The sequence below is a fragment of the Macaca thibetana genome, chromosome 8 (assembly GCF_024542745.1).
Source record: "Macaca thibetana thibetana isolate TM-01 chromosome 8, ASM2454274v1, whole genome shotgun sequence".
In the NCBI taxonomy this organism is placed as follows: domain Eukaryota; kingdom Metazoa; phylum Chordata; class Mammalia; order Primates; family Cercopithecidae; genus Macaca; species Macaca thibetana.
The window spans coordinates 121,836,745-121,977,650 of NC_065585.1; the positions used below are offsets into that span (position 1 = coordinate 121,836,745).

The window sequence follows — 140,906 nt, forward strand, 5'->3', positions numbered from 1 at the left end:
GGTGTTAACCCTCTGAGACTTTGCAGTAGTTTGTTGCTGCAGCAATAAACTTAGCTTAACCTAGCTTAACTAATACAACCCATTTTTGTTGACTGAAGTCTGATATTTTACATGAATGCTTTGCATTGTGCAACTCCCCACAGCCTATTATAGAGTGGGTTCACACTCATCATCTTTTTTGATATCTAGAACAATTTTATTTATTTATTTTTTTTTTGAGACAGAGTCTGGCTCTGTTGCCCGGGCTGGAGTGCAGTGGTCGGATCTCAGCCCACTGCAAGCTCCGCCCCCCGGGTTTTTACGCCATTCTCCTGCCTCAGCCTCCCGAGTAGCTGGGACTACAGGCGCCCGCCGCCTCGCCCGGCTAGTTTTTTGTATTTTTTAGTAGAGACGGGGTTTCACCGTGTTCGCCAGGATGGTCTCGATCTCCTGACCTAGTGATCCGCCCGTCTCGGCCTCCCAAAGTGCTGGGATTACAGGCTTGAGCCACCGCGCCCGGCCTAGAACAATTATGTATATGGAAGTACCTCCTGGGAAGAGCTTAGCAAGTATTATTTCCTTATGAAATGATTTCTCTAAAACCTCCATTTCTATGTGTATGCATTATCCAGTCAGTCCTTCTCCCCACTATACCATAATGCTACCACCATAGCTTCCAAACATTATTGCACTTACTCGTTTGTACATCTGCCTCCTGCTACTAGGCTGTATGCTTTTCGATCCTGTCTTATTGAAGACAGAAGGCGAGGCATGGGGGCTCACACCTGTAATCCCAGCACTCTGGAAAGCCAAGGCGGGAGGATCGCTTGAGCCCAGGAGTTCTAGACTACCCTGAGCAACATAAAGAGACCTCATTTCTATAAAAAATTTAAAAATTAGCTGGACATGGTGGTGCATGTCTGTAGTCCTAGCTACTTGGGAAACTGAGGTGGGAGGAACACTTGAGCCTGGAAGGTCAAGGCTATAGTGACCTGTGATTTAGCCACTGCACTCTAGCCTGGACAACAGAGTGAGACCCTTTCTCAAAAAAAAAAAAAAAAAAGAAGAAGAAGAAGAAGACAGAGGCAATGTGTCTATGTCAGTGCCTGGAACATAGTAGGTGCTTTAAGGCTGGTGGAATGAGTCACCAATGATGTGAAATAGGCTGGTGGAATGAATCACCAATCATGTGAAATAGGCAGGGCAGGTGTTATTGTCCCTGTTTTACCAAGGCACAGCCAGATTTAGGGACTTTACCAAAGCCAGGCAGCTAGAAAGTGGCAGAAGCGGGATTGAGCTCCATCTCCTGACTAAAGGGCCTCAAGTAACAATCACCAGCCGTTCACTGAGCAGGTAGTTTTGAGCATCAGCTGAGACGGGATGTGTGAGGGCACTTTGTACAGGGTGAGGAGTGAGAAGGGTGAGACATTCTGGTTCCTTTTGCATTTCCAGTCTGCAGACCGCCAGTCAGGAGTCCTGCGTGGTGGTGTCAGAAACGGAAGGACCTAACTAGAGCAAGGCAGCGTGCTGAGGAGCGGACGGGATGGAAGTTCCCTGGGGTAGGAGGCCTTGCCTGCCACACCCTTATCTGCAGGACAGAAAGGATGCCTTTCTCATTCTCCAGCACCCGAGTCCCATTCATGCTTCTGGGTCCTATCCAAGGGGCGTGCTGGATGGAGCACTGGGCGTGGGAAGTTTGGCGAGGGCTGCGGGCAGCACCTTGTGAGGGGATGCCGCCTTCCTCAGGGCTGATGAGGTGTGGGGCCCTTCTGTAGCAGGGATTTGTTTTAATGGGTTGTCAGATTCCCACAGGTGCTGATGGTTTTTCTTGACAGGATAAGTCTCTAAAAACCCACTTCCTTTACCCACTCTGCCTGGAGCACAGTAGGTATCTAATGCCTTGGTTCCACTGAATCAAGGGGAAGCAGGAAAGAAGGCTCTCACTTGATCTCAAAAGGGCCAGGCCTGTGAAGGGTGGGTGTGGTGAGGAACCTGCTGGGCTCCCTTCCTGCTCTCCCTCTGGCTGCATGAATTTCCTGGGCCCATAACGGTGTCTGTCTCTGGCCCCTTGCTAACAGCAGCAGGGCTGTGTTGACTGCTGAGCAGATGACATTGCGTGTGGCTGGCTATTGGTTGCACCTGTGCAGCCCATTTCGACGCTCCCAGAAGGCTCATTAGCAAGCACAACGTTAGCCCTGCCCTCCTGCCTCCCAGTCCTGCAGCCGCTGTGTTGGGAGGCCTGAGGTGACTCTCATTGAGAAATGAGACCACGAGTCCCATTCATACTCCTGGGTCCGATCCAAGGGGTGCAATGGATGGAGTATCAGGTGTGGGCAGTTTGGCGAGGGCCGTGGGCAGCACCTTGGGATGTCCCCCTTTCTCAGGGCCGATGGGACGTGGAGGCCCTTCGGTAGCAAGGATTTGTTTTAATCAGTTGTCAGATTCCAGCAGGGGCTGAGTGTTTTTCTTGGCACAATAGGTCTCCTCCACAAATCTCCTTCTCTGTTCTCCTTAGGAAAGTGGGATGGTCTCTGTCTTCTGAAAAGTCTTGTGGATGCCTTCACTGGACTTTTTTTTTTTTGACACCAGGTCTCATTCTGTCACCCAGGTTGGAGTGCAGGAGTGCAATCATAGCTCACTGTGGCCTGGAATTTTTGGGCTGAAGCCATCCTCCTGCTTCAACTTCCCAAGTAGCTGGGACTACAGGTGTACAACACCATACCTGGCTAGTTATTTTTTATTTCTGTAGAGATGGGGTCTCACTGTGTTGCTCGGGCTGGCCTCCAACTCCTGGGCTCAAGCCATCCTCCTGCCTTGGCCTCCCAAAATGTTGGGATTACAGGCGTGAGCCACCATGCCTGGCCCCCTATTGAACTCTTATGGTATGGCTGGGCATAACACAAGTCATCCATGGTGTGAAGGATAGAGGGCTTCTCAGTCACCTCATAGAAGCCCAGATTCTACAACTGGAGGGGACTCAGAATTCATGGAACTAGGACTTGCAGATGGGTTAGATAAACTTGTGTGCCACTCCAAGTGACTGGTTGTGTGCCTAGAGCATTGCATCCAGAAGCCTTACAATATCTGCCATGATTAGGAGAGGGAGTGGCATGTGAATGCTGTAGATTCACCTTCTGGGGTCTCATTCGAATCCCTTTTTCATGGTATGGGACTTCTAAAGTTAGAGATCTATTATTTTGCATTAGGGCCTTGTCTCTCTGTTAACATTTCTTTAAAATGCATATGCCTCAGAGAGGAGTAACAAGAAGGTATTGAAGAATTCAGTGATTGAGATTGATTGCAAAAAAGGGCCATTATCAGTTTTGCTGGTTCTGGAAAAAGAGTTTACTGCACCAGTATCTCTTAAAATAAATAGATGATCGCTTCCCTTAGGATCTGTTTACAAGACTGTCTTCCAAAGTGGCAGTTGGCTGAAAGGAAATGGGAGAACAGATCCGTTTGGTGGAAGGTGAGGTTGGAAGCTGAGGTTGGAAGCTGGAGGTGTCCCCTAGCCAAAGTGCTCCCTGCAATGGGAACACCAGGGGGCCAGAGGTATGGAGGCACTGACTACCTGTGGGAGGGCACAAGGCCAGCTCTACCTTTTCTTCTATTTAGAAGCCACCAGCTCTTGATCTCCCATCCAGAGAGCCTTGCTTGGTTTGTCTGCACAGGACACAGGCTTCTTGTTGGGGGAGCCCTGTGTTCCCAGGACTGTTGCTAGCTCTTTGTGGGCCATGCCTCCATTGCCCACTTCAGGGGGATTGGCTTGGGGACTGCAACCCCTTTGTTTCTTCAGACTGACAAGTGACTTGGTTCACTGGGCGGGAGGGTGGTGGGCAGGGGATCACACTGCTAATAGGTAAGAATGAGGCAGTGTATTGTGTGGATTGGGAATTCTAACGAGTCTGTCTCCCATGAATGCACTGAGTCTTTATAGAATTAGACTTTAAAGTCAAGAGCATAAGTCAATCTAGCTTGAATTAAAATAACTTAAATGGCTAAAAAATCCTCTGGTCAGGGCTGGGTGCAGTGGCTCATGCCTGTAATCCCAGCACTTTGGGAGGCCGAGGCAGGTGGATCATGAGGTCAGGAGATTGAGACCATCCTGGCTAACGTGGTGAAACCCTGTCTCTACTAAAAATACAAAAAATTTAGCTAGACGTGGTGGCGGGCGCTTGTAGTCCCAGCTACTCAGGAGGCTGAGGCAGGAGAATGGTGTGAACCCAGGAGGTGGAGTTTGCAGTGAGCCGCGATCGTGCCACTGCACTCCCGCCTGGGTGACAGAATGAGACTCTGTCTCAAAGAAAAAAAAAAAATCCTCTGGTCAGATTTATCAATTTTCCCTAAAGAAAACGAAAGGGGAGGAAAGAGAAACATTTATTATGTGGGTCAGTTAGACCCCAGTGAGTCCCAAACAAGTAGCTAAGTGGTTTGAAACAGGCTAGTGATCCTGGGCCTCAGCCCCTGTGCTAAGGTTATATTGGGTTAGAGGCATCATTTGCCCGTTCATTCATTCTACACTCATTTGGCAGTTATCACAGGACAGCCCCTAAGGCTATGGTGATGAAGAGGATATAGGTCGTGTTCGAACAGAGCTCCGAGTCGAATGAAGAGTAGAGAGAAGAATGGGAGATTTCAACAGGATGCAAGAAGAGCTAAGAGAAGCATACACAGCAGGACCTGGAGGCCTCAGTATTCTTACTTGTGAAAAGGGAAAGATCCTTTTTACAAAGAAGTCCCAAGTCACTGGAGTAGCAAAAGCTGTCCCAAGTAGTGCAGTGGCCAGGGAGTACTTATCCTGAAACAGATAGCAAAGGGTGGTCCCCAGAACTCACCATGGGATGTGGGCTGCCTGGAAAAGTCAACAGGTTCTTACATCTGCAGGGCATCGCTTACATTTCAAAGCATAGTCATATTCAGTGTCTCATTTGATCATCCTTGTCCCTTGTGACAAGGGCAGGGTAGAGGACTGTTATCCTAAAGGAACTAAAATCACATGGTCAGCTGGTGGCAGAGCTGGTAGCTGAATCCAAGTGTACCTTGCTGGCTCATTCCATGAGGTGAACTGGATGGAAGATGAATTTGGGGAGTTAGGTTGGAGCAGAGATGAGGAGAGCACTGAGATTCAATGGTACACACATCCCTCCCTCCCTCTCTCCCTCCATCCCTTGCTTCTCTTTTCTTCCTTTCCACTAGGAAATCCTTCCTGAGGGCAGATCATGGGCACTGTGCTACCCCAGACTGTGCTGAACTCTTTTCTGGGATGGCAGCAAGTCTGGGTCAAAGCTAGAACTCAAATCCGTGTCCAAGCCTCTTTCCAGAATACCAGGTGGGATGTTCTCCCAGGAGTCAGGTAGGAAGAATATGAAAGGCCGGGCCCATCCCAGGGCAAGGGAAGATGCAGAATCCTGGGCTTCATTGCCGGGAGGAGGGCAGAATGCCTAGCCCAGCCTGCCCCTCCCCTCCCAGGGAGGAGGGACTCACCTATTTTGTAGTGGGGAGGCAGCAGTTGCCTGTACCCCTGGGAATGTCCCATCCTGGAGCCCACTGTGTGGACTGGACGTGATGGTGACTATGTGACTTATGCTGGGGAGTAGGAGGGGGAATTGTAGCTGCTCGCTATGGCAAGGAGCAGGCTGCTGTTGTTGAAAGCAAACAGGACCCACAACAGCCAGCACTTCAGGGGCAGACAAGCTGCTTTCTGCCCAAAGGCCACTGCAGTCCGAGTGACTTCCGGGATCCTCCCCATATACTGGATCCTTGCGGACATGGGAGTTATGAAAAGGCAAATTCCATATTGGCATAAGCAAAAACCACTCACCAGCCTGGGCAACATGGTGAAACTGCATCTCTACAAAAGGTACAAAAATTAGTTGGGCGCCTGTAGTCCCAGGCGTGCACCTCCATGCTCAACTAATTTTTGTATCTTTTGTAGAGACAGGAGGCTGAGGCAGGAGGATCACCTGAGCCTGGGGAGGTTGAAGCTGCAGTGAACTGTGATGGCACCACTGCAATCCAGCCTGGGTGACAAAGTGAGACCCTGTCACAAAAAAAGAAGAAGGAGAAGGAGAAGGAGAAGAGCCACTCAATTGTCCGAGTTATCTGTGACTATAGAATGCGGCCCCTGAGTCAAACAAGATCCTGTCACTGGAGATGTTTATATGAAATTGTCTTTGTTCTTAAAATTAAAAAGTATTTTATTTTATTTTACTGAAGCATTTAAGCAAAAGATAACTCACAAATAGGGAATTTGGGGTTAGGACACCTTGGTCCAGTCCTAGACCAGCAACTTCATGACTGTGTGATCCCTGTCAGTGGGACAGATCACTTGATGCCTGGACTATATGTCTTCCCATGTGAGAGACACTGACTTCAGAGAGCTCTTGGGAGGCCCAAGGGAGGCAAACTTGCAGAAAAAAGCACCAAAGGCTGTTGAAGGCTGTGCACTTGCTGGTAGTTTATTATTGTTTTCATGGAGGGCTCCTTCCAACCTACAGCAGGTGATGACTAAAATTCTACCATTAGCAATTCGTTCTTTGAGGTTAAACATTGCTCCGCCACCTGGGGTTTCCTATTCTGGAAAGAGAGGATAGCAGGAAAGCAGGAGCACGTGGGGACAGTGCGGGGAAGGAGACAAAATTCTAGATGATGGGAAAAGAAGTTTCCAGAATGAAAGTCAAGGTGAGGGGGTAGGCATACAGCTAAATGTGCTCATCGGGCCAAACTCTGGGTTGTGCCCAGGGAAGGCATGTGTCCTCAGAGAGAGACACTTGTCTCTGTTTTCTAGCCAAAGCCCCTTGGGAGCCGCCCTCTGTGTCCTGCAGTCGGACCTGTGCCTTTTGAGTGGCAGTCCAGCTCAGACCTAGCCCTTGGCTAAATAGATACTGTCTGTGGGAGCTGTTGGGACTGAGAGCTCTCTGCAGGGGGCGTCAGGCAGCAGGAGCCGGCTCCCCAAGGCTTGGCAGGAGGAGTCATTGCCCCTCTTCCTTGATTCTGCCTTGACCTTGGGTAACCTGGCAGATGGCCAGTGTCTTAAGAGATGTGGTGGGTGTGTGTGTGTCCAAAAGAGAAGCTGTGAGGTTTCTCCAGGCAATTTTCATCTGCAAACACAGCACCAACTTCAGGACAAGGCTGGGGTGTAGCCAGTATGGTGCTAACTACAGAGGGAGTGCAGTGTCACTGGGGCAGCAGGGGCAGACCAGACACCCAGCTAGGATATTTTAGGCTTAGGATAGCTAAACAGAAGGGTGGTTTAGTAGCTCAGCTCCTGCTGCCATCGGGCAGCTGTGAAGGGGGAAGGTGAGGAATGAGGTTTCACAGTTTTCTTGGGAAGTCTGGGATTTCTGGTGAAACAGGAATTCAGAGAAACAACCCTTCCCAGGTCTGTCTTGGATGACACAAAGACGATGCCAGATGACTTGAGTGCTTTTTCCTTGCCCTCCATGATCCCCTATTACGGGACAAAGCAGCAGAGAAGCCCGGGCCTGTAGTAGGTGGGTGCCTGATTTCTGTCCTGTGAGAGAGGCCGGGTTGGAATTGGAAAGCCCACTGGACGAGTCCTTAGCACTGCCACTTGCTGGCTATGTTTTAACCTTGGCCATGTCATGAGTGGTCTTCAAGAGTGAGTTTGCTCCCCAAGGCCGGGTGCGATGGCTCACGCCTGTACTCCCAGCACTTTGGGAGGCTGAGGGGGGTGGATCACCTGAGGTTGAGAGCCTAGCCAACATGGTGAAACCCTGACTCTGCTAAAAATACAAAAATTAGCCAGGCAAGGTGGCACATGCCTGTAATTCCACCTACTCGGGATGCTGAGGCATGAGAATTGCTTGAACCTGGGAGGTGGAGGTTGCAGTGAACTCAGATGGTGCCACTGCACTCCACCCTAGGTGACAGACTGAGACTCTGTCTCAAATTAAAAAAAAAAAAAAAAAAAGACAGTGTGTTTGAGTTTGTTCCCTGAGAAGGGAAACTAATTCTCTCATGGACCCCTCCCAGGAATGTTGTAAGGACTTCGAGATCATGGATGTGGAAGATGCTTTGTACAGCCGGGAAGTACAATAGTCACATAAGGTGGTCTTGATGGCTTCCTGTCGGAGCAACTTCCCATCTGCTTCCCCGCTCTGCCCACTCTTTCCAACCCCCATGGGAGCTGCAGCAGCTGCAAGTTCCTCCCTCTCTAATGGGCTACCCTGGGGCTTGCAGGACTCCCTGGGATGGGTGGGGCTGCAGAGAGGTCTGTGAGGCCCTGGGGAGAGGCTGGGTAAAGCCAGAGCTCCACCTCCTGCCGGTGCCTACCTCTAAAGAGAATGATGAAGCACAGAGAATACTGACCGAAATCAATTAGAGAAATCAATGGCCCTGAGTGCAGTATGCATTTCTTCCCTCCTAGCCCAGTCCCACCCAGCCTGCCCCAACAGCCCTGTTCATTCTTTGGGATCAGATGGTTTATTTAAATTCCTGCTGGTCTCCATTCCCAGACTACTGTGCTCATTCCAGGCTGGGACTCTGGGATCTGGAGTGTGGAGGGAATGTTGGTTAGGGGTCAACCTGCCAGTAGGAGGGAGACAGGGGCTGGGAAAGCCCATGCATGACCCAGGCCCAGGGCACTTAGCTGGGCACCTGACAGAATCCTTTCTAGGCTCTAGACTTGAACTCCAAAGGTTACGCCACACAAAGTCCACAGTAAATATTTTATTTATTTTTTAAATAAAAAATAAAGTGCTCGGCTGGGCGTCGTGGCTCACACCTGTAATCCCAGCACTTTGGGAGACTGGGTTGGGGGGTGGATCACCTGAGGTCAAGAGTTCAAGACCAGCCTGGCCAACATGGTGAAACCTTGTCTCTACTAAAAATACAAAAATTAGCTGGGTGTGGTGGTGGGTGCCTGTAATCTCAGCTACTTGGGAGGCTGAGGCAGGAGAATCACTTGAACCTGGGAGGTGGAGCTTGTGGTAAGCTGAGATCGCGCCACTGCACTCTAGCACTCCAGCCTGGGCGACAGAGTGAGACTCGGTTTCAAAAAAAAGAAGGTCACTCTCAGGTTATGCTTAATTTTTTTAGAATAAAAAATAAAACAAGGTCCACAGTAAAGGTTTTTGTTTTTTTTTTTTTTTTTGAGACGGAGTCTCACTCTGTCGCCCAGGCTGGAGTGCAGTGGCACTATCTCGGCTCACTGCAAGCTCTGCCTCGTGGTTTCAGGCCATTCTCCTGCCTCAGCCTCCCAAGTAGCTGAGACTACAGGTGCCTGCTACCACGCCCGGCTAATTTTTTTGTATTTTTAGTAGAGACAGGGTTTCACTGTGTTAGCCAGGATGGTCTCGATCTCCTGTCCTAGTGATCCGCCTGCCTCGGCCTCCCAAAGTGCTGGGATTATAGGCGTGAGCCACCGTGCCTGGGTCACAGTAAAGATTTTAAAAGCAATTTCAGGCTGGGCACAGTGGCTCGGACCTGTAATCCCAGCACTTCGTCAGGGTGAGGCAGGAGGATGGCTTGAGGCTAGGAGTTCAAGACCAGCCTGAGTAACATATGGAGGCCTCATCTCTGTTAAGTAAATAAATAAGCCAGGTGCAGGCCTGTAGTCTCAGCAACTAGGGAGGCTGAGGGCCAAGGATGACTTGAGCCCAGGAAGTTAAGGCCACAGTGAGCTATGACTGCACCACTGAACTCCAACCTGGGTGACAGAGTGAGACCATCTTGAAAAAAAAAATTGTTTTGATTCTTATGATATATTTTCACACTGTTGCTGGACAGGGAAGGGAGGAAGAGGGCATCTCAGGTATTCTGAAGGGGAATATGAACATACGTGGGCCTGGAAAGCCACCACTTTTCTTGTTGATACAAGGCACAGAATTGACCAGTGAGGGTTGCTGGATCCTGACTGCCCGAGTTTGAATCCAGATTCTGCCACTTAAAATATGACCTTGGGCAGCTGAACCACTTCTCTTGCCTCTCCTCTCTCATTTGAAAATGAGGCTATTAATAGTACCTAATAATAGCCATCGAGTTGTTACAGAAATTGAAAGAGTATTAACATGTATCTAGCCGTAAAGTTGGCTACTTTAATTATTATTTTTCCAAGGACAAAGGCTGAGCCGCTAGGCTGGTCACTTTGTCTTGGCCTGGCGACTTTCCCTGTGTTCCAGCATCATGCTGATTCATCCTTAACACTGCTTCTAACAACCCTCTCCCTCTGTCCACGCCCACTGCCACTCCCTGTTGGGCCCTCATTACCTCCGCCTGGGACTGTTAAAATCGCCTCCTAATTGGCCCCTGGTCTCTATCCCTCACACAGTGATCAGATCAATCTTCCTAAAACATTATTCTCATCATGACACTTGCCTGTTCAAAAACCTTCAGTGGCTCCTGGTGTGTGAGTCTGAAGACTGCAAGGCTTAGTTTTCCACTTGAGCACCCCAACTGGACCCTCTAGTTCTTCCCCAACCTGTGCCCTTGGCTCCTCCCACCCACCGGATTGTTCCTTTCCTGAGAACTTTCTCTTTTTTTGTGGCAGGGTCTCGCTCCATTGCCCAGGCTGGAGTGCAGTGGTGGGATCTCGACTCACTGCAACCTCTGCCTCCCAGGTTCAAGTGATGCTCCTGCTTCAGCCTCCCGAGTAGCTGGAACTACAGGTGTGCGCCACCATACCCAGATAAGTTTTTTGTATTTTTTGCAGAGACGGGGTTTCACCATGTTGGTCAGGCTGGTCTGGAACTCCCAACCTCAGGTGATCTGCCCGCCTCTGCCTCCCAGAGTGCTGGGATTACAGGCATGAGCCACCGTGCCCAGCCTCCTGAGACCTTTCTAACCACTGTGCTCTTGCCTCCGCTGTTTGCTTGCCTGGAGTGCCCTCCTCTGTGCTCAGCCAGTTCTACCCATCCTTCCAGCTCCAGCTTGAATCCTACCCCTAGCAAGTCCTCTCTGACTGCGCTCCTGAAAGTCAGTGGTACCAACTCTTCCTTTCTCTCACTGTGCCTTTGGTTTTTTCAGTATCTTCTCATAGCTACACGCCTGACTCTATAAATGCTTCCAGGGCAGGGGCAGTCTTGCTGTATTCCCCAGAGCCTTTGGCACTGTGCTGGGGCCAGAGAAGGCATTCAATAAGTCTGTGCTGATGGATTGATTGTGGGGTGCCCTGGATCACGTTGTGTCCTATAGACAAGGACACTTCCATCTTGCCAGTTCTGTGGCTCCTGACAGTCTTAGCTGGATGTGAGACACCTTCTTTTGACTGCTGGTCGATTTTTATCTCATGGGTCAGGGAACCCTCAGCCTTCTTCCGTTCACAAAGGAATGAGATTGTGGTCAGTGAGCGGTGTGGCCCAGGCCTGGGTGCGCATGTGTATGTGTGTTGGGGTGGGGCTGCAAAGCCCTCCCCTCCGCTGGTCCTTCTTCCCTCTCCTGCTGTCCAGAGAACCTACTCCGTAAGCAGAGAGGACTAGACAGATAAGAGAAAGGGAAGGAATGGAAGGTTTCGGTGTTCCCTTCCCCTCCCCTGCAGATTCGGACTCTGGGATCTGTGATGGGGAGAGGCTGTGGGCAGGAGGCTTAGCTGCCAGTGACCTCAGGAGCACTGGAATGAACCAGGAAGGCTGTAAAAGGACTCAGGCACTATGGAGTGTGTGGAAGTGTGTTGGTGAGCCTAGGGCTTGCTTCCTACCTGCTAGAGACTTCGCCTTTCCCTGTGACTACCTCTTGCGCCATCTGCTCAGCAGTCTCTGTTGCCCTTGAAGCCCCATAGCTTTTTATTTCTGCTCTCATTTGCCCCTTAGGTTTTATTGCCTTGTCACAGGTCCCTAATTCTTCTTGTAGAACCCAGAGTAAAGCAGTAAACAACTTTATATGGGCCAGGCATTGTACTAGCCACTTCGTGTAGTATCTCATCTAATTTCTACAAGGTTGGTTTATTATCTTTTTTAATCCCCATTTTATAGATAACTGAGGTTCAGTAGTCCTCTTATCTATAAGGTGTTATAGTACGTGTCCAACTGTGTTTCCTCTGTAGATCCCCGCACAAGGGGGGGTCCTTCCTCATGGCAGATGCTCTGGACATACGGGAAGATGCCATTTCGAAGAGCAGCTTGGGTTGAGTGTTGGGGTGGGCAGAGGGTGGGGTGTCATGGGATATGTTTGTATGGGCAGTAGGTAAGAGAGGGTCCAAGGTCAGAGCGCCCTGCAGCCACATGAGCTGAATGCTGGTGGTGACTGATTGGTGTTCTCTACTGTCTTTGGGATGGCTGGGTGCTCTTGGGTCCTAGAAGCGTCACTTACCTCCTGCTACTGGAATGCTCTCTCTTAGTCCCGAATGGGAACTCAGAGCCATCCCCAGGGCTTCATTGCTGCTTTCTCATTGTCTGGATAGGTGGGAGGGGAGAACTACGATATATGATTCAGTGAGTCTCCCTCATTATGCTCAAATGAGGTTAAAACAAAGTGAATTTTTTTTTTTTTTTATTTTTATTTTTTTGTGGGGAAGGGGAGAGGGATATGCTGAGCAGAAATTCTGGAGTTTGGAGCGGGGTCCTTGGAAGAGGGAAAGCCTGCGTGAGATTCCGAAACGGGTGGTGGTGAGGAATATTTGGACAACCAGGAGACCCTGGAAGTCGGGGAGCTGGGAGTGGGGAGAACATTCACTTAGGCGAGGCTCCCAGCCTCGGGCCTGCAGGCCAAGACTGCCTGGCAGTGTAATTCCTGTCAAGTTTTATCTTTTAACCTACACTTATCCAAAGCCGGTTCCTTACACTCCTCAATTTTTTGGAAAAAAAGCCAAGAGACCTGGTCAGATGCGAAGTCACTTCCTAGAACAGGAGAGGCTTGGAGGAACGACAGGGAGAGCAGGCCTAAAGGTGGCTTTCCAGAACTCCAATCCTTAAGCCCTCTGTCCCAGACTCGCCACTACCCAGCTAGGGCCTAGGCTCTAAGCAGGCACCATTGGATGGCTGGAGGAGAAGATGGAGGGAGGAAAGTCGATGCCCCAGGACGGACCACAGGAAAGCGGCGTTCACAGGAGACCCGCTCTCTGTGCTTCCAAGGCCAGGAGCAGCCGCCTTCCCGCCCAAATCCGCAAGATGGAAGTTGCTCCCTCTAGTTTTCCCAATACCTAAGGCTGCTGGTTTTGTGAGTGACCCCTCCCTTCTCGTCCAAGTCGATTTCTAGCATTTACTGGATTCCAGAGTCTTGTTATTTAAGAATGCATCTTAACCGGTACTACTGAATTCATCTTACGTGCAGCCCAGATTCAGTTTTGGGCAGCACGAAAAGTTTCCGAGGTGCTGCGGGTACCCCGCCCCAGTACACCGCGTGTGCGAGCCGAGCTGCGTGCGAGGAACGTGGCGCGAAGGCCGGGGGATGCCTGGTAGCTCTCCGGCATCCCGGGTGCCCGGTTGCGTGGGTGTGAGCCTTCGCGCGACCACGGGCCCGCGCCTCTCCCGCTCTCGCCGGAACGTGACCGCAGCCGCACCTCTCCTCCAGCCGTTTCCCAGCCAGACGCTTCCTTTTTGGTCCTTCTGGACGTTTATTGTAAATTCTGTGACTAAAACACGCCGGTGAGCCCGGCCCACTGACAGATGGATCAATCGCCCCCTTCCCGGCTGAGCGGGGAGGAAACACCCCACCCCGGAGCCTCGGGAGCCGGCAGCTGCCTCGGGACGAGCTCCTCGGAGCCCAGCAGGCCGCGGAGCCCCGGCCCGGGTCGGTCTCCGGGCGCTCCTGCCGGGGTGGGGTGCAAGCCCGTGCCCGATCCCTCTGGGGCGACTCTGGCAGGTTCGCTGGCCTCCGAGGAGGTGGTCAGGGTGCCCCGGCGCAGCAGGCTTCTTTCCGAGCCGGGGCAGGGGAGACCGACCGGGGAAGGGGCGTCTCGAAGGGGTGGAGGCCGGAGCGGGCGGGAGGTGAGCGCGCCGCGGGCGTGAGGGCAAAGTTCCCGAGGTCCGCGCGGAGAGCACACGTGTATGTGCGCGCGGGGCTAGGCCGGGGCCGGCAGGCTGCACTGGGGCCGGAGGGGATACTTCCTTTCCCTGGCACCATCGGGGAGACGCTCTGTCGGCCTCGGCGCCCGGGCGCAGGGACGCCTCAGCCTACGGAGGGTGGAGCCCCCGCTCAGACCCGGGCCACCAGGCTAGGATTTTTCTAGCGCCCTGCTCCCCGCGCCCCCGGATGGCTCGGGCGCCACGGACTCCGCGCCCTCCAGCCTCAGCTCAGCTCCCCAGGCTTCCCAGACCCGGCGGCGCAGGGGGCGGGGGCAGGGGCAGTGGGGGTTGGAGGGCGCAGCCCGTCCCCAGGGTGGGGAGCGCTGCGCGGGGAGGAGGAGGGTGCCGACGCTTGGGTGGGTTCGAGCACGAGCGGTAGCCGGGGGAGCCAGTCAGTTTCCGGCCAAGGCAGCAGGTCAGTCCCAGGAAGGGCGGGCGATTAAGCCGAGGGAGCCGGCGGCTGGGCTCTCCTCTATGCCCGCGATTCCCTGCGCCGCCGCCACCGCCACCGCCGTGTAGCCGCCGCCGCTGCAGAGCATCGCCGCGCTCCCGCGCCCTGCGCCGCCAGCCGCCTGGGAGCCCGAGCGCCGAGCCCGGGGCGGAGGAGAGGGGCGCGGGCGCGAGAGCCGCGGCGAGGGAGCCGCGAAGGGGGAAGGGGGCGGGCGGAGGGAGGAGCAGGGAGAGTGGGAGAAGGGGGAGGGAGAGAGGAGAGCTAGGGAGAGCTGGAGAGAGCGAGAGCAAAGAGCGAGCGAGGGAGAGGAGAAAGACACACGCACGCAGAGACACACGGTCACTGGAATTCCATTAGAAAAAAGTGAGCCGAGCAAGGGTTAGCGGGAGAAGATTATTTTTGAATCTTGTCTTCGTCTTGGTGCGAAAGAAGCGACTCCAGTCTCTCGTCCTCGAAGCTCCGACTGGATTGTTCCTGGGCGCTGACACCCGTCGGTGGATTTCATTCCTATTTGCATTTTATTCCGACCCCCTCCCTCGCCGCTTCCTTCCAGCCCTTTACTCGCAAATCGCCTCTCTCCCCACCTCACCAGGCCCCTCCTGGGAAGCGCAGGGGAATTGGACCCGCGGGGACTCACGCTTTCCCGGACGATTGGAAGGGAGGGCTGACCCCAGGACCGGGCTCTTGGCTTAGAAAGCCGATACACAGATACGCGTATATTTGATTGTAGTGGGCAAGGGGGGCGTCAAGAGGCAGCCCGCCGCCCTCCTCTCACCCCACCCCCTCCAGCCAGAGGCAAGAATCGCAGGACTCGGGATCTTCATCGGGTGGACTAGCTGGGATCTCTGCATTGGATTTGGGGCTGATTACCACTGCTTGACTATTATTATTGTTGTTGTTATTTTTTTTACACAAGGGAGAAAGACAAAAAACGGTGGGATTTATTTAACATGATCTTGGCAAACGCCTTCTGCCTCTTCTTCTTTCTAGGTGAGTACCTGCGGGCGGCGAGCTCAGGGAGAGGCGAGAAGCCGGAGAGGCGGGGGGCAAGCGGAGCGCCGGCGGGGGGCTGGCGGGAGGCCGGCGGGGAGAGCGCGCCGCGGAGCGAGCCGGGCCCGGCGCTGGCGAACCGAGCGGGGCCGGGTAGCGGGGACGCGGACGAGGGACCAGAGCCACGGCTGGCTGGCGACGCGGGGGGATCGGGAGGGAGACTCAACATCCGAACCGGCCCCGCAGACACGCACACACGCACACACCCGCGCTCGATCACATGCCAGTATAGCGCTCATCTCCCCCGAAATAATGGGTTCGAATTGCGGCAACTTAAGGGAAAAAAAAATATCCAACTCTTGATCTGCAAGGAGGGAGGGAGGGAGAAGCTCCGAGGCTTGGAAAGAACAGTCCTGCCGGGTCCGCCTTTCCTGGTCTGCCCTCCGAGTCGGTCGTGGTGGAGGGCGCGGGTTTCTCCGGCGGCTACCGCTTGGACATCGCGGGGTGGGGGGGAGCGCTGGCAGTCACTCCCCACCTGCCAGCCGCGCCTGGCAAATGCAGCCCGCGTTCCCAAACCCTGAGCCCCTAACCGGCGGCTCCACTCCCCGGAACACTTTTCAAGTTTCTCCCTACCCAGTCCGGAGCCAGATGGGTGGGCGGGAGCGGAGGGTTGTGAGCAGCCGTTCCCGGCCTTCCCTCCTCCACCTCTGGGGGCCGTGGACACCCGTGACTGGTGGGAAGAGACCGGAGGGAGGCCAAAGTTCGCTTCCTCCGTTGAAGAGGGTGGGAGGCGAGGGAGGAAAAACGGGTCTTAACAAAGACCACTGCTCCTTCTGTAAGCGCCCCCCTCCCGCCCCCGCCTCCAGGACGGGAGGAGGGGCTGCCTGGCGCCCCGAGCCCCACGCAGTTTCTTTTCCACACACAATTCCCAGCCGCTCACTCCCTTAGCTTAAGCTCGGTGAACTCTCAGCGGCTTGGGAAATGGGTCTAGAGAAGGCAATCTCCGGAGGGAGATGAGGAAAGGCGGGCGTTTGCAAGGCTGTGCACCACCGAGGTCCCAGGCAGGGCTGCTGCCAGGGAGTAGATGCTCCCATAGAGGGAGCTGAGTAACTACTGTGTGTGTGTCTCTGTGTGTGTGTTTGTAAGGAGCACACGTCTGCTTCAGTGAGGGTGCAGTTCTACCACCTTGGCTTGCTGTGTAGCCAGTGTTAAGCCAGGCTGACCAGCCGGGGTCATGATCCTACCCTCTCCCTCCTACAGCAGGGGATCCTGCCCCGAGTGGGGAGGTAGGAGGTGGTTACAGGAGGATGTGTGTGGTCTAAGAAGTGCCCACCAGACTAGGATAAGGGACCGGAGTCATTGGGTGTCCACGCAGGCTCTGGACTCTCTGCCTGTCCCCTATGCTTCCCGCCAGGTGCGAGTCTCCAAGGGGGCAAGGCCCTGCTCTGGTGTGTGGCCTTAGAGGTCCTGCCTCCATCAGCCAGAGGCAGCTTCTCTCTGGGGTGGGAGGGGCTCATCGAGGAAGCTGGAAGGTGCTCTGGGCCAGCTGTGATCCCGAAGCCCTTTCTGACAACCCTGGCAAGTGGACTCTCATTCTGAAGGGGCTACTATAAAATCTGACCTTTTCTCCCACCGCTGGTTTGAAAAGCCAGCCTTCTGGGTCCAAGCATGATCAGGGCCAAGGGGAAAAAAATTGTATTTCAGGCAAAACAGCCCGATTGTCTACTGCTGAGCTGCACACCCCAGGATGGGCAGGGCTCCCAAATGTGGGTACCATCTGGGGTCAGGGGCTGGAGAAGAGCAGTGTGGGCCCCTGGTCATTGCAGGCAGGCTTTCTTCAGCCAGGCAGGCTGAGGAGTCCACCTTTCTCCTTCTCAGAAGTGGGTGTGTATGCGTGTGCTTGGGGGATGATCAGAGAGGCCCATCCCAATGTCTGCAACCCTGGAGGCTGAGTTTTGAGAGGTGGGGGTGAGAGCAGAAGAGCAGCAGGCTCAGCATCCCATTGGGTCACAGCCTTTCAGTTTCCTTTCCTCGAGAAGTCCCCTTCCAAAGCTGGGCTGAGTGGAGTGACCACAGATAGTGAAAGACTCTGGGTTAGGCCAGTGGAAAGGAAGGGGAGATGGGTTGGTGTTTAGGAAACTTCAGCCCTGGGGCCCTTTTCCTGGCAGGGAACTGGTTGAAAATTCCACTGGGTGGGTGGGTGGAGGGTGGGGGGAGGTTTTCTGGGGCTTGAGACTTGGTGGTCAATTTCAGCTGGGGGCAGAGGCCTTTTGTGTGCCCTTACACTGAGATTCTGAGTGAGGTCTGGGCTGGATAACCCATGGTGGAGAGAGAGAGAGGCCTTTCTTGCCTAGTATCTTGACCTCAAGTGCTGACCCAGGGAGAGAAGGAGATGGGGAAAGTGACTCGGGCGGGGGTGTTGAGCTGGCCAGGGGGCCACTTCCGACTGGCTTTCTAGCACATGCTCTAACTCTGGTGGGATGTTGGATGCAGTAGGGCAATTGTAGCTCTGTGTCGCTTCTCCACCCCTCTCTACCCCCGTGTCTTGATGGATGAAAGTTTTCTCCTAATTTAGGATTTGGAAACATCACCAGGATACCTCCTGCCCTTCACTCTCTTAGGATGTTTAGCTAAAGGCTGCATGCTGCAGGGATTCCTTTCTCTGGCTGGGCTTGATTGGTTCTGGGGGTCATGGAATGAACTAGAAGAGTCAAGGATGGTTTGGTGAATGGATGCCCTGGCCCTTCGCAGAGTGCGTCCCTTGCTTGGTCACACGAGCCAGGTGGCAGGATGGGGGAAGCCCTCTCTTTTGGCATGGGAGCCTCCCTAAGATTGTGCAAGGATCATCCTGTGGGGCTCTAGGCCTCAACTGTAGGACAAGCAAAGTAAATGTCCTTATGGCCTGAATCCCCTGGGCTAATCTGACCTTTAAGCACGCTGTGAATTCTGTGCCTACAGAAGGCTAAGGAAGCCAGGAAGTTCCATTCCCAGGCCCTCTATGACAGTGCAGTCTTCGTTTCAGTCAAGGTGGGAGGGCATTAGCCTATGGGGAGGCGGGGGGTGAAGTCCGTGGAGGGCCCAGGGCTGTGCTGTTCCAGAGGCTCCCGCAGGCTGGCTGGGGTCCACAGGTGCAGGCAGGGCCGTGTCAACTCATCTGCTCTTGGGGGCCCAGCTGTACCTGGGTCCTGCTCAGGGAGGTAGGAATCTGCTGAAGCCGGGAAAGAAAGATGCTGCCTCAGCTTGTGTGGAGGACGCCTCTCCAGCTGTTGCCGGGCCTCAAACTCCGCGCTGATTTCTTCTCTGGTCTTGTCTCAGCCTGGCCACATCCATCAGCCTTCCTGTTCTGGGGCAGAGGTCTGGTCAGTGGGAGAAGGGCACGTTTTTTGCTCTGGGCCCCGAAGAAACCTTCTGTACCCCAGGCCTACCCCTACTGCTCTTCTCTCTTGCCTCCTGGGGGTGGGTCTCCCACCCGCCTGGTCCTACAGGGAGTGGATGGATTCCTGTTCCCTGGAGGCTCTCGGGAGTGAAGGCCCGCTGTGCAGCGCGCTGCCCCTAGGTGTCGCTGTCTCCCTGCGGTAGCGCCCCCCCTGAGCAGGGCCTCCCAGGGGAAGGCCTGAGAGCGGCTTTTCTGGGTAGGGATGGGGGATTCTGCGGTATTGAAGACGGGACTTCTGGCCTAGGATTTTATTATGTTCTGGGGCTAGATGGAGTCGAGGAAGCCTCCCAAATTACTCTTGGGGTCCAGGAAAGAGCAGTCATGGCTCTGGGCCCTGGTGCGTGCTTTTCCTGGGGGCAGGATCTGGAGTTAGGGGCTTGGCAGAGGACAGAGGGGCTGGGAAGACGATGTCTGTGTCTGGAGGAAACCATTTTAGGAGCTTGGGTTTGAAAGGATCAGGCGAGCCTGTCCTGCCGTTTCTCTCTCTTCTTCCTTGTCCCCTCCCTCCTGAGGCACTGTGGGTGTGGACACTGGGGCCAGGATGGGAAGGTGGCTTGACAGGGGATTGCACATTGGTGGAGGAGCAAGGTTCCATTTGCAAGGCTGGGGTCTGAGGAGGGGAGCTTTTCCTTTTTGCAGTTATTTGGCTTTTGGAAGGAAGAACAAAATAAGAGACAGAGGGGAAGGCGGCTTCACAGGAGGGTGGAGAGGAAAGAAAAAAGAGGAAAAACAAGGCCATTCAAAGATAAGAGTTTTGTAAAAGGTAATGAAGAAACAGACCTCTTGGGAGACTGTTAGCAAGAGAAGCGCAAGAGACAGCCAGGCACAAGATACAGCCAGGCACAAGCCGAGCTAGAGTAGGGAGGAGAGAGCAGGGTGCGCAGGGGGCATGGATGCTCCCCAGGCTTGACAAAAGCATTTTCTATTGGAGGGGGCCGGGGTGGAACTCGTCTCGCAGACGGCGAGGGTTCAGATCTCTGTCTGGTGTGAAGTTGGACTGGAAGGTGTGGAGGGGTGAGGCGCCTCCTTCTTGGGCTTGCTGGGAGGGTAGAGTTAGGCTCATCTGTTCCTGTCTTGTCTTAGAGTCAGAATGAGAGTCAGAGTGAGTACACTGGGAATCTGAGGGGGCGTTTCCACCGCTATGTGTGACCTTTATTTGTCATCACCCTTCTTCGGGCCTCAGTTTCCCTAGGGTAAAATGTAGGGTTGGACTCTATGGTGTCTATAAGATCTTAACAGGCTATGACAATGAAACGACTTGACACTGCTTCCAAGGCTTAGTGCAGTGCCATGGGTGGGCCTCTGGCTGGAGGTTTATTGGGGTTTATAGGAGGCCTGGGTGGTATGAAAGTGAGATCTTCCCCAGTCCCTGCAGTCCCCAGCAAGCCGTGCAGCCTCCAGCCAGCCGTGCAGTCCCCAGCTCTCTGCTGAGGCTGTGACATTCTCATTTGGGCTCCTGACTCTTAAATGGTGATCTTGAGCCGGGATCTTCCTGGCTTTATTGTGCCGTGCTCATAGGCCCAGGGCCGCTGCTAAGGAGGAATGGAGTGCAAACGGAGAAAACTTACTCATCCATCCAGGGGAGGATGACGCCTGAGTTCTCCCTCGGGTGTGAGGAGGGCTGCCCACAGAGTCGCCTTGGTGTGCTTTGGTGTGAAATGGGTGTGACGTTCCCAGCAGGGCCCAAGCCCCAGGCCTGTAATCTTGGGTGGGAGATTGTGGCGGCCGTCATTCATGCTTGTCTTCCCTCCCCACCACCCAGACGAGACCCTCCGCTCTTTGGCCAGCCCTTCCTCCCTGCAGGGCCCCGAGCTCCACGGCTGGCGCCCCCCAGTGGACTGTGTCCGGGCCAATGAGCTGTGTGCCGCCGAGTCCAACTGCAGCTCCCGCTACCGCACGCTGCGGCAGTGCCTGGCAGGCCGCGACCGCAACACCATGCTGGCCAACAAGGAGTGCCAGGCGGCCCTGGAGGTCTTGCAGGAAAGCCCGCTCTACGACTGCCGCTGCAAGCGGGGCATGAAGAAGGAGCTGCAGTGCCTGCAGATCTACTGGAGCATCCACCTGGGGCTGACCGAGGGTAAGCCTGGGCGGGGTGACCCAAGGGGAGGGGGTGTGGCACAGGCGGAGAGGACATGTGGCGGGCCAGGGGTTTAGGAGGGAGGACTAGGTGATGGGGCAAAGTGGCCAGCTCTCTGTGTCTACCTGCTAGGGGAACCTGGAACACAGAGAAGTCGCCACCCCACCAAGGAGGGTGGCATTGTCGGAAAAGGCCAGGAGAGACAGACAGGAGGCAGAAGCGGCAGCTGGAGAGGAGAGAGGGAGGTGGTGGGAGGAGGAGAGCAGGTGCTGGAGGAAGTGGGGTGAGTGGGGTGGGGGAGGTGGGCAGGGGTTGGGGAGGATCAAGACCACATGATTCAAGCAAGGACAGTGTGAAGTGGTTCCAAGAGAAGGTGAGGTAAGAGTGACCAGGCAGAGATGGATCAGTGAGAACCAGGAGAGAGAAGGGGCAGGCTGGGTGCAGGCAGAGAAACCAGCCACTTCAGCTGCCCCGGCTGCTGCCCTGCCCCGGCTGCTGCCCTGCCCCGGCTGCTGTCCTGCCCTGGGGCTGATCCCAGAGCTGGCTGCCCCTACTCTGCTCTTCTGGCTCCTGCCTCCCTGCTTCCAGGACACCAGCCCTTCATGTGGCTTCTGCAGCCCATGGCTGGCCTGTCACCTTCTACAGGGCTTGGGGCAGTGTGCAGGCAGCAGGCCCCACATCCTTTGGCAAACCTGCCCCTGAGTCACAAAAGTAGAACCTATAATCCCTCCGCCAATAACACACTCTCGCATCCCCTTCCCCTCCAGACCTGGGTGTGGAGGATTTGCATTTGTTTAGGAGGTGGGTCACTGTAACCAGTTTATTAATTGAACGCATGTTTATTGAGAACGTATTGTCTGCTATGCTCTAGGTGTTGTAGGAACAGTTGAGGGCAAACTGGTGCAGCCTCTGGCCTCCTGGAGCTGAGTCTGGCTGGGGTGTGGGTAAATAAGGGGGCTTCTCTCATTTGATGGCTTAAGTGCTGTGAGAGGGAAGACACAGGGTGTGATGGTAGCAGCTTGGAGGGGGCGTCCACGCCCTTGCCGTGAAATCTAAAGCATCTTCCTGGAAGAGGCAGGCTTCAAGCTGAGGCTGAAGAGTGAGTCAGAGTCACGAAATGGAACATAGGTGAAGGGAGGCAGGAAGAGTGTGGGAGGTGGAGGGAACAGCATGGAAAGGCCCAGTGTGAGTACCGAACCTGTTTACAGAGCTGCAAGTGGCCTAGAATGGTAGTGGGTGGCAGGTGGTGTGTGGCGGGAGGTGGTGGAAGTGGGGAGGAGAATTAGGGGCAGAGGGAAGGATCCCTGAAGGGTTTTAAGGGCGATGATCAGATCTGTGCTTCAGCAAAATGTTTCTGTGGTGCCAGTGGAGAGAGTAGATTAGAGGACTGTCCAGAAGCTGCTGCTGTGATACAGGCCAGGAACAGTTGTGGCAGAACCAGGACAATGGCAAGGAAGGAGAAATGGGTCTAAGAGCTCTTTATTTATACATTTGTTATTTTTAATAACAAAGTGGGGTCTCACTATGTTGCCCAGGCTGGTCCCAGACTCCTGGGCTCAAGTCATCTGCCCGCCTCGGCCTCCCTAAGTGTTGGGATTACAGGTGTGAGCTACCACACCCAGCTAATTTTTAAATATTTTTTTTGTAGAGATGGGGTCTCGTTATGTTGCACAGGCTTATCTCAAACTCTTGGGCTCAAGCAGTACTCCCACCTTGGTTTCCCAAAGTTCCAGGCTTACAGGTATGAGTCACTGCCCCCCGGCCCTCTGAGAGTTATTTAGAAGAGAGAATCCTCAGGTCTTGGTGACCAACGGGAGAGGAGAAGGTGAGGGGAGAGAGGAGTCAAGGAGGGCACCCAGTGTCCTGTCTTAGGCAGCTGAGCAGGTGATGGAGGCCTCAGAAGAATCAGTCCAGTCTTTGAGTGCAGAGGGGAGGGCAGGGGGATGGGGAATCTATTTTGGGGCCCATGCCTTGTTGACCACACCCTGCAGACGTGCAGGTCTGGAGTTGAGGGAGGAAGTGGGTCTGAGTGAGACTGAGGAATGGACATGAGCCTGCAGGTGAAAACTAAGGCCAAGGGCGTGGGTATGACCACAGTGAGAGGAGGGTGGTAACAGACCCTGGGGACCATCTTGGGGACCATGGCGTTTAAGGATGTAGAGAAGGGAGCCTGCAGGGAGCTGAGAAGGTGCTGGGGAGAGGTGGGAGGAGCAGCAGGAAAACAAAGGGGGGCTCATCCCAGAAGAGAGGACCCTCAACATGGTCGGATGCTTAGGGTTAGCTGAGGCTGAGGCTCTTAGCTTCTTAGGCATCTACTGTGTGCCTCAGAGGGTGACACACTGGAGGGGCCATGCTCCCCATGCCAGCCATAGTATAGGGCAGGAGACCTTTTCCCTGGACCCTCCTGCTGGAGGGAGGAGCCTGGTTAGGGAGCGGAGGGGAACAGGGGGATTAGGAATGATGAATGTAGATGACTCTTTCCAGAATTTTAGTGTAAAGAGAACAAAGGATGCTTAAAAAAAAAAAAGATGGGAGAGGATTGAGCAGTTTAAAATCTAAGGTCGGACAGTAGCGATGGCGAAGAAGACGGAAGGGTCTTCTGTGGAATGATGCCCTTGGGAAGGGGAGGGGCTGGGTCCAGGGCACAGAGTGGGCCAGGGGATGAGCCTTAGAACAGGGGAGCAGTGCTCCCTCTAGGTGCTGGGAGGGAGGGAGGAAGCGGCTGCAGGTGTGAAGCCAAATAGACAGGGATCCCTGACCAGTCAGAGATGGCTCGAATATGTTCTAAATACAGGAATAAGAAATGCGTATAATTACTACCATCATTAATAACAAAGTATTCCTCATGAATCAGGCGGTGCCTTCTCCCTAGCAACCTGGATTCCTAGAACTAGCATGAGCAAAGGGAGGAATACTGTCCTGAGGGTACTGCACTCTATTCTTCAGGAGATAAGGCGCTGTCTTCACCCAGAGCCGGACTCTGTAGCGTACGAAGAAATAAAGCGCTCGATGCCTGAGCTGAGTAGTTTTGTTTCTTGTCTTCTTTCTGGCAACCTTCAGTTTCCACCCAAGGGAGACTGGGCAGCAGGTTCGGGTGGGCTGCAGAGTGGACAGGGGAGAGGACAGGACAGAACTGTCAGCCAGAACAGCCAAGTTGAGCACTTGGGCCTTTTAACACCAACAGCCCTTCCCATCTCACTGGCTCCCTCTGTATCGCTGCATCAGGCCACAGGAGGACTGTGCTGATGGGATCCAAGGGAAATAAGCATGATGCTGTGTGCGTTTAGCTGCACACTACTGTGTGGTTTTCAAGGCCGCTTGACTGGGAGTGCCTGACTGCAGATAGCTTTTCTGGTTCTAAATCTTGTTTTTTTGAGACAGGGTCTCACTCTGTCGCCTAGGCTAGAGTGCAGTGGCATGATCACAGCTCACTGCAGCCTCCATCTCCTGGGCTCAAATGATTCTCTCACTTCAGCCTCCCATGTAGCTGGGACCACTGGAGCCTGCTGCCATGACTGGCTATTTTTTTTTTTTAAAGCAGAGATGAGGTCTTACTATGTTGCTCAGGCTGATCTTGAACTCTGGAGCTCAAGCAATCCTTGTGTCTTGGCCTACCAAAGTGCTGGGATGATAGGCGTGGGCAACTGTGCCTGGCCTTGAGTCTTTTTATTTATTTTTTCATGAGGCAGAGTCTTGCTCTGTCACCCAGGTTGGAGTACAGTGGCAAGATCATAGCTCACTGCAGCCTCAAGTTTGTGGGCTCGAGTGACCCTCCTACCTCAGCCTCCCGAGAAGCTAGGACTACAGGCATGTGCCACCATGCTTGGCTAATTGATTTTTTATAGAGGTGGGGTCTTGCTATATTGCCGGGCTGTCCTCGAACTTCTGGCCTCAAGCAATCTTCCCATTTTGGCCTCCAAAAGTGTTGGGATTATAGGCATAAGCCGCTGCGTCCCGCCTGGTTCTAAGTCTTGAGATGGTTTATTAATTCATTTATTCAACAACCATCGGTTAAACACCGACTGTGTGCTTCAGAAGGTAACAGCGCTGTAGGAACTGTGTTCCCTGTGCTGGCCGGCAGACAGGTCGGGAGACCTTTCCTCTGGGCCCTGCCTAGAAAATACACCCTTACGTTTTTCCTTCCATAGAAGACTGCATCTTTTCCCCATAGGGGAATTCCACCTTCTCCTGGGTCTTGGGAGCCCAGAGGTAGTTTCTGCCCAGGGCTGACCAGGCGAAGCCAGGAGGCCTCCAGGTAGTGTTCTTGTGAGTGGCGGGGTCTACCTGAGAGGTAAGCATCCATGGCCTGTTGAGCAGTCTCCCTGAGGGGGACTGCGAGTCCTTCCTCCCTGTTCCTTGATAACATGTAATAACCTGGCACAGGCCTGGGACTGTGGAGAGGGCAAGAATCGCTGAGAGGAGCAATGTGTGTAGGCTTGTTCCTTCTGATTTTCCTTCTGATTCTCAGCCTCTCCTTGGCCCCTGCTGGTGGGCGTGATTTACCATGGGGCTCTGCTCCGCCTTCTTCCGCTCCCTGGGACTTAGCTCTCAGTATGCAGTCGAGGTGCACAGCAGGTGCAAAGAGCCTGTGGCGGCAGTGGGGAGAATGGAGAGTGGGCTGGGGTAGGAAGGTGACCTCAAGACGTGGCTGCTGAGCTGCTAGAGTCTGAACTGCAGAGGATCTGGCAATCATTTGGGCTCCCTACTACCATCTGGCAGGGAAACTGAGGCATGGATGGGTGAGATGGCCTCCCAGGGCACACACAGCAAGCTCGTGGCAGGACCCAGAGTGGGTCCCAGGGCCCCAACTCCTTATCCAGGTCGCTTTTCACTGCCGGTGGGGAGATCCCATGGCTTGGGCCCCGTTTTCCTCCACTGCCACCATTTCCTCCATTACCACCACCAGTATTTACACAGGGGATTTTCACTGTTGGCTGCATGGGGACTTAGAGACCAGGTTTCTTGCCCTCTGCAAAGGTGACACTGAAATTCAGGGTCTTTTGGTCTGAAGATGAAGAGCAAGGGCTTCTTCCATTCCCAGAATCTGACATTCTGGCTCTGGTTTCAGTGGCTCATGCCTCAGGATTTCTCACCGGTGAATTCCATGGCAGAAACAGGCTACACAAGTTGACTTAAAGAGGCTGGGCCCCTCCAAACCAGTTCCGGAAGAGGCTGTTCCTACCCTGCCACCCCTACCCCATTAATCAAACTGGCCTAGCTCTACCTAGGCCCGTGGCTGCACTAGATGCAGTAGGGAAGGACAGGCCCCCCCTCTCCCCACTTCCCCGGGGGGACCATCTGCCGGACAGAAGACTGATCTTGGGAAAATGGGAACAACAGTACTTATTCAGGAATGATTTGGTTCCAACAACACTCTGCATTTTGGGACACAGTATTCCCAGCAGTGAAGCACTTAGACTTTGGAGCCCACTGCCTGGGTGTGAACCCTGGCTCTGTCGCTTGTTAGCTGTGTGACCTTTGTCAAGCTACTTAATGTCTCTGTGCTCCTTGTTCCTCCTTATCAGTCAAACAGGGAGAAAAATAGTGCCTATCTCATACAGTAGTTAAGAGGATGAAGTGAGCTATATCTAAAGCACTTTCAGTGCTGGCACTTGGAAAACATGGTATAACATTATTTTTATTGTAAAAGTGATTTCCTAAGTTCCTACATTGTTTGGCCTCAATAAATAGCAATGGCTGGTCACCCCACCTCAAGGAGTTTTTCAAGAGAGTCTAAAGTGCCCGTGGGTGGGGTGGAGGACACTGAGATCATCCAGGCTGGTGAGGGGTCCAAAGGCCCCAAGGAGAAGGTGGGATCACATATGGGCCATAAACAGTGTGTCTTGACTGGGCGTGGTGGCTCATGCCTGTAATCCCAGCACTTTAGGAGGCTGAGGAGCACAGATCACTTGAGGTCAGGAGTTCAAGACCAGCCTGGCCAACATGGTGAAACCCCATCTCTACTAAAAATACAAAAATTAGCCGGGCGTGGTGGCAGGCACCTGTAATCCCAGCTACTCGGAAGGCTGAGGTAGGAGGATCGCTTGAACCCAGGAGATGGAAGTTGCAGTGAGCTGAGATCGTGCCACTGCACTCCAGCCTGGGTGACAGAGTGAGACTCTGTCTCAAAAAAAAAAAAGAAAAAAAAAAAAAAAAAAAGGCTCATTTGGATTAGACTGTCAGCAGATTCCAGCTGGGCACCTGCTATGTGTCCTGGGTGTCGCAGGGCATGAGGGATGCTCTTAGGAGGTGACATGAAAGGCAGAGGCTATTCCTTATGCAGGGAATGTGCCTCCTCCTTGTCATCTGGGGCTGTCCCTTTTTCTAGGGGTCTGCCGGGAATAACAGGCAGCCTGCTTGCTCGGTGAGCCTGCAGGGGGCTAGTTGAGTCTCCACTTCCAGCCTCTGGGTGACCACATGCAGAGGGGTTGCAAAGCCCATCTTCCAGATGCATGATACCTTGCTGCAGGTAGCCTTGAAGAGGCTGCCCCACCTGTGCTCACTCCTAGGCAGAGGGTGCCTGCCTGGGCACTGGGCCCTGCCTGGATGGGAAATGAGTGTGTGAGGCTGTGGGTTATCACCAGTGCCCTGCTTCTCACTACACACACGCGCACACACACACGCACACGCACGCACACACACGCACACGCACACACGGGCAGGGTGAGTGATGAGCCATCAATTTCCACTTGCTGATAACATCTCAAGAGGCTATTTTCTTTCCTGCTGAGGCCTTAGCAGAGGAGGGTGGGATTCCTGACATACTGGTAGGGTCTTAAGGGGAGCCCTGGGCCATCCATCTCCTGTCACTCACTCGCTTTTCCATTCCTGAGCTCCCGAGGCACCCAAAGCCTCGAGGAAAGGTCCGAGGACCTGCAGGTGGTGGGGAAGACAGGAGGGCCCTGTGGGAGAGGGGCCATGCAGACCGAAGCTGGGGATCAGATCACCCACTGAGCGGAACTTCAGCCCCTCCAGCAAGATTCTCCTGGTGACACGATGGGAGGCAAAGAGGAAATTCTTTCCTCCTCAGTGACCTGGGCGGAGCTGGCATGGTGTGATGGGAAAGGATGCTGGTGGGAGGGCCAGGACAGCAGAGTCTAGCTCTCGCCCTTCCAGGAGTAGCTTTGTGATCTTAGGCAGGTTTCTTCACCTCTCTGGGCCACCTCACAGCCCTCTCTTGTGAAATGGGGAATGATTGTGGAGAGCCCTTTGACTTCAAATCCTGCGATTGATACCTGGCATTACGTGGGCCAGCATTGCCTTACTTCCCCCAGATGCACCTGGAAGTCCTTCCAAGGGGGCCGGCCGTGCAGTGTGGTCACGAGAGAGAAGTGTCAGGCAGTTCTAAGCTGCTGTCAGGGAGCTTCTCCTCTAGTTGGGAGACAGACCTGCCTGGGTGAAATGCTAAACATTTCGTTGCTAACGTGCCCTGGTCCTGCAGTCTTCACTTTGGGAAGGGCTGCTCTGTCTCTTATCCCCTGGGTGGCATGAGCTTTCCCCTGTTAGAGAGCTTTCCTGCGGCAGAGTTGCTAAGTGCCGGCAGCGCTCTGGCCCGGAGAAGCCCGTGTCTGACGCCTGTTCTGTCTTCCAGGTGAGGAGTTTTACGAAGCCTCCCCCTATGAGCCGGTGACCTCCCGCCTCTCGGACATCTTCAGGCTTGCTTCAATCTTCTCAGGTAAGTGAGTTCGCACTGGGACTTGGCCAGTTCTTCTCTTGTCCCTGTGGCGTGGCAGATGGAGCTCTGGGCTTGGACAGGCGTCCTGGCATCCGAGGATGGCCCTGCTGCCCATCAGCTCGCCCTTAACAGTTCTGAGCCTCAGTTCCTTCTCTGTAAAGAACACGATGCCCACCTCTCTGGGTACTTGTGTGGAGCAAGGTGTTGGTGGAAATTGTCTGGTCAGCTGGCTGTCATGGAGTAGGGCTTGAATCTGGAACCTGGTGTCACCCTTCTATCTTAGCCTCGTTCCCTCTTTCCAGTTCCCTGGCTCTCCTGCTTTGGAGCTTTTCCACTTGGTCATGTTGCTTACCCTGTCTGGGCCTCAGTTTCCTCCATTGTGATGGGAGAGTACCGTCCTTACCTCAGTGGATTGCCGTGAGGTCTAAGTGGGTCAGTGGGTGGTGAAGGGCTCAGCACGCTGCATCAGTCAGCATCAGCTGTGGCTTGGTGTTACTGGTCCTATGACGATCTGTTCTGCCCTGGGTTTCCCCTCTCTCTTGAGGGCTCTGCTTCTTGAACCACAGGAAGGGAAGTGTCTGCAGGAGTCACTCTGGTCCTCAGGCCACCCCCTGTGCCGTCCACCCTGGGGAGTGATACAGTCTGCATTGGGTTCTAGCTTTGCCAGGCTCCACATGTAGGGGCCAGATGAGCTCTGGGGGTCTTTCTTCTTGGCTTTGTTCTCTGTGGCATCTGGGAGACGCTGGGCCCAGGGCAGCCCACCCTGCCTGGGCGCTGGGGAGGGGCTTCCAGTCTTGGGAGTGCTCTGTGGGGGTGGGGGGTGAGCTCCTCTAGGGATCGGTGGAGACTGATGCTTCAGGGGTGGCCAGAGTGGGGCTTGTTCTCAGGGATCTTTGAGCACAGGAAATCTGGTTTACAGGCAGTTTTGTGGCAGTCTTTGAAATCTTCTGGAGTTTCTATGGCTCTAAAGCAGGGTTTTCAACAGCAGTACTATTGACATGTTGGCCTGGATAATTCTTTCTTGTGGGAGGAGCCGTCCTGTGAGTCTGAGGATGTTCAGCAACATCCCTGTCCCCACTGGATTCCAGCAGTGCTCTTGCAAGCTGTGACAACAAAGATGTCTCCAGACAGGGCCACATGTCCCTTCGGGGCACAGCCACTGCCAGTTGAGAAGCACCGCTGTAAACTGTGAGCTGAAAGCATTTCCAGTGGGACCCTAAGCCCTTTCGAATAAAGAACTCTCCAGGGCCATGTTTCTCAACCATTCTTTTTTTTTTCATTGTTGTTTGCTGGGGAGAAAAAATAATTCTTCCTAACTAGTGAGATTAAATACCAAGGAATAACATTTTGTCTCGAAGGTTTGAGTTTTGGAGGACCAGAAGCCATGGTAAGATCTCCTTTCTCTTTTTCTTTTTGCCCACTCAAGAACCAGCTTTTGCTCCCTTGAGGAGCCCTTCCCTCCTGTGGAGAAAGCACGCTCTAGGAGATTGAAACAGGGATGATACACGTGTCCCTGGTGGGAGAAATCTTGGATGCTCAGGAAGGGAGGTATTGGCCAGGGCGTAGCCATCTGGGCATGGCCTTGGGCGCTGGTGATGGTTGGGTTGGTGGTGAATGGAGTGGAGACCTCAATGTCAGCTGTGTTGAGCACCTTGCCCTGGGCTCTCGACATCATAATCCCCCCGCCCCAGTGGGGTCATAACAGAGGCTCTGAGCTCAGAGCAGCTTCCATGCTGGCCTTGCCTGTGGGCACCATGGCAGCTCTATGGTAAGTCTTGGCCAAGGGCTGGACTGGATGGGGTTGACTGGGAGTCCTTCCCGCACAGGCATTCTGATTCTTACATTTCCTGATGAGTTTTGCATGGAAATCCACTTTGGACCATTCCTTCTGAGGCAGTGCTCTGGGGCTCAGAAGCAGGTTGAGGATGCCATTAGCCTGTGGATGCTATGGTGGGCACACCCTGGTGGCCCCCATATGCACCCAAGGTCAGGTACTGGCAGATTACTACTGCGTGCACAGGTGACACTGGGCTTCCCTCCAGTAATAAATAGCTTTGACTTGCTCCTGGATGTTGAAGTGCAGAGATCCTCACCTTAGCCCAAGCCCCTGCTGCTCCTTGGACTCACACTTAAATATCTTCCTAGCAGAAAATCTTTACGTAATGGACTTGACACTCTGTGGGACAGGATGTTGACAAGACAAATGAGGAAATTACTAGGTCTGCAGCTCACTGAATCAGCCCGCTTTCACCTGCTGCCCAGAGATAACTGGGCCCTACGCAACTCTGGGTTTCTGTGCTCCAGGGACCAGTCCCTGCCATGAGGGCTGGGCTTTGGGGACTGTGCTGGTCCCTCCTCACTGCCTCTGCTGACTCTGCTCCACCCAGAGAAGCCTTAGGGGTAGGTAAGTAGGCAGCTACTTAGGGGAGACTTGGGCACATAGTTGAATAGGGAGGCCCTGGCCCTGCCACGAAGAAACCAAGCTGGGGCTGGGCACAGTGGCTCACACCTGCCTCTAATTTCAGCACTTGTGGAGGCCAAGGTGGGAGGATTGCTTGAGCCCAAGAGTTTGAAGCTGCAGTGAACCGTGATGACACCACTGCATTCTAGCCTGGTCGACAGAGTGAGACCCTGTCTCAAAAAAGCCTCCCAAAACACACACACAAAAGAAACCAAGCTGGCCATGGTGAGGAGCTCAGCAGAAAGGAGGCGAGAACGGGAGCTGGGAGGTGATTCCAGTGCAGTCCCCACCATAGATCCCCTGTAGGGTCTTGGGCAGGCTCATTTCATGTACCAGATCCTGTGTCTGAATGAGGACGTGAGCTTGGAGCAGTGCTTCCCAACCTTTGTCCCATCAAGGCACACAGAAAATGGTGGTGTGGCAGGGTGAGCAGACCAGCTTAGTGCTCAGGCCATCACGAGCCTCCTGCTTGTCAGCGTCTGGGCACACGCATCCCCCATCTGTGTGTGGTACGCTGGCTGCAAAGTCTTGTGAGTAACCAAGAACCTGCGCTAGAACTTTGGCATTAAAAGGCTGTCACCCCGCAGGATTGCATGAAATCCTGTGGGAAGCCCCTCCCCAGCCCCACTCATATTGCCTGCGTGCTGCCCCCTCCGCTTCTCTGTGTGGAAAGACTGTGGGTAGGGAGGGAGGCGTGGAGTCTTGGTGACCGCTTCTGGTCTGTACTATCTCCAGGTGGGGCATCAGGGAGGACGCTCCTGTGTCTTTGGGACTCAGTCGCTACTATCTGTTTACCAGCTCCTGTCTGTGAATTCAGGGCTCCGTTATAGGGGCCTCCTGGAATGTCTATTCTTCTTCATCTCTTTCTGTTGGGGTTCTCGGAAAGTCATACCGGGATTCTGTTGCAAAGCTGCCAGGATTCCCGCAGCAACCTCCAATGTCCAGAAGCCTTGGGGAAGGGCAGCTTCTTCCGTCCTCTCTGCCCAGTGCTGCCTGACAGACCCTGGGCTCAGCGGTGGGTCAGCGAGTCCTGAGTCCAGGACCAGGTAGGGAGCAGTGTGGCTGTGATCTGAGTCACAGCGACAGTGATGTTAGACGTGTCCACATGTCCTGCCCTCCCCTTCTATGTGGGAAGAGATTTCATGGAGAAGAAGTGAGTTTTGTCCTGTTTCTAGCAATTCAAACTGCCCTTGAAAGCGTGGGACAGTATGTAGGGAGGTGCCTGGAAGAGCGCGGGCCTTGAGCCAGACAGTCCTGGGTTCGAATCCTGACCAGGCCTTTTAGGGGTGTGTGATCTTGTGGCTCACTGTGGTCTTTTTGAGCTGTGGTGCCTACGTCTGTAAGATGGACATATGATGCCCTAAGAGGGTTCGGTGGGAATGGATGTCGGCAAAGTGCCCATGGCGCATCAGGGACTGAGCCAGCTTTGGCGCAGTGGGTCATCCTCTGTCTGCCTGGGGTGCTCAGTGGAGGCAGGAGGTTGTTTAGGTGGGTGCAGGGGTTGAGGAACTGAAGTGGAGCATCCTTCTCATCCCCAGGCTCCGTGACCCTGTGACTGCTGAATCCCAGCTGATTTCACCTGGGGAGGCAGGAGAGGGTGGAACCAAGGTGGAAAAGAAAGAAGAGATCTTTCGGGAAGAGAGAGGTTGCAGAGGGAAGGAGGACCTGGAAGGGCGGTGTGGAGCCAGCAGGGATGTGGGCCTGTAGAACTAGAGAGAGGTGGGTGGACGTCAAAGTGGTGATGAAGAGGACTGGGTGGGTTGGGCAGAGGTGTCCTCACCAATACTGGGGCCATGCCTAAGGGATGGGGAGAAGTGGGCAGATGGCCTTGGCTGTCATCAGGTGCTGTGTCTGCATTCTCGTGAGAGGCAGGGGCTCCGGGGTCTGGCCATGCAGTGCAAGTGTGGCTAGAGGCTTGGGCATGTGGCATCCTTTCTGAAGCTGGAAGGGAACTTAGGAATCATGGAGGCCCACCCCTTCACCTGACAGAAGGGGAAACTGAGGCTCAGAGGGACGGCACACATGTCGATGGGATTCCAATCCCCGTCCCACCTCTGAAGCACTTCTCTAAGCCCCAGTCCTGTTCTCTTGCCCAACCTGGGGCCAATGGCAACACCTACCTCTGAGGATTTTTGTTAGGACTAAATGAGATAGTGCAGGTGAGTTCTTGGCCTGAGCCTGGCATGCTGCTCTAAGCTGTGTTAGCTTTTTAAAACATTAGTATGGACTGGTTTCTCCAAGGTCCAATGGCAGGTTGTGGCTGGGCCAGCCTAGAACCCAGCATTCCAGAAACTGTGTGTGCCTTTGCTGATGCAAGGCCGCCTTTCACGCTGGGATAGTGCTTGGTCGTGACTGGAGTAGAGGTGATTAGGTGATTTCCAGAGAGCAATGGGCCCCTGAGGCTCAGAGGGAGTCTTGGGTGGGGACAGCCATCACGTGCTGTGCTGTGCTGTGACAGGGACAGATAGAGGCTGGTGAGTGGCCTGGGCTCAGTGGCCTTTGTGGACTGGAGGTGGAAGAGATGGCATTGTCTACCATGGTTGGCCAGCATGCATCTGGGGTGGGTCATCTTGCTTGGTTGGAGCCTGGAGAGGGCCAGGGATGTTCTCGTTAGATGCTCCTGTGGTCCTTGTTGGAGGGCGGGCTCAGGAGAAGAGGGAACTAGCACTCAAAACGCTACCCCTTGCCAAGAAGCCTTGCATACAGCCTCTGAGAGGTGACCGCCACCATCCCCTGGTGCCACAGCACTTTGTCCTTTATCATGGTGCTCGCTACCACGTGTTGGGGGCATGTGTGCGATTGTATGTGTTGGTCTCTGTGTTCTGTGCAGCCATCACCCTCTGTGTCCTCTGCGTGTGTGACACTGTCCTTTGTATCTAATACACGGCCACCGAGGATCCTGGCATCACGGCTGGAATGTGGACTTTGAGATCGGCTAGTCCTCGTTTTGAATCCTGGCCTTACCTTACTGTGAGAGCTCACTGGACCCCCTGAACCTCATGTTTCTTATCTGCAAGATGGAGCAGTCCAGCTGCCCTGCAAGCATTGGCACTCAGCGTGCCGGGGCACAGGAGCACCCTAGGTGCTGACGAAGGGTATCACTGTTTGCTGACTGGAGGGAGCTGATGGCTTTGCGGGAGGTGCTAAGCAATTGTGAGGTGTCACATGTGTGTGACATCTTAGGAGTATCTGGGGCATTGAGAAGGGGCGGATCCTGGCCGGGGTGTGCAGGAATTGCTCATGGAAGGGGCAGGGCAGGGCAGGGCAGGGCAGGGGCAGGGCTGGGGCAGGGCTGGGGCAGGGCTGGGGCCAGACCTTGGAGGAACATGTTTTGTTCAGTAAATATTGAGTGCTTCGTGTGTTCCGGAGATGGTCAACCACTGCTGTAAGAGAATCAGACCCGTGTCCTCACTGTGTGGTGCGACAGGCAGATACTCACTTAGGGACTCCCTAAGTGGCTTGTTTTCAGCAGCAGTGTAGACCAAGTGCTGCCCCAAGAGTTCAGGGGAGGCAGCAACCAGCAATGACTGGGGAAATCAGGGAAGTCTTGCAAGAGGAGGAAGTGCGATGTGGGAGTGGTGTTCCTGGTGGCATCATGGCTGGGAGGTCTGGCCGAGCCTGGGGTGATGAAGGAACTCCAAGTCTTTTGAGCTTGGGGGCTCAGGGGACAATGAACAAGGATCCTTGTGGCAGACAGGACAGTGGCCTCTCTGGGGTGCTCCAGCCCAGGACTTCTCCGTGGCAGAACTCAGGATGACTCCCTGATTAGGGGGCTCGGGTCCCTAGGGAGGAGTTGGTCTGCCCTTGGTGTGGGGAGAGACTTATCCCTGGGCTCAAAAGTCAGTCCCCAGGAAGACACCCCTGTGGCCTGGTGGGGGCTGGGGGAGGATTGGACCCGGCTTTGCTTGGCCAGGTGTCTAGGGAAGCCCCTTGCCTTCCTGGGGTCGGCTCCCTCTGTGCGCCCCAGGCCTGGGGGCAGGAGACCTAGCCTTTGTGTGGGCACCCCCTCCTCTCCTTGGGCTGCTGAGCAAAAGAATACAGGGTGAGGCTTTAATGTTTCAGCAGGTCGGGCTGGTGCCTCTCAGAGACCCCGTTCCGAGGCCACCCTGTGATGAGGTGGGGGCACGGGGCTGAGGGCAGGGAAGAAGCGGAAGAACAGCAGAGCAGCAGCTCTCCCTGCCCCCTTCGCGGTGGCTCGGGCGATAAACTGCTTATCCTCAGGTTGTCTCCCTGAGCCGAATGCAGAAGTGTGTTATTTAAATTTCAAAATCACATTCTTCTTCTAACAGCTGTCAGAGGCTCTGAGTGTCAACGAAAATTGGGCTTTAGCTGCAGCTCTGTCACCTCCGACACCTCCCCTTTCAGGGAGAATTCATCTGATGGCCAGGGAGTGGGTGTGGGGTGCAAGAGAGCGGGGGCTGTGGGGACAGGGAGAGGTGAACTGTCAGGCGGTGGAGACAGGTGACTGAGCGGCTCTCACGGTGCTTGGGGCCGCCAGGAGGAAGGCAGTTTCCCTTTCTGCAGGGGCCAAAGCTGGAGGGATCGGCATTTTCCCTCTTCTGTTTTCGTCTGCTCGCTCTCTCCGTCAACACCAGTGACCTCAGGCTCTTGTCAGTGGGTAGAAGGATTTGCCGGCACTAAGGTGTGAGCAGAGTGTTGGTGACTTCATCTTTGGTTGCCTTTGTGTCCAAGTGAGAAATTGCTATGAGAAAGACCAGGAGGGAACAAATGTAGTGTCCCCTCCCACCAAAGCCTCTTTCATGGTAGTATTTCAGGTGCTGTGGTTGAAGTGAGATTTTTTTGGATGAATGTATTTTCTGGTACCCTCCAAATAACATCGTCCAGGGAGCCATCTGCCTGCTTCTCCTTCCATGTGTGGGGCAGGCCCCGCCAGCACCTGGGGTGCGGGGTAGCTCTTGGCCGGATGCCCCTGCTCGGTGCTGCTCCTGAGACGGCACTGGTGGGGCTCCGTGCTCCCTGAGCACGCCCTGGCTTCGCCATCAACTGCACTCGCTCCGGCTCAGAAAACAGGATGTGAGCACCTTCCCTGGGCACTCCCCTCCCACCCGTGTGTGCACGCTCCCGTAACCCCATGCTGTGCACGGCGAGCAACAGCGGGAGAGGGGTCACTGTGTGACGGGAACACGTGTGTGTGTCTGGTGTGTGGAGAGTGTAAGTATGCATGGCATATACATGGGGTGTGTGTGTGAGAGGTGGGGGGTGTGTGTGTGTGTGTGTAGAGACGGTAGATATGTATAGGCAGTGGTTTGTGTGTGTGGTGGTGTGTGTATGTGATGTGTGTGAGGTGGTGTGTGTGTGTGGGCATGGTGATATGTGTAGGCGGTGATGTGTGTGTGGTGGTGTGTGTGTATATGTGATGCGTGTGTGTGGTGTGAGGTGGTGTGTGTGTGTCTGTAGTGGTGTGCGTGGGGTGTGTGTGAGATAGTGTATGGAGTGCCTGTGATGTGTGTGTGGTGGTACTGTGCATGGCAGTGTGTGTAATGTATGTGTTGGTGTATGTAGGTTGTGTGGTATGTAGTATGTGTTTGAGGTAATGTGTGTCAGTGGTGGAGTGTGTGTAGGTGTTTGTGTGTGTAGGTATGTGTTAGCGTGTGTGGATGTGGGGTAACGTATGTGTGCTGGTGTGTGTGATGTGTGTGTGGGACAGGGTGTGCATAGGTGTGATGTTCATGAGGTATGTGTGGAGTGTGTGGGTGGGCCGTTTGTGTGTAGGGGTGTGTGTGAAGTAATATGGGGTGGTGTGTATGTATGGTGGTGTGTGTGTAGGTGTGTGTAACGTAGTGTATGGGGTGTTGTGTGTGTAGTGTGTAGGTGTGAGGTGGTGTGTATGTAGGTGTGTATGAGGTAGTGTATGGGGTGTTGTGTGTTGCGTGTGTGTGTGGGGTGGTGTGTGTGTGGGGTGGTGTATTGTGTAGGTATCAGGTAGTGTACGAGGTGTGTGCGTGGGTGTGTGTGGTGTGTGGAGTGGTATATGTGTGGGGTAATGTGTTATGTAGGTGTTTATGAGGTAGTGTGTGGGTTGTGTGGTGTATATGTAGGTATGTGTGGGGTGGTGTATGTGTAGGATGGTGTGTGCATAGGTGTGTGTGTAGGTGTGTATGGGGTAGTGTATGGGCTGTTGTGTATGTGGTGTGTATGTGTAGTGTGTGTAGGTGTGTGTGGGGTGGTGTGTGGGTGTGAGGTAGTGTATAGGGTGTTGTGTATGGTGTGTACATAGGTGTGTGTGGGGTGGTGTGTGTGTAGGTGTGTGCATGTATGTTGGTGTGTGGGGTGGTGTATGTGTGGGGTGGTGTGTGTAGGTGTGTGGTGTGTGTAAGGATGTGTGTAGATGTGTATAGAGTAATGTATGGGGTGTTATGTGTGGTCTGTGTGGTGTGTGGGGGTGATGTATGTGTGGGGTGTTGGGTGTGTGTTGTGTGTATATGTGTATAGGGTAATGTATGGGGTGTTGTGTGTGGTGGGGTGTGTGTAGGGGTGTGTGTAGGTGTGTATGCAGTAGTGTGCGAAGTGTGGTATGTATGTGTAATATGTGTCTAGGTATGTGTGGGGTGGTGTGTGTGAGGTAGTGTATGCGGTGTTGTGTGTGTGGTATTGTCTGTGTGGTATGTAGGTGCGTGGGGTGGTTTATGTGTGGGGTCATGTGTTTATAGGTGTGCATGGTGTGTGTGTAGGTGTCTATGGGGTAGTGTATGGGGTGTTGTGTGTATGGCATGTGTAGGTGTGCATGGGGTGCAGGCGTATATGGGGTAGTGTATGGGATGTGTGTGTGGTGTATGGTGTGTATGTAGGTGTGTGTAGGGTGATGTATATGTGGGGTGGTGTGTGTGTAGGTGTGTGGTGTGGTACATGTGGTGTATGTGAGGTAGTGTATGGGGTGTTGTGTGTGGTGTGTGTAGGTGTGTGAGGTGTATGGGGTGTGTGTGGTGTGTGTATGTAGGTTTATGTGTGTAGGTATGTGTGAGGTAGCATATGGGGTGTGATGTGTGTATAGGTGTGTGTGTACGTGTGTATGGGGTAGTATATGGTGTGTGTGTGTAGGTGTGTATGGGGTAGCATATGGGGTGTGGTTTGTGTATAGGTGTGTGTACGTGTGTATGGGGTAGTGTAGTGTGTGTGGTGTGTGTGTAGAAGTGTATGGGGTAGTGTATGGTGTGTTTTGTGTGTGGTGTGTGTGTGTACGTGTGTATGGGGTAGTGTATGGTGTGTTTTGTGTGTGGTGTGTGTGTGTACATGTGTATGGGGTAGTGTATGGTGTGTTTTGTGTGTTTGTGTGTGTGTGTATGTGTGTATGGGGTAGTATATGGGGTATCGTGTGTGTGGTGTGTGTGTGCATATGGGATAGCATATGGAGTGTGGTGTATGTGGTATGTGTATAGATGTGTGTGTGTATGGGGTAGTGTATGGTGTGTGTGTAGGTGTGTATGGGGTAGTGTATATAGTGTGTGTGTGGTGTGTGTGGCATGTGTGTAGGAGTGTATGGGGTAGTGTATGGGGTGTCGTGTGTGGTGTGTGTGTGTTAGTGTGTATGGAGTAGTGTATGGGGTGTGGTGTGTGGTGTGTATGTGTGTATGGGGTAGTGTATGGTGTGTTGTGTGTGTGGTGTGTGTACATGTGTATGGGGTAGCGTATATAGTGTGTGTGGTGTGTATAGGTGTGTATGTGTACATGTGTATGGGGTAGTGTATATAGTGTGTGTGTATGGGGTAGTGTATGGGGTGTTGTGTGTGATGTGTGTACATGTGTATGGGGTAGTGTATATAGTGTGTGGTATGTGTGGGTGTGTTTGTAGGTGCGTATGGGGTAGTGTATGGGGTGTTGTGTGTGTGTGTGGTGTGGTGTGTGTTTGCATGTCAGTGTGTGTGGGAGTGGCTGTGGGTTTTTGGCAGTAGCCTTCTGTCTGAAGGGATAGGGAAGGAAGGGAAGAAGGGACGGGGGGGGGGTGGGGCCAGAGTGGCTCAGAACAGTATCAGCTCTGACTATCAGAGCAATGACTCCCCAGCCCCTTGTTCATCCTCTTAGGGGAGCCGTGGAAAGAGGGCTCAAGGGTGAACAGGGAGGGGCATTAGAAAAAGGGAGGCCATCTTTGCCTGATCAGCAACAGAAATGAGTGGAGTGCACTTGGTTCGTGTGTTTGGGGCCTCCTGTGTCTGGAGGGTTCCGAGGTAACTCAGGGAGCTCAGGCTCAGAAGGAAGGTGTGTGAATTTATCCCCAGATATTCACTGAGCACCCTCTGTGGGCCTTGCCTTGTTCGAGGTGCTGAGGATACATCAGCGAACAACACGGGCGGGTGCTGCTCGTATGAAGTTTATGTTCTTCTATTAACTGGAGACAGAGAAGAATAGAAAACAAGCCAACAAACAAATTAACAAGACATGTGAGATAGTGAAGAATGCCAAGCTGAGAATTAAAAATAGCATGATGGGACAGAGGTGACTGGGAACGCCAAAATCTGACTCACAGGAAGGATCTAGCCATGGGAAGATCAGGGAAATGGCAGAGGGAACAGCTAGCCAAATGCCTGGGTGGGGTCCTGCCTGTGGAGGGTGGGACCCAGGGAAGCACATGTGGCTGGGTGATGAGAAACCATTGGAGGCATTGAGGCAGTTGACTAGCACAGTATGATCTATGTGTTTGAAAAGATGACTCTTGCACTCTAGAGGATGGATCATGGGGGTGGGCACAGAGCAGAGTGGAGCCAGGGAGATCAGTTAGGAGGTTGCTGCAGACGGTCGTAGGTGAGATGGAGAGGATGCATGGGCTTGGAATATATTTTGGAGGTGGAGTTGAAGGGAAGTGGGATGAATTTATGGATAACTTGATATTTTGGACGTGAACAACAGTGATGCTGCTTGTGCCATTTACTAGGATGGAGAAGATGAGGGGAGGAACAGATTGGGAAGTTCAGTGGGCAGAAATTAAGAGTTCTGTGTTGGCCGTTTTAGGGTGGAGATGCCAATTAGGTCTCCCCCTGGAAGTGCTAAGGACACAGTTAGAGGTAGGCCTGGAGTTCTGGGGAGAGGTCAGGGTTGATACATGGATTGAGAGTGAGTAGCATATAGATAGTGTTTAAAGCCACGGAACCATGAGATCATGGAGGGAGGGTGTATAGTCAGGAGAGAGCGAGGCTGGGTCTCACCAAGTAGAGGAGGAAGAGCTAGCAAAGGCAGCTGAGACTAGGGCCAGAGAGGGAGGGAGAAATCAGTCAGCTGTGTCAGGGAAGCCAAGACAAGTAGAGGTGTCAAAAAAGGGGAAGTGGGCCAGGTGTAGTGGCTCATACCTATAATCCCAGCACTTTGGAAGGTTGAGGCAGGCGGATTTCTTGAGTTCGAGACTAACCTGAGCAACATAGCAAAACCCCATCTCTACAAAATATACAAAAACTGGCAGGCATGGTGGCACATGCGGGTGGTCCTAGCTACCCGGGAGGCTGAGGTGGGAGGATTGCTTAAGCCCGCGAGGTCAAGGTGGCAGTGAGCTGTGATCATGCCACTGCATTCCAGCCTGGGTGACAGAGTAAGACTAGGTCTTAAAAAAAAATGAATAAATAAATAAAAAGAAAGGGGAAGTGGTTAGCCTGGTCAGATGCAACCCAGAAGTCAAGGCAGTGAAGTTTAGAGAAGTGACTTTCTGATTCAGCGACAGAGGCATTGAGGCAAGCCTCTGTCTCAATGCCTCCAATGGTTTCTCATCACTCTTAAAATAAAAGGTTCCAGCCACATGTGCTTCCCTGGGTCCCACCCAGGGAGGACCCCACAGGCAGGACCCCACCCAGGCGTTTGGCTAGCTGTTCCCTCTGCCATTTCCCATGATCTTGGTAGAATATCGTTCTTGGAGGGTGAGGTTGAAATGTTGATGTGGGGAGGATGGAGGAGAAAATGTGAAGGGAGCAGGTAAAATCAGCAACCAGAAATCTACTCTTTCAAGCTTTGCTAGGAAGGGGAGGAGTGAAATAGGGGGCTGGGCGGTGGTCAAGGGAAGGCTTTGCTTTTGGTTTTGTTCTGTCTTGAGAAAAGCAATGATGGTGGCACATTTGTAACTTTTGGGAAAGATCCCGAGAAAGGGTGAAATTGAAGGATGTAAGCAGGAAGGGGCGATTTCAGGAGTGATGTCTTCAGTAAGTGAGGAGGGATGGGTCCCTGTGGCATGCACCAGCACGCATGGCAGGGCAGCCTTTGACGAGGCTGGAGCTGGGTCCTTCCAACAGAGAGAAGGCAGAGCTGGGTGTCCAGGTGAGACAGGCTGGTCACTGGTGGGTGAGAAGGCGAGGGCATTTCTGTCCAAATCTATTTTCTCATCAAATACGAGTGAAGGTGCTATGGTCTCAATATTTGGTCCTGCTGACCAACAAATTTATAGGTTGAAATCCTAAACCCCAAAGCAAGGGTTTTAGGAAGTGGGGCCTTCGGGAGGTGATTAGGACATGAGAGTGGAGCCCTTATGAATGGAATTAGTGTCCTTCCAAAGGAGACCCCGGAGAGCTCACTTGCCCCTTCTGACAGGTGAGGAGGACACGGCCAGAAGACGGCTGTCTGTGAACAAGCAAGTGAGCCCTCACCAGACACTAAATCCACCAGCACCTCGATCTTGGACTTTTCAGTCTTGAGAACCATGAGAAATAAATTTCTGTGATTTATTTATAAGCCACTCAGTCTGATATTTGTTATACCAGCCTAAACAGACCAAGACACAAGGTAATTAGCTTAAGCAGGGGAAGGTGAGAAATGGCTGCTTTAAGGCATTTGGAGCTGGAGATTGGGACTTCAAAGTGAGACCAGTCAGCCCGTGTGTGTGTGTGTGTGTGTGTGTGTGTGTGTGTGTGTGTGTGTGTTACCTAGTGACCTTTGGCTGCTCAGGAGCCAGCATGGAGTTGGGGTGGTTGGGTTTCACTGGGGTTATTGGTTTTTGACTATGATGGAGGAAGAGAGGAGGAGGAGAGGGGCTGAGGAGCTCAGGGTGTTGTGTGCAGGCTGGGAAATGTAGGTTGGGTAAAGAGGAACTGAGGACAGGGTAGGGGGACGGGTGAGGGAGAGCAAGTGGCCGGGTCAGTGGGTCAGGGTCTGGGAGAGGTTGAGGGTTTTCTGGAGTGGGAATTCCAGAGAGGGAGCTGGAAGGTGAGGAGAGGGTGGCCTGAGGTTGGAAAGTGTGATGTCAGCCTTTCAACAGGGATTTGGATGTTGATGAAGGTCAAGGTCAAGGATATGACTATGGCAATGGGGAGCTAAGGGTAGGAGGAGATCACTGGAGGCGGATAGAGTGTTGTGCAGACAAACTGTCCCTGTTGCGTGGAGTCCTCTAGGAATGGTGCCCGGGAAGGGATGAACCGGAGATGGTGAGCCAGGTGTGAGGTCATTCCTGAGAGAGCGGAATGGCAGGGTTGGTGAGTGACAGCCTCCAGAGGAGTGGGGGCAGCTGATGACATGAACTTCCCAGGAGGACAGATGGGGCAGAAATGATGAGGAGAAAGGAGACCCCCAGCCATCCATGAGCTGCCCAGTGGCCACTTCTTTCAAAATTAGGATGCTAAATAACAAAGTCACTGATTTTACAAAATGCATTGATTTACCCAAACTAAGTCTTTGAATTGTTTTTCATAGTTTTAGAAATTGACATTTAATGGTTTTCATGGCTTTTGAAGATTTTTGCACATGGTCTTCATAGCTGTATTTTAAGATATATTCAGCTTTTGGGGAGCTAAGGGTCATGAGTTCATGTAAACAAAAGTTTAGCTTATGATGGGTGCTTCAAATCCTATGTCCATTCTCTACACCATCAAATAAAAAATGCTGAGGAAAGATTTAGGTTATCGCATCAATATGAAATGCCTCAAATTTGGTTTTTAATGGTTACAAATACAAAATTAAACCCAACTCATCATTGTGGGAATTGGTGTGAGAACGGTAAAAACCTCAAATATTTAAAAAAACCCCAAATACCAAAACTATATTCAAAAGAAATAGGGCACTCAAAAGTGGTTGAAAAAATTCCTTTGAATGTGAAAGAATAGAACTTAAATTTTTAGTTGTCAGAACCACAAAATTAAGACTAACCTGAAATTTGAGAACTTGGAGAAAGCATTTTAAGTGTGGTTAAAATTTGACAAACTATAAAATGCAATTTGAAAGGTTCCAAATTGATTTTATTTCAAATTGATGTTCAGTGTATTTGCCATTCGTCAAATTGATTTTTGGCGGGTTAACCTGCTTCCAAAAATGCAGGTTCACCTGGAGAGCGCTGGGTGGTCCCAGTGTCATGGTGGGGCTGGGAATGAGGGGAAAGTTCAGAAAGAAAGTTGAGATTATAAGGAAGCTTGGACTAAGACTTCCCAGGACTGATTTGAGGAGGGTGAGCACCCTGACCTACAGAGCAGTAGGGGACAAGGGTTCAGGTCCCACCGGATCCTTGGGCTTTGATTGACAACTGAGAGGACTGGGAGGCAGGGCTCTGGGGTTGGTCTTGTCAGCTCCTGCGGATGGGGACACTGATGTATTGCTTCCAGCTAGATGTTACGGTGCTCTTGGCCCCCACTCCCGGTGGTGAAGGGGCCCAGAAGGGAGGAAGATGCCCCGAGATCTTGCTTGGGATGGAGCAGAGGAAGCCCTGAAGATCTTTTGCTTATGGAAGGGAAGACTGGGGACCGTTTTATCTTCTGCAGCATAGTGTGTAGAGGCAGGAGCACAAGGGACTGTCTTCTTTTCCTAGCAGGGCAGTGTAATGTGAAGGTAGCCTGAGAGGTGAGATGGGAGGGAGGACCTTTCCAGTCACAGGACGCTTTATTTTTATTTTTATTTTTTTGTTTAGACAGAATCTCGTGCTGTCACACAGGCTGGGATACAGTGGTGAGAGCCCTCAGCTCACTGCAACTTCCACCTCCCTGGTTCAAGCAGTTCTTGTGCCTCAGCCTCCTGAGTAGCTAGGATTACAGATGCGCACCATCACACCCAGCTAATTTCCATATCTTTAGTAGAGATGGGGTTTCACCATGTTGGCCAGGCTGGTCTCGAACTCCTGGCCTCAAGCGATCTGCCTACCTCGGCCTCCCAAAGTGCTGGAATTACAGGTGTGAGCCACTGCGCCTGGCCAGGTGACACCTTTTAAAACAAGCATCATTGCCTGTGCACTAAGGGTTGGAAACTGTAAGGGGTATTTTCATCCACATTGTCCCTTTTTCTCTTAGCGTAGTCCTCTGTGTAGGCAGATAGGTATTCTATCTCAGTTTTGCAGGTAAGGAAAGTGAGGCTCAAAGAGGTTACACAACCTGTGCACACTTGCTCTGATAGTGGCCCAGCCAGGTCCTCCATCTTCCCCACAAGCCACTGCTGGACCAGGGTCTCTGCTTTTTCTGGGACCCCACACTCAAAAGGGAAAGTTTCCATTTGTTTACTTGTGATCTCTCACCTGAGCTAGAATGTGAGCACCAGGAGGGCAGGAGACTTGGTGGTTTTATTTGTCAGTCCAGCCTTACTTTCCACACAGTGGGTTGTAAGTGTTTGTTGCAAAAAATAAATGGATCTTGAGGGCAGACTGGGGTTGGATGCCCCATGAGGAGATCCAACATGAAGTGTGGAGGTGATGCTCATCCAGCATGAGGTGTGGAGATGACAGTCATCCAGCATGAGGTGTGGAGGTGATGGTCATGGTGGCTTTAACCCTACAGGGAGGGCTGGGATTAGGGGCAACTCCCTGGAGTCTCTGCTCCTGGACCCTCCCTTTCTCTAGCTGCCCTTTCTGTCTTCCTTCCAACTCTGCTGAGTTTATTTATTCTGCATCTCATTGTGAGTTGCCCCTCCACTCACCCTTATGCCCCTAATTACTTGGGAGTGTCAGTTGACCATCCTCCTTTTCGAAACTCTTGCCTTCCATGAAATCAGCATCTCTTGGTTTTCCACCAGCTTAAGGTCCACTCCTTTCCAGCTTCCATTGAACATAATGGAGTTCTGTCCTGAATTACTTCCTCTTCTTTGTTCTCATCCCCAACCTAGGGAGCCTCACTGAGTTATGTGACTTTCTACAGCCTCCAGTGTCAACCATGCCAAGTTTTGCGTCTTTAGCCCAGACCTCTTTCCTGAACTCCTGGCTTGTGGACCCTTCTGCCTATTCAACATCTCCGCGTTGACATGTGATAGACATCTCAAACTTAAGTCAAAAACAAAATGGTCCATTTCATTCTGCCTCTCTTCTTTCCAAGTCTTTCCTTTTTAGTGAGATGATATCTCCATCTACTTGGTGCTCAGGCCAAAAACCCAAGAGGTTTTCTTGATTTCTCTCTCTCCTCCCACTCAAAATATAAGCAATCCTGTTGGCTTTATCTCTAAATTATATGCAGAATGGGCTCACCTTTTGCCCTCTCTTCAGTCACCACCCCACCCCAGCCTCCACTAGCTTCCTGCTACTGCAGTAGCCTGTGACTGGTCTCCTTTTCTGCCTGCCACCCTCAGATATACCCTCAGTTCCATGTGTCAGTGAATGAGATCATGCGCCTTCCTCCTTAATGCTCTCCAGCGCTTTGCATTTTAGAATAAAATCTGAAATTCTTACCTGCTCCCCAAGGTCTCTCCTGACTGTCCCTCTGACTTCTACTTCCTCTAACTTCTGCCTCCTCCGGGAAGCTCCGGCAACCTTACCCTTCGTTTTGACTAGGAATGTGCCAAGCTCATAGCTGTCTCAGGACCTTTGTGCTTGCTCCTCCTTTTGCTTAGAATTCCCTTTCCATGTTTTTGTGTGTGTGGTCCATTACTGCCCGTCATTTTAGTCATTCTACCTCAACTTGATGTCATCTATTCGGAAAGGCCCTCCCTCATTCCCTGGTCATTCTTTTTCTTTTTTTTTTTGAGACACAGTCTTGCTTTGTCTCCCAGGCTGGAGTGCAGTGGCGTGATCTTGGCTCACGGCAACTTCTGCCTCCCAGGTTCAAGCGATTCTCCTGCTTCAGCCTCTGGAGTAGCTGGGATTACAGGCACCTGCCAGCACACTCGGCTAATGTTTGTATTTTTAGTAGAGATGGGGTTTTACTCTCTTGGCCAGGCTGGTCTTGAATTCCTGGCTTCCACTGATCCACGTACCTCAGCCTCCCAAAGTACTGGGGTTATAGGGCTGAACCACTGTGCCCAGCTGGTCATTCTCTTTTAAATTCCCTTATTTTGCTTTCTTTAAATTTCCTTCCTCCCTCCCTCCCTCCCTCCCTCCCTGCCTGCCTGTCGTCCCTCCCTTCCTTTCCTCCTCCTCCTTCTCCTCCTCCTTCTTCTTCTCTCTGTCTCTCTCTTTTTCTCTGTTTTTCTCTCTCTTTCTTTCTTTTTTTGAGCCTGAGCCTCACTCTGTCGCCCAGGTTGGAGTTGCAATGGTGCGATTTTGCCTCTCTGCAACCTCTGCCTCCTGGGTTCAAGCCATTCTCCTGCCTCAGCCTCCCGAGTAGCAGGGATTACAGGTGCACGCCACCACTCCCAACTCATTTTTGTGGTTTTAGTAGAGACGGGGTTTTGCCATGTTGGCCAGGCTGTAACTCCTGGCCAAAGTGATCCGCCCGCCTCGGCCTCCCAAAGCGTTGGGTTTACAGGTGTGAGGCACTGCGGCCGATCTTATTTATGTATTTATGTGTTTACTATCAGTCTTTCCCTCACTAGAGTGAAAGCTGCAGGAGAGGGAAGATTCTTTCTTTCCTGCACATAGCTGGATTTTAGGGCCTGGCATGTAGTTGGTGTATGAAAATATTTGTTGACCGGCTACTAATGCAGGGACTCAGGTTCTACTCCGGGAGAGGTGGGTATTGTTGGGTGTCTGTGTGGGTGTGTTCTTTGGTGTGCACACATGCTGTTGAGTTTGCACAGTACCAGAGTAGGCTCCTTTTAGCCTGCCACGGTGGACCTGTGGCTCCGGCTCGAAGAAACGAGGTGAGACAGCAAGGCTTTCCCTGGCCCTCCATCCCTCAGAGTCTCGCACTGGTGCATTGGGTGGGCAAGTGGGAGAGGCACAAAATGTAAGGGATTATGCAGTTCAAAACCCGTCATTATTCAGGTAAAGAAATGAGACCGAGGCCGGGTGCGGTGGCTCACGCCTGTAATCCCAGCACTTTGGGAGGCCGAGGCGAGCGGATCATGTGGTCAGGAGATCGAGAACCATCCTGGCTAACGCGGTGAAACCCCATCTGTACTAAAAATACAAAAAAATAGCTGGGCATGGTGGCAGGCACCTGTAGTCCCAGCTACTTGGGAGGCTGAGGCAGGAGAATGGCGTGAACCCAGGAGGCGGAGATTGCAATGAGCCGTGATGGTGCCACTGCACTCCAGCCTGGGCGACAGAGCAAGACTCCGTCTCAAAAAAAAAAAAAAAAAAAAAAAAAAAGTAATGAGACCGAGAGAGGCACAAAGATTTACCTAGGGTCTTCTTCAGCTTGGAGAAGCAGAGACAGAATTAGGAACCACGTTCTTTAACCCCTATTTAAGTAGTAGAGCTCTACATCTTGGCCCAGGGGCCAAGGGTGGGCTCAGGGACAGACACTGCAGCTACAGATGGGATGAGGGGCAGTTTCCTGGGAGGCAGGAAGGGTGGTTAAAACACCTGGGTCCTCATTGTCTGGGAAGCTTTACAGGATGGGGAGCCTCTCCTTTCTGCCCACAGGCTCATTTGTTATTGGAAAGTCTACCTTAAAGATCCTCTCTGTCGGGAGGTGGCAGAGGGGGATGAAACCGTTGGGGGGTGTGCTTAGGTGACAATAGCTGGCCACAGACCATCTTCTGTGAAGGGTGGGTTTGCCAAATTGTGTGTTGGGTGAGGTGTGTGTGTTGGGTGAGGTGTGTGTGTGTGTGTTTGGGGAGTGGGCCAAGGGCAGCCCTGTGCCTCCCCTAAGCATTGGTTCTCAGTCTTTGGAAGGTGGCCTCAGAATCACAGGGAACTTGTGAAATCCAGATGCCCGGGTGCTAGCCACAGAGCTCCTGACTCAGTGGGGCCTGTGAGTCACAAATGCACTAGAGGTCAAGCATCTTTTCTCTAAACCAGTGACTTCCTCCTCTGAGTGCATTGCGCACCACTGCTAGAATGGGAGATGGGGCCGACAAATATGTATTTTTATCTTTATTGCATTCTAATGTGTTAGAAAATTTCAGAACCAATGTAGGTGTTATCATTTAGGATAAACCTAGATAGGTATTGAAAAATGTAAAAGGTGAGTCAATAAGGATTTAAACAGATTCATTATTTAAGAATTAAGGGATTTAGGCCCAGCGTGGTGGCTCATGCCTGTAATCCCAGCGTTTGGGGAGGCCAAAGCGGGCGGATCACCTGAGGCTGAGAGTTCGAGACCATCCTGGCCAACATGGCAAAACCCCGTCTCTACTAAAAAATACAAAAAATAATTAGCCGGGTGTGGTGGCAGGTGCCTGTAATCCCAGCTACTCTGAGGAGGCTGAGGCGGGAGAATCGCTTAAACCTGGGAGGCAGAAGCTGCAGTGAGCTGAGATCATGCCACTGCACTCTAGTGGGTGACAGAGTGAAACTCCGTCTTAAAAAAAAAAAAAAAGCATTAAGGAATTTAAAGAAAAAATTAATTAAATGTCAGTAGTAGAGGTGGTACTGTTAATATGACCAAAACGAGATAGGAAACTGAAGTTTGGTAAACCTGTCTCAATATAAAAGTTAAATACATATTTACTTTGTGTTAATTTTCTTAGGATAATGACCTTCAGCTGCATCCATGTTGCTACAAAGGATATAATCTCATTCTTGTTTATGACTGTGTAGTATTCCATGATGTATATGTACTACATTTTCTTTATCCAGTCTTCTGTTGATGGGCATTTAGATTGATGCCATGTCTGCTATCCTGGATGATGGGATCATTTATATCCCAAACCTTAGTATCATGGAGTTTACTCATGTAGTAAATATATACATGTATCCCCTGAATCTAAAAGTAGAAATTATTTTTAAAATAATTATTATTTTCATATAAATCAACTTAAATAAAAATATACGTATAAAATAAAAAAATAAAAAAAAAAAAGTTTAAATACATATTTAAAGAATGTGAGTTTAAAGAGCACTCATATGCTTGCCTGCTGGGGATAGGGAGTTCCACTGTCTGGAACCACAACTCAGTGGTGCAGATGGACTCTTGGCTCAGGGCAGCACCCCAGGAATTAACAGGAGAGGCTGGGCTGGGTGTGGCTGGGGCAGGGCTATTGGGGAGGCTGAGCTGCAGCCTCTGGTTGTGCATCCCCCAGCTGGCCCTGCCCCTCTGCTGCTGGCTGTGCTCCCTGGCTGGCTGCGCTCCCCGGGCCTGGCCCTTACCCAGGGAGGAGGAGGGGAGGAGATGAAGAAGCTAGAGTGTCCCCCAGGGCCAGGAGCCGGGGGCTGGGAGGATGACTTAACAGGTTTTGGAGAAGGCCAAGTGTTGTTAAATCCCTCCTCCCTCTCCCTTGGGCAGCTGTTTACCATTTACTCCTTGGCCATCAAGGCTGTTCTCAGCCGGCCTGGGAGACCCACCAGGACACGCTGGAGCACGTGTTGAGTTCAGGCTCTCCAGGGCCAGCTCAGGCCTGGGATCAATTTCTAGCTCCCGAATCTTTCTCAGGTCTTGTGTGGTCTCAGCTCTCAGTGCAGGGGTTAGGTGCAGGGAGACAGAAGGGGCTGGGTTTCCTGAATCCCCATTCCCCACCCTTTGCACATTTTAGTTCAGGGGCTGTAGCCTCCGTGTCAGGCAAGGATTGTGAGGGGTCTTGGTAGGTGAGGTTTGTGTTTAGAATCCCCTACCTCCTTCTTCCCAGTGGGGACTCACCTTCCCGACAGGAGGGACAGGAGCCTTAGGGTGGATGGCAGGGCAGTGACTGTGTCGGAAGGGGTGTGCGTCCAGTTAGCCTGCTGCAGGTGGCAGTGGCTGTCCCTGTGACGAGCTCTAACCCCACCATCTCCCTCATGATGAAAACGCAGTGCAGGCTGCCTCCTTGGCGAGGTGCTTGGCAGAGCCTCAGAGCCCAGGCCCGCTCCTGGGGGCCTTTCTCCCATCATCCGGCCCACTTGAACCCAGTTCCTGCCAGGAGGATTAGAGGGGGCATCTTCCTGGTAACCAGGTAGGAGCTGCGTTTCTCGTTTTTTTTTTTTTTTTTGTTTCCTAGGAAATTTACCAAGTTTTGGCCCAGGAGTTTACATGTTCTGCCCCCTAGCAAAAGCTTTCACTGTTCAAGCTCCAAATGGAAGCCACGGAGGCTATAATTACACCAGCACTAGCTCAGGAACCTGCTGAGAGGAGTGGGAGCGGAGCACCTGGGGAACCTGGGGGCAGCCGCAGTCCTAAATTAGCTGCCATTACGCTTGCAGTTGCTAACCTCCTCTCTGGGGTCCCTCCTGTTGTCTCTCCTCCACCTTGGCCCCAGGCCGCTCCACTCCTCCAGCCAGCAGCCAGCCAGCCTCTGACAGGTGCATCCCACGGCTGGCTTGGCAGAACCTGACCCTTAGAGGCAGTGTCCCCACAATAGCCCTAGTGTTGACAGGGATCCTGGGGTCCTTCTGGCCTGGGCAGAATGGTTTGGTAGCAGCTCAAGGAATTGTCTGAGAGGCCACATGCCCCAACGTGGCTGAAGGCCCTTGTCTTGGCAGTCCTTGCCTTGGTTTCCATGTTCAGTCATATTGAATTGCTTGCAGCTCCTCCCAGCGGTTGCCCCTGCTCCCCTCTGTGCCTGAGATCCTTTTTCTGCTGTCTTCACTTACTCTGAGTCCTCCTGTAGGTTTCAGCAGAGATATCACTGCTTCCAGGACCCGCCCCCGCCCCCCACCCTAGGTCTGGACGGGATGCTTTTCTCTCTGCACCTGACTTCCCTGACACAGAACTCACATTGGCATGGGCTGGTCCTCTGTCCCTAGCTGTGTCTCTGGCAGGGTTGCAGGCTTAGCGTCTGAGGAAGTGCCTGGCACATAGTAGGTCCTCATTGACTATATATTAATGGATTGATTGGGAAAACAATCAATTCCTTTGATTCTCTTTCTGCCTTAATTTCCCCTAGCCCCCCCCTTTTTTTTTTTTTTAAAGTAAAAGGCTTATTTCTTTAAGAGTGATTTTAGGTTCATAGCAAAATTGAGAGGAAGGTACAGAGTTTCCATCTACCTGCTACTCCTCCCCAGGCACAGCCTCCCCAGCTATCAGTATCCCTCTATAGAGGGAGGCATTTGTTACAATTCTTGAACCTACATTGACACATCATTATGAGGCAATGCCTAGAGTTTACATTAGAGTTCCTCTTGGTGTCATACATTCTTTGGGTTTGGACAAATGTCTAATGGCATGCATCCTCCATTACAGTATCGTACAGAGTGGTTTCATTGCCCTAAAAATGCTCCATGCTCTGCCTCTTCCTCCCCCACTCCCCACTGACTCCTGGGAGCCACTGATCTCCCTGTTTTCCCTTTTTCAGAGTGTCATACCGTTAGAATCATAGGGTGTGATATGTCTCCTTTCATGTAAGTTTCCTCCATGTCCTTTCATGATTTGATAGCTCATTTCCTTTTATCACAGAATAAGATTCTTTTGTCTGGATGTACCCTCCCCTCTTTTATTTTTACAACAAGAAGAGAGGGCACTTTTCTCTTTCTGCCTTTAAAGGGCTATTGTTGGCCAGGCGCAGTGGCTCACGCCTGTAATCCCAGCACTTTGGGAGGCCGAGGTGGGTGGATCACCTGAGGTCATGAGTTCAAGACCAGTCTGGCCAACATGGTGAAACCCCATCTCTCCTAAAAATAGAAAAATTAGCCGGGCATGATGGCAGGTCCCTGTAATCCCAGCCACTCAGGAGGCAGAGGCAGAGGCAGGAGAATCACTTGAACCCGGGAGGCAGAGGTTGCAGCGAGCCGAGATTGTGGCATTGCACTCCGGCCTGGGCGACAAGAGCAAAACTCTGACTCAAAAAAGAGACTCGTTGGCCAGACAAAGTGTTGGGGTGAATGGCTTAGTTTTCGTTGATCATCCCCCAAGTTTCAGGTCTGGGCTGGGCCCCACATGGTCCTGCATTGATCATTGTTGTCTACTCTGTACCATTTTGCTTGCTTAATAATATTAGTCAACGTTTTTTGAGCACTTGTTGTAAAATAGACACTGGCCTAAATACACTTATTCCATCACCCCTTAAATACCTATTGCATAGCACCTGCGTGTCAAACACTGGGTACTAGGGACACAGCACTGAGCACAACCCTGCCTTCCTGGAGCTTGTATTTGATGCAAACAAACAAATTAGTAAGTGAGTACATACCATGGCAGATAGTGATGAGTGCTGTTGGAAAAACACGTCAGAGTAGTGGGTACATGGAATGTGCATGGGGTGTTGTTACTATGTGTGGGGTGGTCAGGAAGGACTCACATATTAGATAACATTTGAACAGAGTCTTGAAGTAGATGAGGATAGTGGTTGGAAGGGAGAGACTTCCAGGCCAAGGGGAGAGTAAGTGCAAAGGCCCTGTGGCCAGGCCATGATGGGAGTGTTCCAGGAATATCCAGGAGGCTGGGTTGACTGGAATGGAGTGAAATGAGCTGGGAGAAAGGAATAGAAGGTGAGGCCATATACAGCCTTGCTGGCTGATGGACATATGATATGCATCACATATATAATTCTACATTTGCTTGTAATCACAAAAAAGAAACAGGTGAAGTTATTTTTTATTACTACATTTGTTTAACATCATAGATCAAAAATACCCCTTCGATGTGTAATCAAAGTAAAAAATTATGAGATACTTTACATTATTTTTTTCTTTCTTTTCTTTCTTTTCTTTCTTTCTTTTTTTTTTTTTTGAGACAGCATCTCCCTTTGTTGCCCACGCTGGAATGCAGTGGTGTGCTCTTGGCTCACTGCAACCTCTGCCTCCTGGGTTCAAGCGATTCAAGTGATTCTCCTGCCTCAGTCTCCCATGTAGCTGGGTGTAGTCTACCACGTGCCACCATGCCCAGCTAATTTTTGTATTTTTAGTAGAGACGGGGTTTTGCCATGTTGGCCAGGCTGGCCTCGAACTCCTGACCTCAGATGATCTGCCTGCCTTGGCCTCCCAAAGTGCTGGGATTATAGGCATGAGCTACCGTGCCCAGTCTACATTGTTTTTTCGTTATTACATTTTCAAAATCTGGTGTGTGTTTCAAGGCCTTGTGTGAACATGTGAAATGCCCTAGCCATATTTCAGGTTCAGCAGCCGTGTGTGGTGAGTGGACAGCATTTCAGAAAGCACAAATTGTTCTGCCACAGCAAATCAGACAGCACACATATAGAGGTGTGTAGGCCATGCTGAAGTCCCCGAATGAGCTGGGGAATCCATGGGGGGTTTTGGAGCCTAGGAGCGATGGCTCTCTGACATAGGTTCTGGAAGGTTCTCTCTGGCTGCTGTGATGAGAGAAGATTGTCATGGGGTGGGGTATGGGGGCACAGGGCAGAGCAGGAGGCTGGGAGAAGAAGGCTGTTAACAGGCACAGTGTCAGTGGCTCGGATCCAGGCGGCAGCAGTGGCGGTGGTGAGAAGTGGCTGGATTCTGGTTGTATCTTGAAGGTGTAGCTGCCAGGGTTTGGCAGTGTGTGAATGAGAGAGGAGTCAAGGAGGCGCCGGGAGTTTTGGCGCTGGCAATTGGAAGGATGCAGTTGTTTCCAGCAGGATGAGGAAGGCTGTCAGAGGTGGAGGGAAGCTCTAGGTTTTGGGGGGAAATATGAGGTTGGGTTTGGATGTGTTAAGGGTGAGATTTGGGTATTAGGCTTGCAGATGGAAGTGTTGAGTTGGCAGATAGACAGATGAGTCTGGGGCTCAGGGCAGAGCTCTTATCCAGTGGTATAAATCTGGGGGTTGGAAGCACAGTGATGGTGTTTCAGGCCATGAGATGAGCTGAGAGTCCGAGGGAGAAGATACATGTAGAGAAAAGGAGGCTGAGTCCTGGGTATGGAAGATGGGACCAGCAAAGCCCGCTGAGCAGGAGACTGTGGGGAGGTGGCAGGGAGCCCGGCAGAGAGTGGAAGGAGGCAGGAGGGAGGAATCGGCTGTGTCCAGTGCTGCCGATGGGCTGAGGGAGATGAGGCCCGTGGATTCCCGAGCATCCATCAGACAGGCGGGGCCAAATGCCCGGCTGAAGCGGGTCCAAGAGAGAATGGGAAGAGAGCAGGGGACAGCTGGTGTGGACAACTCGATTGAGGGGTTTTGCTTTAAAGGGGAGCAGAAAAATGGAGTGGTAGCTTAAGAGGGATACGGTCACGAGGAGGTCTTTTTTTAATTGAAGATGGGTGATGTGATAGCTGATGGGAATGGTCTAGAAGACAGCAAATCATGATGTAGGGGAGAGAGAAAAAAATGAACCGTCTCATTCTTGCTCACGAAGGCCCTGTGTGGTAGATACCAATTTGTGGACAAGGAAACTGAGGCAAAGGTTCAGCCATTTGTCCCAGGTCACATAGCCAGTAAGTATCAGGGCCAGGAGCTGAATGCCGATGGCTAACCTCTAGAACACCGCCAGCCTTGGCCATTGTGCTGTTCTGCCTCTTGGTTTGCTGGCTGGAGTTGTGAGCTTTTCCAGAGTGGGCCCTCCTCTTGCACTTTTATATCTAACATGGCACCCGGCAGAGGGCTGTGCAGAGGTAGGACCTGATCAATCTTTAATGGGCAAGTGATTAGAACACCAGGAACTGTGTGCTGGAAGTGCTCAGTCGCCTGGCCCATGTGAGAGGGATGCATGGCCTGAGCCTGCCTTACTCCGAGTGAGGCACCTTGCGTGGAGAGAGTGGTGCTCAGGAAATACTGGAAAGCATTTGTAGGGTGGATGAAGAGTGGATGAGGAGCTTACATCGAAGGTTCTCGCTGGCATAACTGCACTTCTGGGTGTGACTCGGGTTCCTGTGCTGGGCAACCTTGGGCAGGCCCCTTGCCCACACAGTGTTTCAGTTTCCTTATCTGTAAAATGACAAGGTTGGGTGAGGTGATCTCCCATCTGGCTCTCACCAGAATGCCTCAGGAGGGCATGTGTGTGCTGTCTGCACCCAGGCTGCTGACGATCCCATCATGAGCATTGTCTGACCCCAAATGCCAGTGTCCTGCTGGTGGGTGCATAGGGGCCCCCTCCATTGTATGACGCTGAGCCGGTCACTTTATTTCCCATATTTGTAAACAGGGCCATACACACCTAGTTGCTTGCCTTTTAGGCTTGTGAGGAGTTTTAAGTCTACTATTGTCCTAGATTGCCATGGTATAGCTCACCCTGCACCAGGCGCTTCCTAAGCACTCCCTCAACCTGTATATTAACTCCTTTACTCCTCACCACAGCTTTAGGAGGTAGGTCCTGTGAAATGATCCCCATTTCACAAAGGGGGAAACTGAGGCACAGAGCGGGCACATGGAAGCCTATTAAGTACTGGGAGACATCTCCCAGCAAGGGGGCAGCTGCGTCCTCCTCATGCTTGTGCGGCCTCTGACCTGCACTCTTGTTCCTCCTCCAGGGACAGGGGCAGACCCGGTGGTCAGCGCCAAGAGCAACCATTGCCTGGATGCTGCCAAGGCCTGCAACCTGAACGACAACTGCAAGAAGCTGCGCTCCTCCTACATCTCCATCTGCAACCGCGAGATCTCGCCCACCGAGCGCTGCAACCGCCGCAAGTGCCACAAGGCCCTGCGCCAGTTCTTTGACCGGGTGCCCAGCGAGTACACTTACCGCATGCTCTTCTGCTCCTGCCAAGATCAGGCGTGTGCTGAGCGCCGCCGGCAAACCATCCTGCCCAGCTGCTCCTACGAGGACAAGGAGAAGCCCAACTGCCTGGACCTGCGCGGTGTGTGCCGGACTGACCACCTGTGCCGGTGAGTGCCGCGGCAGCCCCGGGGGTGCTGGCAGGAGGGAGCTTGCATTGCTGGGCTGTGTTTTCCTTTTTCTGCATTCCTTGGGGTGCATCGAATTATGACTCTGAGTCCAGCAGAAAGGGTGTCAAAAAGGGTAAAACTGACTTGGACATGTGCAAAGTGAATTTTCCATTTCATTCATCCATGCATCCATCCATCTACTTTATTCATTCGTTCATTCATTCACTCAGAACAGGTTTATCTTTTGCTTACTCTTGGCTCAGCTGGGGAAACCAAAACGAACAACCCAAGGAGCTTGTAATTGAAAACCATAGACTCCTTGAGCCTTGGAATAAGAGACCTTTGGGTGCAGTGGCTCATGCCTGTAATCCCAGCAACTCAGAAGGCTGAGGCTGGAGGATCACTTGAGGCCAGGAGTTTGAGACCATCCTGGGCAACATAGCAAGACTCAGTCTCTACATATATGTGTTTGTGTGTGTGTGTGTGTATATAGACACATACATGTATACACACACACATATATATACTTACATATATATATTATATAGAGCTAAATTTCAGCTCAGTATAACCATGCATCCCTCCAAAACTACCTTCCTAATAATGAGCCTACACTTGTTAAGCACTTACTGTATTCTAGGCTCTGCGCTAAGCTTTGGACATACGTTATGTCATCTCATGTTCACAATAACCCTGTGACTTGGGTATTTTTACTCCTGTTTTATAGGTGAAGAGACAGAAGGTCAGGAAAATTTTGTAAACTTGCTCAAGGTTACACAGCTAATGAATGGTAAAGTCAGGATTCAAAGCCAGGACTGTCCGACTCCAGGACCCATTCCTCACCCTGACACTAGACTGGATCAGACCTGAATACAGAGTGAACTGGCTCTCTCTCTCTCTGTCTCTCTCACACACACACATATATATATATATATACACACACACACACACACACACACACAGATACATATATACATATATGGCCTTTAGACAATTTAGTCCCACTTCTAAAGAAAGTTTCTGCCTAATAGCCCAACATATGTCACGTGGCTATCAGGAAGGGTGCTCTCATAAAACAAAGAGGCAGCTCACTCTGTATTGAGATATAATCCAGTCTCAATGGATCATATGAGTGAGGAATGGGTCGGGGTGAGGAATGGGGCCTGGAGTCGGACAGTCCTAGCTTTGAATCCTTACTTTACCGCTCATTAGCTGTGTAATCTTGAGCAAGTTTATAAAATTTTCCTGACCTTCTGTCCCTTCACCTATGAAACAGGGATGAAAATACTCACATCACAGGGTTATTGTGAACATTAGATGACATAACGTATGTCCAAAGCTCAGCACAGAGCCTGGAATACAGTTAGTGCTTAACAAGTGTAGCCTCATTGTTAGGAAGGTAGTTTTTTTTTGGAGGGAGGTGCATGGTTATACTTAGTTGAAATTTGGCTTTATGTAATTCTCATGTTTGTCCTTTTTGTTTGCTAAGTATTTATTGAGATGCTGTTGTGTGCAGTTCTTGATCCTAAGGCCTGAGGATATAGGGGAAACAGACAAAGGGAGAGGTGATCCCAATTCAGTGGGATGAGGCTGTGGGCTCCCAGAGGAGAGAGCACAGGAGAGGGGCATCTGCCACATCCTGCGTGTCCCGGGGAGGGGAGGGGGCCTTGAGCTGAGCCTTGGGAAACAAGAAGGAGAAAGCCAGGGAAGAAGCCTGTTGGAAAAGCATGGCACGGGGTGGAAGTGGGAGAGGACCTGGGCTCTGGGGAGCTGCAGGTGTTGGGCACAGGTAGAGTGGGCCATGATGGGAGTGAGGGGGAGGCTGCTGGAGAAATGGGGATAGAAGTGGGTGCAGGTGTTTATAGATTGCCTGTTGTGTTCTAGACACTGTTCTAGAGGCGTTATGTCTCATTTAATCCTTGCAACAAAACTGAGGTAGGTACTATTATCTTTATCTGTCAGTGAGGATACATCTGGCAAGTTACAGAGAAAGTAACTTGCTGAAGGTCACACAGCCATACATTTCAGAGTCAGATTCCAGCTAAACTGCTTCTTTCCAGTATTATTGAGTGCTCCAGACTGTGTGGGTATGGAGAAAACTGGATTATTTCAGAGGAAATTGGGAAGTGGCCTTGATGGGACTAGGTGACTGGCTGAAAGTCACCTGGAGATAGAACCCTGGTGGCAAGAACTATTTCTGTTTTGTTTACTCCATACCCCGTCCTGCATGTAGATCCTGGCATGTGGTGAGCATTCCATAAGGTTACTTGAATGGATAAATGGATGGTGCCTACCATGTTTCCTAGTTGAGTAACTCTGGGGAGATGGAGCCATTCAGTGGGGGTGGTATTGGACATGCAGCATTTGAGGGACCTGGGGGACTATTGCCACCTTCATGGCAACACCTAGGGGGCACTTGGACTTGTGGGTTTTGACCTCAGTAATGAGGCTGGAAAGAAGAGATGGGTTTGGGAGTTATTGGGTACTTTGCTGGTGGTCAAAGCCACAGCAGTAAATGAGATGGCCTAGGAGGGGTTGCTAGAGCTCAGGAGGGAGTCTGGGCTGGAGATGCCTGAAGATTTGGGCATCCTCAGTGTTTAAGTGATAAGGCTTGGAGTGAACAGTGGAAGCAGAAATCTACTGGAAACACCAGTGCTTAAGGGAGGGGCAAAGGAAGTGGGATGTGAGACTGGAAGGGAAGGGGATTTCAGAGGGAGGAGGTGAACGAGCTGTGGTGTCTCACAGAGTGTGTATACCTGTGTATGCCTGTGTGTATGTGCATGTTTACGTGTGTTTGTGTGGTGGAAGATGGACCGCAGGGGGCCCAGGCCTGGCAGGGAGGCAGAAGTAGAGGCATTGGGCACCAGCTAGCTTCTTCAGAAGGAACCAGGGCCAGGGGCTGCAGAGAGACGGGAGATGGGGAGGGAGAGCCGGGGCCCTGTGCACGCTGAAGGGGAAGTGCTACTTTGTGTGGTTTGCAGAACAAGCTCTCCTGGGGTTTGGAGGAGGGCCTGATCCCAGAGCTAGCTGCAGGGCTCAGGGAAAGCTCTGTGAAGAAGGTGGGTTTTTATCTTTTGATTACTTAAAAAAAATATATCTTACTGCCTACACAAACCAATTGAGGTGATTGAAGATGAAACTATGCATACCACAATGAGGAGGGCCAGCCTTAGAGAGGAGGAGGGAGCAGATGTGGCCACGCTGCCATTTGCCATAGTGACTGAACTTGAGCTCCGAGCTTCTTTGTTGCTGGGATAAAGGGGAGGCTTGATGGGTCACATAACCTCCAACCAGGATAGATCGGGGCATGATCTGAGACACATTCGCTGCTTCTTCTGAATGCTAAAGTGACCTTTGGGGGCTGCGCCCTACACAGCTGCATGGAATGATGGAACAGACGGGAACTGGACCTTGAAGGAACTGGAAAAGACCAGCATGAATCCAAGCCCAGGACCCAAGCATAGGAATGGGCCAGGAGCACTCAAAAGCTGGAGGACTGCAGGGGGCCTGGCGACGGGGCCTGGAATCAAGCCGCTCAGGTGTCCGAACTAGGCATCTTGGGCAGAGGAGTGACTGGGACACTGCACCCATTTTATTAGTATTGCTTTAAGGAAGGATGGATAATACGACAATGTAGTGGACAGCTCCTATGGGGTCTGCAGCCCTATGATGGGAGAATTTGGAGCAGGGTGATTTGTGGCTTGGAGAATGTCTGTGTCTGTTTAAAGAACGTCTGTGTCTGTTTAAAGAACTAGAAGCATTTTTTCTTTTCTTTTCTTTTTTTTTTTTTTCTTTTTTTTCTTTTCTGGAGGTGGGGGAAGCTAGGAAACAGGAGAATCAAGTGATACACTTCACACGGTGGAACCCGAAAGGGCATTTAAATAGGACTAAGTATTGGGAGGGTCAGGACTGAGGAATCCTGGGAGCTGAGGGCTGACAGTTTCTGAAGTGTGCTGAGCCAAGCAGATGAGCTTCTTGCACTGGGAAATAAATTTAAACAATGGCGACTCCAGGGCCCACAGACAGTGCTGTGTCTGGATTATTGAATTAGGTACATGGCTCACTTTAGGAGGCCTGGGATCCTGAGTAGGAAATTCTGATTGCTCCAGGATGTGGCTGGGTGAGGTCCTGGTCTTGAAGCAGGGCATTCTTCCAATCCATCTCTCCCTATCTCCCACCAACACACCCATCTGCATGCAAATTTCAATATGGTCCTGAAGAGGTAAGGAAGGAATGAGGGCAGAACCTGCATTAGGAGGAGTCTGGCAGGAGCATGGAGAAGTGTCCTTTAGGGAAGCTTGCGCATGATGGAGAGTTGAGGTTTGGGGCAGGGTGCATTGAGACACGCATCCGGAGCCACAGAGACTGAGATGCACAGACACTGCAGGTGGTGGATGGAAGTGGCTGTGGTGGTGCCCCAGAGTCAGGGGACCTACCTTTACTCTTCACCGGCCTGGAGCCTCCTGCATGGTCCTCGGTGGGCCGTTTAACTCCTCATGCCCTGGGGGTTCTTCATCTATCAAATGAGGATCCTGAACCAGGTCATCTGTAGGCACCCCGAGGTCTTATAAGTCTATGGTTCTGATTCTGTTGAAGCAGTTTTCCTGTCTGCCTTCTCCCTCTGCTCCTGCCCTCTCCACGGGAGGTTACTTTACTGGAGAGATGAGCTGTTGGTATAAGGGGAAGTGGCCCAGCCAACCTCATCAGGGTGTATGGTGTGGAAGAAGGTATTTGAAGGGCCTGGAAGGAGAGGAGTGGCTTCTTTCCACACTCTTGCAGGCCTGACTTGCTGACCCAAGTGTTGCTTTCCCCAGAATCCACAAAAGTGCTCAGGTGTCCTATGGATGCCTGTTATCAGCATCAGAGGTGACACAGGTGACTCAAGAGGGGCCCCTGGAGAGCAGGAAGCTGGGTCGTGGCTCTCGACTGTGCCTGGGAAGGGGTGCACTTCTTCCTTTCCCTGGTTTGACTTCCTCCAGGTTTCTGCCCTCCAGGATGGGGACCGCAGGTGGAAATCTTCATTCTGAAAATGGAGAGCCCAATGCCAGGGTGTTTTTGGCAGGAATTGCAGAACCCCCAGCCTGCCTTTGCTGGTACTTGAATGAATGAAGCCAGCCTTGATGGGTGTCCTGGGAAAGCCCCTCTGGGCTTGCGATTCTGGAAGTGAGGCTCCAGCTCTTGGGCATCTCCTAGGAACATGCCCATGCTGCAGTGCTATGGCACCTAGCCCTGATGCAGCCAGGCCTGCTTGTCCCCTGTGGTCCCTCCTCCTACCGAGAGAGTTGGCCTAGAGATGCCCAGGCTTCCTGCGGGGTGAATCTTGGCCCAGGATTCTTGGGGGAGGCTCTTCCAGAGCCAACCTCATCTGGCACTACATGAAAGAAAGTGCATCGATTCGCTGTGCGGCATACCATGTGGCAGGCCTCGTCCATCACCCGTGTGAGATTTAGCAGGCTCTGCATGCTGTCTTATTAAATGTCACCAGCGATAAAATGTTGGAGGTTTCCTTTGATCTAGGGTTTAAAGATGCATTGGTTAAACAAGGATATCTGCTTGCTGGGCCTCGGGGTTTTGGGAAGCACTTCAGAATCCTCCCATCATCCTTTGAACTCAGAGCAGTTTGGGGTCAGTGGCTGAGGATGGAGCCTCTGGGAGTGGAAGCTTTGGGCTCTACCGACCGTTCCACCTGGCTTTGAAGTTGCATCTCAGGAACCTTGGCTCTGTCTTTGGCCTTTGTCTGGTTCATATCCCACAAACCTTAGGGCTGTGGGCTTAAGCTAAGTGAGCATCAAGGGATAGACCAGGAGAGACGTTTCCTTTAAGAAACTTCTGATAAGGAGCCTGGAAAGCCTGGAGAACTTCTTGGAATGCCTCCATGGCATTTGGCTGGATTGACTCTAGCCCCCACAGTGGGTCAAGATCTACATTTTAAAAACACAGTCTTTCAGTTTTTACCCTCTCAGCTTACAGCCATTGCAACGATGGTCTCAGATTGTGTGTGTGTGTGTGTGTGTGTGTGTATGTGTGTGTGTGTGTGTGTGTGTGTGTGGTGGTTGGGGGGTCGTGGGAGGATGATGCTGTTGTTTTCTAAACTGTGTCCCTACCAGGCCTCATTTGGAAGCGGTCCTCTGAAATGCCCTGTTCCTCTTAGTCTGCCAAGAGAACATAAATAACTCCTTACTGGCACAGTGCCATCTCCTGGGCTGTAATTTCACCTCTGGGTGCTGAGGATGTGTATAAATAGATTCCAGCCTGGAGCTACCCTGGCAACCTGGGCCCTTTCCTGAAATGGACACTGCCCTTGTCAGAGAGGCTTGTTGGGAAGCAGAGGAAGTTGGGCTCACCTCCCTCAAGGCTGTCCTCAGCGGGTGGGAAGGAGTCCCTTCCACACACTCTTCTTCTTGCCCAGCGTAGGGGGTGTTCAGTATCTTCAGGCAGTGTGGACAAACAGGTCTGGCTTTGATTCTTGGCTCCTTGGGGCTGTCCCTCAGCTTAATGGCTTCCCATAGGATCTGTTGGCTGATGCTTTTAGCAGATCGTGTCTAAATGGCAGCAAATGATTACTTGCGCAGGGGTAGGTGGACTGTGATGCTTCCAAGCCTTCCCTCCCTTTAAAGGAGAGGTCCTTGAATATCTTGAAATTATACAGAAGGTTTTGTGTGTATTTTCTAGAAAGAAGTTTGTTGCATTCATTAGATTCTCTAAGGGTTCCTTGATCTCCCAAAGCATAGGAACCTCTTCCTTCTCTAGATGACCAACTTGGATTGGCTCCCTAAAGAAGGATTTTGAGTCTGGCTCCTGGCTCAGTAGCAAAGTGGGCTGTGATTGATTAGTGATGCCTGCCACAGGCATAGGCGGGGCAGCATGGATGCTCCACAGAACCCAGCCAGTCCTCCCTGGGGCCAGCAGATTACCTACAGCAGGAAGAGTGGGGGGTCCTGTGACCATTTCTTTATTATTTTCACTACTCTTTATTGGTCATCCACTTTGGGCCAGGCATTATGTTTGATTGGGAGAGTTAATGAAGTAGGTAGAGGTCCTTGTCTTTGTGGCACTTAGAGCCTAAGGAGGGGACTCTGTGTCGATTGTGTCTGCTGTGGGAGAGGAGCCCCACTACCATTGCAGCTACAATTGTGTAGATGATAGCTTTTTACTCAGGTTCTCTTGAAATCCCAATTATACTAGGTCTTCCCTGGGTCACCCTGCTGGCATTGCAGAGCAGCCCTTTCTTAGGGGAGATGAGTCACAGAGAAGTAAAATCTCACCCGGGGTCCCACTTGGCCTTGAGCAGTGTCCAGAGTCCAACAGCCACATCTAACCCCAGAGCAAAGCTGTGCAGAGAAGTGTGGGGGAAAAAGGCCACCCCCTTCCTGAAGAATCTAACTGCAAGGAGCTGAGACCCTGAGATCCAGCTTCCCTTTGGGGATCCCATGTGGCTGCTATTGCTGGTCTCAGTAGGGGCTCTGCTCACTCTTTAATTCTAGGCCAAGGGTCCCCGAGTGACCCTTCCTGGAATTTCCTGCAACATATTGAGACAAGGCTGGAATGCTGGATATTACTTTACTAAAGCCTCTGGGGAAATAAACACAGAGAGAAGCTCCAAACAAGAGCTCTAGTTTACAAGAGAGGGTTCATGCATCGCCCTGCTGTGGCTGCTACCACTTGGCAGGGCTGCACAGAGCCTTGACCTTAACTTTACAGGGTTCTCTCAAGGCATCTGGGCTCCAGAGGCTCACACCCCAGGTGGATGAGATGCGGATCCTGTTTGGCTAAGACTCCCACTTGAGTTTTGCTTGAGGACCCAGGCATCTCTGAGTGGCTGGGGAGGAGTGACCCATTCATGAGGTGTCACTTATGCAGGGAGTATCCGAATGCAAGCCAGCATTGTTTGTTCATACCAGAGGCCTCACCTACAGCTGGGCGTGTGTTTGTTCACACAGGGGCAGACACACTCAGCCACCCTGGTCTTGCATTGTTCACACTGGCTCCCTGAGTATTTCTGCTTTCACTCACTGGCATGGACTGTCTTCTTGCCTGGTATCTTAGTCAGTACAGGCTGCTGTAATGGAATACCATAGACTGGGTGGCTTCAACAGCAAACCTTTACTTCTCACATTTCTGGAGGCTGGAGATCTGAGATCCTGGCTGGGTTTTGATGGCACCTTCATCTATAAAGGGCCCGTGGTGAGGGCCTTTTTTTCCTGGTTATGTCCTCTTACGGTCTTTATTGGTGTGTGCACGCAGAAGCAGAGGAGAGAAAGAGAGAGAGATCAATCTGGTGTCTGTTCCTCTTCTTATAAGGCCACTAATCCCATCATGAGGGCCCCACCCCAATGACCTCATCTAACCCTAATCACCTCCCAAAGGCCCCATCTCCAAATACCATCACACTGTAGATTAGGGGTTTAACATATGAATTTTGGGGAGACACAAACACTACGTTCATAATATCTAGACTTCCCCTCCATCAAGCCTGTTTGGCTCCCATCCTGTATCTCCCCTGGCCCCTGCTTTTCCAGACACTCTCTAGAACTTGTCTGTATCCTTCCTATGACATCACGTGACTTTCCTTTAATATTTTTCTTCCCAATCAGGCCTCTGTTTTTTAATATTCTCATTTTATATTACTACCTCATTGGCTTCTTTCTTTCTTTTTTTGCTTTTTTTTTGAGATGGAGTCTTGTACTGTCACCCGGGCTGGAGTGCAGTGGCGTGATCTTGGCTCACTGCAACCTTCGCCTCCCAGGTTCAAGCGATTCTCCTGCCTCAGCCTTCCGAGTAGCTGGGACTACAGGTGTGCACCACCACACCCGGCTAATTTTTGTATTTGTAGTAGAGACAGGCTTTCACCATACTGGCCAGGCTGGTCTCGAACTCCTGACCTCGTGATCCACCTGCCTCAGCCTCCCAAAGTGCTGGGATTACAGGCGTGAGCCATTGCGCTTGGCCAGCTTATTTCTTTAACAACTATTTGTTGTGTGCCTACTCTGTGCCAGGCACCATGCTAGACATTGCCCCCTGGAGAACACAGTGTTGGTGGTCTCTGCCCACTTGGAGCTGACAGTCTGATGGAGGAGGCAGATGGTGAGCAAGCAGACAGACAAGCATCTAGATAATGCTGCTGACATGAGCAGGATGCAGAAAGAGAGAGTAACAGGGGCAGAGAGGGGGAATCTGCTTGGCCAGGAAAAGTTTATCTGCAAGACGACATTTAAACTGAGACCTGAGGAATGGGATGCCTGGTGTCAGATCAAGGGGAGAAAGAGCATCACGTGCAGAGGGCATAGCATGTACAGAAGTTTGCAGGAGGGAAAGGGGGGAAGGTGTGGCTGGGCAGTGGGGCTTGGAGACAGAGGCACAGGTTGAGGTTGGGAGGCAGGCAGGGGCCAGATCACTCAGGGCCCCACAGGCCACAGCAAGGAGTTTGGACTTCTGAGTACAGTTGGAAAGGAGCTTCTGAAGCCAAGCAGTGCGTTGTGAAAATTGTGGTAAGAAAGATGACTCTGGCTGCTGGGTGGAGAATTAAGGGAGGAGGCAAGGACGACTGCAGAGAGGCGAGGGAGGAGGTTATTTTAGCATCACTGGATCAGAGATGATGGCGACTCAGCCCAGGGTGGTGGCCAGGTGGAGAGAGATAAGTGGATAAATTGGAGATATTTCAGAGTTAGAAATGATACACCTGGCCTGAGGGTGATGGAGGAGCTCGAGAATGACTCACGGGCTTCTGGCTTGAGCAGCTCGGTGGTGATGGTGCCACTTTCTGAAATGGTGAAGGCCTAGGGGGAGATAAATCAGGAGTTCCATTTTGGGCATGTTAATTTCGAGATGCCTTTGAGACATTCATATCTGGCGCTTGACTGGGATTGTAAATTCTGGGGTCATTAGCATATTTATGGCAATTAAAGCTAGGGGAATGGGTAGGATTCTCCTAGGGAGAGTCCGGCTGGAGAGGAGGCGCTGGGAACCTGCCTGGCACCCTGTCAGTGCCCAGTAGTGCTGGGTGCTGTTATTACGGTGTCCTAGGAGTCAACAGAACATGTTCTGAAAAAGAGGGAATGGGTGGCTGTGCCGTGTGCTGTAGAGAGGTCTGGAAGGATGAGGACACCTGGGTCACCAGTGGATTTGGGGACGTGGAGGGCCTTGGTGACTCTTACACAGAAGTTTTGATGGATTGGTGATTACAAAAACCTGATCGGGGCTGGAGAAATGTTGGTCACTTGGTTGGTTAGAACTTCCTGGGGAAGACGTTAGTGGAAAGGGAAGGTGTCTGCCCCTTGGGTGGAGACATGGCTGAGGAGAGCTCAATAGCGGTTTGGCTTTGATGGCTGAGCAGAGCTCAATAGTGGTTTGGCTTTGGGAAGTGCGGGGTGAGGTGGAGGAAGGTGGGAGAGTGAGGGTGACCCTGCCATTGCAGAGGAGCCAATCCCAGCCGCTCTGCCATTGCACTGGGCAAGTCTCAGCCTTGGGACATCCTCTAGTGTGGGGAGTACACCGCTGTTGGTCTTTGATGCTGACCCTGTCCACTGCACTGTGCTTAGGACCCTAGGATATCCCACCCACCATGTCCTCCCTGGGCTCGGAGGGGCCATGGTATGGCTGCCACCAACTCAGCTTCTGCTATGGCTAAAAGAGTCCTTTAGGTGTGGGAAGAGATTCTTCTCCACACCAGAGTACTTTTGTGAGCAACCTGGATGGCCCAGCCCCTTAGAGAAGCCAGCTCTCGGGCTGCCCAGAGGAGCCTTGCTTTTCAGCTTTCGGTCGTCGTCCTCGAGGAGGCATTGGAACAGAGCAGGGACTGTTTGAGAGGTGCCCTTGGCTCCTGCAGTGGAAGTCCTGCCCAGGGTGTTTTGAGGATGTGGCCTTTCCTGTGGCAGCCTTGGGATGTGCTCTATCTTCCACGTGGGCATCCCCAGAGGGAGGTAGCCCTGCTCCCTTTCTTGTGAAGTGGCTTGTGGCACCTGGGTGTCCTGGAACCAGCTCTCAGCTTCAGGGCCCTTTCGGGGTCTCTCTTGGAAGACTCAGAGGCCTCATGCAGGTAGCCCTGTTATCTTAGGGTTCTCTAAATGTGTTACTTCATAGGAGGACAAAGTCAAGTCAGGTGGAAGGGGTCCTGGATTAGGAGTTACACACTACCCCTGGCCCAACGTCCTCACACTACCCCTGCCGATAACTAACTCTCTGATCTTGATGGAAATTAGGGTGTTTCTTTGTTAGGTAGTGAGTCCCCCATCCTCAGAGGTGCAGAGGCTGGTCCTCTTGCCAGCATTAGAGGAGTGTCAGGGAAGGGGTCTTGGAGGTGAGTGGGCACATCAGATCACTACGGCACTCTCCTGTTCAGAGCAGAATGAGGACATTGACTTATGAGCAAAGAAGCAGTGAGCTATTTGCTCCTCATAGAGAGGGAGAGGGAAGTTTGGAGATCACTGTCCTCAGTCTCCCTGGCCCAAGACACATTCTCTCAGTTCAGAAGGAGTTCTCTGGAGCACGTGACCCCTCTGTCCACGCGGGTGCGCTCTGATCTCTAGGACCAGGAGAAGAGTCCTGATGAGCTGGGGTCAGACAGATGCTCACTTAGCAGCTGCAGGAGCTGGTCATGTTCTTCAAAGCGTGGAACTCCCATTTTCCTTGTCAGAAATAAGGTCAGTGGCACCTCAGTGGAAGCTCTGGAGTCCATTCAGGAAGCCTTTTGTGGAGCTCTGTGTCTGGGAGCCTTGCACCTGGGATGCTTGAGTGAACCGCAGACTTTCCCTAAGGCACCCACAGGCTCGCCCTGGCTGTGACATGTGGGGCCGGTCCCTACAGGCTTGGTGGGGCTGTTGCGAAGGCCTCTTGGAGGTGGCATCTAAGCTGAGTTTGAAGGGGGAGTAGGCCTGAACTAGGAGGAGGCCCTTCTCTCTGCTCCTTGCAGAGGGCACATGTGTGTAAAACTAGAGGTACCCCAGAGGAAAGAGGGACCCAGCTCACAAAGCCCTGGACGTTGGGCCAGGAAGTCTGATTTTCCCCCAAAAGACAGTGGGGAGCCATGAAGTATTTTAAGCAAGAGATAAACATGATTCAGTTGGTGTTTTAGAAAGATCCCTTTGACTGCTGTGTGCAGGTGAGTTAGAGGAGAGCAAGGCTGGAGACAGAGTCCCTTTAGGAAGCTGAAATGTGATGGAGTCTGAGATAGGACCAAGGCAGAGGGCAGGTGGTCAGAGACCTTCAGAGGTCAGCTCCCAGGGCCTCACTGGATGCAGACAGCGAAGGGGGGAGTTTGGGATGGTGCTAAGGTCTGTGGCCTGGTGGCCAACTGGCTGGTGAGGTTGTCACCTGAGAAAAGGGGATGGGGAGGAGGAGGAACAGGGGGAGGGGGGTAAGAAGGGGGAGGGGGAGGAGGGGGAGCTGGTGGTCCTTGTCTGGCACGCAGAGACAATGTTTGGGTTTCAGACTTATTTGAAAGCCTTCGGAACATGCAAGAGGAAATGTCAAATCCAAAAAGTGTTTGTGTATCTGGGAGTTTGGGAGAGAGGCAGGGGCTTGGGATGGAGATTATGGGATTAAGGGAAATAATGCATGAAAAGCAGTGAGCATCGTGCCTGGCACACAGGCACATGGTAAACATCATTCCTTCAAAGAGTGTTTAAGCTCATTTGGGGAGACAGGGCTCACCCGTGTGAACCGCTGTTAACTACGAAGAGGAGGCCCTGTTTAATTAGGTGTTGTAAGGATTAAACTGCTCACTGCAGGCATTCTGAGAAGGGAAGCCATGGGGCTGGGAGAGCCAGGGAGAGCGGTGTGGAGACAGGGTCCTGTGGCAGGCACCAGAGGGAGGGAGGCTGTCCTGGGCGAAGGCTTCTGGGAGAAGAGGATGGGAGTGGGAGGCAGGACTGAGCCTCCGGGACGGCGGGACTGTCCTGCTCAGGGCAGAAGGTGCTGGCTGAGGGAGGAGAGTCTGTGCGTGTAAGGTTGGAGATTTGGGACATCCTGGGAGACACTGAACAGGCAGGGGCTCCCCTGTTCCTCCCAGGCCCCGCACCTACCAGTCCTCAATTCCAGCCGGCTCAGGGTTCTCTAAAGGTGCTGTTTGATAACAGCATGAAGTAGAGTCAGGTGGAAAGGGTCCTAGATTAGGAGTTACACTAAATCCTCACACCACTCCACTCCTGCCAATAACTAACTGTTTTTTGTTTGTTTGTTTGTTTGTTTGTGTTTTTTTTTTTTTTTTTTGAGACAGAGTCTCACTCTGTCATCCAGGCTGGAGTGCAATGGCGCAATCTTGGCTGACTGCAACCTCCACCTCCCAGGTTCAAGCAATTCTCCGGCCTCAGCCTCCCAAGTAGCTGGGACTATAGGCACGTGCTACCATGCCCCATTAATTTTTGTATTTTTAGTAGAGATGGGGTTTCGCCATGTTGGCCAAGCTGGTCTTGAACTTCAACTCTATGATCGTGTTGGAAATTAGGGTGAGTTGCTTTGTTAGGTAATGAGTTCTCCACCTCAGAGGGGCAGAGGCTGCAGGCCCCCTTGCCAGCATCAGAGGAGTGTTGGGGAAGGGGACTCTTTTAGGTCCCTTCTGAGCATGTGTAACTCGGACCAGCTGTCTCTTGGGACAGGTTAAAGGAATAGATGATGTGCTCTTGGAGGTCTCCCCTCCGCTCCCCTCCCCTTCGCTCCCTTCCCCTCCGCTCCCTTCCCCTCCCCTCCTCTCCCCTCATCTTTTCCTTTCCCTCTTTTCTCTTACTTTTTCCCCCTAATTCTCAAAATGAAATTCACTTTACTGCTTTTGTTGATTATAAAAGCCCTATGTGCTCATTATAAAAATAATTTCAGGACAGAGCACAGTGGCTCATGCCCGTAATGCCAGCACTTTGGCAAGAGGATTGCTTGAGGCCAGGAGATTGAGACCAGCCAGGGCAACATAGTGAAACACTGTCTCTATTAAAAATACGAAGGAAAAAATTAGCCAGATACGGTGGTGCCTGCCTCTAGTCCCAGCTACTCTAGGGGTCGACATGGAAGGATTGCTTGGGCCCAGGAGTTCGAGGCTGCTGCGAGCTATGATCTTGCCACTGCATTCTAGCATGGCACCAGAGTGAGACCCTGTCTCTAAAAAATTAAAAAAAAAATCAGACGAGACAGAAAGGTATAACTAAAGAAACTAGAAATTATCTTCATTCCTAACACCCCAAAATAAGCCATGGCTAGCATTTTGGAGAATATACACTTTCAGCTATTTTTTTAGGTGCATATACATGTTTGAACAAAAATGATGTCACACAGTGTGTGTTGTTTTGTAGGCTATTTTTTTCTCTCTAAATACATTGTTAACATTTTCCCACTGGCTTTTTATGAGAGTCTGGTTTTTCCTGATGGGCGTGGGTCCCTGTGGATGCTTGAACAGCTTGGCTTTGCACACTTGTCCATCTACTCTCATTTAAGAAATGCATGTCTGGACCCGAGCCTGCCAGATGGTAGGAAACAGCCATGTGCTAGGCTTCCCAGGGGAAGGGGATGCGCAGGCAGTAAGACCCTCAGAGAGCTCGTAGATCCTTGACGTGGGACTTCCCAAGGTGAAGGGAGGAGAGGGAGCTCGAGTGAACCAGTGGTCTTCCCAGCACGTGGGGAGTGTTTCTGGGCAGTTTTAGTTTCTTGAAAGCAACAAGACTGTGGCTAGGTGCTTTAGACACCTGGAGTCCAAGCACTTTGAAGACTGAGGCAGGAGTTCAAGAGCAGCCCTGGGTAACATAGTTAGAATCTTTTTTTTTTTTTTAATTAGCTGGGTATGGTGGCATGGGCCTGTAGTCCTGGCTACTCGGGAGGCTGAGATGGGAGGACTGCTTGAGCCCTGGAGGTCAGGCAAGGCTGCAGTGAGCTGTGATCATGCCATGACACTCCAGCCTGGGTGACAGAGTACAGACTCTGTCTCAAGAAAAACGAAAACAACACAGTAATGAACACCCAGCCATATTCTTGTTGCTTTCATTTGGGCTTATGAAACCTCGCTTTTAAGGAGGTCGGGCCAGTAGGGGATCCTCAGAGAGACCAGACTCAGCACCAGCAGTGGGTGGGGAAGGGTGGGTCTCCACACAGCGGCTCTCTGTGCCCTGGACCGCCTTGCCTACTGGCCCGAGCACTCTGCGTCATCCCCTGTGTGTGCTTTTGAAGGAGAACTGGTATAGAGGTGGTTGCTGGTATTATGGTGCATACCAAGGGGCCTGGCAGGGGTGGATGGGGGGCCTTGGTTTCCACATCTTTCTACACATTCACGATGGGATAGATGTGTGCTGTCTAGAAAGGCAGCGACTGTGGGGCCTTGGAAGACATCGTTGTGCCTGAAAACATGGTTGATGGACTCCACAGGATTTGAGACTTCACCTTTGTGAACCCTGAAAATTTGAGACAGGTCTCAGTCAATTTAGAAAGTTTATTTTGCCAAGGCTGAGGACTTGAGCCCATGACACAGCCTTAGGAGGTCCTGACTACATGTCCCCAAGGTGGTCAGAGCACAGCTTGGTTTTATACATTTTAGGGAGACGTGAGACATCAATCAGTATATGTAAGATGGACACTGGTTTGGTCCGGAAAGGCGGTGGAAGTGGGGAGGGGGCTTCCAAAAGGTGAGAGACAAAAGGTTGCATTCTTTGGAGCTTCTGTTCTCAGTGAGCAGAGGGATGACTCTGAATAGAATGGGAGGCAGGTTTGCCCTGAGCAATTCCCAGCTTGAATTTTCCCTTGAGCTTCGTGATTTTGGGGGCCAAGATATTTTCCTTTCACACCTTGCAACAGAGGAGACATAAAAGATCATCAGCAGAATTTCATCTGATAGACGAAAGAAGCTGAAGTCCAGAGAGGTAAAGTTATTTGCCCAATGTCACCCAGCTAAGGAGTGACAGGACCCAGACAAAAGGTCAGGTCTGGCCTCCCTGGGCAGGTGCCCTGTTCTTTGAGGCAGCTTCCAATGCATAGGGCGAACTAGAGAGTGAGTCAGAAACCTGGGCCCCAGTCTTGGGAGATATCCCACCTTTAACCCTTAGTTTCCTTATTGAAAAGAATGGACAAAATCAAATCTGTTCAGAACACCTCACTAGGCTGTTGCAGAAAAAAGGAGAACCGCTGTGAAGGTAGTTGGAATGCTGCAAAGTTAAAAAATGTGATATTTCCCAGTGCCTCTGCTGGCCTGCAGACCTGGTCTGGTTCCAGCGGGAGAAAGGTCTGGCTGTTGGGTAGACCCTAGGAAGGCAGCAGGGGCAGAGTGGCAAGGAAGGCTGGGTGCTTGGATATGTGCGGAGCCCTGGCAGTGGCTTCTGGCTTCTAGCTGCGGGTAGAAGGTCGTAACACCAGCTGGATTTCAGGCTAACCCAATCTTGGCAAAAGGGAAACTGCCTCTGCTTCCTTCTCTTTTCTTCCAGCTGTTTCCCAGGGAGCCCAAGAGACTGCCCCGAGCCCCTCCACTCCTTCCAGAAGCCAGGCCGGTCCACTGCATGCTGCTGGCTTTGCAGGAAGGGGTTGGGGTGTTGGGGAGCCCATCGGTGGCGGCCCCCAGTTCAGAAAGCACAGTCCCCTTTCCCCTTTCTCCATGAGGACTCAGGCCTGCGTCACTCTGGTTGCCCGCCCTCCCTCCTCTGCGGATCCACCTCCCAGAGGTCAATGGCAGAAAGGAGGGGGGAGAAACAGAAATGATGATGACTTTGATTTTTTTCTTTTGTCGGAGCCTGGGGAGGGTGGTTGTTTTGCTTCCTGGACCTCAGCGGAGGATTCTCTGCCAGACAATCATGTCGGCGCTTTCATTGCTTTCTGATGCTCCTCTAACTGTGCGGGGTCGGCTATTAAATGGTCATCAAACCTCAGCCTCTATCCCATCAATAGTCATAAAGTTGGGGAGATAAAAGCCATCAGTTTTCCATTATAGCTGAAAGCAATACTGTAGATAGCTATTTTCTGAATGCTGCAGAGAGATGTATTTTAACTGGAGCAGGGTATCCAGTGGCCCCCGGCTCAGCCGTGGGTCCTGTTGGGCCTGGGATAACCTGCCAGGTGTTTAAAATGGGGGAGGGGCTGGGGCTTTCTCTCCCTTCACCCTCTCTCTCCTCGAAGAATTGAATGGGCAGATCATCAGGCTTGGGGTGCAGGACGAGGCCTCCATGGTGGGACTATGGGCTTCTACCTTTCATTCTAAGCAGATGCTGGGGAAGAATGCAGTGAGTTGTTATCTGCTCATTCTCATGAGAAAGGACCCTCCTTTCCCTGATCTTGGGCTTCCGGCAGGCCAGGGCCTGGGTGTGGGGTAGGTGTCTGCTCATCAAATGATCTTCGGGGAGCTTGGGAAAGGCAGGGAAGGTCGGTGCCTGCAGGGTGGGTCTGCGTGGACCAGGAGCGGCTGCAGCCGGAGGAAGCTGGGTGCCTGGGATGCGGAATGTTTCAGGGGGTGGCGTCTCCTGATATACAGTCCCCTGTAGCTTCTCACAAACGAGCAGGCCATTTGGAAATGGATTTTGCAATCAAACAGCCCGGCAGCCGGCAGCCAGCAGATAAGTCCTCAGAATGAACTTTTCATTGCACTCATACCCCAAGGCTCTCCTCACTCTGTCTCAGAAGAACCTAGGTGCCAGGACCTCCTGCCTCGGTTTCCACATCTGCAGTGGCCTTTCCTGGCACCCCTGGCCTCCCTGAATGGGTGACTTGCCTCTGGCTTTCCTGCCTCTGGGTCTTCCAGGAACAGGTTCCCCTGCCTTGGAAGTGCCCATTCCTTAGCTCTTTGAAGCCTGTCCATCTTTTCCCTTTCAGAGGTATTCTTATGTGTGGAAGTGGTTACGTGTGTGGATTTAGCTCCACAATACTCTAGGGGGTGTTTTCATTTCCTAATTTTTTGAATTCCTTCAAGTTCCTCCTGCCTAGCCTGGCTAGCAGGAAATGTAGCTGCAGTGAACCGAGCCGCTCCTGTCTGTGGCCTGCAGGACCCTTAGACTGGGCTCACAGGACTCATAAATGAGGCTAATCTGTGCTCTTGCACCTCCTCCTGCTGGTGTCATGGGGGCTCCCTGGTGGATCCTTCAGCATCTGCTGGGGCCTCTGCCCTGGGTAGACCCATTTGCCCCCAGTGGCTGTAAGCTCCAATGACCCTGGATTTGCACAGAGGGATACCCCCTTCCCCTGTCTTCAGACTCATCCCTCATGGCCATGGGGCTCCCTGTTCTGCAGCCGCCAGTGCCTTGCATCTGGGCCATAGGACAGTGGCCTTTCCCACCTGCCGGCTGCTCTACTCGGCAGGCTCTGGGCATCTCCAGCTCTTGACCATCCTTCTTAAGGCCTCTGAAAATGAGGCCTCTTCTTAGTGACAGAGACAACGAGACTTCCCGACCTCAAAGTCCTGCTTGTCCCCTGGAAGGGACACATGGAGGCGAAGGGAAAACACATCTCATTTATTTTCTATCTCCCCTGCTGTGTCTGTAGGAAGGTAAGAGCCAGCTTCCTTCTCTACCGTGTTCTATGCAGTGACACCAGGAACTCCCGGCCCGCAGGCGTGTTCACTCACCCCTGCATTGGGCCCAGGGCCTGGCCCGATGACTCAGGGCCCACAAATACTTGTGAAGTTCTTGGAAGATGCCTTCACCTTTTCTTGGTGACACAGTGTTATTCTTGACTCTGGGTGAACCCGCACAGATGGTGTATGCCATGCCTTCAGGTGCTACTGACTTACATGGAACTGTTGGCCCCCACGGTAATGAACCCCAGATACTGTGACTTTTGAGTCATTGTTGTTTGCTTTTGTAGTATTTCTGTCTCCTTCGCTGTTTGCTGTCACTTCTTGATGCAGGTTCTATCTGCCCCTCGGAGCTTTCTTCCATCACTCTTTCTCCTTTGTGAGTTTTCTGTGGCACAGAAAACCAGATAACTGAACGCATTGGAATTATGTATACATGAGGAGCTGTTAGACTTTAACAGGGGGCATAAAGGATTTTCTTAGGAGTAAACGATCTGTTTTGGTGAACAAACTTGTCTGTTTAGGGGACTTCCTCATTCCTGGCAGGCTGCCAGATGAGTGACTTACAAATGTGCTGTTTTGGCAGAGCCCTTTTAGATTAAAAAATATATTTTAAATGACTTTGGAAAAGGGAGAAGAGGGCATATGAAGGCCTTTTGGAGTCACAGTTGGCCATTGAGATGGATATGGATGATGGACCTCCTAAGATTGTTCTCTGTTTCTTTGCTAAATGACATGGCCACATCCTCATTGTTCTCAGCTCTCCTTGGTGACCTAACATATTTTGACCCTGTGTTTTTGTCACAGACTGTGGGTCCCGGGGTTTGATGAGGATGGTTTGGTCTCAGTGGGTGGGGTTATGGCACCAGCATAGAACATTGACTCAGAAGACGAGGCTCTCATGCTAAAGCTGTCACTGCCTCACCACGTGACGCTGGGCGAGTTGGTGGTGGTAACAGTAACACTTGTTCTAGACGGCGGTGCTGGGAGGATCAGGCAGAAAGAGGGCATCACATGGCAGGGCCCCTTTCAAACGAGGGGACATGCACACTGAGTTAGTGTCTGTAGCACGAGGAAGGGAAGGATCGCGGGGCCAGAATTCCCGGGTCCCAGCCCAAAATCTACCCCGTCTCACTGTGGAAACCGTGAGGAATGCATGGAACCTCTCTGGGCCTGCTCCTTTATCTTGATAATTAGTATTTATCTCAAATTCTGTGCTTCCTACGCTATGATTTACCTTATTTCTGAAATGTGGGGAAAGGAAAGAGGGAAGGTACGATTTGGGGAGAACCATGGGCTCAGGGCATTAATAAAGCGCGTGCTGCCCTGGGAGGTAGGACCGTGAGGGCTGTGCATTCTGTGGCCATTCTGTCAGGCTTGTGCTTCTGCAAGTTTGAGTGAACTTGGGTGGACTGTGTGTGTTTCTGAGTGTAGTATCTGTGCATTCGTATATGTGAGAGAGACAGATGGCGATGGTGCTGGAGAGGCTCCTGGAGAATTAGGAGCCACTGGGAGAATTAGGAGAGGGTCTCTCTTTCTGCATTGCCGTGGAAGGCTCAAACCCTCGCTCCCTGTGTGGTGCAGATAGGGGCTGAGGAGGGACCTTGGGTAACCCACGTCCCCCTCTGGCTACAGCTCCTTCATTTCTGTTGCGAGAGGATGGGTAACCTGGGTTTTCTTTTCTTTTTTTTTTTTTTTGAGATGGAGTTTTGCTCTTGTTGCCCAGGCTGGAGTACAATGGCATTATTTCGGCTCACTGCATCCTCCACCTCCTGGGTTCAAATAATTTCCTGCTTCAGCCTCCTGAGTAGCTGGACTACAGGCATGCGCCACCATGTGTGGCTTATTTTGTATTTTTAGTAGAAATGGGATTTTACCATGTTGCCCATGCTGGCCTCGAACTCCTGATCTCAGATGATCCACCCACCTCAGCCTCCCAAAGTGCTGGGATTACAAGTGCGAGCCACCGCACCTGGCTGGGTGACCTGGTTTCTAAGCCCTTCTCATGCCATAACACTGAAAACCCAGGAAACACCTTTACAAGGACACCCCTCCCACCAAGAGAGGCTCTTGGGGTCCACCCTGCGGCTCCTCCTCCTCCCTGGATTCCCCAGAGTGTGGTGGGATCTCTGCCTCCCTAATTCCAGGCTTGCTGGGTCTGGGAGCAGGCCTGTTGAGCAGAACAGTTGTTCTGTTTAGTATTTGGGCTTCTTAGGCCCGGAAACAGGAGCTCCAGGCAGGCCAGGGTGGGATGTGGTCTCTGGAAGAGTGGAGAGGAGAGTCGTTCTCTGAGAAGTCCATTGGGAGTGGCGGTGGGAGGGAGGGAGACTCAGTGTGCAGATTCTTTGGGCTGTGAATGTGGGTTTGTACCAGCGTGTGTGAGCGAACAAATGTGTGTGGGCTTGAGAAAGGGATTCCCCTGCGAGCTTGTCTGTGTGTGTCTATGGATTTTGACAACATTGTAGGTGCTCCTTCTGTAAGGAAACTGCCGTCTTCTTTAATGACGGTGAAGCCCAGTTTCTCTGCAGATGTGAAGAGGGGAAATCTGTAAGTTCGAGGAAGGGCAGGCAGGTCTCCCAGGCCCAGCTCTCACACTCTGAGACCTTCTTTCCCTTGGGGATCTTTTGGAGGGGACCTCAGCCACTCCCTGTTGGCCTGGAGGGGAGGGGCAGCCCTGCTCCCCTTTAATACTCAGGTCCCAGGGGGAATGCCTATCCACTGTTAAAGCAAGTAGATAGAGACAGGGTCTCACTCTGTTGCCCAGGCTGGAGTGCAGTGGTGTGATCACGGCTCACTGCAGCCTCAAGCTCCTGGGCTCAAGTGATCCTCCCACCTCAGCCTCCCGAGTAGCTGGGATTACAGCGTGACCCAACACACCTGGCTCCTGTCAACTTTCTTTTTTTTTTTTTTTTTTTTTTTTTTTTTTGAGATGGAGTCTCGCTCTGTCGCCCAGGCTGGAGTGCAGTGGCCAGATCTCAGCTCACTGCAAGCTCCGCCTCCCGGGTTCCCGCCATTCTCCTGCCTCAGCCTCCCGAGTAGCTGGGACCACAGGGGCCGCCACCTCGCCCGGCTAATTTTTTGTGTTTTTAGTAGAGACGGGGTTTCGCCGTGTTAGCCAGGATGGTCTCGATCTCCTGACCTTGTGATCCGCCCGTCTCGGCCTCCCAAAGTGCTGGGATTACAGGCTTGAGCCACCGCGCCCGGCCTCCTGTCAACTTTCTAATGCCCCACAGCTCAGCCAGAGCCAGGCCGAGAGGTTTATGACTGCTAAGTAAAAGCCCAGGGAGACAGAGATGAGCAGAGAGTCACCTGGGCTGCCTTGTTTTCCAGGCCTGGGTTGGCCCCGTCCTGCTCTGGTCTCGAACTGCCCCATGTGGTGGGCACCACTGTGGAATCTGCCACTTGGGCACAGGCCTAAATGCCCAATTCTGCTGTCCAGACCCCAGACAGCAAGGCTGCAGAGGAGAACTGCCGCCTCCATCCAGCAGTACTAAGGCGACCCTGAGTGAGCTCTTGTGTGTTAGCCACTGTGTTACCATTTTAGGAATTTCCATGTCAAACCGTGCATACGTACTCTATAACCTTTTGAGGTCGCCGCTCTTAGAATTTCTTTGTGTTCAGATAAGGACACAGGATTAGGGATTTTAAGGGACTTGCCCAGGGTCACATGGCTTATGATAAGGTCGAGCAGAAACCTGAAGCAGGGCCTATTCTGAGGGTTGTATTTTCCATGCATCCTGTACTTTCTCTCCAAATGTGGTCCGTGGATGCCATATCTCCATCCATCATGGTGCTTATGAAAATGTTAGTTCCTGGCCAGGTGCCATGGCTCATGCATATAATCGCAGCACTTTGGGAGGCCAAGGAGGGTGGATTACCTGAGGTCAGGAGTTGGAGACCAGCCTGGCCAATGTGGTGAAACCACGTCTCTACTAAAAATACAAAAAGTAGCCGGGCTTGGTGGTGCGCATCTGTAATCCCAGCTTCTTGGAAGGCTAAGGCAGGAGAATTGCTTGAACCCCGGAGGCAGAGGTTGCAGTGAGCTAAGATCGCACCACTGCACTCCAGCCTGGGCAGGGCGACAGAGCAAGACTCCATCTCAAAAAAAAAAAAAAAAAAAAAAAAAAAAAAAAAAAACCAGCTTGTTCCTGGGTCTCTCCTAAAACCTGTGGAAACAGAATCCTTGGATGTAGGGCCTGGGAAGCCAGTGTGTCCTGGGTTCCTTGGGGGATTTTGTTCATGGTGAGGGTTGAGAACCACAGTGGGCAGGCACATCCTGGCCCGTATCTGGAATAAGTGCTGTGTGGCGGCCTGTGGACGGGGAGTCCCACAAACTAAATTACTTTTGACTGTCTATTACCATGTGCCTAATGTATGTGATGAGGAGTTTGTTTTCTGATGTTACCCCTGCCCATGCATTTTCTAGAACTCTTCCTATGGTAGAAGGAGTGTGCCTGGGCTGAAGAGCAGCCCAGACTCATCTGCACGGTACATCTGCACACTTTTGTTTTAATATCTAGCTGGCATTTTTACTATGGAAATAACCCCCGTTTGTTTATCCTCTGGAAAATAATCAAAGTATTTTCCATGAATCCAGACAGTCCCTGGACATGGGCTGTCGTTGCAGAGAGACTGCAGTGGTAAGGAGAGGACAGATGATTGACCTGGGCCTCAAAGACTGAGGGAGGCCCAGAGAGGAGGCTGCTGTCTGCGGGTAGATGAGGAGCAGCAGCGTCCACCCCGCTGTTCTGGCTGACGTGGCCTGTCTAACCCTGGTCTGGAGCACGCCTGGCCTTGGGGAAAGGGCACTGGGAATTTAGGAACCCAAACCATGCCTTTGGTCATCCAGCCTGCCTTCTGCAGGGGGCCGTGATGGGGAGGTGGTGTCCAGGCATGGTGCGCTGAGGCTCAAGCCCCACAGACTTCTGCCCTGGCAGAGCACATGAGGGAGAGGAGCACACTGGGACCTGTGCCCCAGTGGGTCATGCAAAGTCCAGGGCCTGGGGACTGTACCTGGAGAGACCCCCATCCTCTGTTCTTACATAGAGGAGCCCCTAGCAGAGGCAAGGGAGGCCCTGTCCCCCTGCTCCCATGGGAGGTAGGGTCCAGCCCCAAGTGGCAACAGAGCCTGTGACCCTGGAGAGCGAAAGCCTCTCCTTGGAGGAGTGACCACTCAGTCTGGACACACAGAGGGTTCGGCCTGCATCTGAATCAAATTGGGGTGAGGGAAGTGAGACCAAACACCTCGTAGAAACAGAAGGGGATTGATGAGTGTAGTGGGTTGAATAATGTCTGCCAACATTCATGTCCACCCGGAACTTCAGAATGTGGCCTTTGTTTGAAAATTGGGTCTTTAGGGCCGGGCACGGTGGCTCACGCCTGTAATCCCAGCACTTTGGGAAGCTGAGGCGGGTGGATCACGAGGTCAGGAAATCGAGACCATCCTGGCCAACATGGTGAAACCCAGTCCCTACTAAAAATACAAAATTAGCCAGGTGTAGTGGCGCGCACCTGTAGTCCCAGCTACTCGGGAGGCTGAGGCGGGAGAATTGCTTGAACTGGGGAGGCGAAGGTTACAGTGAGCCGAGATCAGGCCACTGCACTCCAGCCTGGGAGACAGAGTGAGACTCTGTCTAAAAAAAAAAAAAAAAAAAAAAAAAAAATTAGAAAATAGTGTCTTTGCAGATGTAATTAAGACAAGATCATGCCACATTAGGGTGTGCCCTAAATCCAGTGGCCGGTGTCCTTATAAGACGGGAGGACACACAGAGACAGGGAAGAAGGCGGTGAGACGATGAACACAGACGTTGAAGTGGTGCAGCCACAAGCTACGGGATGCTGGGTGCTACCAGAAGCCGGAAGAGGCAAGGAAAGGCCCCTCCATGGAGCCTTCAGAGGAGGCAAGGTCCTGCCAACACCTTGATCTTGGACTTCTGGCCTCCAGAACTGTGAGAGAACAAACTTGTGTTATTTTAAGCCACCGAGTTTGTAGTAATTTTTTACAGCCGCCCTAGGAAGCCAGTGAGGCGGGGTCTCTCAGGCTTCTTCAGGGGCTGTCCCCAGCCAGAGAAGGACTGTCTTGTTCATGTTGCTGTGATCCCTAAGGTGGGTGGTACCCGGCTGTCTTCATGACAGTTAAGATCCCCCGAGAGCTGGGCAGCAGGGGCTCGGATGTGCAGGTACAGCTTAAGGAAGACCTGGAAACGGGAAGGGGGATTTCTGAGCAAAGGGAGAGGAAGTGGGTGGGTGCCAGAGCTCTGGTTGGAGAGGGTGGGGTGGAGTCCACCCGGGGTGAGGGATGACTGCGGTGTTCTTGGCAGAGGGAGGTGCTGGAAATAGACTACTGTTTTGAGGGCAGAGGCCAAGAATAGGGGGGCTGCCCCTTTGGAAGGGCCTGGCTTTCCTCTTGGCAGCAAAACCCAGTGCCTAGCTCAGGGGAACTCTCTCAGGAGAGAGAGCCACAGCGTTCGAGATCAGGCAGCTCTGGCTCTGCCCTTGTGACTGTCACTCCCATCCTGGGGTCTCTCTTGGATTCTGCTGCCGTTATCACACCCAACCCCAGAGGGTGATGCCGGATGCATGTTTGAACAGCAGCCCCAACCTGTGCATGCCTCTGAGAGGACTGGCGGGCCTTGGGCTTGCACCGCAGAGAGACCCGGGCTCAAGTCCAGGCCCCACACTTCCTGGGTGTGCCACAAGTCATTTAGTTGCTCTAAACCTCAGCTTCCTTCTCTGTAAAGTGGGGAATTTTGCACTACCTGTATGTCTCAGGGTGTTCATGAGGATTAAATGCACTAATGCTTTTAGAGTGCTTAGCAAACACCTAGTAAACACTCAAAATTGTTAGATATTATTATTTATTTTGAGTTTGGTTGGTCTCTTAGTAAATATAAAGGCAGGACTAAAAGGAAATAATTATAGAAAACATAAACAGCATAAAAATACGGGTTTCTAAAGTACAGGTTTCAGCCTGAGTGTCTTAGCTGGCTCAGCATACTGGTGGCTGTCCCCCCGCCCCAGGCTGGGCATTCACTGGGCTTCCGTGAAGGGCTTCTGCCCTGGCCTCTTGCCCTCTTGAAGCCACTGAGGCCCTTCAGCATCCTGTTGCTGACCACAGCTGCCGATTGCCTTGTGGTAGGATCTGGTCTGCAAGTCTCACTCTTCGTCAGGAGTTCGATCAGAACAACCCAGCCCTGAAGTCTCTGTTTCGGAAGGAAGTCAGAAATCTTCTTGAGATGAACTGGTATTAGTTTTGGCTCCTCAGCCTCTCCAGACTGGCTGGCTCTCCTTTGAAGATGGAAGCTTGGGTGACATCCTACACTCATGTCTGTTGCTGTCCCCTGCAAATCCCTTTCAAATCAGAGTCAGTCAAGCAGGATGGGTTTAGGAAGGTTTGCAGTGTGAGGGTGAGTAGGAGGAAGGCCTAGCCGGGAAGGCCAGTGTCCAAGGATTGTGCTGGTGTCCAGGGACTGTGCCAGTGTCCAGGAACTAGAGGACAGGCCCCCAGTGCTGCTGGCCATTGCAGCTGAAGCAAAACATTGTATGTGTCCCACAGAGACCTCCACCATCAGGGACTCTGTATGATGCCATTCCATGTGCTACCTGTATTTGAGCCTAGGGGTGGGCCTTTAGTGGGGAGGTGTCAAGGGGGCTAATACTTCCCCTGCCAACTCCTGAATGCTCCTGGGATGGGATTGTTCTTGGTTTCCTTTATGTTGTTTCTGTGCACACAGCCTTGCCATTGTCTCAGGGCCCTGAGTACCTTCATTAAAATGTCAGACTTCACCCCCTGCAGACCCTTTGCTTGCAGATCACCAGCCATCTGGTCTCGAATTGCCATTCCCAGTTTGCCTCCTGGTTTACAGGGCTTTGTCTAAGGCCTTCCAGCAGTGTTTTTATCAGTCCATTACTTGCAGAGGAGTCTATCAAATGGCCGTTCAAGGAATAGTCCTCCTATTAGCTGTGCCACTGGTCGACTTTCCTCACTGCCACAGATTTGCATATATCAGAACTCACGGTGCTTCATTCCAGAGTGGCGATACGGGGAATCTGCTTGCTTTTCTCAACTCCCCCACACCGACCCCCCAGCAATATCTGGATGAAAGTCTGCCTGTAAGGACATCTGGTATATCTCCCGTGGTCAAGGGGCAGCGAGATGGAACACCAAGAAACACCAGGCCCCCCACGCAAGACCATCTGCAGGGAGATACTGTCAGGCTCTGCTGCTGGGACAGTTACCTATCTGTGCAGGAAGTGAAGGATTGTTCCCTAGGGTCTGGGGTCGGAGGTAGTCATCCTGGTTCACTTTTCTCCCTGCAGATTCTGTAGCTCTGAGGGTATTGTCCCCTCTGTGGGCAGATGGCCTCTCTTGTTTCCTGGTGAGCCTGGGCCATGGTCTCTGGCTTTCCATACACTCTACCCTGCCAGCCTCCATTCCTTCTGCCCTGTTTGACTTCGTTCCCTGGGGCTTGTCTGTTGAGTCAGCCCCTGTCTTCTGCCACTTGCTGTGGGGACTCCCCTTGGCTGACACACCAAGATTGCCTTTGACCTAGCACCCCAGATACCTGCTGCACAAGCAGGATGAAGGAACTGGAGTTTGTTCCGCAGGAAGTGCTGCATGGCCAATGGTCTTATAGCCAGCCCACTTTCTAGCCTGTTGAAAAGAGGACTGAGCGAGTGGTTTTGGCGCCCTTGCTCCTGCTGCAAAATTTCCCAGGGGGACCACAAGTCTTCCCAGTGGACCTGGAGGGGCGGGTGGGGGGCCGTTCCTTCCACCCACTGGAGAGAATCAGAGGTTGGTGGTGGAACCCGCAGAGGCCTCCTTCTGCTCTGTGCTGGGGTCCTGGTGCCTGGCAAGGCTTCTGTTCATGCATCCAGGCCCTCCGGGAAATGTAGAGATTCCAGCTCCAGAAAGCTTTCCCGTGGCTAGATCTATTTCCTGCTCTCTGCAGTCCCATTGACCTTGCTGGCCTTCCTTCTCTTCTTGGGTCTGCCCTTCCTTGTGTCTGGATTTAGACTCAGATGTTTCTTTTTTCGGTACTTTGTACTTCTATATCCTGTCTCCTGGCAGAGCCCTGCAGAGTGGTAAGAGGGACCTCAGTAGAAGAAATGAAGAACCTTGCCAGATGCCAGAACCTGCCTGTTCTAAGATAAATGCATTCAAACTCTTGATGAGCTAAGAGTCTCCTCGTTCCTTCTTGCTTGGTGTTCGAACTTTACATAGGAGTCCCATCCACTTTCTGCCCTGTGGGAAGAGTCTACCTGGATGCTTTATCTTCTCCTTGGATGAAGCCAGAGGCTTCAGTTCAAATTCTCAGAAGCACCTGGGTCCTGATGCTCAATATCTTTACAGCAGAGGTTTTGAGAGGGTTGGTAACGAATCCAGAGGGACGCAATGACCGCCTGCTCTCCCTGGCCTGAGTGGTCTGCTGTGTCCCCTCTGATTTTTATCCAGCCCACTCCACGTGGGGAGGCACTGGTGGGAGATGATTCATGGCAAGACTGTAGCTGTGTGTAACCAGTGCTGGGGCGTGCACTGCCTACATGGGGAGACCTTGGCTTCCAGGCCATGGGCATGGCTCCCAGTCCTCCGATGTCAAAAGGACATCTAATGTTGTCACCTGTTGTGGAGTCGGAGGGTAGAAATAGAGAGGACCCAGGATTCAGGGCTTAGGGAGAGAGCCTCTGATTGGGGGGGAAAAGGGGACTCTTTCACTGAGGGTGTGTGGCCGTGCATGCATCGGTTGGAGCGGCAGGGCCTTCGTGTGGGTCTGTGTGTGGGGACACGTGGGAGAGCTCACTGCATGCGGGCGAGACCAAGGGCCCATGTTCTCTCCTCCCTGGATGCCGTATTCTGTGCACCTGAACTTAAGCTGACAGGTTAGAAACCCCCCAGTTCATGGATTTTATTTTTTGTAAAACACTAACCTCAGCTAAGAGAAAAGAGGGAAGAAAAAGAAAAAGAGCTGAGTTCAGCAGCTGCAGTTTGTGTATTTTTCATCTTGCATCAGCAAGTTGGGACCACAAATAATCTGGTCTTACATGCTCCAGTGATGCTGCTGTTAAGGCTTCACCCTCCTCCTAAGGCGCTGTATTCCTGGGAGCCCGCGTGGCTCCCTTCCCTGGCTCCTGGCTCAGGTGGCCAGGAGGTGGGCGGACAGGGCAGGGAGTCCAAGTAGGAGGAAGGGCACAAAGAGGGAAAAGCGCTGGCTAGCAAGGGGGTGTGTAATTAATTTCTGAATGGTTTCTGGGATTAGCTAAACATTTCCTTTTAACCGGTTCCCCCCCAGCCTCACATCCTTTGTTAGTTCAAGAAAAATGTCATTTATAATGGATGTTGCCTTGATAAACTGCTCTAGAGAAGCACAGCGTTCTCATTAGTCTATATAATGAGAAAGACTCCTAGTGGTGGCATAGCTGCCCAGATATTTGCCTGCTAGGAAAAATATTTGTCTATTCAGTTTTCTCTAGAAGGCTTGGAATGGAGGGGCCGATGCCCCCTGAAGCCTGTGGCTCTGAGAATATATTTGCCCTGTGCTTTTTTAGAGCAGACCCCAGCCATGCCTTGTCCTCCCTGCTTCCTGGTGGGTCCGGGATGTGGTGGGCAGGCTCCAGCCCACGGTACTCACATCAGTGTCTTTCTCCCTGCTTTGCCTCCTGTGCTGAAAGCTGAAGAGAATTTGGGTGCAATTGGACTGCCTTTTTCTTATTCCCAAGACGAAAGATCATAAACAGGTATACAGTGAATTCTGTTTTTCAGAGCTAGTTTTGCAGAGGGTGGTTTGGTTTCATCTCCCAAACACTCTTTTGTGTGGGTATCACAGCCACTTAGACATGGAGAGGTGCAGCAGGCATTTTGTCCCAAATCCTCTGCCTCGTCTCTGACTTCCTCTGCCCTTCTGCGTGTTTGAGAGTGGACGCTCCACCCAGCCTTCCTCCACAGGGACCCATTGGATTCTCCTCTGTAGGTCCCAAGGCACTTCCTCGTGTTAAGTGTGGTGCTTAAGGATGTGTTAATTCTCGCAGGCCACTGGGGCCTCCTTTAGTGAATGGCTGTTATCAGAGAAAGCAGAGACACTTTTCCAAGTTTCTAACCACCCCCAGGGAGGATAAGAGGAAGCGGGGGAAAGGCAGACACACTGGAGGGCATTTTTGGGAGCTGAGCTATCTTGGTGCTCAAGTTAATGAAACATTGACACATTTTGCTGTGTGCTAGCTGAAGATCTGCCTATAGTTTTACTTTTCAAGGGGAGGTGTTAGGAGAGTTCTTAGATCTCCTGCTGCTTAGAGAAAGTCCTCTGTGCCTCCAGACACAGTCCTAATCAACCAATCCCTTCACTTCCCTTCCCTCCCTCCTCCTCCCTTCCCCTCCCTTCCCCTCCATTTTTTTTTTTTCTTAATCATTCTCTTCCTCCCTCCATCCAGTGGCAACTGAGTCCCTTTTGGGTGTCAGGCACTTCTTTGGGCACTGAAGGTTTAAACATGAATAAGATGGTTTCTATTCTGAAGGAATTCGTAGCTTAATAGGAGAAACATATTTAAAATGTAAGTTTTGATACAGTGATGCAAGTGCAATAATCGGAGTTTGTGAAACATGATTAGAGTTGGGGGAAGGCATTCAGGGAAGGTTTTCTGGAAGAACTGGTACCTGAACTGGGTTTGGAAGGGTGAACTGGATAAAGTTGAAGGAGCACGTGGCTGGGGAAGGCTTTCTCGGCAAGGGAAGCAACATAGGACCAAGGCGTATGAAACATCATGGTTGGAGAACGTGTGTGTTTGAAGTTGCTATAGGGTTTGGGATGGGAGAGAGGAGAGATGAGATGGCAGAAATCAGTACATCCTGATCATGGATGGGGATCAGGCTGGCAAAGATGGGTTGTGGAAGCCCAGGGACTTCTCCTTCAGGGACTTAGACTAGAAATACACAGGGCTCCTCATAACAGCCAAGGCTGGCATGCCAGGCATGGTCCCTTGTACTTCTTGGGAATCTCAGTTACTCTTCCCAGAAACTCCTTGCCCCCTTTTATGGATAAAGAGCTCGGTCACAGAAAGGTGAGTTGCCCCAGACTATTCCCTGTGTGACTGGCAGAGCTGGGGCTTGAACCCAGGGGATTTGGTGCCTGGGGTTTTGCTCTCAGCCACTGTGCTTTCTGACTCTCCGGAGTTCATGCTAAGCCTAAAATGCCACTCACTTGAGGCTGAACATTCATCTCTGACCTTTTCTCCGTATGTTACATTTCAGGAAATGGGATTTGATGCAAGAACCTATCTGAATCTTTGTAAGAAGATGCCGTGGAATAATAGGGTTTGCATGGATTGTGAGGCCGAGAAACACATTCTGTGGAAGTTGAAAGGAGAGGCAATGTTGGGAGGAACAGAGCTGGGGAGGGGTCTGGGTCTTTGAGTAGGAGGTCTTCAGAATCGGGAATGGGAAGAATGAAGGCTGGAGCTGCTAGAACTAAGAGCAGAAGAACTTGGCTAATGAGACTTCAGGTGTCAGGGTCTTAGGACAAATTACTGGTCTAGGAAGAGCATTTGAGAGAGTGACCCCTGCAGGGGCACCTGCCACCCGCTCCTCAAGGGAGTAAACCTGGTTCTTTCTACTCATGAGCAGGAGTGGGGAGGGGAAGGGTGGGGAGGGAGAAAGGGAAGAAACCCATCCTCTTACCACCAGCAAGAACCATATCAGCATTCAGAGAAAGTTGAAAGAAATCTTTCAGCTGGCTGGCTACCTAGCTCAAGGCTAACCACATTCTTAACACAATAATAAGTCAGTCCTCACTGAATAATTAAATAGAGAGCCTTCATAAGTATTGACTTAATGTGACAGCAAGTCTATAGTGACTCGGGGTTTGCTTATGTAAACACAATCTCTTGTTCAGCTTACTTAGCAGTTCAATGAAATAGAACAGTCCTTCAATTAAAATCAAATGATGCATATGTTTAATTCTTTCTCCTCTTCCCTGGTAATAAGAGGTTTGGAACATAGGTGAAGGGATTGGGGAGAGAAGTGGAGAGAAGGGGATCTGCCCATCTGCTTGTGTTTTTGGAGTATGCGAAGGAATGTATCCAATGGCGGTCTCGTGGAGGAGGATGTGGCCTTGGCTCTCATCTCTGGGCCCTGTGGGAAGATCTAGGTGGACTTGGGTTGGCCTCTGTCCCATCTAGGCCCTCCTGACTCTCTTCCAGAGCAGACTTGATGTGGTTGGCATATTGGTCTCTTGGTGGTGGCTGGGGTCTGATTGATTGCTTCTGGTCAGCCAGGGTTCAGTACTCAAGCCACAGCCTTCTTAGGTCATTTCCCATGGTCACCTTCGTGGCTCCCCCAGAGGAGAGAGGGGACACTGGGTGAGCTCCAGGCTGGATGGGAAAGGGGAGCCAAGGAGGCAGGTGGCACCACAGTGACTCCCTTGGATGGCTGCAGGAGAGAAAGAAACCTTTATTTTGTGGCTTCAGAACACTGAAGAGGGGTATGGGAGAGGAGTATGGGAGAGGGGTATGGGAGAGGGGTATGGGAGAGGGGTATGGGTAGGGGGGTGGGCAGAGTTGGGGACTGGGGACAGCACAGCAGAAGGGGAAACCCAGAAAACCCACTGGCTTTGGGGCTAGGATTTGAACCTAAGTCCTCTGGCCTTGCTGCTGTGTTATTTGTGAGTTAATTAACCTCTCTAGGGCTCTATTTCCTTAGCAAAATGGAGCAACGATACCAACGTCAGAGAACTGTTCGATTACCACGCAGTGATGGTAACAAACCCTCGTTGTGTGGCCCTGTGCTAACAGAGGAGGTGCTTGTTAATAGATCAGCGAGAACATGGCCCTTTGGCTTGAAGGGACATAGCTCCTGCCTTCTACATGGTGTCTCATGCTAAGGATTGGGTGGTGGAGCCTCCTAATGTTAATCACCACATCAGTGAGCATTGAGGGAGTGCCCACTGTGTTGCAGGCCCTGTTCACACACATACACACATTTGGTCACTGGATATTTCATTTAATCCTTGCAAGGAATGTATTAGCTGTTTTCACACTGCTGATAAGGACATACCCAAGACTGGGCAATTTACAAAAGAAAGAGGTTTAACTGGACTTACTGTTCCGTGTGGCTAAGGGAAGCCTCACAATTATGGCAGAAGGCAAGGAGGAGCAAGTCATGTCTTACATGAATAGCAGCAGGCAAAGAGGGACAGTTTGTGGAGAAAAACTGCTCCTTATAATAACCATCAGATCTTGTGAGACTTATTCACTGTCACGAGAACAGCATGGGAAAGACCTGTCCGCATGATTCAGTTACCTCCCACCAGGTCCCTCCCACAGCACATGGGAATTCAAGATGAGATTTGGGTGGGGACACAGCCAAACCATATCAGAAAATATGCAGTTAAGTAGCATTATTGCCTCCATTTTGCAGATGAGGAAACTGAGGCCTCCTTTAATTACCTACTCAAGATCACACAGTCAAGTGGAGCTGAGCCAAGGTTCAAACACAGTCCGCGGGACTTCAGAAATTGGATCTCATGGCTGGGCGTGGTTCTGTGCGGGGTCTAGGTGGAGGGGTTCTTGAAGAAGTCAGGACCTCTTGTGGGAGGAGATCAAAGATTTCTATTTCCAGCAGCCCCCTGAGGTCTTGGTTGTGTCCTGAAGGGTTTGGTGGCCATTTCCCAGGATAGCCCTAGGCTCTCTCTCCAACCTGCAAGCTCCTTCTACCTGCAGCAGCCCAGGAAAGAGTAGTCAGGTCTTTTCTGAGATGGTGGCTTTTCTGTCTCAGCCACTTTGTCTTAGGACAGAGAGTCAGTTGAATTTGCTGAGGCTTCCAGAACCCATAACATTTTCTCTAACAGAAGGCTTAGAGAAATCACTGTTTATAATAACTCTGGATTCATGAGGCCTACTTCAATTAAAGTTAAAGAAATAATTACAATCATATGGCAAGTTTATTAAAAGTGAACATAATGAACAGTGTCTTCTATTAGCATCTTTTGAAATATACTTCTGAATCTTGTTGGTTCATAACTTAACATTTTCTCCATTTGTAACCGGGGGGCATAAACTCTATTGTCTCCTGCTTTTTAACCGCATAACATGATTTCATGTTTAAATTTTCATACATTCACACCATCTACGTCCTTGCCATTTTGATAACAGTGTAGCTTTTCCTGGTGTTAATATCTATCTGAGCTGTTCCTTTCAAGTTAAGCTGGAGAAAGAATCCAAGGCCAGCTCTGTCTTCTTTCATTAATTTGATCATCATCTGTCTTCAAAGTTGGTCTCCTTGAAGTGCTCCTGTTACTGGGAAGTACGGGAATTCTTGATTCTCGTCTAACTTGGGAGAAAGAATTCAGCCAAGTGATGCACAGTGAGGGTTAAGCAGCAGAGTTTCTTGAAGGAAGATGAATTAAGCTCCAAGAGGGGAGCCGGCTGACCTGGCTGGAAAAATAGCAGTAGCAGTGTTTATTTAAAGAGATAGTGCACTCTGAAGGGCAAGACCCAGCAGGCTGCTCAGAAGAATGAGCCAGCAGCAGCTAGTGCTGGGGGACTCTCTTAATGGGAATCTTACCTGATTATTCATGAAGGGGAGTGAGGGGTTGTTTCGGGAGGTTCCTTTGGGCATGCCTGCTCTAGGGCTGTGCATGCTAGTCTATATATTACATGTCTCATTGGCATTGAAAATCTCCATGCAGGGCTGTGTTTTTTACTAGTATAATGAGCAAAACTCTCCTCTTGGGTGAGTTATTGGAGGCGTATGCATGCCTGTCAGTGAGGCCCACCACGTTTATCTCTGGCTATGGCATGATAAGTCCCCTTTAGGGCTGGAGGAGCCCAATCACAAAGCCAGAAGTAGCCAGTGTAGCCGTTGTCTTTTCTGCTGAGTGTCAGTGGGCAGCATCTCTGGGACTTCATTTCCCAGGGGCCCCCTTGCCTGCCTACTTCTGGCCATCTGCCTACTCCAACACTCCGGCAATCCTGGCTCTTTTGCATGGGCTGGACAGACCCTTTGTAGGTTTTGTTTTTGGCCTGTGTGGCCTTTCTGGTGTGTGCTGCTTCTGATCACTTAGGACCTGGACAAAGAAGGTCATGCAGAATTAGAGAGCGAAGCTAAATAGTAGTCAAGAATGTTTCTTTCTTTCCTTTCTTTCTTTCCTTCTTTTCTTCTTTTCTCTCTCTTTCTTTCTTTCTTTCTTTCTTTCTTTCTTTCTTTCTTTCTTTCTTTCTTTCTTTCTTTCTTTCTTTCTTTCTTTCTTTCTTTCTTTTTCTTTCTTTCCCTCCCTCCCTCCCTCCCTCCCTTCCTTCCTTCCTTTCTTTCTTTCTTTCTTCTCTTTCTTCTCTTTCCTTTCTTTTCTTTTTTTTTTGAGACGGAGTCACTCTGTTGCCCAGGCTGGAGCACAGTGGCATGATCTTGGTTCACTGCAACCTCTGCCTCCCAGATTGAAGTGGTTCTCCTGCTTCAGCCTCCCAGGGAGCTGGGATTACAGGTGTGTGCTACCATACCTGGCTAATTTTTATATTTTCAGTGTAGACAGAGTTTTGCCATGTTGGCCAGGCTGGTCTTGAACTCTTGACCTCAAGTAATCCGCCTGCCTCTGCTTCCCAAAGTGTTAAGATTACAGGCGTGAGCCACCGCGCCTGGTTGAGTGTTTCTGTTCTAAGTGACAGAGACCCAACTACCTTAAGAAAAATAAAAACAGGATCAATTGGCTTGCATAATAAAATATAGAAAAGGCAGGGGAGAATCCCAAGGACTCGAGTACAGGTAGGTCTCAGTCTCTCTCTCTCATTCTCTCTCTCTCTCTCTCTCTTGCTCTTCTTGTACCTTGTTTCTGCTTCTCCCTCCAGTTAGCTGCATGTGTATTCTTACTAGGATTATGAGGCTAGAATTGTGGTTCACATCTGTGGTATCTTAGAACCAAAAAGAAAAGCATGTTTTTCCTTGCCTGTCCCATTAGGAAAACTTCAGATAAGGACCCTATTGGGCCCAGCTGATGTTATTTCCTTATCTCTAGGCCAGTGTGGCTAGGAGAAAGGGGTGCTGTGGCTTCCCAGCCCGAGTCATGTTTCCCCCTGTGCCCAGGAGGTGGCATACGGCCTTTAATAGAACCACCTGGCCCTTGGGAGGCTGAGGCAGGCAGATCATGAGGTCACGAGTTAGAGACCAGCCTGGCCAATATGGTAAAACCCCGTCTCTACCAAAAATACAAAAATTAGCCAGGTGTGCTGGTGCGTGCCTGTAGCCCCGACTGCTCGAGAGGCTGAGGCAGAAGAATTGCTTGAACCTGGGAAGCAGAGGTTGCAGTGAGCCCAGATCATGCCATTGCACTTCAGCCTGGGTGACAGAGCGAGACTTCATCTCGAAAACAAAAAACACACACAAAAAAACAAAACTACCTGGCCCAAGGAGGAAGTCCTCTTCCCCAGCCCACCCCAGGAGAGCTGCTGTTCTGGGCAGAAAGAAGAATAAGTATCCACTGTACAGTTGAAGAATAAACAGGAAGGAAGGAAGCCAAGTTGGTCCTTGACTTCATGAAACCAGAGGTGGTGGGAGGACACAGGAGAGGATGGAAGATCAGGTTGTCCACAGTGAGCCCTGGAGGTCAGAAAACAGCCATGTGGGTGACATTCATTTTCCCTTTTCTCACTGTCACATCACATTGAACCCACTAACGAAGAAGGCCTGCACTGCCAGAGGGGACGTTAGAAAGCCATTCCAGGGGCACTTGGGTCTAGTAAGGCCATTTTCTCAGCATTTCCATAAATTGTCTATGAAACCTATCATGAGTAATTTGCACTTCTTGGAAACCCTTTTCTCCGTCCATGAAATAAATATTCAAGTGCCCCATTCTTTTGTGTCAGGCAGTGCTGGTGTCTGCCCCTGTTCCTGTCGGCTGCCGTACCTGGCCGTGGTGTGCTGGCTGCAGGGTGTGTGACTGTGCGATCCAGCCTTTCTGAGCTTCTGTGTCCTTATTGTGAAATATGCTACTTCGTGGGATTTTTCAGAAAATTAAATGAGATTAGAGTGCCTGACACATAGTAAACATCAACTTCCTTTCTTCCCCCTCCTCTTCCACTTCTGCAGCGAGGACAAACCTGGTTTCCATGGCAGTAACATAGCAGGTATCACCTGATAAATGAGAATTTCATTCAGGCCTGAAATTATAGAACTTTTGGGGGCTGAGATGGGTGGATTACTTGAAGCCAGGAGTTTGAGACCAGCCTAGGCAACATGGCGAAACCCCATCTTTACTAAAAATACAAAATAAATTAGCCAGGCATGGTGGCGCGTACCTGTAATTCCAGCTGCTCTGGTGGCTGAGGCACAGGAATTGTTTGAACCTGGGGGGTAGAGGTTGCAGTGAGCCAAGATTGTGCCACTGCCCAGCCTTGGCGACAGAGTGAGACCCAGTCTCAAAAAGAAAAAAAAAAAAAAGAACTTCAGGCTTCTTCAGACAGACTTCAGAACTTCAGTATGTATTGATCAGCATTGGAAAGTTTTGGGGTTCCCCAGTATTATTCTACATCAGACAAATTTGGGAAAGTATGCTTTTGGGAAGGTGTTTACAGCCTAGACCGGGGGAGGTTTCATTGATAACAATTTCCTGTATACTTCCTCTTGGTGAAGACCGAAGCATAGTGCTGGGAAGTATGTATCCAAGTGTAACTGTATTTCTGTGGCCATAGGAGTGTGTGTTTGTGTGTTTGTATACAAACATGTGCACTCTTTTCCACGTAACTGTGAGCCTTCTCCAGTTGTGGTTCAAAGCACTGCGTTTTTTTTTTTTTTTTTTTTTTTTATGGCTAGGCCATACAGTGTGGATATTTAAAGCTGAGACTAGGAGGTGAGGTCTGAAAGGTACCCACAAGCCCAGCTCTGAAAGCTGTGCTGGTGGCCACATTCTCAAACTTCAGCCTGCCTCAGAATTACTGGGAGGGCTTGTTAAGGTGAAGATTGCTGGACTCTGCTCCTACAATTTCAGATATTGCTTGTCTGGGGCCAGGCAGGGAGACGGGGGTGGAGCTAGAGAATCTATATTTCTAAGAAGTTCCCAGCTGATACGATGTTGTTGGTCTGTGGACCACACTTTGAGAACCAGTGACCTGTAGAAAGTCCACCTGTACCCCCGTGAATCTGGATGACTTCTGCTTGTGTGGTTCGATCTTTGCACACTCAGCCCTGCTGTCTTCCCCTTTGCTGGGGGCTTATGTACTCATCAAGTAGTGTTGTCAGGTGGGTGTGGTGGCTCACACCTGTAATCCCAGCACTTTGGGAGGCCAAGGTGGGTGGATCACTTGAGGTCAGGAGTTTGAGACCAGCTTGGCCAAGAAGGTGAAACTCCATCTCTACTAAAAATATAAAAATGAGCCGGGCATGGTGGCGCACACCTGTAATCCCAGCTATTGTGGGTGGGGTGGGAGTGCTGAGAATCACTTGAACCCGGGAGGTGGAGGCTGCAGTGAGCCCAGATCGAGCCGCTGCACTCCAGCGTGGGCAACAAAACAAAACAAAACAGGAAAAAACAGTGTTGCCAGATCCAACAAATAAAAATATTGGATGCCCAGTTAAATAAATACTCTGGGTAAAAAAGAAAAACTGTTTAGTATAAGTATTTCCCAGATACTATGTGGGACATACTTATGCTAAAAAAAATATTCATTGTCTGAAATTCAAATGAATCTACACGTTCTTCGTTTAATACGGCAACCTTTTCATCCAACTGGGTGTCTCTCTGTCTCTCTCTGTCTCTCTCCCTGTCTCCTGCTGCTGCTTTCCTGCAACTGAACAGGCTACAGCTGCCAAGGAAACACGTCCAGAGAGGGTTTATGTTTTCCGGACAGATCCACCTGCTGCCCTGAGCTCACTTGGCAGACTTGGCTTGGTCTCAGCCGAGATGGACTTGGCTTCTCTTCATTTTGGTTCTCTTGCTGGCTCTCTGTTTTTTTCCTATCTGTTCCTCTTTCTCTTTCTCTCTCTCTCATGCCTTCTTTTATGCCATCTCTCATATGAGGGATTTAAAAGGCAGGAATCTGCAAAGTGATGGGGCTGATCCAGGAAAAGTCTGTTCTCAGCAGCAAGACCGGAGTCCAGGAGTGACCTCCCGGTGTTGGAGGAGAGTGACATTTGGCCTAGAGAGGGCACAGAGATCACCAGCAGCATGCCTTGTATTATGAAAAGGGTAACATTTGCCTTGGAGAAGTTTGCCTAGCAGTGCGGAGGCGAGGGGTCATGGCTGGAGTGGGACAGTGTCCAGGGCTTGAAGGAAATTGACACTATGTGGTCTCTAATGCTGGCAGAGGGAGCCCACTACTGTGGACTTGATCACACATGGAGGGGCAGAGAGAAATTTGAGCAATCAGAGGCCTCCTGGAGCCTTGGTCTTGGACTCTGTGTCCTCCTAAATAGCTCCATTTGTCACTTTCTCTTGCCAAGGCTGCTGGACGCTGAGGATGGAGCAATGGAGGAACAGAAGGCTTAGCGGCTTCTCTTCACTTTGCTGTCCCCTTTGCTGTCCCCTTTGCTGTCTGCCGGCCTCAGGCCTGGGTTCTCCCCCTCCCTTTGCTATGAATAGCTCTCCAAGGCCCTGGCATCAGCAATCAGGCCTGCTTTCAAAGAGGTGGGTCATAACCTCAGAGGAGTGAGGAGGTGCTCTTGTCAGTGGTCACCTGGGGCCTAGCCAAGGGGCCCTGTGTGCATTGCCCTGCTTTAAGGGCTGTGTTCTTCTTCCTGTGTCCCCAGCATGACGTGGAGAAGGACAGCGGGGTCAGGAGGCCCTGGTTTCCAGTAGGCTGGGGCACGGTAGGATGGGAGAGCAAGAGGGAGCCCCGTCTCCTTGATGCGGTCACTTGCCCTGTGTGGGACCCAGATCCACCTTGCAGGATAAGTGGGTCTGTTTTTCCTTCTGTATCAGACACCAGGGAAAGCTGATCCTGCTGTACACTTGCAGCGGCAGGCACAGCGCTAGGCAGAGAAGGAAGATGAGGACGATGCCTCCTGTCTCCATCGGGTGCCTGCCATTCCGAGCGCCCTCACGCACTGTCTCCTTAGCTCTCTTTTGCAGCCCAAGTGGGGAGGTTGGCAGGCGTGATTCTCCCTGTTTGTTCACTGGGGACACTTAGCCCCAGAGACATGACAGGCCAGCCCAAGGTCACACAGCCAGCGAGCGAGGGATGGAGCATGGCCATGTGACAGATACCCGCTCCTCTCCCAGTGGCTGGGTCTGCCCCTCTCCTCTTCCCTGAGGAGTCCCTCTGGCCAGCCCCACCTTGGTCTGGATGCTTTCACCTTCTGTTTCCTGGCTGGCTTCCTCTACTCCCGCCTCTCTCCCTATGGCCTTGCTCTCCTTGTGGCCCATCAGGGAAATATTTGGGATTCCCCAAAGGGCAAAGCACCAGTAGCCATGTACTCCCCATTCATGCTTCTGTTCCTTCTCCAGCGTGAGAAGCTGCATGGATGAGGAGGCCAGTTGAGGTCCTGAGGGTTCCTAATGTCAGGGATGGGAGAACTGGCCTTGCAGGAGGGAAACAAGGCTCCCTGTGTGCTGGGTGGGAGCTGCGTTGCCTGGGAGGCTCCCAATACCTGCAGAGAGTGTGTGGGCCCTCCGGTCTGCTGTGGTGGGCAGTGTGCTCCCCCAGGGAGATAAGCAAGCCGTGACCTCCCACTGCCCCAGTCCCTGGCCCGCAGGCACTCTACCCCGGCCCCCTTATCTGGGGTTTCCTTTCTGATGTTGTATCCACGCTTGCCATTCCCATCTTTTATCTGTTAGCCACACGGCAGGGCTCGATGTGTATTTGGAGAAAGGATGCATGGCTCTCTACACCTCGTCCCTGCCCAGAGGTGCAGCTGTGGAGGATATGGATGAGGAGATGAACGGAGTCTGCCACTCTGCGAATGTGCGTTCTAGTTGGAGTAAACCCAGCAGGGCAAAATCAGGAACTCCTCGTGCAATGAAGCTTTCAGTTGCCTGGTCCAGGCTATGTATGTGTAGCTAGAATATGGAAATGGAAGAAATCCACACAGCTAGGTGGGGAGGGCTTCATGGGGAGGAACTGGTGGTGGGGCAGGAGAGAGGTGAGCCTGATGTGCGATGGCCTGGCATTAGAATGGACTCCTGCATTAGAGCTAAGACCTGGTGCTTGGATGCCCTTTGGTGGGGAGAGGATGGGAACCAGCAGCTTTGCTCATTATCGAGTGGCCTGCTTGTCCCACACCCTGTAGGATGTGGAGCTAGGTCCTGCCTTTATCTTCTTGCCCCCCTGCAGCCCACTCCGGTGCTGGGACCTGATTGTATGCCCTTAGCTGCTTCTGGAGGGAGACATTTGGCCAAAGCAAACAGTGAAGTCTTTGAAAGGGCTGCATTTGTTTCCTGGGGCTGCTGTAGCAAAGTACCACAAGCTGGGTGGCTTACAACAGAAGTTTATTCTTTCGCTTTTCTGGAGGCCAGAAGTCTGAAACCAAGGTGTTAGCAGGGCCATGCTCTCTCTGAAGGCTGAAAGGGAGTCTGTTGCATGCCTTTCTCTTAGCTTCAGGCACTGCTGCAGCGCTGGGCATTCCTTGGCTTCTGGCTTCATCACTCCTGTCTCTGCCTCTGCTGTCTCATGGCATTCTTCCCGTGTGTCTATCTCTTCCCTTCTGATGAGGACACCAGTCGTTGGATTTAGGGCCCACCCTAATCTACTGTGACCTCATCTTAACTGGATTACATCTGCAAAGATCTTATTTCCAAATAAGGTCATGTTTATAGAGCCTGGGGATTAAAACTGCAACTTTTTTTGGGGCATGGGGCAAATTCAACTCAACAGATTTTGTCTCTAAATCCCATCTACCTGTTAGCGTCTCGGTCTACTCTCAAGCCACCTCTTGGGTCTCTGGAGGTCTGGGACATGGAGACCCCCCTTCCCCTCTCACAGCACTCTTATTTGCTGGCTGCGGAGGGGGGTGGGTGTGGGTTTTGACATTTGAGATGGAGTTGCCGCCTGCAGGGGTGAAGGATTGCTTGGAAATGCTGCTGCTGCTTGTTTTGAGGAAGTGGAGGGTGCATTTCTGGGCAGAAGAGAAGGCAGAGACAACTGCAGATTTCCTCCTCTTTTCCTGTGGAAGACATTGTTTCCTGAGGTGCAGAATGATGGCTCTGGAAGGGCCTTCAAGGACTCCAGACCCTCCTCCCACACAGGAGCACTGGGACCTGCCAGAAATGGCGCCCACCTTGTTGGAGCTCTAGACTTGAGTCTTGGCTCCACTACTCAGTGACTCTGATCTTGGGGGCAAAGTTGCTTAGCTTCTCTGAGGCTCAGCTGCTTCATCTCTAAAATGGGATAATAATAACTGCTTGTCAGATCTCACGGAGCATTTGTGAGGGTTAAATAATAAAAGATGGATATGAAAGTACCTTTTAAACCATCACTGTGGTAAAATACACATAACAGAAAATGTACCATGTAGGTGTACAAGTCAGTGGTGTTAAGTGTATTCACATGGTTCTGGAACCTTCACTGCCATCCATCTCCAGAACTTTTGAATCATCCCAAACTGTTAAAGTGCTGTTTAAAGTGCTAATTAGAGTACTTTTTATTCATTTGATACATAAGAAACTGGAGTCCCTGAGAAGCAGGGAACTCGGGCACAGCCACCCAGTGAATTAGGGCAGAGCTGAGCCGACTCTTGCTTTGGTGCCCATGGCCTTCTCTCAGCCTGCAGGGGCCTGGGACACATCTCAGGAGGGTTTCCTTCTTCTCTCAGATGCATCCCTCAGGATCACGGGGGCCTCTAGAGAAATGAATTTGTCCAGTGGTGGGACACACTCAGCCCGTGCCTGCATGATGGGGGCCCCCTCAGCAGGCACCAGCACCTTCTCGTGGAAAGCCTGCATTCTCTCTCCTGGCTCAGGCTGGCTCAGTCCCTCTCAGCCTCCTGTCTCTCTCTGCCTCTACCTGTTCCTTTCTCAAATGGGAGAGGGTTCCAGTGGAGAACCAGGGGAGCTGAACCTGGGGTGAACTTGGAGATGGCTTCATGAGGTTCCATATGTGCAAAGGGTGTGGGCAAGGGATTTGGGTGACCTGGGTTCTGGTCCATCCTGCAGCTAGCTTGTCGAGTCGCCATAGAATTCTCATGGAGTGCACGGTGGCTGAAGTCCTCCTGTGTGCCCATCATTGGGAAATATCCGTGAACAGACCTTATTACTAGCTACTTGGAGCTGCTGTGAGACATAGTTGATGTGATACATAAGGGCTGTGTGTGTGTGTGGCAAAGGACACTCACCTGTAGAAGGTGATGATTGTCACTTGACATGGCAGAGAGGGGAGCATCCTCTCCCAGCCCAGGCTGATGGTAACATTCCTGGCCAGGGCCCAGGGCAGGAGGGAAGAGAAAGGAATGGAGCTCGCCATGCATACTAGACTTCGATGCCCTGTGCTCCGTGGAACCTTCCATGTCTAGGTCTGGAGCTGAGGTATGGGGACAGACCCAGCTCAGATACTGTCTGACTTCAAGTGGCTCATGGCCCAATGGGGAACATAGAGCTGTGCACAAGGAGTTTTGATGCAGTGTCATCGATGCTGACAGAGGGGAATGGGTGATGGCGTGTTATGGTCACCAGGGGAAGGGAAGGCCACTTCTGCCTGGTGGGAGTGGGGTAGGGAACTGGGGTAGGGGTGGAGGGGTGGCAGAGGAGCCTTTGCTCTGGCTTACCGCAGAACAGACCAGTGGAGGATGCCCGTGGCATGTCTCACCCAGGGAGACTCTTTTGTCTCCCTGGCCAGTGGCTTCCTTGACCCTCAGACGGGTCCTGTGAAGCATCTAGGGAAGGGACTATTCACCCATTTTGCAGGTGGGATTTTGCAGTGCTGGGTTGAAGCACTTGGGCAGGCTCATCCAGGACTGCAGCCCCACAGAAGGTGGACCCAGCTTTCCTGCCTGGGGTCCAGGCATTCTCCGCAAACCCACCCGGCTCCTCCCTGTGTTCCTTTGCCTAAAAGAGCCATTTAGAGCAGGCTGTTTCTGTGCCTTGTGGGGTCCTTTCCATCAGCCAATCATTCAGTTTTTCTTAAGCCGCACTATGTGCCTGTCTCTCCGGAAATCTCTGTCCTCAAGGAGCTTGAGGACAAATCTCTGTCCTCACAGCTTGAGCCCCCACAAAGACTTGGTTCCCCCGACTTTCCTCCCCTCCCTCTTCCTGGCTTCTTCCACCCTGGGAAGCTGCAGGGAGGAGATGCCACTGGCAGGACAGAGGAGACAGAAGGCAGCCAGACTGAACCGCTTTTCTGCATTGCATCTTCTCCCCGCCACCAGGTCCCGACTGGCCGACTTCCATGCCAATTGTCGAGCCTCCTACCAGACGGTCACCAGCTGCCCTGCGGACAATTACCAGGCATGTCTGGGCTCCTATGCTGGCATGATTGGTAAGCTGTTCCTGCACACCTGGGTTCTGTGGGTCCTTGCTGTCCCCATCTCAGCAGGGCAGGGGCCGCAGCCCGGCTCTGGGCCAGCCAGGGGAGACAGCCTGAGCCTGGCCTTCTCTGCAGCAGATTCAGAGAGAGCTGTGAGGGGAAACCAGCAGAAAGGCAGTTCTGTAGCAAGGAGGAGGACCCAGCTCTTTATCATGTGGGGAGGAGGGCCCCAGGAGCCTTCTAAGCTTTTGAAATAAGAAGCAAAGGTGGCCAGGCGCGGTGGCTCACGCCTGTAATCCCAGCACTTTGGGAGGCCAAGACGGGCGGATCACGAGGTCAGGAGATCGAGACCATCCTGATGAACATGGTAAAACTCCGTCTCTACTAAAAATACAAAAAAATTAGCCGGGCGTGGTGGCGGGTGTCTGTAGTCCCAGCTACTCAGGAGGCTGAGGCAGGAGAATGGCATCGACCCAGGAGGCGGAGCTTGCAGTGAGCAGAGATCGCGCCACTGCGCGGCAACAGAGCAAGACTCTGTCTCAAAAAAAAAAAAAAAAAAAAAAAAAAAAAAAAAAAAAAACAAAGGTAACATTTGTGGCATGGTTCTGACATTCCAGGCTCTGCACCGAGCAGTTTACATGGCCTGTCTTACTGAATTCTCCCAATAGCTCTTGCTGGGGGGTTGGTGATATCTCCATTTTATAGATGAGGAAACTGAGGCTGTAGAGAAGTTGAGTGACTTGCACAGGCTCACCTCGCCGATAAATGTCGGCACTGGGGTCCGATCCCAGGACGTGAGCCTCATTCACCCTGATTCTAGAACACTGGCTGCTTGTTGGTGAAGGAGAAAGCACGGGCCCACACTCTGGGAGGGGCTCCAGGGCATTTTCTCTGCCTTCCTGGTGGCGAGGAGCCCAGTGTCCTCTATGCTGCTGGCCCCTCTGCCGCTGCTGACCCCATGGTCCCTGGGATAGTCATGCTCAGAGTCAGGAGTGTGATTGGGATGGATGTGTGTTTGGGGGCCAGGTGAGAGGATGGGTACCAGGCCTCTGCCCTGCTGTGCCTGGGGTCGGTCTGTGGGCCCAAGGGGAAGGCCCTACTGTACGTCTGTCTTCTCCCCCACCTTTCTCCCTGCCCAGGGTTTGACATGACGCCCAACTATGTGGATTCCAGCCCCACTGGCATCGTGGTGTCCCCCTGGTGCAGCTGTCGTGGCAGCGGGAACATGGAGGAGGAGTGTGAGAAGTTCCTCCGGGACTTTACCGAGAACCCGTGCCTCCGTAAGTTGTGGATGTTGTCCCCAACCGCAGCAGCCCCTCCCTCCCCTCCTAGAGTCTGTCCTGGCCATTCCCATCTCCTTCCGTGGGGATGGCTGGGGATGTATATGAGGCTTCTCCGCCATGGGTGTTGCCCATGGGGACCTTGGGTTTTGAGCTCTTGGAGATTCACGCCAGAACTATCAGTAGACCAGCCTCAGTTTACCACCAGAGGCCTTGAGCCTATGTCAAGCCTGTTATTTGCTCTGGTCTGTTACTGGGACAGCTTCAGCCAGGTTCCTTTGGAGACTGAGCACTCTTATGAGGCTCGCTGGCGTCTGTCATATCTCCCTTTAATGAGTTTGTTTGTCCCTGGAATCGACTTCCTTTCACGTCGTCAAACTCCTAACCCAAAAGCTAGAGAGACTTTAGCCCCAGTCTAGCTCAGTCTGCCTTTGATCTTTCTAGCTCAACATCCATTGCCACCCATGCCCACCTGAAGGTTTCTTCCCTATTTCCTTCCCTCCTTTATTTATTCTGTCCATCTCTCCATCCTTCTGTTCCTCCCTCTCTGTGTGGCACTGGAGATTCAAGGATCCAAGTCATTGAGGAGGTATAGCCTGATGGAGGTGGACTGAGAGGGGTCACTCGTGATCACAGTGCAAGTGAGCTGCTCTAGAGGAGGGGTCTGCACAGGGTTCTTGAGGAGCCCAGGGTGGGGATGCCCAAGTCAGCCAGGAAGAGGGAGGCCCTGAAGGCTTCTTGGAAAATGTATCTGTGGATGCTTAGCTGGGCATCGGTTAGTTGAAGAGTCCACCCTGGGCAGAGGTCCTGGGCTCCACAGAAGACCATGGCGGGTGAAGGGAACTGCCAATCATATAGCCTTGCTACATAGCACTGAAGATGGCCAGAGTGGCAAGAGTGATCTGGACAGGTAGACAGCATCCTTGTCATGCAGGGCCTTGTAGGCCTGAGGCATTTAGATCTTCTTGTCGTGCAGGGGTGACAGTGGTGTTGCGGGTGTTTGAAGGAATGTCAGCTAGGGTGTGAGATCAGATCAGCATTCCAGAAAGCGAATCTGCCTGTGTTGTGAGGCAGTGGGGGTCAGACTGAATCAATTCCGACAGGTGACGTGACACAGAGAGGCCCATCAGAAGGCCATAGTAGCTGCTTACAGGGGCACAAATGGTGGCTGTGAACCAGAGCAGTGGGAGGGGAACAACGATGGGAAGTGGGATGGAGGGATCTTTAGGAGGTGGGCTCAGCGGGCTGCCAGCAGATGTGCAGGGAGGCACCATGGATGACCCTCAGGATTCTGACATGGGGGACCTGGGTAGATAAGAGATGATACCTTCAAGGCTGCAGTATGAGGGGTCAGAGGGAAAAGAGCGTTGACAAGGGTAGGAGGAGACACCTAGCCCAGGCTTAGACATAACGAGTTTGAGATGCATGTGGCACGTGGAGGCGGAGGTTTTCTGGGCACCTCTCTGGATGGTGTGGGAGGAGCAGAGACCACCCAGGGAGAGCCTGTGGTGTGGAGCAGGCAGAGGGCTGAATGTGGGGCCCCTGCATGCCAAGGTGGGGACCTGGGAACGTCCGAGGAGGCACAGGACCCGGAAGAGCCTGTGACTAGGGAGCTGGGGATGAGGAGCTTCGGGAGGTGTGGCCGGTGGCACCATGCAGAGGAGGTGGCCCCCTCCTCCCCTAGGCTCCCCTGCATCCCACCCCCTTCTTTTTCTCCTTTTTTCTTCTGTGTTCCCCATCATGTACACTTCTTGCTATTCTGGCTTCTTTGTGTTTTAACCTCTCTCTTGCTATATTCCGTAGCTGTGAGACCTTTGTAGGTATCTGAAAAAGAGGTTCAGCAGAGGGAATCTGCCTGTACCATGCCTTGTCCCGACTTCTGGACTATTCCAGGGAAGGGGATGGTCAGGGTGAGGAGCAGGGACAGGAGTGATGGACGTGGGTCCTGACTTCTCTGCATCTACCCTCACCCCCATCCCAGGGAACGCCATCCAGGCCTTTGGCAACGGCACGGATGTGAACGTGTCCCCTAAAGGCCCCTCATTCCAGGCCACCCAGGCTCCTCGGGTGGAGAAGACGCCTTCTTTGCCAGATGACCTCAGTGACAGCACCAGCCTGGGGACCAGTGTTATCACCACCTGCACGTCTGTCCAGGTGAGGGGGGTGTGGCTGAGGCGTTGGGGGGAGCATCATGGTGCTGGAAGTGGTGTGGGAAATGACTCAGCTGAGGCTGGGGAGGGAGGGTCCTCCCTTTCGATCAGGGACCCGAGAGGCAGGGAGGAGCTGCCGGGGGTCATTCTTCACTCGTTCCTTCATTTGGCTATTCATCTTGGAAGCGTTAAACCTGTTACATCACAGTGCTATACCTGCCTTGCAGTCTGTGGGGTCTGAAGAGCAGGCAGTGGGGCACAGCCTCGGCACAGGTGCAGGGGGAACAAGTCCTGGCTGTGTGTGGGGCAGCGAGGCACCCGTCTTGAGTGGGGCAGCAGGCTCATAGGGTCAACAGTGCACATCCACAGTGCCGGGATGCAGGCTTGAGCAGGGACCCAGCTTGGCGGGGGTTCAAATCCTTCCTGGGCACCCATTGGAGAAGTGCGTGTGCCTCTTCTGGTTAGGGAAGCCCTCCCCTTCTCTTTCTGACTCCTTCTACTTCCCTTGTGTGCCCCCCTGCTCAGGAGCAGCTGACCTCCAAGTGCCCTCCTGGCGGCTGGGTGGGGAGCTCTTCCATTTCCTGCTCCTTCCACTTCGCTCCCCTCCTGATTGGAGCTGAGGTGCTGTTGTCACCCTTGGGCAGCTCCTAATGACACTGGATATGCTTGAGTGGCTGCGAGCAGGGGGCTCGGGGTCCTACTCTGCAGACAATTGCTCAATTTCATGCTAGAGCAGCGGGCAGCTCGGCCAGTCAGGGCTGTGCCACCTGTCAGGTCATCCAGACCTCACCAGCCTCCTGCATGCACCCTTCATCCTGAGCCCCTTGGGCTGGCCCATCTGGAGAGAGGCTGACTCAAGAGGATGCTGGCAACCTTCCCAGGACTCCCACTGTGCTTCCTTGTGGTTGTAAAGTCCAAAGCCGTGGCTTTGGGACCCCCACCCAGCCCCCTTCACCGTCAGCCCTGATGATTCTGAGGCCCATTTAATTATTTTTCTCCTGCAGTTTGCCAAGCCATCGGTTACTTGGTTTCTTTTAGCCCCTGCCTGGTTTTCTGTGGTCTCACCATTGGGGGGCTTGCTCAAATCTTGGTTTGATCTCAGTGGAGATGCGGGTGATCTGTATGTGAGAAGATATATGCAAAAGTGCTTGGTCAGTGGAGGAATGCTGCACAAATGTTAGGTGTTACGAATCCGGGGTCTGGGGAGGCTGCCTGGCAGGTGGCTGGGGGCCTGTGGACTAAGTTAGTCTGGGCAGGACAGCTGAAAGAGCCTCCCAGGAGGAAAGGAGGAAAAATAGACCCTCAAAAGGGGTCCAATGACTACCACTCTCCAGGTTTCTTAGAGAAATGGAAGACAAAGGGCCTCTGATTCAGTTTTAATTATAATGTTTTTAATGAGCACCTACTGTCCCATGCTGGGAGCTGGAAATGTCAAGTGAATAAGCCCTCGCCCCTGCCCTTGGCTTGTCTGGGACTGGCGGGGGTGCCTTCCCTCCTCCCCAGCCCACGTCTGTCCCCTGTCTCTCAGCTCTCCTAGCTTGGACCATCTCTGATTGAGTGACTCTGTGGTGGTCTTTGTGGGGCCCTTGGGTGTTAGGGGCACCCATAGCTATAGGAAGGAGTCCCTGAGTGATCGCAGAGACCGAGAGCTGAGCCTGGATGGGAGGAAGGGTTGAGGGAGCCTGTATACCCTAGATACACTCTAGAGACAGAGGCAAGATTATTTTGCTGCTCTCTGTCCTTCTTTCTTCCTTAGGGGAAGGCTTAGGGAACCCCAGAGATGGTAGCCAGTTGGGTCCCTACATGGGTATCCGTATGTCAGGACTTGAAGGACCCTCCAAGATCTTCCCAAACACGAGTGACCAGAGGCCTGGTGACGACAGCAGCATGTCCGCAGCCCCACAGCCAGTTGGCAGTCGAGAAGGGCCAGGAACCCTGTCCCCCGGCCACCTTCTGCTTCCTCCTCCTCCAAATCTGCTCCCCGCAAAGGACTTTCCACGGTGGGAGTGGGGCTGTTGAGGAGGGCTGTGGGTGTCTTGGACGCCACCACACTAGAGCCAGGAGCCCCCTCCGAGTTGGCCCTGGTGTCTTAGGTCCTCCTCTCAGAAGTGTCTCCTTCAGGGTGTGGCCCCCTCTCTGGGCAACCCTGCCTGCCTGGGGCTCTGTGGACCTTGGAGAGGCCTGATAGGGTCTGCAGAATGGTCTTTCCTGGAGCCTTCTGGCCCGGCCCATGTTCATTAAATATATACCTCGTCTGAATTCCCTCACCCTTCTCTCCACCCCACTGGGCTCTGGAGCAGGGAACCTGAGTGTCAGGTCAGTCTTGGACACGTGCAGGGTGGGTGAGTCAGCTGCTGACCTGCACTTGGCCGTTCCTCTGAGGAAGACGTCTCTCCTTTCCCTCTCCGTCTCCTCTCCACCTGGTGCGTCCTACCCCGATGTCACCTCTTGGGAATGCCTTCTCCGATTCCACACCAGGTTGCCTTCTGCCTGCTTTGGGCTCCCGCTCTGCGTGTTCATGGCCCCATCATGATGTGTTCTCCTCTCCCCTGCTAGGCCAGGGTCCCCAGAGGCCAGAGTAGCATCTCACCCTCCTGTGTCACCCTGCGTAGCTGGGTTGCACAGTGCCTGGCGGGGAGTGGGTGCTCCATTCAGGTGGAAAGAGAGACCCCGGAGTCCCCAGTTCATTTGATTTATTGGAACTCCCTGCTGTCCTGGAGGATGGGGTCTGTGTGTTTCAGTGCCTGCAGCTCTCCTCCTCCTCCTGGGTGCCCTCTGTAAGCACAGGACTGGGCAGCTGCAGAGGTGAAGATGCTTTTCTATTGAAGTTGTAGGAAGGTTTGTTAGAGACTCTTGGTCTTATGATGGGGCCTGGACCAGGGCACTGCAGTGGGGGGCTGGGGGGAGATGGGCGATGGTTGGTGCTTCCCTGGCCATGGCCTGCTGTTCTCCCCAACACTCCCCTGGGGCTGCTCTGGGCCCAGAATGCCAATTTGCAGGGCCCCATAAGATCAGCTGGAGTCCTACCTTTCCCAGCACCGGGGAGCCCTACAACACACCATCTCCTTTGCCACCCCCGTCTCCACCTGCCCACCTGTGATTCAGATTGCCAATCACATCTTGGGCAAATTAAAAATGAGTTTTGAGAGATTGCCCCAAGGCCCCCTCACTGCATGCCTGCTGCCGACTCTGCAGCCAGTGGCCACCTCTCTCTCCTTCCTCCTCCTGCCTGCTTCTGGATGGGTCTTATACCCAGCACACAGGCCTGTGGACCTCAGAGCATGGTACTGAGAGATCTGTCAGTGCATTCATTCATTGACTCAACAGAAATTCTTATTGCACATCACTACATCGCAGGCACCAAGGCTAACAAGCATCATGGGCCAGGACTGTGGTCCCAGTGCTGGAGGATGGACAGGATGAAGCTCAGATGTCTATGAGGGAGAAGGTGATTTGTGCACCTGCCGCGTGTGGGACTGATAGAGGATGATGGGGTCCAGAGGACGGAGAGAGTGCATTGACTGGGAGTGGAGGTCAAGGACCCATGGGCATAGCAATGCCTGCTGCTAGGCCTGAAAAGAATTGGGAGAATGGGTGTGGGGTTGCAGTGGGCGGACTGCCCCAGGTGAACCAGCAGTGGAGCCAAGGCACAGTCAGAACAGCACAGAGTGCTGAGTGGGGGTCTACTGTGCAGAGAGGGGGTCTGCTGTGCCTGGTTTTACAAATGAAGTGTTACTGAAACACAACCACACCCTGTGTGCATTGTCTCCTGTCACAGGCAGCGTGGAGTTGTGATGGAGACGATGTGAGAGGTGTGAGTTACTGGGGATGGCCCAGGTTAGGGAGGAAGGCCAGGGGCACTGAGATTTAGAGGCGGGGCCAGGGACAGAAGCAGGGAGCGCTGGAGAACCGCAGCTCCAGCCAGCAGGAAAACACTAGACCAGCGAGGCTCTGGGACTGCAGGCCCAGGCTTTTGGGGTAGGTAGGAGGTAGGCAAGGAAGAGGAGGAAGACAATAATTTCCTTCTCACTTCCTGGGCAACGGAGCATCCCTGGGAGAAAGCTCTGGAAGGATGAAGCATGCCTTTCCCACTGTCCTTCCTCTGTGTGTGCGTCCTTCGCCCAGTGCCATCTGCAAGAGCCAGTTCTTTAATGCTCCTGGTGGCACCCACAGCGCAGCCCTTGGGGGTCGGCTCTTCCCAGAGTCCCCTTGCTGCTTCCATGGTGGAGGATTTACTGTTAGCAGCCCTGTGTCCTGCCATCCTTGCAGCCCAGGCCTGTGCACTTTGGGACTGGAGCCACAGACACCTCCAGGGGATGAGAGGCTCTGAGTAGGGACGGAGTAAGCCCCAGTCTGTTTCCCTAGACTCTCAGGCATCCTTCTCTCCCCTCTGTGTATTCATCTGCTGTGAAGGCGGTTGTATTAGTCTGTTCTCACGCTGCTAATAAAGACATAACCTGAGACCGGGTAATTCATAAAGGAAAGAGGTTCAGCGGATGCACAGTTCCACATGGCCGGGGAGGCCTCACAATCATGGTGGAAGATGAAGAGCACAGGGACGTCTTACATGGTGACTGGCAAAGAGAGAGCGTGTGCAGGGGAACTCCCATGTATAAAACCATCAGATCTCATGAGACTTACTCACTACCACGAGAACAGCACAGAAGATACCCACCCCCATGATTCAGTTATCTCCCACCGGTTCCCTCCCATGACACACAGGAATTATAGAAGCTACAATTCAAGGTGAGATTTGGGTGGGGACACAGCCAGACCATATCAGTGGTTATGTGCGAGTTTATTTCTCAGAGTATGAGCCCCTGGAGGGTAGGGAGGCACTGAATTTGAGACATTGGTGGTTTTGGCATCAGAGGTGGTCTCTCTCTCTGCCCCTCCCCCCACTGGGTGCCGCTTTCAGAAAAGGTCAGCTGCTGGGCAGCACTCCCACCCAAGGGCTCTGTCGCCCCTGGCAGAGACTGCGCCTCGGGGCAGACGTCCCTTGGGGCTGGCCCAGGGAGGTGTTTCACTGTCCCCTGATAATCAGCATCAGATGAGAGGGTACAGTGGTTGTCCTCAGCCCCCTCGCCTCCCACTTCGTTCTCTCCCAGGCCCTCTATTGCCTCCTTCCTCTGTGTCTTCCCTCTGTCTTTTGTTCCTCTGTCCCCTCCCCTCCTGCTATCTTTCTCCCTCAGCTTCCTCCCCTTACCATGCCCTCCCCTCCCCTTTCCCCCTGTCCCCTCTCCGCTTCCTCTGTCCCTTCCCTTTTTCCTCGTCCCATCCTCTTTCCTGTGCCCCCTCAACTCTCCTGTCCCTTCCCTACCCTCTGTCCCCTCCCCTCTCCTCTGTTCCCTCCCCTGTCTCCTCCCCTCTTCCTCTGTCCCTTCCCCTCTTCCTCTGCCCCCTCCCCCTTCTCTCCCCTCTCCTCTGTCCCTTCCCCTTCTGTCCCCTGCCCCCCCTCTGTCCCCTCCCCCTCCTCTGTCCCCTCCCCTCTACTGTGTCCCCTTCCCTCTCCTGTCTCCTCCCCTCTCCTCTGTCCCTTCCTCTCTTCCTCTGCCCCCTCCCCCTTCTCTCCCTTCCTCTCTCTTCTGTCCCTTCCCCTTTCTTCTGTCCCCTGCCCCCTCCTCTGTCACCTCCTCCTCCTCTGTCCCCTCCCTTCTACTGTGTCCCCTTCCCTCTTCTCTGTCTCCTCCCCTCTCCTCTGTCCCTTCCCCTCTCCCTCTGTCCCCTCCCTCTTCTCTCCCCTCCCCCTGTCCCTTCCCCTTTCCTCTGTCCCCTCCCTGCCTCTGTCTTATCCCCTCTCCTCTGTCCCCTCCCCTCTACTGTGTCCCCTCCCCTCTTACTCTGTCCCCTTCCCCTCTCCCTCTTTCCTGTTTCTCTTTGTCTGCTTCTCCCTTCACCTGGTTTCCTCTCTTCCTTCCACCCCTTTCTTCACTCTCCTCTTCCGTGTCATTTTTCCTGTGTAATACTTGCCAGCGTCCCCTCCCCTCTATCCTGTTTCAGAGGAACTTGTTAAGTTCTGCTCACTCCGAGGAGCAAAATCCAGTTGCAGGCCCCCCTTGTGAGCCTTTAGATCCCCTCTCTTCACACCTGGCCAAGCCCGCAGGTCAGGGAAAATGCTGCACTTGGCAGGTGCTGGGTGCTTTGTCAGCTGCTCTGCGTGGGCTGACCTTGGGTGTAACCCTGGAGAGTGTCTAGGTCCGGGGATCCCCTGAGAGCAGCACTCACAGCCACAGCATGTTGTGCAGGTCCCACCCTGGGGGCCCTTCTTGTCGGTTGTTGTCTCAAGCCTTATTTTGTTAAGCAGTAGACTATTGTCCAAACAATTTTATGCGTACCTCTGATATACAAATAAGCTAAGACTCCAATACACAAAACAGCTAAGACTCAAATATACAAAACAAATAAAAATGGAGCTGCTTTGGTGGACAGGCGGTGAGGACCTTGAGTGCAGGGGGCTTCTGCCTCTGTGATTCCCTGTGGGTTCCTTTGGTTTAGTGAAGAAAGGGGAGGGGACAGAGGAGAGGAGAGGAGAGGACAGAGGGAGAGGGGAGGGGAGAGAGGGGGAGGGAGGGGACAGAGGAGAGGAGAGGACAGAGGGAGAGGGGGAGGGGGGAGAGGGGGGGAGGGGGACAGGAAAGGAGGAGGGGACAGAGGAGGGGGAGAGGGGGAGGGGACAGGAGCTGGGGAGGGGACAGGAAAGGAGGGGACAGAGGAGAGGGGAGGGAAGAGAGGGGGAGGGGACACAGGAGATGGGGAGGGGACAGAGGAAAGGGGAGGGGGGAGAGGAGAGGGTGGGGGGACACAGGAGATGGGGAGGGGACAGAGGAAAGGGGAGAGGGGAGGGAAGAGAGGGTGGGGGGACACAGGAGATGGGGAGGGGACAGAGGAAAGGGGAGGGGGGAGAGGAGAGGGTGGGGGACACAGGAGATGGGGAGGGTTAAAGGAGAGGGCTTCCAGTGGTTTAGTGAGCTCTGTTGGTAGGGACACAGGGGTAAGACAGGGACTCCCAGAAAGGGCAGGTACTGGCCTGAGAGAGTAGGAAGTGATGCTGGGCGTCCGTAGGTGTTAGTCCACAGGCACAGACTACAACAAGCCATAGGATGTCACAGGTGGGGACTGAGGTGACTGAGCAAGGATTGGCCAAGGGACTCGGGAGGGCAGATGCGAGGCCATGATGACAGCACAGCCTCCGAGGGGGTGGGCGTGTTCTGTTTCCCCCGACACCCCGCCCTGTGGCCTCACACAGTCTTAGCTGGAGCAGCACCAAGTCCTGGGGAGTGGAGTCCAGGCCTTGGGTCTGGAAGGGTTGTAGTGCACAGGCCCTTCTGCAGAGGGCAGTAGCTGGGGAGTTGGCTGGGCATCACCTTTGCACCTGGGGACACTCCTGGTTCCATTCTCGCTGTGCTAATCATCACCGTGGTCCTATCTCCACCATTGGCAGTGACTCTACTCTTGGCCAGGGTCTCCATGTGACAGCTGGGGTCTTGTTTAGCTGACCAGATGCCCTGGGTGGCAGATTGCCTGTGATGTCCAAGGGGTTATTGATACTTCTGGCCAAGAGCTGTGATTGTGGCATAATTTCTTGGGCTTCCCAGTTGCTTCTGGTGGCCAGAGCCTCCCTGGAAGTGCCCTGGGAACAAGCCGTTTGAATCCTGGATGGAAGCGCTGCATCCCCAGCTGGTTCCCATGGATCTCCATTACAGTGATGATAACAGAGGGCTGTTCATCATGCACACCCCCTGGCCCTGCATCCTGGTGGCCATGCCAGGGTAGAGAATCCTGGAATCATCACCAAGCCAGCCTTCTTCATCCCTCACCTTATCCACAGTGCTCCCAGGTGGGGCACATTCGTGTAGGACAGAAATGGGCTGGTGAAATTGCCAGATATCCACCTAATGGGTACCAGTGGCAGACATCACTAATCAATCACGCCTCTCTTCCCCTCAAGCCCAGATGAACGCTTATGATCTTTTTCTATAGAGTCCTCCATTAGCCATGGCAAATTAACAGGAGTTGGCTGGCCCTTGGAGGCCGTTTCTGATCTGTGGCATTCATTCATTCATTCATGGATGCAGGCATCTAGTGAATCTGTTGAGTTGTTGTTATGAACCAGACACTGCTCAGTGTAAGGAAAAGAAGACACGGTCCCTGCCCAAGACTTGCTCTGAGTATGTGGACAGACATGCAAATGACTGATGACTATATAATGCTGCTAGTTGGGAGCAGAGTTAGAACTCTGTTCTCTAGGAGCCAGAGGAGTCAGGTCCTAAAATTGCTGAGGGTGTCAGAGAAGGACAGAAGCATTTTGTGCTGTGTGGAATTGAGCCACCCCTCTTCACTGTGTGTGCTGGCTGTGCTTAGCAAAGCCAACAGTGCCTGGCCTCATCTAAGTCTCTGGACAAAGCCCGGTCAGGAACAGCCTGGTGACTTGTCCTGACTGGTGCCTTCTCTCTCGCAGGAGCAGGGACTGAAGGCCAACAACTCCAAAGAGTTAAGCATGTGCTTCACAGAGGTGAGTTGGGGGCAGAGTGGGGATGGGTGCAGAAGGCTGGGCCGGGAGGGGCGGCATTTCCCTGGCGAGCCTCAGATCCAGTGCCCTCAAATCTCATCGCATGGGCTGGGCCAGCTGAGCCTGTGGACCAGGGTGGGCACTTAGTCTGCTGAGGCAGGGTGAGCGAGCGCAGAGGCTGCATCCAGGGCCCCTGGCTCTCTCCTTGGGGAGAGACAAATGGCTGCTCTGAGCAGAAGCCCTCCCATACCTTCCTCACTCTTTAAGACAATTGTGTTGACCACCTACTCGGCACTGTTTCTGTGATATTTAGGAGGAATAGAAGTGGAAACAGACACAGTTCTTTCCTTGAAGAAACCCCCAGCACAGGAATGTATCTGTATCTATATCTATATATCTATATCTATATCTATATCTATATCTATATCTATATCTATGACTTATAGACCCAAGATAGTAACTTAGATGAGAAGAAAAGGCAGTGTGAGACCTCATAGAAGAGAGAGAAACTCAGACAAAGATGTTCAGGGAGGGCTTCATGGAGGAGGAGGGATTTGAAGAAATTGAGGAACAGGGAGAATGTGGGCTCCCTCCCCTCTCCTCCCCTGCCCTCCCCTCTCCTCCCCTGCCCTCCCCTCTCCTCCCCTCCACACCCCTCCCTCCCCTCCCCTCCACACCCCTCCCTCCCCTCCCCTCCCACCTCCCACCCCTTGCCTCCCATACCCCTCCCGCCCCTCCCCTTCCCACCCCTCCCCTCCCCTTCCTACCCCTCTCCTCTCCTTCCCCTCTCCTTCTCCTCCTGTCTCCTTCCCCTCTCCTCTTCTCTCCTCCTTCTCCTTCAGCTCTTTCTACCATCTGCCTCCTCACTGGGACACAGGTCCTCAGCCCCGATGCAGGGAGGAGTAGCCTGTTTTCCTGGTGACCACTGCCCTCCTCTCCAAACCCCAGGGCTTGCGACCAGAAGGGACAGAGCACTCCCTTTTGCTCCTGCCTGGGCCAGCTCCAGGAGAGTCAGCACTCCCTTCAGAGTGCAAAGGAGGGTCCCCGTGGATGGAAGAAAGGGGCTTGAGGTGTCCAGTTCTTCCCGAGTCCATTTCTCTGCCTGGTCCCAGGCCTCCTGATTGTTTTCTTTGTTTTCATTCTCTTTGTTCCTGATTCTCCTCCTGCTCTGGACTCAGCTCACGACAAATATCATCCCAGGGAGTAACAAGGTGATCAAACCTAACTCAGGCCCCAGCAGAGCCAGACCGTCGGCTGCCTTGACCGTGCTGTCTGTCCTGATGCTGAAACTGGCCTTGTAGGCTGTGGGAACCGAGTAAGAAGATTTTCGAAAGCTACGCAGACAAGAACAGCCGCCTGATGAAATGGAAACACACAGACACACATGCACCTTGCAAAAAAAAAATTGTTTTTCCCACCTGTCGCTGAACCTGTCTCCTCCCAGGTTTCTTCTCTGGAGAAGTTTTTGTAAACCAAACAGACAAGCAGGCGGGCAGCCTGAGAGCTGGCCCAGGGGTCCCCTGGCAGGGGAAACTGGTACCGAGGAGGGCACGAGGCTCTAGAAATGCCCTTCTCTTTCTCCTGGTGTTTTTCTCTCTGGACCCTTCTGAAGCAGAGACCGGACAAGAGCCTGCAGTGGAAGGGACTCTGGGCTGTGCCTGAGGCTGGCTGGGGGCAGGATGACACAGCTGCTTCCCCACGCTGCCCACTCTGGGCACCTGCTGGGGGCTGGCAGAGGGCATCGGTTAGCGGGACAGTGGGGCTGGCCACGGGGGTCCACCTTCAGCCCTTTGGCTTCGAGGATGGAGGTGGTTTTGCCCTCCCTCTCTGCCCTCGGGTGGGGCTGGTGGGTCTGCAGCTGGTGTGGGGACTTCCCCACGGATGGTGGTGGAGGGGGTTAGCACTGCGCTGGGCTCCCCCTGACTAGCACAGAGTGGTGGGGCTGGGGCCAGCTCCAGGACGGCTTGGGAGCTCAGCCTACCTGGGAGAGCCCTTTGTGGCGAGGCAGCAAAACTCGGGCATCACCTTCTTTCTTGGTGGCAGAAATTTTGAAGTCAGAGAGAAATGGTCCTTTGTTGGCTTTTTTTTGGTTTCCCGTGGGTCCTTTGGCAGGTCTCCCTTTGGGGAGAGGGAGGGGAGAGACCACAGCCGCGTGTGTATCTGCAGCACCCTGTTCCCTCGAGCTCTCCTGCTCTCTTCTCCCTCCTCTTCCTTTCCACTTTCTCTTTCCTAATTTCCTAGACATACGTCAACTGTATGTACACACTGGGGCTCCTCTCCCAACGTATATGTATATATACATCCATATACATATATTGTGTGGTTTTCCCCTTTCTTTCCTTTTTTTAAGCAACAGAACTATGGAAACAATACCCCAACAGATGAGCGAAAATGTATTATTGTAAAGTTTATTTTTTTTAATACTGTTGTCTATAATGGGAAAAAAGGACATTGCCCCCCAGTGCCCTGCTCCAGTCGGCCTGGCTGGGCTCTGGTGGGGGCTTCTGATCCGCATCCACGCTTAACCAAGGCTCCAATAAACATGCTAGGAAGCAAGCCGCCTCTGCCTCGGTCCCGTGGGGTTTTGCCCCCGTTTTGTTCTTGGTCCGGTGTTAACCTGCGTAAGGGGCACTCCCGGTGGGCTGGGGAAATGTGTGTCCGTGTGTGTGCCTGTGTGCATGTGTGTATACCCATAGGTCTGTCCCGTGTGTCCGCACTGTGGGTAGATGGAGTTCCGTTAAGAGTTGGTTTGACACTGGGGGCGGGATCTGCGGGTCTCTGCTGTGCTGAGCCTGGTGGGCTGTTCTATTCCCTCCTTGCTCACCTCTCCAGTCGGCACAAACGCCTGTGGCTCCCAGACTGGAAGAGAATGTAGTGGACGTGGGCATGGTGGGGAGCGACAGCTTGGCATCGTACGTTGGGAATGTTCTGTTGTCAGGCTGTCTGGGTGGCCCTGTTAGTCTTACATAGAGCAAAGTGGTATGTCCCTCTAGGGCTCCTGGCTTATTTGAGATGTGTAATTGTGAGTGCAGTCACCTGGCCTTTTGGGTCCCACCAGAGGAGATGATTGTGAAATGTTCTGGGGTCATGGTCTGAAAGCATAAGTATTTTTTGGATCTCCCTCTATTCCTTCCTTTCCTGTTTCTCCACTTGCTACCAGGCCCCACTTGGATGCTAGGCCTGCCATAGTCTCCAAGAGAGATTCTCCCCAGAGAGGACCAGGAGGATGCCTGCTGGCCAAGTGTGTGAGTGTGCGCATGTATGTGAGCATGTGTACATGTGCGTGCGGGTGTGTGCAGGCTTGCACATGTTCATACGCACGTGTGAGTATATACCCATGGCAGGAGGGCGAATGGAAGACTGGCAGGCAAGAGGATGTTTCTACTGTCTGCCTGGCCTTCAGGGCTACATGTGAGCCCATCCCATTTCAACTGGACAACAGGATGCAGTTTTCCTGTCTCCCATTCGCAGGTCCTCTCAGTGGCTTTTGCTTCTGGTTGTACATATGTGAGCAGCATCCGTTCACGACGTTTATCACTGTGGTGTATTGCCTTCCAACCTCTGCATGGAAGGCGTACAGTGAGCCAGCCAGGTCTCTGTCCAGCCATCGCTGGCCTTACTGAGGGTAGACGTGGTCATGGCATCCACTTAGGAATCCATGTTCTTTGCAAACAGCAAAGACCATTTAACTTAAAAAGTACTTTACTGGAAGGCTGTGGGAGAAGGTGGCTCACAGAATTCGTGGAAGGTGGAGGGATCACGGGAGGCGAGGGCAGCGACCAGAGGGCATCTGAGGGACTGGAAGGCAGGATCTGCAGGCTCATCATTCTGCTGCCAACCATTGCCCATGTGACTGAACTGGGCCTTATGCCTGCCTTCTGCCATAGTTGGGTGTGAGAGGGAGGATATATATGTCATGTCTGGTATCTCTAATAGGAGGTAAGCCCTTAGGCTACATCATGGGGGAGAGAAAATTTCCCGGGAGGAAAGTGAGGTGCGATTATGAAGGAGGAATGGATACTAGCTAGCTTTACTCTGCCCTAAAATGTCTCCCTATCCAAGTATCACATGGCTGAAATTTTACGATTACGATTATTCGTTCCTTTGGTTGAGATGATTCTTATTTGTGATTCTCTCAAAATATGCAAATAGAACTGGAAGAGTAAAATGCTGCCATCTTAATGTTAGTTAATTTAATGGTGTGAATGAATTCTAGTAACATTAAGACATTTGAGACTAGACATTGAAATTGGTGTTGAGGGACCAAAAACAGGAAGTTAATCATGGAAAGATTGGTAGAGACCACCAGAGATAGTTGTTTTTTTTTTCTTTTTTTTTTGAGACAGTCACACTCTTACCCAGGTTGGAGTGCAGTGGCGCAATCTTGGCTCACTGCGGTCTCTGGCTGCTGGGTTCAAGCAATTCTCGTGCCTCAGCCTTCCAAGTAACTGGGATTACAGGTGTGTGCCACTATGCTTGGCTAATTTTTTTTTTTTTTTTTTGGTATTTTTCGTAGAGATGAGGTTTTGCTATGTTGGCCCAGCTGGTCTCGAACTCCCGACCTCAAGTAATCTGCCCGCTTCGGCCTCCCAACATGTTGGGATTACAGGCATGAGCCACCACGCTCGGCCACCAGAGACCAATTTTTAGATTATCTTAGAATGGCTGTGGGAGACTGCAGCCACATGCAATCCAGGGCCCTGTGCCTTAGCTCTCGAGTCAGCAAAGGGTATAAAATTAGCTTTTGTTGCCACCAGCGCCCTGAGGATTCCTGATCGGGGCATGCCTCTGTCTGTAAGTCTGGCTCATTGCTTTTTCTAGGCTCTGATACCTTGTCAAGTGTGAAGCCATATAAGGTGGCCAATTCAGAAGCTCAGGATTGGGTGAGCAGTGTCTCAGGTCCCATGTTGACCCACGGTGGTCCTCACAGCAGGGCGCCTCCCTGGTATCAAGACCAAACACAGTGTTGTCATCTTAGTTCCTGGCACTCCAGGCCCTGCCTTTGCAATTGGCTTGGCACACAGGTTTCCCAGAACTGGGCTCAGCACTACTCTTGCTGGTCCTGCCCTGATGGGGATGCTCAGGCCCTGGAGGTGCCCTCCTGTCTCCCACAGACCTTTCTGATGGTGGTCCCAGGCCTGCCAGGATGGACACCTTTGGCCAATCCAGACTTTTCGCCCTGCTCACTGAGGAGCCCACCGGGTCTCTGGTTTAGCCTCCCAGTGTCAGCTGCCTGCTGATTCCTGCCTCTGAGGGTCTGATAGCCCACCTGCTATGGCTTCACTTCATGCCAAAGAGGCTTGTGTGTGTGTGCATGTGTGTGTGTGTGCGTGCATGCCCTCATGGCTTCACTTCTGCCAAAAGGGGCTTTGTGTGTGTGTGTGTGTGTGTGTGTGTGTGTGCATTCACCGATGGCCTCACTTCATGCTGAAAGGGGCTTGTGTGTGTGTGTGTGTGTGTATGTACATCCACACATATGCACCTGTCTCTAGTTCCCAGCCACAGACCGTCAAATGCCTAAGATGTAGACCTTCCTTTACTCACGAAGATCAAAGCCCCGGTGTTCACTGCCAGCTGGAGAAATTGTTTACCAGCATTTTCTAATCTGTGCAGTCAGTTTAAATTGGGCTGCCCCTCCCAAATACGCTGAGACTGGTCACATGCTGCATAGTTTTAAAAACTTATGTGTTTATTTAAATATTTTTATGATTTTTTGAGACAGGGTCTCACTCTGTTGCCCAGGCTGGAGTGTGGTGGTATGGTCACAGCTCACTGCAACCTCAAGCTCCTGGGTCCAAGCGATCCTCCCACCCTGGACGCCCAAGTAGTTGGAACTACGGGTCTGTGCACTACACCCTATTCATTGTATTATTTGGTAGAGATGGAATCTCATTATGTTGCCCAGGCTGATCCCAATTGTCTGGCCTCAAGGGATCCTCCTGCTTCAGTCTCCCAAAGTCTGAGATTACAGGCATGACCCACCCATGCTCCTGGCCCATACTCTGTTAATATGAGTAAACAGATTCATCACCTGTTTGTTGCTCATTTTTTAAGAGTCTCAGTGGGGGTAGGTAATTTTTTTTTTTGGCTGGAGTGCAGTGGCACAATCTCACCTCACTGCAACCTCTGCCTCCCAGGTTTAAGTGATTCTCTTGCCTCAGCCTCCTGAGTAGCTGGGATTACAGGCACCTGCCGCCACACCCAGCTAATTTTTGTAATCTTTTTTTTTTTTTTTTTTTTTTTTTTTTAGTAGAGATGGGGTTTCACCATGTTGGTCAGGCTGGTCTTGGACTCCTGACCTCAAGTGATCTATCTACCTCAGCTCTCAAAGTGCTGGGATTACAGGCATGAGCCACTGCACCTGGCCCATTCATCTTTTAAAAATTGATTCAATTTTTTAGGAAAATACAAAGTCATTTAGAAGCCGTACCGGTAAGTAAGGTTGATGACATTCTCTGTAGTGAGTTTACACGGTGGAGTGACTGCCTTCTAGTCATTTACGGGTGACTTTCAGGCACTCTTGTTCAATCTTTGTTGCCTCACCTACAAAATTGTATTAGATGGTTCGGGTCCTTCTCACCTCTAAAGCTCTGGAAGAGAGGAGAGAGACCGAGACAGAGACGGACAGAGGCTGTTGAGGCTGACTAAGCCGTCAGCTGGGCTTTACCGGCCCAGCGCATCGCCTCCCCTGCAAGGCGTACCTCCGGCATCATGAGCGATGGGGGTGATCACAGCCTGCCGAGGTGACCACATTGAATCTTTAAGGTCTGATGTGTTTTCTAAAAACCCAGCCGTATGGCTTCATCACTTTACCTCCTACGTTCAACCAAGTGAGTAAATAGAAAGGGCTCTGAAAACCTCGCAAAGATGTTGTTTACACAATCAAGGCCATGCAGAGCGTCAATTAACCAGACGTATTTGCCACATTTCTCTTTTAGTGTGAAGTGGAGTTTTTGTGCTGTACCTTCCAGAGTGGAAAAATCGTATCAGACATTTTAGGAGGATTTTAATAGCACTACTGTAAACCAAACCAAAACCAAATGTAGATATTTAAAAGTACATATATTTAAGAATTAACTCATGCTTACATAGCCCTCGCCATGTGCCAGACATCATTCTAAAACTGACTAATATCTCGTTTCATCCCCATTAGGATGCAGTGAGGCTGGTGGTGCAGCCCGTTCTACAGACAAGCACACTGAGGTGTGGCGAGGTTACTATCTTCCCTGAGATGTTATGGCGTATGGCAGTGCTCAGACGCAAACTTAATGGGCTGGCTTGGGGCCCTGTGCTGTAGCTGTCATGCCAGGCTGCCACCCTGAAATGAGTCACACATGCCACCTGTGTGCTCTGCCTGTGCTGACCATCGGTTGCTCCACTTAATTGGGCTTCATCATTGCTCCCTCTCCTCCCTCTCCAGCAGCCTTGCGCTTGTGCAGGTCAGCACTAACAGACCATCCGCAGATGCAGGACTGAGTAGACCTTTGTGGCCTTCACAAGGGAGCCCACAGGGCAATGAGGAGGGAGTTCTATAAGCAACTTCATTAAATCAAGTATGGTGTGGACTTGAAATGAGGGAGGAAGGAGAGGGGAGGAAGACGCTGCCCAAGGACACAAGCCCCTGCCCACAGCCTTTCGGGTGGGGTAGGGAGATGGGGGTGGCATTCTACTTCAGGGCTTGCCATCTGATTTTGCTGGGATCGCTAATGACCTTGCTGGGAATGGCTTTGATGGAAGGTGGCTTTTCCAGGAAAGAGACTGACCAGCTAGGATCTTACTCGCTTGGACCTGCCTGGACAGTTCTTACCTTGGGGGTGCCATGGTTAAAGAAGATAGTGTGTAAGTTTGGGAATCAGGCAGACCTGAGTCTGAGTTCCAGATTGGCCACTGACCAAGAGGGTGACCACGTCCAGTGTGAGTTTCAGTGTGCTCATCTGTGAAATGGAAATAGTGGTCCCTGCCTCCAAGGCGTGGTGTCAGGATTCAATGCAGTACTCTGCCACATGCCCTGGCACATGGGTGCTCAGCCACTCCCTCGGCCCAGTGGCCACCCTGCCCCAGCCCCCAGGACTCCTCAGCACCTGCTGGCCACCAGGCTCCTTTTGGCAGTGAGAGAAGCTGCACTGGGACCCATGCTTGGATCTTCTTCCTTCCTCCTCCTCTCTGTGGCCTAAGAAGCTTTCATGGATTCCCCGTGGCAGACAAGAGAACATGACTGATCAGGCCCCGGGGCTGTGTTCTTGCAAGCATTGCCAAGTGGAATTGAGAGGGCAGGAAGAGAGAAGAGAGAGAGGAAAGAAAGAAACTTCCTTGTGTTGGTAAATCAGTTGAAGTGATCTGTGAGCCACTGGGGACGGTGGCTACAGAAGATGCAAATGTCACGCTCTTTGGGGTCCCTTTGACTGGCTTCCCCCTCTCCAGGCATGCAGGCAGAGGACGTGCTGCCAGAGCAAGTGCACCAGCTCAAAATAGTGAATAAATATTGATCAGATGGGGAGCTGAGCTGAGGGGAATGTCAACACCGATGGGAGGTGGGCTGGTGTGGGGTCAGCCTGTCAGGCCTGATGCAAAAGCGGAACGGGCTTTGCTACCTCAGGCTCCTAGGAGATTCCTGCAGGGAGAGCCCCAGGAGGGTATGAGTTCTGAGCCACCTTGATGTTTTCTAACTAGAGCCACTTCTCCTTTGTGTGCTTTTGTGTATAGAAAGAAGGCTGGCGGGGGCTGGGCATGGTGGCTCACACCTGTAATCCCAGCACTTTGGGAGGCCTCAGTGGGTAGATCACCTGAGGTCAGGAGTTCAAGACCAGCCTGGCCAACATGGCGAAACCCCGTCTCTACTAAAAATACAAAATATTAGCCGGGCGGGTGCCTGTGATCCCAGCTACTCAGGAGGCTGAGGCAGAAGAATCGCTTGTACCCAGGAGGCAAAGGTTACAGTGAGCTGAGATCATGCCACTGCACTCCAGCCTGGGCAAAAGCGTGAGACTCCATCTCAAAACAACAACAAAAAGGTTGGCAATGGGGTGAGAGTCTGAGGACATAGTATAGTCTTTTCTTTCCTCAAAGAGTCTGGAATATACCAGAAGGAGTGTCAGGGGATCCAGGTTCGAATGCTGGCTTTGCCATCCAGCAGCTGGTGACATCAGCTAGGTCACTGAACTTCTCTGAGCCTTGGAAAGTTTGCTTTAGGTCAGGGATGGGCACGCTTTCTCTGTAAAGGGCCAGATGGTGAAAATGACAGGCCTTGTGTGCTATGCCATTTCCATTGCAACTAGCAACTGTTCTGCTATAGTTCCAAGGCAGTCATAGGCAATGTCAATGACTAGGCGTGGCTGTGTTCCAACAAAACTTTATTTACAGTAACAGGCACAGGCTAGATTTGGCTCATGGGCTGTAGTTTGCCAGCCCCTGCTCTAGATGACCTCTGAGACGAAGCTGTCTATCCCAGGCAGTTAGAACTCTGAGGGTTTGCATCGGGCAGTGACTGATGGGTGACAGGGCTGAAATCCTCAAGTTGGAGGAAGAGAGAGGGCACGCTAGCCCATTGTGGAAAGGGAGGTGAACTCACAGGGGAGTTGGTGGAGGAGAAAGCTGGGAGGAAAGTACGGGGTCCAAGGGGTGCAAGGAGAGAAGCCAGGTAGCCTGTGGACCAGGCATACATAGGTGTGGGCTGGAATGTGGGGGCTTTGCATGCCACGGTGAGATTGTACTCTGCTCAGGGGCATCTGGTAAGCAGGGTGAATGGGGCTGAAATCCACCCACTGTCAACTCACCCATCTGTGCACCTAACCTGGGTCTCAGCTATAAGGAGGGGGCATCATTCTGTAATTTGCTCCAAGGTTTCTCTGTACCTGCAGAGAACCTGTGGCCAAGAGCAAATGGAGCTGCCACCCCAGTGACTGGAGAGGGGACAAGGGTCCCGAGTGCACAGAGAACTCCCTGAGAGCCCTGCATGGCTGTGGGCAAGTCGCTTACCCTCCCCGGACTCTCCTGCCCTCATCTTCAAAGGGAGAGGTCAGAGGGACTGCTCCCCAGGCTTCCTTCCGCAGTGGGATTCTGTGATTCTGTGTCTGGCAGCCCTTCCTGAACTCACTGGCCTGGGGCAAAATGACTTGAAAGGAGGCAGAATTCATCTCCCTTTCAGCAAACACGGCCACCTGCTTGGTTGCTTCAGTTTTTCTCTGAGTCTGTAGTCCAGAGCTGTGGACTGCCACCTTAGAGCTTGCTCTGTGCATGGCACCTTTCACGCTGGCTTGTTCCCACTCCTTCAAGATAGCATTTTTTGGGAAGCCAACCTCTGGGGCCATGTGAAGCAGTGACCCAGCCCCCGCCTGGCCTCCCTCCCTGGAGGAGGGCACACTTGAGTCACCACCTTGACCTGGACACTGCCCAGCATCAGAGGTCTTGAAGTCTCCTACGCATGGACCACCCCGGCAGAAAGTGACTAATCTCATCAAACATCTCTGTGGGAGGTTTGCACAACCACCGTGGTGTGCCTGACTCTGTGTGTGGAAGCTCTCGCAGCCAGAAGAGAGGCTTCCAGGAAAAACTCTTTGATTTTTTTCAGCCCGGCACAGTGGACTGACCCCTTCCCTCTCCTTCCCTGCCCACCAACACACAGGAGGCTCACAATGTAAGATGAGGTTGCTGCTCTCACCCTACTCCATTTAAAAGTCAGGGTCCAGCCTGGTTGGCCAAACAAATCCTTGTGGAATGACCCCGCCTGGCCCAGTCCATCCTTCACTTTTATCCTCAGTGGAAGATAAAAGGCCTTTTTCAGGGGCCCCAGCAACCTGAAATTACTCTTAATTCTCATTTTGCTAGAAAGCTGGCTGAGTGGGAGGCTGCAGTGACATGAGGGATCTGTACTAAAATATCTTCTTCTGGGAAATGTATTTCTGGTATTTCTACCTGGAGTGCGTGGTGGTGATGGGGGCTGTTGGAATAACCACCTCTTCCAAATGGAGCAAACTTGATCTTCTTCACAACTGGAAATGGTCCAGGGGAGCTGTGGTCCCAGGTGATGACAGCGATGACCTAGCCCAACCCCTCAAACTCACCTTCCTGCATCTTGATACAGAGTCCCAGGGCAGCCTCGGAGAGGACAGGTCTAGAAAGAGCACTGGGCAGTCTGAGAAGTGTTTGTGGAGGCAGCCACACTGCTGGGTCCCTGCTGCGGGCGGGAAGTTGGGCTGAGCTGCCCCTGTGAGCATCCTTCCTGCGGGCAGGAAGTTGGGCCGAGCTGGCCCTGTGAGCATCCTTCCTGTGGGCGGGAAGTTGGGCTGAGCTGGCCCTGTGAGCATCCTTCCTGCGGGCGGGAAGTTGGGCTGAGCTGGTCCTGTGAGCATCCTTCCTTTTTGGGCATTGGTTGGCAGGTCTAGGAAGTCCACACCACCCAGGATCTGCCTCGCTGAGTCTGCACCTTGCAAAGGATCCCATCAGAGAGCAAGTCCTCCTGGGAAGGGCTCTGTTTAGGGCAGGCCTTGGGAGCATCCACAGAATGAATTGGACAGTGGCAGGACAGTGGGGGGACTTGAGGGTACTACTCGTTCACAACCAACATGACTAATGGAGTGATTGATTTCTGGCAGCAAGATGAGTGCTCCCAGGGATCCACCTGAACAGGAGTCTCTCTTGGGGGATCCCTAAGGATTCTCTTTGTTCTCTGCAAGCCCCCAGAATTCCACCCTTGGAGCCAGCTGCCCCCGCGACTCCTCCCCTTTCTCCTCTGCTCGCCCCAGCTGCTGTGGTCAGGCCGGGACTACCACATACTTGAGCGTGCAAGTGTAGGATTTAGACGACAGTTGTGGGACTCTGGGTATGACACATGCATACTGATTAGGTCACCCCTAGTTGCTGTGTCCTGTTAGAAATTCAGCGTGGCAGACTTGGAATCCAATCGTTCTCTTCTAGGAATTCCCTCTTTCATCCTTCCTTGTTAGAGCCTCTTCTGCCTGGCTGGCTTTCTGTCTTTCACCTTCTGCTGCCGGAGTTGTGTGCAGCGTTTGAAGGCCCTGGAGAAGGAAACAGCTTTATCCCCCTAGTCCTGTGCTTTGGGTCAGGATTGCTCTTCCTCTCTGCTGTCTGGACCTAACTGAGCATCATCTTGGGGGATCCATCCACTCAGAGCCCCTGAATGAACCTGCTCTCTGGGTCCATCGTGGTCATTCCATCTTGTGTTTTCCACTGTCTAGGCCAGGCCCTTCCTTACAGGGTCCTCTCGCCTCCTGGGGAATAGAGTCGAGAGAAGGAACCCGCTAGAGACACACTAGCATGTTAGGTGGCCTCACTTTACCCACGTAGTTTGCCTGAGTATTGTTACCAATTTTTTCCAGTTATTAGCCTCTTGGAATTCCGCTGTGTATTTCCTGGCTTCTTTCCATCAATCTGGGGCAAAACTCCCCTCGTTTGAATTAATCGGGAGGCTTTCAGGGAGACTCATTTAAATGAATTAAAAAATCTGAATTATACAATTTTGCTTAAACAAAGAAATGTACTATAATCTGTTTCAAGTGGAACCCAGCCCTTACAAGGCCTCCCTATAAGGCCCTCCATGGTCTGGCTCACTGCCTTTCTGACTCCTCTCCAACTGCCCTCTCTACCCACTCTGCTCCAGCCACAGGGTCTTCCTGGCTGTTTTTGTACGCCCCCAGCTGATTCTCACCTCCAGGTCTTTGCAGTGGCTGTTCCATCTACCTAGGACACTCTTCCTAGTCAATATCGTAGCTAACTCCCTCACTTGCTTCAGGTCCCTGCTCCAACATCAGCTAATTAAAGAAACCTTCGCTCTCCAGGGAACCCCTTCCCCCCCGCTAGTTTAGGACTTCCTATTCTCTATCACTTTACTTTTCTAAAGCACTTAACCACCTTCCAACAGACTACATATGCATGCATGTTCACATATGTGCATATGTATGTGTGTCTGTGTGTATAATTGTTCATGATCTACTTCTACTAGAATGTAAGCTCCAAGCAGGCAAGATCTTCCTCTGTTTTTTTTCTTTACACCTCTATCCTTAACCTCTAGAACAGTGCCTGGCAGAGAGTGGGACTTCAGTAAATGTTTGTTAACTGACTGAAAGAAAGTAGGCATGGAGTTTCGGTGGGTCCTGGGAGAGTGTTCAGGTAGAACGTGAGGAAAGATGGGATGGGGAGAGGAACAGAGAGGATTTTGAATTAGCATATCAAAGCAGATTGCAGAGAGTGCTGGCCTTAGACAGCTTTTTGTATCACTCAATCAAGGCCACACTGCAGTGCATTAACAGGAGAGCTGAGACTAGAACCCTAGATTGTATTTGTGAGTCCAATCCTCTCCAACCTTGGAAAATGGTTTCTTCTCTTAGTGGGTTCTGCACATGCCGTACAGTCTCACTTTGATTAATTTGCTTAGCAAACACTTTTCTTGTCAGTAGAGCAAAGGGAACTTTCCGTCGAGCCATTGAAGCACGGTGGGTTTTGGCCCAGTAGGATTTGAAGGAGGGTGTTTTGGTGAGAAGCTCCAGGGTGGGGGTCTGGCTGTTGTGGGAGACTTGGACATCTGCCGAAATAAGTTGAGTTCCTCCGCAGAAAGCCTGTCTTGCAATCAAGCTCGAAGCCGTCTGATTTCTTCATCCTGTCCCTCCAAATAACTACATGTCCTGGTTTACCCAGCCTCACCCTCCTACTTAAAAAAAAATGACGTTCCAGCGCAAAAAATACCCTGAGTCTATGTCTCTTTCTGAATTTGCACCAGGCGTGCGTGCTTGCTGTGCGCTGTGGCCAGTCGCTGTCTCGGTAAACAAACGGGGAAGTTATCCAGGGAAAATCTCCCCGGTGCTGAGCCTGGGCCTGGAAGGGTTAAGAGGAGCCTCGGGAAGGGGAGGGGGCAAAGAGGGGAGCAGGTGGGTTTTATTTACTAAGCGGGGGCTAATGATCACAGAAAGAGGAATATCAGGTCTTGCTTGTTCAGGTATGTGATTGAGAAAGGCCATCAGCAGAGGGAAGAGGAGCTTGTTAGAAATCACTGGGCCATTATAACCAAGATCAACAGCTGCCTCTTGAAATGGGAAGGAAATAGATACAACCTCAAGGGGACAATCACATTGAAAGATTCCAGTGTGCCTGGGTGAGCGGACATCACTTCATAAAAGATCTACTTGGGCAAGCAGCCTCCTTAATAGTCATTGTCTTTCTCCAGTCATTAGTGACAGGAGTGCAGGACATTGGTTGACGACAGAGGTCAGGGGTCAGAAGCAAAGGGCAAGGATGAGACCAGCTGAGTAAAATTTCCAGCTCCTCCGCCTCTGGGGAGGGGCCACACAGATGCTGACTTTTCTTCTTTTTTTTTTTTTTGAGACGGACTCTCTGTTGCCCAGGCTGGAGTGCAGTAGCACAATCTTGGCTCACTGCAGACTCCACTTCCCGGGTTCCAGCAATTCTCCTGCCTCAGCCTCCCGGGTAGCTGGAACTACAGGTATGCGCAACCAAGCCTGGCTAATTTTTGTGTTTTTAGTAGAGACAGGGTTTCCCCACGTTGGCAGGCTGGTCTCAAACTTCTGACCTCAAGTGATCTGCCCGCCTTGGCCTCCCAAAGGGTTGCTGACTTTTAAAGACAGGAGAAGGGAGGAACCAGGAATAGCAAGCCTTAAGTTTTCTAAATTTACTAACAATCTTGTACTTAAACGATGCTGAGTGTATATAGGACACCATGCTGTGGTTCCTGGGGAGGGGGAGTCTAAAAGGGCCTGCAAATGGTCCTGCCTGGTAGAGAGAGGAACTTCAGTGAATGTTTGTTGATTGACTGAAAGTAGGTATGGAGTTTCAGCGGGTCCTGGAAGAGTGTTCAGGGCAGCTCGGTTAGATTGAGGGTGCCACAGCCGTTTTCTGTTTTCTATACTCCCATTCTGCAGTGAGGGGACAATGGTGAGTATATATATGTGATAAATGCACACACACAGAAGTTTCTCCTTGGCAAACATAGAGGAAGGTGGAATTGTTTATTCACTTACAATTATCTGAGCCAAACCTTGGGTTCCTTTGGGAGAAGCTGATTGACTAACAAATCAAAGGGAAGCGGACTAGAAGTGGCTGGGCATAGAGACTAGACGCCTTCCTTCTGGCCCCGCATTGACCCTGTTGCAGTGGCATGAGGTGACCACAGGGCCCCGACTGGGCCTGACTGAGGGTTGGGGAACCCACTCTGTGGGCGGATGCTGCCGCCTGGGTGCCTGACCTCTCGTCTCAGATGCCGGCCGACAGCATGCCTGTCCTGGGCCATCTTCTTCAATGGCCCCATGATGCCATTCTCCCTGTGATAATTTGTAACTAGTGAAGAATTTTACCAAGCCTATCATTTGAGCTTTTAAAGATGCCGTTGATTACTTGCACATGAACTCAGAGTAATCAAGGGAAGAATAGACGGAAAGAATGAGGCATCCAGAGAGGCGGCTGGTGAGGGGGTTTCCCCTCCCTTTCTTGAGCTTCCCTGCGTGGGTGGAGATGGCCCCATACAACATGGACTGGATTTTGGGCATCATAACCCTCCCGCTAGGGTCCAGGATGTGTCTGCCCTCAGAGCTCTGCTGAAGTGGCTGTGCTATTGAGGTGGAAGACAGGCAGAGGGCAGAGGGGCCCTAACCAGCTCCTAATCACTGAGAAGCAGTCGTTAGCAGAGATCCTGGGAGCTCCAGCACTTGGCTGACTGTTGCCCAGGAAGAATGATTCCTTCTGCGGGATGCAGGGGTGGGGAGGAGGTATCTGCCTGGGAGTCAGGAAAACAAGGCTGTGGTTTCTGCCTGGTCTAGGTTACTTGCCTTCTGTCTGCCTCAGTTTTCTCTTCTGTCAAATAAGTGGTTTGGACCAGGTGGGTGTCCTGGTAAACAGCTCCAGGAGATCTAGAATGACTGGGCAAGGTAAGGTATGGATGGGCAGCTTATGAAACTGGGCTGTCTCAGTGTGGACCAGCTCAGTCTTCGGGTCCCTCAATAAGGTCTAGCTATATGACCTTGGGAAGCCACTTAACCTCCATAAGCCTCGATTTTTCCCTCTGTAAAGGGGGTTACGTGACATTTGCTTTGAAGAGTTGGGGGTAATGAATGAGCTAATTCACATGACGTGCCTAGTGCAGGGCCTGGGATGGAGTAGGCTCTTAAAAAATAGGTTCCCTTTTAATTTCCTTTTTCCCCAAGTCCTCGCTGCCTGTGCTTGCATTCGTCTCATTCCATTGCTGAACCAAATTTGAGAGTTGGAAAGCTGTGTAAAGAGACTGCAATAGTTTGATTCCCTGTGTAAACGTGATGACTGGAGGACATTCTGACATTCTACTCTTGGTTCCAGTGGGGTTTGCTATCAGTCACAGCCACTTCATGAAGGCTTGCATTGTTCAAAAGCTCATTCTGGAAGACACTGTTCATTACAGAAAATGTCCCTTTGATATGGATGTGTAAGACCCTAGATCTTAGTACAGGAAAAATAGTCTTCCTTGATGTCAGACCATGATGGAACAGATCTTATTTTCCCTTTGTGCTTTGGTTGCCAGAAAACCCAGTTAAGTTTGTGCTCAAGAGCTATGATGTCTGACATACTTGTACTGCCCAACCTCCTTTTATAAATCTCTCAAGGAAAACTTCTCTGGCTCCCCAGGGCTGGGAAAGAGGCCACCTTTAATAGTCCTGGATGACCTGTGCCCACTTCCATCTGAACACTCTCAGGCTGATTGTCTTATTTTCTTTTTCTCAACACACACATGCACATACACACACTTTAAGTTCCTTAAGGCCGTGGAGTGTGTCATTCTGCCCAGTACACCCAGCACAGAACACATGGTATCTGAAACTTACGATATACTCCGTGAATACTGATTGAATAAAGAGATAAATGAATGAACAAATGGTTAAAGAAAGCACTTTAGTTCAGGTTTCATGTTTAATTATCCTTCCCATTCTACTCTATGGGTTTTGATCTTTTACACTTGAACTTTTGCAGTGATTGAACACTTTTGAGTAGAAACAGAACTTCAGGCTGGGCGCAGTGGCTCATGCCTATAATCCCAGCACTTTGGGAGGCCGAGGCAGGCGGATCACTTGGGGTCAGTTGGACCAGCCTGACCAACATGGCGAAACCCCATCTCTACTAAAAATACAAAAAAATTAGTCAAGTGTGGTGACACATGCCTGTAGTCCCACCTACTCGGGAGACTGAGGCAGGAGAATCTCTTGAACCCGGAGGTGGAGGTTGCAGTGAGTGGAAATTGTGCCACTGCACTCCAGCCTCGGGGACAGAGCGAGACTCCTATCTTAAACAAAAAAGAAAAAAGAAACACAACTTTAAACCTTTTTGGAATTATGTGGGGTGGAGTGTAAGTAAATGAATAAGCAACTGCGTATCTCTTTCACAAAGCCTTCCTTCTTTGCCAACTCCAGCCAACGAGCCCCTTGTGCTCAAGAATGTAGATTTGGAGTGAAGCAGGACGTGTGTTTCTATTCTGCTCTGTCATATGACAGCTGTGGAACTTGGGCACATTCTTCACCTCTCTGACCTTGTGCCTGCTTATAAAATGGAGGTAGCAATATCTCTTGCAGAGGGTCGTGGAAGATTCAACAAAAGTGTGTAAGTAAAGTGGGTAACAGAATTCTTGACCCATAGTAAGTGCTCAGCAAATTTTTATGATGCGTGAAAAAAAAAAAAAAAAGTTTCTGGTTCAGTGATTTGATGTGCCCTAAGTCCTGACATTTAGATTCAAATGTAAGCTCCTCGAGGCCAGGCATCTTGCATGACACTCCTCTTATGTCTTTTTTTTTTTTTTTTTGAGGCAGAGTTTCATTCTGTTGTTGCCCAGGCTGGAGCATAGTGACAGGATCTCAGCTCACTGCAATCTCTGCCTCCTGGGTTCAAGCAATTCTGGTGCCTCAGCCTCCCGAGTAGCTAGGACTACAGGTGTGCCCCACCACATCCAGCTACTTTTTTGTATTTTTAGTAGAGATGGGGTTTTACCATGTTGGCCAGGCTCGTATTGAAGTCCTGGCCTCAAGTGATCTGCCTGCCTAGGCCTCCCAAAGTGCTGGGATTACAGGTGTGAGTCACTTTGCCTGGCCTTCTATGTCATCTTGACCACCTAGCTTGGCGCTTGGCATATTGGCTCTGCAAATCCCTGAATAAACCTCTGAACATCATTGGAGAGAAGGTTCAGGCATTCAGTCTGGTGCATAGACTTGTGGCACATAGGTCTGGGAGGGGCCTTTGAGATCAGGTGGTCTGACTCCCCATTATATGGGAGAAATTGGAGTCTAGGAAGGTGCCGGCCTGGAACCCAGGCCCTTGGCACCAGGCAGAGATGCATTTCCCACCACAGTGCTGCCCCACCTGGCCATGAGCAGAGATGGCCCAGTAGATCAGCCATCTCAGCATGTGGCCTTGGCCAGGCTGACACCAGGCTGCAGTAATTACCCATGGCACAGGTGTGGAGCTTCGTGTTTTCAAAGTTCTATTTCACAGCCGTGCTCTCTTTTCATCCTCACAGGGAAGATATGAAATAGGCTGAGCAGCTGTTTTTGTCTGGATTCCCCATGGGAAGCTTGAGGGCTGGAGAGGTTAAGTGATGGGTTGGAGCTCCCTCGGCCAGTTAGTGGCAGAGCTGGGATAAGAACTGCAGTCAGTGAGCCCCAGCTCCGTGCTCTCTGCCCTGTGCCTGAAGAGGGAGGGGGGATGCTGCAAGCGACGGCATCTAGAAGTTGGTACCATCTCTGAAGTTTGCTCTGAAGAAGGTCAGAGCCCGAACCCAACCAGTGTAGCCCATGGAAACTGAGAGGGCCTGGCCTTTCACTGAGTCCACCTTTGTCCCTGACTGACATGACATGATGGCAGCAGGGGGAGACCAGGGCTAACTTTGAAGGCCTTGATTTGTCTCTGGGACTGGGTTCAAAGTCAAAAGCTGTGACAGGCAGTGTTGCCAAAGGCTGTGTTAATAACATGGTGGTAGGGAAGAGGACTGCGTGTGGAGAGTAAAGGCTCCGTGCTCGCCTCTGAAGCTGTATCACCGCGCGCACACACACACACACGCACGCCTCTGTTTGGAGCGGGCACTGGACATACACACGGATTGGCATTTAGCAACTTTCCAAATGTGAATCGCAGTATAAAATTAAATCCACGTTTAAGGGCTTTTAAAGCATAGCTGATTTCTTCAGCAGCTCTTTAGGCAGCACTCACTGATTTATAATCTAGGCGGTAACTCACTCCACATTGCTGAGAGCTGCGTGTTAACCCTTAGCTAGAAGAAGCACAGGTTTCCCTGTGTGAACAGTGCAAGTCTAGCTCCCTGGGCCTGTAAACTGTAAGACAAAGACCATCTGGGAGATGCTACTGAGTCACCTCCCCCTCCATCCTGATGACCTACTTCCCCTCCTGGTCCTCTGGAGTTCCTTGCTGGCTAGGAGCCTGAGATGCGGGGAAACATTTATTCATTCAGCAACTTTCATCCAGAGCCTGCTACGTGCTGACGACGGGGGATCCAAAGGAGAAACTCCCTTCAAAAACTCCCCGAGGAGTCCAAGCTGGTAGCCTGGGCTTTCCCGTCTGTTGTATGAGCGACGGTTGCCCATAAACTCTTGCACAGCAGCCCTCTCCTCACACCATCCCAGGAAGAGAAGAGACACTTGGATGTGCCCCCTGGGAGGGTCCCCAAGCCTTAGCCTATCCTCTTTCCCTTCAGGTCAGCGGGCTGTTCTCTATTTTAAATTAAGTCTGGTCTAAGGAGGCAAAAATCCCTTCTCAATACTTGGGCTCATGCAAGAAGTTTTCTCTGTGGTCTCCTCCTAGAGAATGACTCAGGCCTTAGGGGGTGTTTCTTTCACTTCTGTTGGGGAGTATTTGTGCTGATTATTTGCTGCTTCCATTACATAACCAGACCTTTGTCAGCTGTTTTCCGATGGGACCATCTGTGAAATTAGGGTTTGCTGTTCAGGAAGCATTTCTGATATGTGCTCTGGGAAGTCCACGGTACTGTGATTTTGCATCTGCCCTCTTGGACTTCACATGCCACTGGGTGCAAACCCAGACTGCAGAAGCCCCAGAGTGCTCAGGCACCCTCTGCTGCGGAGGCAGCCTCTCTTAAAGAGGATGCATTCAGGAAACGCTCTGTGTTCATCGTCAGAGGCAGGGCCCAGCACACCTGGCTCTGGCCACAGCTGGAGTGGGGATGACTTATTGGAAAGGGGCAGAGTACAGTAGAAAGAGCTCTCCTTATAGGAAATGCCTCTGTTTATCTGTGCTCAGCCCGGGACCCTTTTGTTAAATGTAATCCCAAGCTTGAAACCCCATTAACTAAACTCTCATTAATGGCAATGACAGTAGCTAACATTAATTGCATGCTTTTTAGGCACCAGATACTGGCTGGGCTTTTAACCTGCATTATCTTATCTAGTCCTATTACAATCCTCTGAGAAGGTGCTTTTCTTCTCTTCATTCTACAAGCATGGAAATTGAGGCTAAGAGAGGCTTACTGCCTTGTCCAGGATCACTTAGTTGGGGTAAGTGGAAGTGGTGGAGGGCAGGAGATTTGTCCCCAGGGCTTCTTGTTTTTATTGCTTGTTTGCTCAGTCAGTTTTACAAACATATATTGGATGCTTTCTGCATGTCCAGTGCTGAAATACAAATGTAGTATTTGTACATTTGTTCATCTTCTTCCCCTGGGGAAGCTCAGAGCATAACGGGGGAGACCTTCTTTGAGGTGTACAATGTGGGTATAGCATACGGGGATGCATGCAGCACATAGCACTGGGTGCTTCAAGGAGGTGGCTGTATTAGGGTTCTCCAGAGAAACAACCAATAGGACATATATTATAAGGAATTGGCTCACATGATTCTGGAGGCTGAGAAGTCCCATGATCTGTCATCTGCCATCCCCCAGTGGGTGGAGTCAATTCTAGTCTAAGTCTGAAAACATGAGAACCAGGAACACTGATGGTTTAAGTCTCAGTCCCAGGACAAGCAAAGAGTAATGTTCCAGGGTAGCAGTCAGAGAGAGAGAGAGAGAGAGAGAGAGAGAGAGAGAGAGAATGAATTCCACTGTCCTCTGCCTTTTTATTCTATTCATGCCCTCCATGGGTTGGATGTGCCCACCCATGTTGAAGAGGACAGGTCTTTATGCAGTCTTATGATCCAAATGCTAATCTCTCTTGGAAACACCCTCACAGACACACCCAGAAATAATGTTTATAATATTTAACCAGATATCCAGGTACCCCATGGCCCAGTCAAATTGACACATGAAATTCATCACGGTGGTTGAGTGTCAGCGATTGTCACATACAGGGATGGGTCAGGTGGCTTCTGGAGGTGGCGAGATGCTGGAGCTGAATCTGGAAGAGTAAGCAAGAGATGCCAGGCAGAGAAGGGGAAGAGGGCCTCCCAGTAGGAGGAGTGGCCTGTGCAAATGCAGAGAGGTGAGAGGGATGGCTGCCCTGGGCACCTTGGTGCAACAGCAATACGGTGGATTCTAAAGCCAACAGGAGGCCCATAGGTCTGGGAGGGAAGGCTCAGATGGGTGGGGGTGGGGCCTAAGTGCAAAGAGAAGGGGAAATTTACATCATGGGTCTTAAGGTTGTGCTGAGGCTCATCTTTGCTATCCATAAATGCCTCTTTCTCTAATCCTTGACACTTAAATCCCATTTTGTGTGTCCCCTACTCACTTTGATGTCAGTGTCATACGATTCCACCCCCTATGCTATGTGGTCTAAATGTATATGTCCCCCAAAATTCATATGTGGACACCTAACCCCCAAGATGATGGTAATAAGAGGTGGAGTCTTTGGGAGGTGCGTAGGTCTTAGGAGTGGAGCCCTCCTGAATAGAATTTGTGCCCTTATAAATGAGGTTTGAGGGAGCTGCTGGCCCTTTCTGCCATGTGAGGACACATACAAGCCACTATCTATGGGGGACAGGCCCTCACCTGACATTCAGTCTCCTGGCACCTCAGATCTCTCAGCCTCCAGAACTGTGAGCAATAAATTTTGTTGTTTATAAATTACCCAGTCTAAGGTATTTTGATGTGGCAGCCGAATGAACTAAGACACCCTGCATTAAGCTGCTGCAAGCTACCGAGTCCAGCTATATGTCCTGGGGTGTTTGAGGATCTATATTGTTGCAACTCTCCCTCCCTGGTCTTAGCTTATAGGAAGCACACACTGAACTTACTTGTAACTTGACTTCCTTTTTTCTCCTCTTGCTTCCCCAAACCACCTACAGTGACGCTGAGCAAGGCCGGTCCTAAATGGATGTTCAGGAGATTCTGAACTTAGATCACGTGTTTAGCGTGTCCTGCTAAACTTCCTCAATTCCCCTTATGTCCATAAAAAATCTCAAATAATAGGAGGAACTAGAAAAAACTGGGGTAAACTTTGGCCACTAAATACTATTATAGTAGGGATGGCTGTGGTGAGTTCAGGTTAAACACAAACCACACCGTTTCCTGTCACACACCTGCCCCAGCCTCAAGACCCTCCTGCAGGTAGAACAAATTCTCTCTCTCCCATTGGACCACCTCCTTGGATGAGAAGACTCACTATTGCCAAGAAGTCAGTACTCCCTAGGTAATTTATAAATTTAACATAATCCCAATAATATACCTACAGGTATCCCCCCATTCTCCGCTCCCTTGGAGCTCGACAAGGTAGTTGAAAGTTTATATGGAAATGGAAACAAGCAAGAAATATCAAAAATACCTTAAATTAAAAAACAAAAAACAGCAGGCTAATGAGTGGAGACTAGCCCTACCAGAAAATTTGGAAACACTATTGTCTGGATAGTGAAAGCAGCATGGCATTGGCATGGGTGGATAGACCAAAGGGGTAGAACAGCAGGACCAAGACAGCCCAGAAGCCACATAAGAATTAGGAAGTGATGCAGAGATGCAGATGGCATCTCAAATCCATGTGGTAAACATGAATTCTTAATTAAGGGTATTGAGACAATAGAGTAGCCATTTCTGGAAAAAGATAAATTTGGCTCCATACTTTATATCATGCATGGGGAAAATCTCCAGATGGAGCAACAATTTGAACATTAAAAGCAAACCTAATAATGCTACAGGGAAACTTGGAGTTCACTTTGGATGGGGATAGACTTTCTATGATTCAAAATCTAGAAGCCATAAAGAAAAGATGACCAGGTGCAGTGGCTCACGCCTGTAATCCCAGCACTTTGGGAGGCCGAGGCAGGTGAATCACCTGAGGTCGGGAGTTCTAGATGAGCCTGACCAACATGGAGAAATACACTACTAAAAATACAAAATTAGCCAGGCATGGTGGCACATGCCTGTAATCCCAGCTATTTGGGAGGCTGAGGCAGGAGAATTGCTCGAACCTTGGAGGCAGAGGTTGCAGTGAGCTGAGGTCATGCCGTTGCACTCTAGCCTGGGCAACAGGAATGAAACTCCATTAAAAAAAAAAAAGATGAAGAAATTTGACTATATAAAAATAAAAATGATTTCTGCATTCCCAAAACACCACATGCAGAATCAAAAAGCAAGTGACACTGAGGAAAAAGCGAGTGAAGATCGTGAATGTTGAGTTCACAGAAAAAAACTCAAATGCTCCTTCGTCATTGGAATAGAATAGATGTGCAACCCATTCCTAATGAGAGAAATGCAAATCAAAACCACACTGAGAGACACCATTTCTCATGCCTTTGATTGGGCAAAAATACAAAAATTTGACAAAACACAGTGTTGGCAAAATTGTGCAAAAGAATGTGGTCTCTGCTATTGCAGACAGTGTGACATGGAAGAACTCTATGGAAGGAACGTTGGTAAGGTCCAACAACATCATGGATGCCTTTACCCTTCCACCCAGCTACTGCACTCTAGGAATCTATCCTACAGATACACCTGCACATGTATGAAATCACATGTGTACAAGGTCATTCATCGTGGCATTGTTCATAATAACAAAAGTCTGGAAATAACCCAGTATCTGTGCACCGGGGACTGCATGAAGCCTCCTGGCACATCTACCTAGTAGAAGACTCTGCAGTGGAGAGAAAGAAAGAGGAAAATCTCCATGTATGGATACGTAGAGAGCTCCAGGATAGTTTGCTAAGTGAAAGAGGGAGGGACAGAACATGTAAATAGTATATCTTTTGTGAAAGACGAGAAATGAGAATATATAAGAATATATATATATGTATATTCATTTGTGCTTGCATTTGCATGAAGAAACATGGGGAAGATAAACAAGTGGATCGAAGGGTATTCTGTAGTAGAGGAGGCCAGGGTTAGGGAGATGTAGGAACCTGGCTTCTCTGGGTTTATCTTTGTACGGAATTTGGAATTTGATGAATATAGATATGTTACCTGACTTAGAAACCTGTGTTCCGATCTGGCCAGATTAGAACAATCCCATAGGTTATGTGTTAAAATGAATCCAGAGTCCCAGGTTCCTATGTGTGGTGGGGCCAAGGAATGTGCATTTCCCCATGGGCGTCAGGTTATTCTGTGGTTCGGGAAGTTTGGGAAACTGTTGAAGCTCATGCTCTTGATGCCACTGAGGCTGCAAGGAGCCAATCAGAAGAGACGATCCCTGTGAAGGTCCCAACCCTCACAGTGTCATGGTCCTCAAACCTGAAACCCCACCTCCAAGTCTGATGGGAATGGGAGTCCCACTCCTTCCCCTTGAAACCCTGACCCCACGAGGCCAGTCTCCCACCCCTAGAGGAGCACTGTGCTGTTGGGTGTCTGTCTCCAGCAAGCCAAAGTATTTTGTTAGATTTTATTTTCCACAATTTAGAGTATAAAAATGACACATTTATTTTTATTTAAACTATGAAATGATTGTTGACCCTTGAACAACACAGGAGTTAGGGGTGCTGACCTCCCCACACAGTAAAAGCTCTACTTACAACTTTGACTCCTCTAAAACTTAACTAATAGCCTACCGTGGACCTGAAGCCTTACTAATAACATAAAGTTAATGAACATAATATTTTCTATGTTATATGTTTTATATACTGTATTCTTACAATATAGTAAGCTAGAGAAAAGATGTTATTCAGAAATAGGAAAGAGAAAATGTATTTACTCTTCATTAGGTGGAAGTGGATCATCACAAAGGTCTTCATTCTTGTCATTTTCAGGTTGAGTGGGCTGGGGAAGAGGAGGCTGGTTTTGTTATCTCAGGGGTGGCAGAAGTGGAAGAAAATCCCTGTATAAGTGGATCTGTGCAGTTCAAACCCGTCTTGTTCAAGGTCAATTGTATATTATAATCTTTATTTTTATTTATTTTATTTTATTTATTTTTGAGACAGAGTCTCACTCTGTCGCCCAGGCTGGAGTGCAGTGGCATGATCTCAGCTCACTACAACCTCGGCCTCCCAGGCTCCAGTGATTCTCATGCCTCAGCCTCCTGAGCAGCTGGGATTACAGGCATGCACTACCGCGCCCAGCTAATTTTTGTATTTTTAGTGGAGACAGGGTTTCACCATGTTGGCCGGGCTGGTCTCAAACTCCTTGTCTCAAGTGATCCACCTGCCTCGGCCTCCCAAAGTTCTGGGATTACAGGCGTGAGCCCCCATGCCAGACCTATAATCTTGAATACACTTTTTCAAACTCCTCCTCCTCCCTCTGCAGGGAATCCTGATAGCTCCAATGGATATTCCTTTCCCACTCCCAAACCTCATTCGAGAAAAACTGATGGAAGATGCTTGAAAGAGATCCCTCCAGTGTTTCCTCCCCTCCCAGGAAACATTCCCTCCCCTTTTGTAAGAGCTAATGCAGTGAGAAAGCCTAGGCCTGAGAGCCGGATAGGGGTTGCCATGCCAAGTTCCCTCTGGCCCTCTAAAGACTTCTTGAAAATCAATTTGCAAAAGGCAGATTAGTTGGAGAAAAGACATACAAGTTTATTTAATGTGTGTACATGGAAACGTTCAGAATAAAGGCCCAAAGATACAGGGGAGATTGTCCATTCTTTTTTTTTTTTTTTTTTTTTTTTTTGAGGTGGAGTCTCGCTCTGTCGCCCAGGCTGGAGTGCAGTGGCTGGATCTCAGTTCACTGCAAGCTCTGCCTCCCGGGTTCACGCCATTCTCCTGCCTCAGCCTCCCGAGCAGCTGGGACTACAGGCACCCGCCACCTCGCCCGGCTAGCTTTTTGTATTTTTTAGTAGAGACAGGGTTTCACCGTGTTAGCCAGGATGATCTCGATCTCCTGACTTCGTGATCCTCCCGTCTCGGCCTCCCAAAGTGCAGGGATTACAGGCTTGAGCCACCGTGCCTGGCTGGATTGTCCATTCTTATGCTTCGGTTCAACAAAGGATGGACAGCTGTGTAGAGATATGATTGGACTAAACAGGTTTGATCTAATGCTAACAGACTGGGTTGGAAACCCAGCGAGGCCTGTCTGTCTAGATTTTTCCTGGCCTCTTTGAGCAACTTTCCTTCCTCCTGGGTGTGGGACAGGCCCTCTCTGGAATGAGGGTCTCATGACCTACAGTCAAACAAGGTACGTCATGGCCAGGTTTTACAAAGAAAGGCAGGGGAAAGTTAGAGTCTTATTTTTAGGTTTTATGGCTGGCTTTGAAGAAAAGGGGTCCTGGTTTCTATGACCCATCTTGGGGAAGAGGGATTCTAGTGTCTATGGGTAGCCTCGAGGGAGAGTGAGACTGGAAGATAGGAGGGCAGGAGAAGGGCAAAGAAAAACTTCTGTTTCTGAGGCTGTTTCTGAAGCCTTCATTTTGGGGTGTTGTTTTCTGAGCCCCAACACAGCTAATCTCCACGGAGCACTGCAGGGAGTAACCCACATCATGATCATGGGGTGGGTACAGGGGCTATGAGGCTGGTCTTGGTCCTTTGAGAGAGTCTGGGGCCGTCTCTGAGAGGCAATCTAGAAGTTAGGAAGATGTTTGTTTGGAGCTGGCGCCAAGAATTGGCCCTTTAACTCACTTGGCCGGCTGGGAATGCTGCCAGGAGGACCCAGAAGGGCCCTGGGTCCAGTACGTTTCCAACGAGGCTCTCTGTGGACCCACAGCCCAAGGGACAAGGTGGTTGCAAAGCTGTGCTCTGAGCCATGAATGCTGGCCACGTAGCTCAGTGGTAGCACGGGGCCTCTAAAGCTTAGCCCTTTGCCCCATCTCTTTCCTGGCATTGATTTTCCAGTTTGTTGCTTTTTTTTTTTGTATCAGAGGACAGTGTCTGTCTCCTTCCTACATCTCCCTGAAGTCCTAAAGGACTAATGAGAGCCTGTCTTGGAAAAACTTGGGGTTCTTGACATGCTGTTAACAACTGGGAATTAAGAGACAGAGATTGGATTTGCCAAACCCCAGCCTGTGGTAGGTATTGGGTGGAGGTGTTGGCAAGGGTAGCCCCATGTCTCTCCACCACCCTCCCCTGCCTGGATCCTGTGACTCGCATCACACCTCTCTGGACCTTGACCCTTATGCACTGTTGGTTGCAGGTCCTGTTGCCCATGGCAACGATCATGTTGGAGGAGGGAGTAAAGGTAGCTGTGAGACCTGGGGCAGCCTCCCTCTCCTCTGCCAACCTCAGTTTCCTCCCCAGGCGAATGAGGAGCTGCCCTAGGTCATCTCTAGAGGCTTCCCAGCTGGAACTCTGGTTCCTGCCTGGCCTGCTGCCCAGCACTGGGATCTCTCTCCAGCAGACATTCATGGTGAGGAGAAGCCCCTTGCTGGAGAGGACAGAGCAGCTTTAGCTGGAATAAAGAATGCAGGGAAGGAAGGCCTGAACAGGAAGCGCCCACGGGCACTGGCCCTGTCCACAGGCTGACAGTGGCATGTGGAAGCTGGCTGCTCCTACCAACTGCTCCCACTTGCCACTCCTGGGTCTGTGTGGCTTTACTCCCTCTGCACCCAGGGAGAATTAACAATGCATCCAATCTTCAACCCCATCTGGAAACAGATGTTTTTCCTCCCTCCATTATTTTCTGTAAATTTTGCAGGCATTCAGGCTCCATTTCCTGCCACCCCTGCAAGCTCTTGGCAGTTCTCCCAGGTTCTTGAGCCAAAGCCCTAGGAGAGATCCAAGCTGAGCGCTGGGGACCCCGCAGCCCAGGCCGCTCTGCTCACCCTCCATTGACTGTTTTCCTTTTCTTCCTTTCCCTTCCTCCTCCAGCATGAGCTCAGGGGCGTCTGGGGGCACTTCCAAAGAGGCCCCACTTTGAGGAAGATTCTCATCCTTACTGGGGCCCAGAGGCTCTGGGGAACAGCCCTAGGCCAGTATGTGTGATGAGTATTTGCAGGGGACTGCTGCTTGCAGGGGACCCTTTCATAGGCAGCCGAAGATGTCTTTGTAACCTTCTTATGTTCCTTTCTGTGTTCTTTGGGGTCTCCTCTCTCTTTGATACCATCATTCCCCCCACACTTGTTGGCATAAGCCCCTGATTCTTTTTTTTTTTTTTTTTGAGATGGAGTCTCACTCTGTCGCCCAGGCTGGAGTGCAGTTGTGTGATCTCAGTTCACTGCAAGCTCCGCCTCCTGGGTTCACGCCATTCTCCTGCCTCAGCCTCCTGAGTGGCTGGGACTACAGGCGCACACCACCATCCCCGGCTAAGTGTTTTTAGTAGAGACGGGATTTCACCGTGTTAGCCAGGATGGTCTTGATTGCCTGACCTCGTGATCTGCCTGCCTTGGCCTCCCAAAGTGCTGGGATTACAGGTGTGAGCCACCACACCCGGCCAGCCTCTGATTCTTGAGGTCCCCATCACAGAGTCCTACTCCTTCCTAAGTGACAGGTGCTCAGTTATTCTTTCAACAAACACGGATTGACTGTTATGTGCCAAGGGACATAGCAGTGGAGGAACAGCCGGCTCTGGCTTCTAGGAACTGGTGGTCAAGTAGTGGAGGAAAAGATTATTGAGGAAACGATGACAACAGTGTGATCAATGTTGCAAGGTCTCAGCACAGCCCATGGGGCTCAGCAGAGGCTTCTGGAAGGAAGAGATGTAAACATTCCCTTCCTTACCCCTGAAGCTCCTCTTCCCACAGTATCCTGATGGTTTTGGAGGAGAGTAAATGAATGGAAAAAATTCCCTGACGTGGGTGAGACTCAGATACAGGTTAGTTCTCTCCAGATTGTTTCCACATTACACAATGGAGCTTTTTAACCTGACTAGTTGACCTAATTGCATGTCCTGGAGGGAAGGCCCCTTCCTGTGGCCCTTGATATCTTAGTTTCTGCACTAGTTTCAACCCATGCCTCCCTTCTGGAAAGCTGACAAATTCTTATATAGAAGATCAACATACGGTGTGTGTGTGCGCGCGTGTGCATGCGTGTGTGTGTGTGTAAATACTATTTTTGGAGGGAAGCTGGTACTGGGAGTCCA

At 51.6% G+C, this 140,906-nt stretch overlaps 1 protein-coding gene across 4 annotated transcripts; it reads left to right on the forward strand.

Annotated features, from left to right (window-relative positions):
* The first annotated feature begins 14,541 nt into the window (after positions 1 to 14,541).
* Positions 14,542 to 114,163, forward strand: GFRA2 (GDNF family receptor alpha 2). Of its 4 annotated transcripts, XM_050801472.1 has the most exons (9): positions 14,542 to 15,381; positions 20,580 to 20,894; positions 28,486 to 28,569; positions 55,489 to 55,843; positions 99,571 to 99,680; positions 100,808 to 100,948; positions 102,930 to 103,102; positions 111,557 to 111,610; positions 112,786 to 114,163. In XM_050801472.1, the coding sequence occupies exons 1-9, from the start codon at positions 15,342 to 15,344 to the stop codon at positions 112,906 to 112,908; spliced, it is 1,395 nt and encodes a 464-aa protein (XP_050657429.1). In that variant the 5' UTR covers positions 14,542 to 15,341; the 3' UTR covers positions 112,909 to 114,163. The 4 variants fall into 4 exon arrangements, with proteins under 4 accessions (XP_050657429.1, XP_050657431.1, XP_050657432.1 ...); XM_050801474.1 differs by lacking the exon at positions 20,580 to 20,894; XM_050801473.1 differs by lacking the exons at positions 14,542 to 15,381; positions 20,580 to 20,894 and adding an exon at positions 27,791 to 28,290.
* Positions 114,164 to 140,906: the final 26,743 nt, after the last annotated feature.

What these genes read in the sequence shown, in the direction of transcription:
- GFRA2 (XM_050801472.1), top strand. Translation starts at nt 15,342, where the DNA reads ATGATCTTGGCAAACGCCTTCTGCCTCTTCTTCTTTCTAG. An exon ending in CCACCTGGGGCTGACCGAGG is followed by an intron (nt 20,895 to 28,485) that starts GTAAGCCTGGGC and finishes TCTGTCTTCCAG; the next exon opens with GTGAGGAGTTTTACGAAGCC. An exon ending in CGGACTGACCACCTGTGCCG is followed by an intron (nt 55,844 to 99,570) that starts GTGAGTGCCGCG and finishes CCCCGCCACCAG; the next exon opens with GTCCCGACTGGCCGACTTCC.